This window comes from Mustela nivalis (genome assembly GCF_964662115.1).
Source record: "Mustela nivalis genome assembly, contig: HAP1_SCAFFOLD_1300, whole genome shotgun sequence".
Classification (NCBI taxonomy): Eukaryota; Metazoa; Chordata; class Mammalia; order Carnivora; family Mustelidae; genus Mustela; species Mustela nivalis.
The window spans coordinates 13,656-157,834 of NW_028135364.1; the positions used below are offsets into that span (position 1 = coordinate 13,656).

General features: G+C 36.0%; 2 long non-coding RNA genes across 4 annotated transcripts; one reads left to right on the forward strand and one right to left on the reverse strand.

Moving 5' to 3' along the window:
* Positions 1-29,794: 29,794 nt before the first annotated feature.
* Positions 29,795-103,616, forward strand: LOC309857806. 3 transcript variants are annotated; one of them, XR_014307917.1, is made up of 6 exons: positions 29,795-30,024; positions 66,844-66,992; positions 77,216-77,303; positions 85,025-85,113; positions 93,253-93,300; positions 94,233-103,616. It is a non-coding gene; the product is annotated as an uncharacterized lncRNA (long non-coding RNA). The 3 variants fall into 3 exon arrangements; XR_014307919.1 differs by lacking the exon at positions 85,025-85,113 and having other exon boundaries at positions 94,233-94,340; positions 96,005-96,791; XR_014307918.1 differs by lacking the exon at positions 85,025-85,113.
* Positions 39,081-48,361, reverse strand: LOC309857807. The gene is made up of 2 exons (XR_014307920.1): positions 39,582-48,361; positions 39,081-39,360 (listed from the first exon to the last, which is right to left on the reverse strand). It is a non-coding gene; the product is annotated as an uncharacterized lncRNA (long non-coding RNA).
* Positions 103,617-144,179: the final 40,563 nt, after the last annotated feature.

Below are 144,179 nucleotides of genomic sequence, written 5' to 3' on the forward strand. Positions count from 1 at the left end.
TTCTCTCTTTCCTTCTTTTAAGGGTCTGGATGAAGGGAAGGGCATCTAGGTCTTTTAAGAGGGAATATCTTCTAAAATCTTTACTCAATCAATCTCTGGCATCTCATCTGTATTGTGTGTGGTCCACTTTTGGATCAAACCAAACTAGGAAACAATTCAAACTACTCACAACGGCTTGTGCTGTCATGACTGGATTCCCTGGTAAGTACACCAAAGCTTATAAATTCAGCCTTGTTTAAAATCATTTCTCCCTTCCTCGCTCTATCAACTCAGAATTCATTCTCACATGTATTTCTTTGAGATTTGCCTGCAAAAATCAGCAAATTCTTGCATTTTTTTTTCCAAGAAGAGCTAAAGATATGGCACTGCCTATAAGCTTCAGCATCAACCCAGTTTCTTTTCTGTATCTTCAAGTCATGGTGTGTCAGAACCCCCAGATGCACACAAATATGTAGCTACACATGGCAACCCTGTTTATTCACACTGTTTTATGTGCTTTGTCTTGATAGCTAAAAACTGATGCTGTAGCCATTGCGAAATACATGATCTGATGCAACATGTGTAGCTCCCTCTTTATAGTTATGGATTAAATATTTGACCTGGCCTTTGTAAAGCATTTCAAGAGCCATTATTTATCACTATATAAATAATATAATCCTGGTTTTTAGTTTTTTTCCTGTTTTTATTACCTCTACAGTAAAAAAAGACAAAAACAAAACAAAAAAAAAAACAGTTTAATGCAGAGTTATTTGTTCCAACATTTTTCTGCTCAGAAGGCAGAATCTGACCAGCAGAGCAAGCTTTCTAAGTAGCTAGTTGTCCTTTAGCTTTCACTCTTTTCTCCATCTTATTTGAAGATATAAACTCCAACATCACATATTTAAGACACATACGTTTGCAACATTTGGAGAAGCTGCCCTTCTCCAGATCTGTATTACATCACATTCTTACCCTATACTCCAGTATACAGAACTGCTTGCTGATTTAGGAAAGTACCAGGCAGCTTCCTACTTCCTTACCTTTGAACATGCTGCCTCAGCCCTCTGGGGATGGTGGTTGCCTGTTCACCTTTAATAATCTTACATAACGACATCCCCTGACCGTCTTAATGGGAAGGCAGCATTGAACACACTCCTTTTATGTAAGGCCATACTATATTTCAATTATTTTGTTTGTATCTTTGATCTGTCCCGGGTAAGTGCCTCTAAGGCTCTCAAAATGTAAATACATAAAGAAGTGGCTTAAATGAAGTGGATAAATTAGGATTAAGCAAAATTAAATAGGAAAATGAGGATTACACCTTCTGGAGATTATAACGTTATTACAATAAAACACATTAAAAAATGCAAGTAGAGTTTCCTAAATTTCTACGTGCTTTCAAATCCTGAGATGTGTTTTAGTCTTGCTTCTGAAGCCTAAGTCGGTGGGACACAAATATGTTGGGGAGGTCCTAGGATTTTGATGGTTATTCTGTTTGCCAAAGCCCCAAAACCAGACTCCTTTCTCCCTGCAGGGCCTCAGGAAGGTGACCTCTGTGTAACGCACAGAGGCCGCTGTTGCTCTACGTTGGATACAACATACATCTTTTCCCTTTTTGGCTGCTCCTTGTGGTATTTCACCAATGCAATCCACTGGCTAGAGATTGGAAACTGGGAAGAGATCAGGGTGTTTCTTGCCCTCTCTCACTGATTCAGGCCACATTTCCAGCATGGCTGGAGCCTCTAGGACTGCAGCTCTCCTGCTGTAACTTGTATCCGTCCTCATCAGAAGTCACTGCAGTGTTAACAGAATGTCTTCTGCATTCTTTAGGCCAAGGGTGATGGAGGCTTCTCACTTTTTCTAATCTCTGGCTGCTTCAACAAACCTTGTTGGTTGTTCTCATTCTGTTCACACACTTTATTAGAGTCTCTAGCAATTTCAGTTATGTTCTATCTCTAGCCTACACCCTGATTGGTACAGAGAGTTTCCAGTCTGCTTATTGCTTTATGGTTCAGCTTAGGCTAATGTAAAGGCGAATATAAGCCTTTACTTGTACTTCTTTAACACTAAAATGCATTATTAATTTATCTCTTGGCTCCTAAAATGGAAACAATTAATTTATTTATGACCTGGGGAGATATGAAAATAATTTATAACTTTTCCCCCAAAAAACCATGACATCTTTCTTGGGATAGATGAAAATGTAGATGAAGCTTTTTCAAAAATAATAAATCATAACTTTAGAATATATCTCTCAGAGATTAAATTATGCTGCCTAAATTACTTTTTTTCAGAGTTCAATTATGACATATTTTCCAATTAAACATGATCGGTGAAGATACCATATGCTCTATTACCCCTGTTGATGTTGTTCAGTAGCAGGTCAGTTAATATTCGTGTTTAAAAGGCTATATCAGTAATTATCTTTAATTTTAGGCTGTTAATAAGTTCCAATGCTTATCAGAATTGTACTTTTTTTTAAATTATGTAACTACAATTAGTGATCATTCAGAAACCATTCAGTACCTGTTACCTGATAAAATGTACTGAACTTGATTCTTAATCACTCAGATCAGGAAAGGAATTAGCACAGGCAGTCCTTGTTAATTCCTTTCCTGATCTGTAGTGTGGGACGACTGTAAACACACACAAACTGAAATTGTACAAATCCATTTTAATAACCAATGGGAAAATTATGAGTTTTCCATGAAGTTTTAACTTTTCTTTCTAAAATATTAGAAATTCTTCCTATCAGCTATAAATGTATGGAGAAATGAAAATAAACAGTAAACTTAATGTTTATTTAGGACTCTGTAATGTAAAACATGAGAAAAATTGAGAATTAAAGTATTTTATTTCCATCATAAACATCTTATTAATAGTAGTTTGGATAGTGCTTGCCTTCTAATAATGTAATGTCTTTTCTGTGCCTTAGTGAACGGTCATATTCCTTTCTAAGTTCGAATCAACTTCCAACGTTTTATCTTTTGCATTTTCAGAGTCATGAAATACCTCCAAGAATCCCTTTAATGTAAAGTTTTCCGCTTCCTCTGGGACATCTTTTCCACCTCCGGCCCCCTCTGGAACATCTTTATTCTTTTTGTCATCCTTCTAGTCCTTTCCATTTATGTTGATACATTCATCCTATTAAGCTCCTCTGACTACGTGTGTAGAGTCTCTTCCCATAATCAGGTATTTCTCATATACTTCCATCTACTCAGATTTCACAGCAAGCATTAATACTTTTTATTGTTTTAACTGAAATTTCGTGTTGGTTATCTAATTCCCTCTTTTGATGATTTGCCTTGCAGAATGCCATGTAGGTTTATCATGACGAGGCAAGGAGTCAACACTACTGCACACTTTCCTGTCTGTGTGTGAACAGAATAACAAATGAGTGACAGACCCTGGAAGAGGCAACATGTTTGGCCACTGACCGTGATTTGCATCCATGATTTATGTAGTGATTTGTGAACTAAAGAGCCAGCAGCAAAGGGTGTACTTTATGCAATCATTCACAGTTAATATGCTGTGGTAACTGAAATTTGAACCATGTCATTCGAGGTGCGTGTTACATAACTAAACCATGGTAACTGAGACCAGTGTATATTGGAACCTCAATGAATGACTGCCTAGATCAGTTTGGATTTTAGTAGAAGACTCTTTGTCATTATTTAACATTGTTTAAGTCCCTAATACCTACTGGACACAGCTTAGTACAAAAGTCACAATGATTTGTGATTTCAAAGAGAATTTGTTTTGGAATGAAAACTAATTAATATATTTTTCCTTCTTCAAACCACATATCTTGGCAGGCTACACAATAGCTATTCCAACAAATATTACCAATACCAGAACAAAACCCTAGCCTCATTTCCTCAATCACTTGTTTTGGACATTAATATAATGTCCAAATATATAATATAATGTGAAAACTAGATTTAAAAATTGCAAGTAGTTTGGGATCTACTTTCCAAGCCTACTTTATGCTGTTCCATAACAATAAACTCAGGCTAAAGTTGGAATCCTCAAGTCACTTGTGAGAATACAAGAGAACAATGGCTTTCTGAATTCTGAATGGAGTAGAGAAATTTAGTAAGTAGTGAAATGAGAACCACATTCAGTCTAGAGTAAACAAATTAGTTATTCTTTATTGGTTGGACATAAATTGTGAAAAATAAAAGCAGATTTCTAAACCAATTAAAGTATAAATGTATTAATTATACTCCCAAACATAATTTAAAACCTAGAACAACACAAAAAAATAACTAAATCAAGTATCAAAAACATTAAAATCCAAGAACAGATGTTGTAATGACATTTTACTTATTGGAGTAGGACATTTACATTTTGTAGTTTCACACACTGCAGAGAGAAGCTGATTGCCTGAACCCTACTATTGATGCTGGTGGCTTGTGTTCATGCCCTAAAAAGCCAGATTTTAATGAGAACATTTCTTCCTTCATTTATTCATTCACTCACTTGCTCACTCATTCATTCATTTTATTCATGTATTTATTCATTCCTTTATTAAATATTGCTAATGTTAATGTTCCATATGCTCAATACTGGGGATTCAGTAATTTATTAAAAATCCACAATTCTTGCCCTTAATGCAGTGACTAGTCTACAGAACAGGCAGACATCTAGCCAGCAAATACACAGTAGTAAATATATAATTTCTAGTTCATGTGGGAAAAGGAAAGAATGAAATGAGCTGAGAGAATAAAAGAGGGGAATTCTTTTAAATGGGATATTCAGTAAGACCCCTGTGAGAGACATGCTGAAACCTGAGGGAGGAAGGGGACCTGCCTTAACAGTAAGGTGAGGTGCATTCTGTGCAAGGAGAACTAAGTAAGATTACTGAGGTGAGACTTCAGCGCATCTAAGAGTCGGAAAGGCCAGTTGGCCAGAAGGTCATCCGTGAGGGTAGACGGTGGTAATAGGGGGAGGGAAAGTGGGTCAGGAATCTGAACATTAAGAACTCTTGGAGTCACGGATTTAATTATATGATCAGAAGGAAGCGCTTGGAGGGGTCTCACGAGGAGAATTATATGAACTGATTTACATTTCAGTTACTAACTCCAGTGCTTTGTAGGGGTGATCGAGAAGTAAAACGAGCATGTCCACGGTGAGGAAAGAGGGGACAATGGGGCACAGGGGGACATGACATTCACTTTGGCAAACATTGAGCTTCCTGCCAGTGTGATTTTAGTAGGGAGAGCAGTAGTATTTATGATCATTGAATTCAAAACTGGTGACAGTGACCCTCTGCTGAGTTTCTGGGTACAGCTCACATTCTCGCTAGTAGGGAGGCTCCCTCAAGGTTTGGTTCCTCCTCTTCATCTCTGGGTGTGCATGGACCATCAAATGTAACATTTTCTCACTGTGCTGTACTACTGACAATTTATTACTGACTTCTGTCTCTGACGTCCCTGACCCTGATTTGTTGGTCAGTTCTTGTTTGTGTGCATGGATGTGTGTGGCTCTTGGACTACAATTCTTGCTTCCTGCAGCTGAGCCATAACTCCCAATGCACTGGGAGTCCACCCCATGAACTATATTGCATTCCAGCCTAGTCTTCTTAAGTCTTCAATCTGTCAGTCTTGCCAAGCTATGTCCTTAATATTAGAATTTACTTATTTTCCTGGATCCATTCAGAAGTGTCTGGGTAGGGAGTTCAGCTCTTGCCATTGAATGCCTGGCCATATATGATTAAATGCCTTTAGGAAAAACGTATCTTAACCTTGTCTATCTACCTCTTTATAGGTCAGCCTCCATTTCACTCTCGTTCTCTCTAAATCTCCTTGATGATCCTATACTTCTCTGTAGCTTTAAGTAACATAAAAATACGGACTTTTCAATTTGTTACCTCCAGCTGAGATAATTCTTCTAAGTGCCAGACTCATGCATCTCACTTGACATACACCATCATAAATGCCTCACAAGCATCTACAACTTCACATGTTTATATTCAATCTTGCTCTTCCTCCAGTCTCCCACTCAAAAACCCACCTTGTTCCCTCCTGAATTTTCTGTTTTAGAAAATGACATCAACATAAGCTGATAACATAACAGAAGTCAATTCTGACTCTTCCTCGCCTTCAGATCCATCAAAGAAATATCTGAAAAGTCTTTTGATAGCATCATCAGAAATTATCTAGAATTGATCTATTTTTCTCCTTCTCACACTAGTGTCCTCATACTCTTCCATGGCATCTTACTTTGTCACTACAATAACTTACTGATTGACTTACCCAGTTGCTTCCCTCCACTATATGCCAAAGAAGAGAGGGTACCTGTGGTGCCTGATCTCCAGAGGTTCCAGCTATCAAACACAGCAGGATTTCTATTTACATGTAACGCTTTCTGGTAGTCGATTCAAAATGTATTCCATGCTACAATTAATTCAGAGAGGAAAGAGCCACAAGGAGCCAAATCTGAAATTTCAACCATGTGGCCAGACATCCTGTGAGCCTATGAACATATAAACATTTTTACTTTTTTTTTTTTTTTTACTCTTGAGTCTATCCAATACTGGCTGAAAGAGCTTCAAGCTCAAGCATAAAAATATTCTTATAATTATTGCATTTCAATTCTCACATCTCTTACATTTTTGTGCGCTTTCAGAGAAGAAAGTGATAAAGTTGAGTATTTTTATTTCTTCTGTTCATAGTTTGAGAGTTTGAGTGAAGCAACATGAATCCCTACATAAATAGCCAATGACCAAAAAAAAAAAAAAAAAAAAAGGAAAGAAAGAAAGAAAAAAGAGGTATCTCTTTTTTGGAGGCATTATTTGTGAAGATATAAAAATCCAATTATTTATTCTGTACCTACTAAGTCACAATCTAAACTGAATAAACTTAAAACCCTGCCATCAAAGCCACATTACTATAAACAAGATTTTAAGGAAAAAATTATAGTTGGTTAAAAAGTGGGATAGAAGTATTTTAAGAAGGTAGAAGAAACTGACATGAGTTCAAATAAGAATGACTAGACGTTATCTCCCTCATCTGACACAATACAGGAAGTTGTTTTTTGTTTGTTTTTTTTCTGGGGGAGGAAGTTGTTTTATTATTTTAAAACATAAGCAGTAATTCTCCAACTTCTGCTTAACTTCAAGTGACTGGGTAATCATTACTCTCATAACCCATTACATTTACATATAGCTCCAATTACTGGAGAATCTCTCATTCTTTCTCCCTTGCCAAAAGTTCGGCCAGTGATCCGCCCTCTGGAGCCATGTTGCAATCTGAGTCCTCTTCCACAAGATCTCTTTCAGGGAAAGCTCTTACTCTGTGTCTTATTGGACAGCTTACCTATTTCAACTTAAATTTTTAAACTTCTTTTCGATCATCCCTTGTATGATTCTTCATTGCTCTGTTCAACTTTTGTTGGGTATTTACTCTTGGCTACTATCAGGAGTTCACATCAAATTTGCAAGTCTATAGTTTCCAGAATCATTTCATTATTTACCCTTCAAAAAATCTGTACAATAACATTTCTTCATTTTTATGGAAACATTCCACTTTCTCTAAATTCTTCTAAAGTCCATGTTTGAAAGTTATTTCAAAGCTTTTGTGTATAATTCTTTTTTTTATTTATAATTGTTTTGATCATAACAATTTGAACTCATTTAAAGCAAAAAATTATTTTGTCTTAATGCAATGTGAGTTCCAATTCCCCTTTAATGATACTCATCGGCCCTTTCCAGATTAAAAGCAAATTTAGATGGATGAAAATCTGCAAGCACACCAAAACAAAACACATACACACAAATCCCAAACCTTTCAACAAGATCACTGTCCTTGTGCCTCTTGCCCAGCTGAAATTTAAAATATGTGGGCAATCTTTTTTTTTTTTTTCTATTTGTTTATAAGATGTTTTGCTCATTGGTCCCACATAAAAATTATACAAAAATGCTGGAGTATTCCAGATAAAGCCGATCCCATTATAATACATTGTTTTCTCTCCAGAAACAAGTGTATGATTTCATAAAATGCATTACCAGATTTTCAAGTAGTTTAAATTAATCCATATTTGCATGGCCTCAACTGTATCCCATTAACAGAGGAAAAGGGGAAAGGCTATGAAATACATATTAATCTGTAATTTATGACCCTTTCCCATCCTCCATATAATGAAAACCTGAGATTTATTTTCTTACATAGTTGCACGAGGTAAGGAAAGTGCCCCCCCCAATGCAGGCTCCTAGTGAATGTTTCATATCACCGGTTAGTAATGCTACATATTAAATTTAACCACCTCATCTTCTTGGTACAGTTACTACGTGATAGTTTCAACAGTTTCTTTTTTCTTCCCTGGGCTCATTATGGAACAGATATTACAAGGGCTAAAAGGGGTCATACATTAACTGGATGAGATCCAATTATGGGAAAAACCAGAGCAGTACTCTTGGGCAAACTGAAAGCAGTACTAAAGTGATCACATGACCACACATTAAAAAGCATGAAAATGTTCACTTTTTTTCAAGATAATTTAATATATGTATGTCAGTAAAATTATGATTAAAGAATCCACTCATTCAGCCATAGATACCAGGTGACTAGAATTCCTAGAAAAAGGAATTCTTGCAATTAAAAAGAAAAACCCTTTTCATATTCACTATTTGCTAAGAAATATACATTTGGGAAATATGTAATTATTTGAAAATAATTGAAGGATGGTTTTTGGCTTTCTACCTATATTTAAAATATTTTAAAATTGAAGTTATTATTGCTTGCTTTATAGGAGAACCACATTCTCATACAAACTGTTAGACAGTCTGAATCCATACAATTTGGGTTTTAAAAAATCATATATTATTCTGGACAATTACCAATAGCTGAATAGCATAGGAGATGCCCAAAAGTGTACTGATGTAAAGATCTATCCACTTTAGATAGCAGAAAGCAAACATTGATTATATTTTAGCTTGGAAGATAATATATGTAGAATATATTATTTCAAGTATATCATTTCTGAAGTAAAATATTATTTGAAAAAAATCCCAACAAAAGGTGAGTTATGCTTTATAAACACTGTTGGAATCCTTTATCTTTGACATTTCAGAATTTTTTTCCAGAGTTTTATATTGAAATAAATAAAACAAGTAGACATTTTCTGGCAGCTAAAAAATAACACCTTTATTTTCAGTACTGATTTTGTTATATATCAGAGTACTATAAAAAAAAGTGTCATAAAATTTACCTCCAAATTATTTCATTATGCAAGGAAATGAGAAAGTATTAAGTTACAACTCCCAAACTGTTGGAAATCCTGCCTGATGTGATAAGTGAACACCCATAGCCAGGTGCACCAAAGCACTTGAAGAAAACATCTTGTCAGAAGATGGACCTGGAAAATAGCCAAATAACAAGTTGAATTCTCAGGCAACAAAAAGGAAATGGACACTGAACTAAACATGGGAAACTAAACAAGTCTGGATAGACTTGGTAACCACAAATTCATCCAACGCTAGCCAGAGAAATGAAGATATTTGATTGCAAATGAAAATCAGGTTGGATAGATCAGTGTACTCAGCTCAGCTAGGGGTCCCGGCAGAGCCACACTAACTTGACGGTAGCATCTCTATTCTTGAAGAATGCAAAACCTGGTTCTGAGACTGCTGGTTAACCTGAATCGCTTTGCATGAAGAAGAGCTCTGCTGGGTCTGAAGGGTTTGTCATATTCTTCAGTGGGATGGACATGGGGTGGGGGAGGACACCTGCTTAGCCATTCAGTTTTAGTGAAAGCACCTGTGACAACATATAGTGCTATTTCCCCCACACCTGTCCTTTTAGCTAAAATGAAACACGAGTACCTGGAGAACATTGCAATATGCTTAAAATTAGAGCAATATCATGATTTCTAGATAAGAGCGGTCCCAGTTGGGCAGTATCCTCACCTGTGTCATTGGCTTCCTCCCCAGGGAACATTGTCATCAGCTTTTAAAGTTTAGATTTAAGATCCAAAGATGGGGATGGGGTGATGAGGCATTAGATCCTGATTTTTCCCCTCTTCCTTGTCTCTTGGTTTCTCCTAATGGGGATGTCTGTGGGTTTAAGGTTAATTTCAGCTTTTTGAATTCATGTTTTAAAAGCCAGATAATTCTAAACCCTTCCTCTTGTGCTTTGTTATATTCTCACTATTCTTTTCTGGTGATGAATGAGCTCGAGTCCCTCGGGTCTCCCCTGTGTTCCTCCTTCAAGTATCTTTGTTTTGTTACAGTGATAAATTAAATCTACCAAATCTTTTTAGATGTTATTCAGAGTTTTCAAGAACACCTTTACATGGGGGGTCTGTAATACAGGAACCTCAACAGTTTCTCATCTACACTAGTGCCTGTCACAACAAAGTGGAGCAAAGGGACTGTCGGGGCCATCATATTTACCTCCTCTATAAATTCTGTACCACTGAGCCCCTCGCCACTGTTTTGCGTGGCCTTCTGGTTTCTGGTGCTGCATGTGAGGAGCTTGGGAATCACCACTCTGTCCAAGCAAAGAGTAAAAAACTCAAGAGACCGAAAAATCAACAACTCTTCTTAGCTCCATAAGAGCAGGGTGACCCACTACCTCAGAGTTGGAAAAAACAGGTGAACACAGGGAGTTACGCTCCTGGAAGCAGCTGCTCACCCCACAGAAACCACCCGGGAACTAGAGCTGGGGTAGGAACCCCTGAACTGTAATTGATGAATTGCTGGAGGCTCAGTGCATACAACTCTGAGAATCAAAAACTCCAGGGGGATCTAGTCATGGGCAGAGTCCTCATAATATTATGTGATTTAACTCCTAGAGTTCCGCCAGGTTCCCACAGTGAATCTGGAACTGAGATCCCCTTGGACTTCTGGCAGAGGAACGGAAGAGGGAACTATTTGAAATATACATCAGCATGCCCTGTTCTCAACAAGGGCTGCCTTAGGGGAGACTACTTAACTAGAGTTTAACCTTCTGGGGATTATAAGTGCCTAACCTACCTGGGAAGTGAAATAAACAACTCCAGTCCACTCTACCCATCCTGTTTTGCCTAAGGTGTGGGCAGGGAGCACGAGGAACATGAGCAACTCTTGTGAAGCTCAGTCCAGAAGTACAGGTTCACTAAAAGGCTGAGACCTAATCATAGGGCTATAGAAAGCTTTCTCTCCTCTCATACCTCACCACCACATTACTGTGGGCCTATTTACAGTGGTTCTTTTTGCCCTGTATATTATGGCTGGCTATTAAGAAAAAAGAAATTACAAGGCATACCAAAGGCTAAAGGCACAATTTGAAGAGACAGAGCAAGCATCAGAAAAAGGCATGGTGGGGTTGATAAAATCAAAGAAAACAACTATGATTAACATGCCAAGGGTTCTAATGGATAAGGTAGACTGCATGCAAAAACCTATGACTGATGTAGGCAGAGAGGTGGGAATCCCAAGAAAGCCAAAAAGAAATGCAAGAGACACAAACACTGTCACACAAATGAAGAATGCTTCTGATGGGCTTAGTAGTACATTGGATGCAGGTGAGGAAAGAATCGCTGTGCTTGAAGATGTATCAATCTTCAAAATTAAGAAACAAAGAGAATAATTGAGGAAAACAGAACAGAATACTCAAGGACTGTGAGACTACCGCAAAAGGTATAACATATGCATACGGGGGACACCAGGAGGTGGAGAAAGACAAAAAAGAAAAGAAGAAATATTTGAAACAATAACAACTGAGAATTTTCCCAAATTAATTGCAGACACCAAATCACAGATGTAGAAAGCTCATGGAGCATGAAGCCCGATTATTGCAAAAACCAAACCAAAACAAAACCAAACTCTACCTCAACATATTATTTAAGAGTTACAGAATATCAAAGATGCAGAAAAAATAAAACCTGAAAAAAAGCAGAGGGGGAAAAAAACCCACCTCACTTCTAGAGGAATGGAGCCGAGAATTACATCTAATGTCTACTCAGAAATCTTGCAGTCAAGAAAAGAGTACAGTGAAATATTTAAAGCTTTGAGGGAACAAACTCATCCAATTAGAATTCTGTATGCTGCAGAATTATCTTTCAAAAGTGAAGGAAAAATAAAGACTTGCTCAGAATAACAAAAATGGAGAGAATTTGTTGCCAGTAGATCTGCTGTATGAGAAATGGTAAGAGAAGTTCTTTGGACAAAGGAAAATAAAATGAGCCCAGACACTTAGATCTACAAAAAGAAAAGAAGAAGGAACAAGTGAAAGTAAAATAAACCTTCATTTTTCTTATTTTTAAGTAACCTAACATATAACAATGTGTTCAGAATATTGCAACAATGTGTTCAATTATGTATGCTTACGTATATATCTTCTATATCTGTATATGTCCATGCTTATGTATACTTAACATATGAGTGAAATGGATGAAGGCAATGGCACAAGGGGAAAGTAATAAGGCACTAGGATTGCTTTGTTGTTACCAGGTACTCACACTATCCGGTAAAGTAGTACAGTGTTATTTGGAAGTGGATTTGGATTAGTTGTAAATGCATATCGAAAGCACTAAGGTAACTACTAAAAAAAAAAAAAGGTTTAAAAAAAGTATTACAGATATGCTAAGAAAGGAGAAAAAAAAAAAGGAAACATACAAAATGCCCAATTAAAGCCACAAAAGACAAAGAGTTGAGAGAAGTGATAATGTTGGCAGTGTTTGGTTATTCCTCAGTCATCAGAAATACACAGATTTTGTGGGCTTAGGTGACTATCAAATGTATCTGGAAGTAATGAGTGTAAGGGGGAACCCAACTTATGAAACTCTCGTGGGTGTACCTCTTCTGCCTTTCCTGTCTATATCCTCCGTAGCCCAATGGCGAGGGGTACTTCTGCTTGTTGGAAGTACTGCTCCTAAAACTGGCCCAACCCCTTTCCTTAGTGAATCTGCAACTTCTGTCTCTACTGCAAGATGACTGGACTGTCTATGTGGGTGGACTTCTGCTTCACTGTGGGATGGAACCCCTCCCCCCACCTCCTCCCTTACATGAGGAGGGTTGGGCCCCCTACCTGGATGGAAGAGGGTCATGTGACTCCTTCCCCTTAGCTACCTGTGACTAGGACTTTACCTTAGAAAAAGGGAGCAGCTTCACAAGTAGCCTCATCCCTTTCTTGTTTGTATAGTTTTCTTTCCCAATTTTTCCCTAGACTGACTCACATATCTCTCTACTCAGGGACTTGGGCCTTCCTCCCATCATCTTTAGGACCCTTGAGAGCATCTCCAGTGCTTTTCTAACTCTGGTTCTATAACCATCACCCTCTTCCTCAGGCAAAGAATTTCCTCTGCTACCTTCTTGATGGGAGTAAACAAGTCAGACTTCTATCATTCCCTCCCATTCTCTACTCTCCTAATTCGCCTTTGATTCTCTTGATAATCCCGCTTTATTTCATGTATTCCCAAGTCTCCTACATCCCTATAAACCCCAGAGCAGAAAATAACAGTTCCTATCTTTGCTTTTTCCTTACCCAGCCACTTTAACCTGGACTTTTTGCCCTACCAGTTCAAAGGACAGTCTGTAATATCACACCCTCACACCCACACTCTGTATTTGACTTCACAGAAAAGAGATGAATTCAACCAATTGAGGCAACATATTCATCACACAAAAGCAAAATTTCATGTGGGTTTATGCAAGCATGGGAGGGGTATCTACCAGCTTAGAAGATCTCCAGATTTCCTTAAAATTTTTATTTTAAACCAATTCCAGGGGCCATTTAGTCAACATTTAATATATGAAATGTATTCCATGTCGCAATACATAAAAACTCTCTAATTTAAGTCTTCTCATCAGAAATAGAGTTTTCCAAGGAGGAGAGACCAGTGCTTTTCAAACTAAGCCTAACAATGTCTATAATGCTTTCACAAGAACTCAGCCTAACACAAAGCTTCTCCCTACCCCAGTTTAATCCCCACAAATGCCACCAGGGCTAACTCCCTAAAAATAATTCAGTAAATTGTGTTTGTCTCAAGGCTCCATACCCTTCATGCTCTTTATAAACCTTTTATAACTTGTTATCACCTTTTCTCTCTCCTTCTCTTGCAGTTTTTTTATTCTATAGACCCAACTCAAAGATGCCACTTACACGAAGCCTTTTTCATATAAGCCTGCCTGGAAACTAGTCATTTCTCCCTCTGTGGTGCTTTTTTCAGAAAAAAAAAAAATTAAAAAGAATACAAAGTTTAGTTATTGAATTGTTTTGACATTTAACTCTCTCTGCAAAGCTATATTTGGTCATATGCATTGCTGGAAATTTTTATAGCACATAGATAATTACTCATAAAAACAGATAACTTGTATGAAAATAAACCCTGAATGTAAGCAACCACAGTAAGCACATTTGCAGAAATCTGTTTTGAAAGTCTAGTGTAAAAGTGAAAAATATCTCGTGGTTGGAAATGAAATCCAGCTGCATAGGCTTGCAAGACCCAATTGTGCACATCTTTTCCCCACGTGTTCAGTGATGTCACATCAGCCACATTAGGGGTATTTACATCATGGAAATCAACGAATGTTCCAAATCAGGACTCTCTCCTACTTCCTCTTCACTGTCTCCTAAAGTCAAACATTTACCAGCACTCCACTAAAAACTTTTTTTTTTTTAACCAACCTGCATCTGTGGTTTGTAATTAAACCTTCTTTACTATCCTTATTTTAAAATTCTTAGTCTTATCATCAGATTTTGTTTTCAAAGCATGTTTTTGCTTAGGAATACCTTTCAAGGCAGTATTAATTTATCTTTTGGTGTTACTTCCACAAACACTTGACGAGTTAAGCCCTATACTTGATTCAGTCTGATTGACAAAATAATTCTGAACTTGAAAATCAATATTTTATATCTTTATGATGTGGGAATATTGTGTAAAAAATTACAAATGGTGTTGTCACCAAACCTAAAAATTATTTCTAAGAATGAATGAATGATTTAAGTAAACTAAGAAATATAATGTAATTCTTCTATTATTTTTGACTTGTTTTTATTTTTCCTTGATACTTACATTCTGTTTCCTTGCCTTTTCCTGACTCTGGTGTCTGCTGGCATTCCTGGGTTTGTGGCTACATCAATCCGACTCTACCTCCATCTTTATCTTGCCTTCTTTTCTCTCTCCCTCTCTCTCTATTTGTCTTCTCCTCTACTGTCTCTGTTGAATCTCCCTGCACCTCTGTCTTACCAGGTGACTCATTTATGTGATAACATTTCACCCACTGGATAATCTCAAGAGATTCACCATCTCCAAATATTTAATTACATTTTTACCAGTTAAGGTAATATTTATAGGTTCCAGAGATTAGAACTCAACATCAGCCCACTATTTCACTGATCATATTTTTAAAAGAGCTACTAAATATTGGCAAAAACATATTCCAAGGGAGTCTAGGTGTTTCAACCATTTTTCAAATGCTTGAACAAAGTTGTCTAGTATTGCTAAGCATTCACTGAACACTCAGGAGTGGCTAAAATAAAGATACAAATTATCTACCTTATTTATATATGGATTATTTTGACTGTTTTTGAACTTCATCTATGCATCTGTCATCGTAAAGTTTGTTATATGTGAAGTACCTTGTCCTTTTCCTTTCAGTGGTATAGTATAACCCCATATTCATTTTTAAAGTTTGGTTGTTTATTCATGAAGAAGTATTTTTCAGTACTCATCTTGTATTAAGTAATTCTTATTTCTTACCTGAAGATTCTATGACAGGTGTTACCAATTATGTATTTTTTCATAAGTTCCAGTATACATAAATCAAATTGATTTGCCAAAATTCCTTATAATCATGCTTTGAATTATAACATTCTCACTGAAAATGTTTTCACTGAATGCCAAGTATGTCTTCACTGTTTTATCATCTTCTCAGAAAAATAAAGAACCACAAACTACTGTTAAGTAATTACAGAGTTTTAAGGAAACAGAGAGAAGTGATCACCTTCAGAAAGATTCAGAACCTCAGCCAGCACAACGGGTTTAAAACCAGATATGAGCTTATTGGTTCATACTATTTTACTCCTCCAGTGTATTTCACGCTTACTACCTCATTAAATACGTGGAATTTAACAATGGAGAAACTATTCTTGTGATATAGACAGCTTCATAGGGTGAGGAGGAGTGCTGTTGGATCCAGACATAGGTTGATTTCTTGATTCTGGCTCATATGTAAGAGTGGAAAAATCATTACCTTGCTGTACTCATTTATTCTGAATGATTAGACCTAGTGAACCTCACAGTATATGATAATCGCTATTAGAATACATAAGATAGAAAATGACCTATATTAGGTGGTTAGTGTGCTTGTATGTTCAGCAATTTTTTTTAAGTGACAATTATTTTTAAGGGAGTAAGAGAAGGCTTTAAGAAGGAGGGTTTTCAGGGGCGCCTGGGTGGCTCAGTGGGTTGAGCCGCTGCCTTCGGCTCAGGTCATGATCTCAGGGTCCTGGGATCGAGTCCCGCATCGGGCTCTCTGCTCAGCGGGGAGCCTGCTTCCTCCTCTCTCTCTGCCTGCCTCTCTGCCTGCTTGTGATCTCTGTCTGTCAAATAAATAAATAAAATCTTTAAAAAAAAAATAAAATAAAAATAAAAAAAAAAAAAGAAGGAGGGTTTTCAGCCTTTAAAGACTGAAGAAAGGGATGGGAGAAAACACATTATACACACACACACACAGAGACTCACCCACACACAAAGGAGGAAGAGGAGGATCAGGAGGAAGAAGATAAAGTTATGGTTGATGAAACTAGCATGATGTGTTTATATGACACTAAGAAGCAGCCTGGGTGCATTAGAAAGAATGTGAGTAATACTAGAAAATAATGTTGCATGGTGAGAAGGCACAGATACTGTAGATCTTGAAAATCAGGAAAAAATGATTACATGTGATGAGACAAGAGATAGAGAACTATTGAAGGTTTTTGAGCAGAAGAGTGACATAATGGAAATAGTTGATAATTTGCATATATAGTGAAAGAGTTTAAAGAATACTAATCAAATGAAATTGGGAACTGAGAAAAATATTTCTTCTGAAATAGACAATTTAATGGAAAATAGTGACAGTATCCAAGTAAATAACATAACAAGAAAAAGACTTTGCTGAATATTGATTTAATGCATCACTTAAGCAAGAGAATATCTCAAACGTGCATTATCTATGCTCTATTTCCTTGTACCTTGGACAGCTTATCTATTTACCTCCCTCCAAAAAACAGGCACATTTTTCTACATGAATTGTTTGCTTGTGATGTATAGTATTTAACAGTATGATAAACTGCATCTCAAAGAGAATTCAGCACTTTTAGAAGTTATGTATTTGTTAATATGCCATGGGTTAGACTATCATAATAAAAATGACTAAAATTAAATTCAGACCAGCAGAGGATAACTGCCATCATCATCATCATCTGTTGAAAACATATCACTGCCAAAGAAATCACTTTCAACATGCACAAAAGTTTGTAAATTGCAATTTGACCCCATTGTATAAATTTCAATAGTCATCTGAAACATCAAAAGAACCCATTTAAAATAATTATGTTGATTCTAAATTGTACATTCAAATGATGTGTTCAGTTCACAGATTGGGGATATGACAAGAACATATGCCATAAAACCAAGATGAAAAGTTGAAGTTAGTTATCAAGCCTTTTGTTAATTTTTAGATGCAGGTATGGAAAAATCTACCTCTTTAAATTAAGAGGAGGACTGATCTGGAGAAAAAAAACCAACAAACAGAAATTGTGTGCTTATGTCTATGTAGTTACCATATTAGAGATAAAATTAGCCTTTATTACAAGGAAAGCTCTGTGGAATTCTTTTAGGATAGGAAAATAAATGTCATTTCCCATTAAAATGAAGTGAATGCCTTATTTGGTCAAGGCAGCATGCATAATTTAATTAGATGCCTTAATATTCTGGAAAATAGCATGAAAGGGCAGCTCAAATATATTTAGCAGTTATGAATTTTAGAGATACTATAGCTAAAAGATGTGTATCCTTACGAATACTTTATGATAGCATCACTTCTGCTTATGACTACAAAGGGGTCTTAGCAAATTTCTATTTCCCTGAAACAGCAGAGCACAGTAAGAAGAGGAATGGATGGATGTGAAAGTTGAGAGGCAGAGAGCTTCATGAATTTCATAACAAGGATCTGAAGAGATCAAGGTTTGCAGCAATCTGGAACTGGTAAGAGCTGCAAAGGATGTGGCTTTAGGGAGGAGAGGGTAGAGAGCAAAAGGCCCTTGTAATTGAAATTCTTTGGGGGGGGATGAGAAGTTTGATCTCACTTTTGTTTTCATGAATATAAGCAAATAAGAAAAGTGATATCTTATTATTTATAAAACCCTGAATATTTTGACAAACCCCTAATTTGGGGTTGGAAGTCAAAAATCAAATGAAATACACCAGCGTCATTTGAGTTTCCCTTCCCAGGGAGTTGATTTGACTCTAGTTCAAGGAGAGAATTAGTAAATGTGAAGTGATGGAGATGAACTCAAAACATTGATAAAAAGCTCCCGCAAAGAACTTAATGAAAATCATACCCTTGACAGGCATCAGAGAACATCAAAAACCAAAAGGAAACAGTTGTAAGAGAGATTTGCAGAGCAATGTTCTCGACAACTCGAGAACATCAGTGTTAGTGTTGACTGGACTTTTATATCCTCAAAGTTGAGATTATTTTCTTTTCAATGGTTCTCATTTTTAGATTATATATAGTATACATTATATGTAATTCAATACATCAAAAGAAGCCTAAAATTCAATGTCATCTTTATTATTTTCGATGCATTTCAATGATTCTGTATCTTATTAGCTCTCCCTGTGAGGTAATGTTCCTCACTTTCATTTTCTCAACTGATGACTACGCTGGAAAATAGTACATTCTCAGTAAATTTTTATTGGCCAGTGAAGTCAATCTTACTATACAGATTATAAATGAAGAAAACATTTAGGCCTCACAGGGTTCTTGAGGCAAACTTAAGGACCACTTTGCTGTTGCTCCATGAGGCTGGAAGTGACTCTAATATTGACACGTTATTTGAGGGTTATGCTCAGAAGTTGCACAAAACCCGTCTAGAATGGATATCTGTTTCTGTGACCCACCCATGTCTGATCTGAGTCAAAGGAACATAAGTCCGTGGGAATTGAAGGAAAGATGTCAGGAAACCCAAGGGCCAGAATATAACCAATGGTTAAGACTGAGACCAGACTCTGGCATTGTAGAAAATTCAAGAAGTGTACCATCCACATGTGTAGGCTCTTCTGCATTACTCTTCATTCTTGCTGAGGACTTTCCTTACTTTCTAGTCTACAGTCTTGCTGAAAATGGACTGCCAGTCCTCGTCATTCTATTGACTGGAGCTAAAAGCTTTCAGTCACAAGTTCAAATTCCTAAGAAAAAGGACTGAAATTAACTGGGCTTAGTGAAGTCCCATATCTGGGCCAACACAGAGTGGGCTAGGTAATAGGACACGACTGCTCCGGTTGCACTGTGTAGATAGAAAGCCTCAATGGGACTTCTTAGAATTCTGGGGAAACTATGCACTAGGCATCCATGCTATTCCTGTTTACCTGTAGCTGCTGGCAGGTGTTCTGAGCTTGACAAGAAATACTTTAAATGCTTTTCCTCCCAGCCACATCTCCATATCCTCTCAGGTGCACTTGGCTAGATTTAGCCAGCAGATTTTTATTTGATCTAGTAATTGTCAACCCTAAGAACCAGTCTACCATCATCTTTGTATGCTCCATCCATTCGTGCTTTTTTGGCCCTACCCAGACCTGTTTCCCTGTGATTGGAACTCAGATTCTAGCATACTTCACAGGTGATCACACCCACTAGTTGGTCCTGTTAGTCCCCACTGACTAAGAAGCATATTTTTGTCATTTGCTTTTCATTCCCTGAGCCCATCTCTATGTGCTAAAGCTTAACCTGGAAATTTCCAATATGGCAGTCATCTCTTAAGACAGCCCACTGATGTTACTATTGCCCTCACTCTCAAACCCGTATGAGTGGAGAAAAATAATCTGTTTTGGGGGAGGAAGCAGAATTATTTCATTTTCTTTTTAACCTTTCTTTGCATTATTTTATTGCTCCCATCATAGACAAGTCCATTAGAAGGATTTTTTGCCTATTTTTTAATGTCCTTTAAAACAATATTTAAAAGAGTATGTCCAACAACCCATTTTTCTAGCTGATATTTTCACTGCTTATTCTGAAACTTTAAAATTTTAAGCTTCACTGGTAAAACTTTCAGCGTAAATTATTAATCCAATTTAATTTAAATTTTCATAAGTTATTAAAGAAGATTGCATGTGAGTAACTAGTTTTCAGATTTGGTAAGTTCTAATTCAAGACAGCACTAATGCGCAGCCTTTGGGTATTAACTTTCCTTAAGTAAAGCATGAAATAATTTCTTTCATCCAAGACAAAATGTGGATGGCAGATGCTTTTCAAAGGGATTAATTAATTATCTCAATTTTAGACCACCCAAGAGTTGGAAGTAGACTTGGAATTGAATATATAGATACAGTGCAAAAGTAATGCGATGTCTGGTAGGCCTAACAATTTTCATAATTGAAGATCTTAATAGATAATTTGGTGTGTCTGTGAAAGCCGTGTACTTTCCTCTGTTAAGAAACTAGAGTTGTGGAATGAATTATCCTTCCTTCTGCCTTCTTCTTCTTCTTCTTCTTCTTCTTTTTTAAAATTTTCTAAGGTCTATAAGGTAATTTCTTAAAGTTATTTGACTATAAGATACTTGCTTTCATTAAAGTACCAACTCAGTCATTACCATGGTGTGAGAATTATTTTTGAAGACAAGTAAGAAATAACAGAAAAGAAACCTCCATAAAAGAGTCCTGAAAGAACATTCCGCAGAAGTTTCCATAAATATTTACAACTCCCTAAATAGGAGTAAAAGTACTTCAACCTTGAAGTTGTAACTGTGTTACAACCATATGGACACTCAATTTATACCAAGGAAGCTAGAACGGCTTAATTTAAGTTAATCATATGTGTGATATTAGAAAAAAATGCCAAACCAAGAATGCAGTAGATAACACATCAATTAATGTGGTTATTTGAGGATCATGAAATAATCTCACTTTTTACCAAAATGTTTCCTCTCCAAGTAGTCATTGCCTAAAATTTTCACCACTGGACTCCCAAATGGATAAATGTGTTCCCTAAATCTACTCATTTACACTAGTGCTGTCTAGCGGAGCAATGCCGTTGCGGAAGGCTCTTTAACAAAATCAGTCTCACAAAATGCTGAGCAAAGATTTCAGAAAAACAGAAGATTATTTTCACATTTACTTTGTCATAAAAACAGCAAACACTAGGCAAAAATTAGTTATCATATTTTTAAGCCAAAAAAAAAAAATCCAATTGCTAAGTGAAATCGTACCAAAGTTCAAGTTGTGGATGAAAGATGAATGTAATAGCTTGAGTGGATAAATGAGGTAGCGGGACTTTGAGTAGGAGCTGTGGCATGGTTCAACAGACTTTTTATAAATTCTGCTTTGCTGGCATGTGGCTGAGGATCAGAGAAGGATTGCCGTGCCCCTTTGTAAAGGTATCACGTGCAATTCTGCAACTGCCCAAGACATCATATGCCAACATAGCAAGGTATGATGAAATGTGGAGAGTTAGGGAGAGAATGGACAATAAAGGGGGAAAAGGGGGAAAAGGAAATGAGGATAATCAGTAAGTCCTACCGAGTAGCTGGTCTCTAAGGCTATGTTCTAATATGATGCTACTAAGTGGTTTCCAGAGCCTTGCTACTAAAAATGTCCTCAGCCAACCAGCACCAACAGCATCACAAGGAAGATTGTTAGAGGGACAGGTTGAACCTAGAACCATGCTTCCCACCCAGAACCAGCTCTGTATTTGAACCAAGTCTCAGATAATTCATATTCCTACTAATGTTAGAAAAACATCGTTGTTTGGTAGGTCGATACAGAGTTTCAAAAGATGTACCGATAAGTGAAGTCAAAACTCACATGAAATCATCGTTCTTCTACATAAATGTAATTGTGTTATTTTAATCTGAGATAAGTAATAATGGTACCCTGTTTTGGTGAATTTCATTTTAAAAATTAGTCTCCATGCACAGGTTGTATGACGTCTGTGTAGCTTGTTTCCCTGTGATTGGAAGAAACAGAAAATACACTGCCTTTTATCATCGAAAGCATTAGACATGGGGAGACTTAAGAAAACAGTAGGTCAGCCTACTTCTCCCACTATGATGCCAAAACAGCCACATGAAAAATGACAAACCGAAATAGTGGGGTTTTTACTTTGTTCCACATTAATCACAATTAATCACGTGCGTATTTGGGAAATCCTCGATGTCTGAGTGTTAGTTTTTACTTACTTGTAGGAAATGCAAACATCGCACTCAAAAGAGGATAATAAACTGAGACAAATCAAAAGCCTTTCAGTCACTTAAAGGTAAACATCTAAAGTTCACAAAAGGTTTGTCTTTTACAAAGTTCAAAAAAGGAAAAGAATAAAAGTAAGAAGCAACCTCTTCAGCATGTTTGTTTGGCCCAACTCCCTAAGATCTGACCACACATCCCAATATGTGCTCATTATAAATTCAGAACAGTTGAGAAACTTCCTACTCAGATACCATTTTCATCTGATCCCAATTTTCCCACCCAAGTCTCAGACCACCCATGACAAACAAAATTATGACCAAGAGTTAATTGTATAACAAAAACAGTTTGTATGTAAATGTGTGAAGAGCAGAAATTTCTATGTATCCATTCTTTTAGAATATAAGTTTGAGGCCAAGTTAAAAGTCTTAACATAATCCAGTAATTCAGTACTTGCATGTCTGAGCTAGAGCTCTTAACATTTTCCCTGTCAGCATAGCTCTAAGTGTTGGGAGTGGAAAGACGTGGTGCTTTTTTTATGTTATGCTGTTTCTACAAATCAAGTAATTTCCCATATCTCAGTATCTCTCTCTGTAGTAAAGGAGATAACAATACTTTAGTACCTGTCTCATTGAGTTATGGTAAATACCAAATATAACAGTGGACCTTTGAGATATAAGATAGGAGATGTGTCAAGTATTGTATAAATATGAAAGTGTTACTGGTAAGTGTGTTTCTTAAAGATATTATAGGATTTATAATATGGTATGTATTCTGAGTTTACTTAATAATATTCAATTTAAAAGGTCTAATTCTGCCATCAATGATATTCATTGATGATGATGATATTCATTCTTCAATAGATTTTCCTTCAGAAAGTAGAAATTGACCTTTCTGATATAGAATATGTCTATGTGATAAAAACTTTATTGACTGGACTTGAACAATTATAAGAGCACATATATGCAAATTTGAAAGAAGGAGCAAAATACATAACAAAACTAATTTATTGGTGTTATTTTTGTTTTATTTTCATCACCACTGCATTTGAGCATTTTATTCAATTTCATTTTCACAATAAATGCTTTAGAATATACTGAATTTATACTATGTTTATACTATATTTAGAATTTTTATACTATATACTATGTATACTATACTTAGATTTTTTTTAGTTCAAATTTTGAACAATAAGCACAGCAAATTTCATAAAATGAAGCTTGTATTCAGGCAGGGAGAGACATATAACAGACAAGTACATTTGAAAAATGAGATATTTTCTGATAGTAATAAGTTCAACGGGCAAAACTCCAAACCAGACAACAAATTAGATAGGATAATAGGTGGGCATCTTCCTAGAAGAAAAGATGATGGAAAGGAGCCAGCAGGTGAAGATCTAGGACAAGGGTATTCTCAGCAATGGGCAAAATTAATCAAAGAGTTTGAGGAAAGTCTGAGCCAAGGCAAGTGTGATTGCAGGGCAGTGAAAGAGGGCGGATACAAGATGAGATCCGGGTGTTAAGAAGGGACCACAATAAGATGACATTGGGTCTTATAGTCATAGTAATGGAGGAGGAGGCTATTTTGAGTGTAGTGGGAAGCAATTACAGAAGTCTAAGCAAGAATGTGGCAGGGTATATTTTATATTTTAAAAGCTAGCTCCTCTGTGGAGAACATACTGTGGTGTGAGTCCATGTGTAGAGGCAGACGGACCAGATACAAGATGATTAGAATAATGCACGTGAGAGATAATAGTGGTTTGGATGCACATAGCAGCAGAAGGCAACTTGAGAGGTAATTGCATTTACAGTCTATTTCCAAGATAAGGCCCACAATATTCACTTATCTGTGGGCACATAAAAAAGAAAAAGGGGACTCAAGAATGGTAGCTAGGTTTCAGACTCAGCAGTTTTTTTGATAGATGTGTTGCTAGCTGATTTAGAGAAAGCTGGAGAAGGAGCAGCATGTGAAAAAAAAAGGAGGAGGCTTCAAGAAAATTACAAAGCATGTGACTTGCCCAACCTCATAATTGCTATTAGTTCTTTTATGTTTAGGAAGCCCTTGCTTTTACAGACCCCCAGAAGAGGAGAGAGATGCGTGATAGTACTTCAGATTTACTAAAACTCTGCTGGAGTTTCAAGACAGATTGTAGGCCAGGGGAAAGAAAAACAAGTCCGTCTGAGAGTGGGTTTTGAATCTCCTCTAAGAGGAAAGGTATTGAATCCACTCTGTCTTTATAATTTAGGACTGGAATGTTAGTTTCCCCTGGTAATGCTCCAAATTACTAAATAAATGTGGTACTTTGCTGATTGCATCAATTTTACTTGAAGATTTCAAGGGCTTGGGAGGCCAAGTTTAAGAGGCTTAATTCCATGTAACATATAATACCATTTATAAATTATGAAATAGAATAAACATTTCCATGTATTTTTCTAGATAAGACATGAGATTATAAAAGCAGGAACCTAAGTGCCTTTTAGGTTTTGCCTTACGGACAATAGAGGTCACTCAAGGGTTTTAAGCGGAGGAGTGAAAGAATCAGCTTCCCTTTAGAAGACCCGTTTGGCTGCAGGTTTGAGAGAGGATTATTGCAGCAGTGAAGGTGGTAGAGTAGGGGTCAGCAAGACTGGAGATAAAGGAGACCCCTAACTTGAACTGTCGTACACACTGAGGCATATACACCAAGAATGAGATGGAGTGAAATGGACAGATTCATGATCTCTATGGGCATGACAATTAATTGGGTATGAAAGCCCAGTAAAGGGAAGGAAGATTTAAGTATCAGGTCCAAGTGTTCTGTCTTTGGTCCCTGGTGTACTCTTCCGTGAGACAGGCAACAATGAAAGATGCACAGATTAGAGGACGAGATGATGACTTTAGTGTTGTCTGTATTGGGTTGAGGTATCAGTGAGTCATCCAATGGGAAAGGTATGTGGGATCTACAGTTCCAGTGCTCAGGAAGAAGACCAGGGTTTCAGAGGGAAATCATCTGTGTTAAGTTGTCATTGAACTCAAAAAAGGTGACTTGCAATCTGTTGAATGAGAAGAGAATAGGGTCTGAGAAGGAATCTGAAAAATACAAGTATATTAGAAACAAGAAGAGAAAAACCAGTTTAAAAAAAAAAAAATGAGAGGCATAAGAAAGAGAAAGAAACCCAGGAATAAATGAAGCCATAAGGAAAGAACACTCCAAGAATGAGAAAGTGATCAAATACCTAAATGTTTTAGAGAACACAAGTATCAAAAGGACTGAAAATTGTTCATGAGATTAAGCAACACAAAGGCATTTGGTGGTCTTGCTAAAAATAAATTAATTAATTTAAAAAAGGATGGCAAGGACACAAGCCAGATTATAACAGGCAGAGAAATGAGAGAAAAGAAAGTAGAAATAGTGAATGTCTATCAAAATTATCAAAGGCAGGAATTTTTAAATATTGAAGAAACTTGAGATTCTTAAAATGCTAATAAAAAGACTTTGTAGGCAAGGAGCTGCTGACAATTTGAGAAAGATAGAAACATCTAAGCAGAATTTTCTGAAAAGGCAAAAGTTATCATCTATGCACTCTGTGATGGATTTACCTTAGACGGGTTGAAAAACTTTTCCATTGTAATGGGAAGGAATTAGAAAAGGACGAATCTTACATTTTGGCAAGTTTGTTGGTTTGCCGCTGAGAATGGGAAGGCGATGCAGTCTAGAGAGAACAACAGAGTAGAGAGGGAAAAAAATGGATAATGTGAAAAATGAAAAAAAAACTAAGTGGGTAAACAATTTTATACACCATTGAGTAACTAGTCAAATTTGGAGACTATGAGCTTATAGTAACATCTTTTATAGACAGATTCAATGTTTATCTACTCACTCTTAGAAGCCCAAAATACCCTAGAGGAGATTATCAGTTGGATGAATCCCAAATTGGGTTTTGCCTGGTGGGACTGATGGGACATCAGAAAGAAAACAGGACAAAAAAGGTAAGAGCCTATATGACATCCTGAAATATGGGCTCTAATAGGGCAGGAAGTATGAAAGGAAATTGAATGGAACATGAATGAGGAGACAGTGGAGGAGCCAAAGAACTGAAGTATCAAAAAGGTTGAAAAAGAGGTATGATAATAGAGGTGGAAGGGTTGAAAATGGTAGATGGAGAGTAGGTGACCTGACTTTACAATATTCACAGTAAATTTTTCCAATGTACATTTTGGGTGCAAGTGATTATGGTAGGACTGGAGGTGGCCACATCATCAGAACTGATACCAGTAAAGAGTGTTGAGTGAATTGCCCATGTGAGCATTGAACTAAACCAGGGTGATGGCAGAACTAGAGATGAAGGGGAAATCTGAGACCCAGATGCCTGCTGTCCAATGGATGAAAAGAACTGAAGAAAAAGTTGGTAGGTGACAACAGGGAGGAGTTACATAAATGTGTTCCAATCCTGTGACCATTAGTTTGGTCAGTGTACAGGTCCTATATGATTAACTTACACCAATATTGTGGGGAATCTGTGGTCTCACAGTAATTTCCCCACTTGTCCTCCAGTGTTTGAATCATTTGTTTGGATTCTATTTTAAAATATTCTTTCTAATATGCTGGCATTATCTACCAGATTTTTTGTGATCTGTTGGCTACTAGTGAATAGGTCTCTGCAAGATGGGAAAAAAATTCAGCAAAAATTAATCTCATCTTTTCTTATGAAAGGCATTGTGAAGGATTAAAAATAGTGAAATACAATTCAGCCCTTGAAATATTGACACTCTAGTATAGAAATTTAATGAAAATAGGATAACATAATATCATCACATGGGTATTGTATGAGAAGGCAAAACTAGAAAATTCTGGACAGCATGGGGTGATGACAATTTAGGGGAAACTAATCACCACTCAATGAAGGAGAAATATTCAAAAAAGGAGAGGACTAAAAAGTATCTTCTAATTCTACTTTGGATCTGTTTAACCTATCCTAGCTACAACATACTCTAAGAGATAGCAATGTGTACTTTATTTTTTTTTTTTTAGATTTTATTTATTTATTTGTCAGAGAGAGAGTGAGAGAGAGTGAGCACAGGCAGACCAAGTGGCAGGCAGAGACAGAGGGAGAAGCAGGCTCCCTGCTGAGCTGGGAGCCCGACTCGATCCCAGGATGCTGGGATTATGACCTGAACCTAAGGCAGCCGCTTAACCAACTGAGCCACCCAGGCGTCCCAGCAGTGTGTACCTTAGATTGGATTGGTGATGAAGATGCATTCATATTTCCTTCAGAATTACCTCTAGTCTACAAAAAGACCACACAGAGGTAGGAGGAGTGAATGGGAGTTCCCTTTAATTTGTATGATTTAGGCTGTGGGAAGGACACATCCAAGAAACTCCATGAGGGCTCTTGATATTTCCCCAACAGAAATGGAATTTTTGATGCCATTTTGGAAAGGATCCATGACTTGTCTGATCCTATTATTCCATGGGCTTCAAGCTCTGAACCAGTCATAGGGCTCTTTAAGCCCCAGACTAATGTTCTGGGAAAAGTGCATTCCTTCAACAAATATGGAAGCTTCTATTGTTTCAAGATTCTGTGCAAGGGCTCTTGTGGGGCCCAGAGAAAAATATGGCTCCATGCCTGTTACTCTAATGCCTGTTTATAGTCACATGTGGGTCACTTTTAATGCTATGGTCTGGGTCTGAACCAAACACACTGACATGACTGAAGTGGATATTCTTTATTTATGCTGAAATATTCAAATATATTGTACTGGAAAGAAAGAAAGAAAGAAAGAAAAAGAAAGAAAGATCGATCTTATTCGGCACCATGATAAGAATGTATATGGTGTGTAAAATGGGTGAGTGCTGGTTTGAATCAAGTACCATCAACTACCAACTCCATGACACTGGGTAGTCTCAGCCCCATTTTCTCATCTATAAAACAGGGATAATAGAATAACTAATTTATTAGTGTTGTAAAGATTAAACAAGATGATGTGAAGTGCACATTTCTTGGCATCCACCATAAGAAGGTACCTGTATTAGTGATAATCATTATTATTTTAGAAGGCAACATATCTGGTTGAAAAAGATGGACATGCGCTCAGTCATGTATGGGTTAAAACCACGGTAGTAAATTATCCGTTTTGCCCACAAGAAATGAAAGTAGTACAGTGGACTCTCTGGGTTGCTACGATTAAATTACACAAGACTGACGAGGTGTTAGCAGGTACACAACAAGAAAGAGCAAACTACTACTCAGAAATCCCTTCATTTATTTTTGCGTAACTCTGTGGATCAGTATAAATGAATAGAGTTCTTATTTTTTTTTTAAGATTTTATTTATTTATTTGACAGACAGAGATCACAAGTAGGCAGAGAGATGGAAGGAAGCAGGCTCCCTGCCGAGCAAAGAACCCAATATGGGGCTCGATCCCAGAACTCTGGGAGTCATGACCTGAGCCGAATGCAGTGGCTTTAACCCACTGAGCCACCCAGGTGCCCGAATAGAGTTCTTATTTACCAGAGTCTACCTTCCCCATCTTCAATGCTGGAAACATGGGATTTGATGATCTCTAAGATAACTTGTACATCTAAATCATACGTATTCACCAGAGATTTTTAGGAATCAGGCGAATGAAATCATCCTGAAATAGCTGAACGATAACTTCTGGCTGCCAGTTTTATGAAATTTTTGCATTTACCAGAGGAGGCAAAGTAAAAAAGGACTTTGAAAAAATTATACTTCCTCTTCATCCCTGCTTCGCCGAAGCCCTTTCTTTGATTTCCTTGACATTGTTGCCTTTTTATGTTTTCCAGCACTATTCCCCCCCTCTGCTTTCTCCAAAACCGAATAGCTACTCAAAAAAAGTTAATTCTATTTCCGTGTCACGATGGACTAATTTAGCCTGCTAGTTGAGAACTGCAATAAAGCTTCTTTTTCAAAATAAAATCTGTGAATTCATCACTGGAAACAAACAAACAAACAAACAAACAAACAAAAACCAAAAACACAAAAAACGATTTTGTGCTTCTAAACATGATTGAGTTCCACAATGGAATGAGATGATAATTTACTTTCCGCCACCTCCCAAGTTAACCGGGACCACAAACAAATAAACAAACACGTTTTTCTGACAGGCAAACCAGGCAAATCACAGACAAAACTGCAGGGCAGGGGGATCAAAAGGGAAAAAAAAAAAAAAAAAAAAAAAAATCTTGAAAAAGCCGAGCTTCCAATCTCCTCCCACTGGTCTCCGTGAAGGATGACTTCAGTCCCTTTCTTAACTAATTCTGTCACTGTAAAATCCTACAGTCATTCTTCCACACATAAAGGACAAATAAGCTCAAGAGGAGGCTCTCGATGCTTTCAGTTTTAACTATTCACCAATGGTGGAAAAGGCAGAATGTCTGAGCTCTGGCCCGGCGGCCAATCGGAGGGCGGGGTATCTCCCACATGACTCGCTGCCCCTGTCTTTCACATGGGCTGTAATTTAGTTCAATTCAGAACTGCAGATAGTACAGCTTTCACAGGAGCAAGGGATGCCTGAGCACAAGTGGCTGAGTTCCGCGTGACTTTATGAAGCCCTTTCCCACCTCCCTCCTTCAGGAAAACGGGGGATTCTGCACCTGCGTCAGGGACAGTCTGGCCAAAGCCTCTGCTCTGCCTCCGGGGACGAGGAGCTAGCACAAATAGCCGTTTTGAAATTGTGAGTATGCATTTCTTTCCGTCAAGGGTGCTGATGAAAATAGTTTTATGTCATAAGCATCAACGATTTGGAGATTTTTTTTTTTATTTTTTTATTTTATTTATTTATTTATTTTTAAGGCACTTCTTTTAAATGTGTAGGAAAAGGTCTCCGGCAGGCAGGAAGATGGTTCGGGGACAATTGTTGCATGCTTTGTTATGTTAAAGAATTAAAAATAAAAGTCAGGCATTCCAAAGAGTAGCTGCAGGAGGGTTGCACCCCGGAACCTTGCTCCTGTAGGCTGCTTTGTTCATAAGAAAAAAATGAAGGCACACTCATAGGTACTTAGTTCACTTCTTCTCGTTCTTTATGTCTAATCAGATCTGATCTGTCCCCAAGAAAAATAAAAGACAAACTTTGCTGACTCCACTGACCAGGGTACCATAGACTTTCCAGACATCTGACAGTTATTATAATTAGCTATGAAAGACTGCTAAGACACTTGGGGGCAAATAGCTCTTAAATTCTGAACAATGGCTTCAAGCCAGAGCTTTCTTTTTATTTATTTTTTAAACCACCACTTTTCATTTCATCATAATGATAGAAACGGGGCTGGTTTCGGTGTTTTCGTCCACAAAATGTGAAATAAAGTCCCAGCAGAAGTGAAAGGTGACTGGGTATAAAGTGGTCAGTGTAAAGATAGAAGGAAAAGACAGCTTTCTGTATCAGGATCCAGCCTTCCATGTATAAAGATTTTTTTTTTTTTAATTCCTAATAGGGTGGAGTGAGGATGTGGGGGTGGGGAGGAAGCATGCGGAAGCTTCTTTATAGAATGCTTGAAGAATAAAAGAATTTGGGATTTCTTCTTACTAGAAGGCAAAAGATACACTGAGCATCTAACTTACATGCTTGGTAAGGTTTTTTGATGGAGTTTTAAACAGAAGCGACATACAAGCCAGTTTTTTTTTTTTTTTTTAATTTATAAAATAATTGGAAACAAATGGGGGAAGAATGATCCTGTATTATTGCTTTCTTTTTACATTGAGCTAGGCTAACCTAGCAATGCATTATGCCTTTACTTCTAGAATCATCCAAATTCTTAAAAAGTTATAGACTAAGTCTCATAAGAAATTAAAAGGCAAATCAAATCGATGTGATTGTGACTGATGAAGATTTTGAACGACAAAGCCTCCAACAAAAATAGAGTTTGTAAGAAAACATTGCCTTCCTTATTTTTAAAAGAGAGTATCAACTCCATCAATTATTGAAAGGAATTATTCAAAGGCTCCAGACATAACTAATTATGGCTTAAAGAGATCTGCCAGAGCAGGGCTTGTGTTCTAATTATAAAAGTCCAAGACGGTAGGATTCATTTTTTAAAGAGGACTTGGACACACATTTTCGCATAATCTTTTTTAAAATACACCATTTTTTTTTCTTTGTCTGCTCTCATGTTATCTACACCTCCCCCACCGCCGCCCACTGTGTGCTGAGACACCTGAAGGCTAGACATAATGATCAACAGAGCTCCAGCCTGTCTGGACTCCAGCCAGGTTTTTTTCCCCCCCTCTACAATCAAGGAGCTTGCACGCAATGCATGCCCAGCCTATTCCACTGCTATGTGCAGATCCGGGATGGAAGTCTTACACATACTGCGGAAAGATTAAAGACAACAATATCCCCTTTCTTTTACCCCAGACAGCCTCAATTTTTAACCCTTTCATTACCTCTCAAACCAAGACGTCTTCTCCGTTCAAAAGCAGGGCTCAAGGGACCCTGCAACTCCTCACCATATCATACAGCTACACTTGCCTCATTGGGTATAGAAATCTCATCTCGACAGACCCATCGGGGGCATATTTTAGGATGAACAGTGTGCTAACGAAACAAAACACAATTTACTCGTGCGGGAAATGCGTTTTTGAATGAACTTAAGCTGTGTGAAATCTGGAAAAAGTCAAAGGTCTGTGGAAAGATTCTTGCAAAGCTTGCAGAAGGTTATAGCGTTTCTGATGAAGCTGTTCTTTAACCGTCTCGCTCGCTCTCTCTCTCTCTCTCTCTCTCTCACACACACACACACACACACACTCAAGAGACACATTCAGCCGGGCAATTATATCATTATATCACAGAGAAACCCTGGTTTGGTGGTGATGTCATCACATATAAAATTTTGCCTTTGTGGGCAACATTTGCAATCACCTAATCTCCAACGTCTGTTGGGTGTGTGCCCATAGGAAGTTCACATGTTTGTGGGATTAACCAACACCCACAGGAAAGGACTATTTTATTTGTAGCTATCTCTCTCTTGAAGATGTGTTTATGGGGCAGTATGGACATGTTTATCAAGGTATCTGTAGTCAGGCAGAGTTTCTGGTTCTAGGAAGCCTTACTAAGATGCTGGTTGAACATTTTAGAGGTGGCTGAATTTCTACGCTATGAATAGGATTTAGAAACAGTGAACATTTTGCAATCATGTGGATAAAAATGCTACAGTACTAAAAGGTGTTATGACTTGGTGATTCTTATTTGGCATTTACATTTTTGCAAACATTAAATAATTTCACTCTTAACTTACTGGTTAAAGAAAGAATGTATATAAATAACTTAAAAGTAATGCTCATTTCATGTGCTCTGGGTTAGAGGATAATTGGGTTAAAATTTTATGGGCTGGTGCAGTGTTTGTATTTATTTTCAAGTTTATTTTGTGGGTGTTACACTAAACAGTTGTCCACCAATCAAGTTGTCTAGATTTTTAATAATGTGTGTATTTAACTGTACTGTTTTATTTTACTTAACTCAAATAGAACAAAGTTTAATAATTTTCTGGAAACAGATTGCCATATCTGAGACATAAATATAGAGCAACCGTACATACATAATGTCTCTTCATTACTAAGTTTTGATTTGTAATTTACTCTTCATTAATATAGAACGGCCAGGTATACTTACCAGTTCTTATATACCAAGTATTTGATACATTATTTTTTTGAATTTTGCAATTTGCTTTGAATACTTCTTTCTTGCATACTTAAAAAAGGATTAATTCTGAAAGGATTTGCAACACATATGTATGTGAACAGCACGATTTATACACCAACATACAAAATAATGAGATTAATTTTACTGAGGCATTTATTGTATGATTGTTTTAAAGAGAAAAAATGTTTTGTTCTGTTTTGCTTTCATGTTACTTTTGTTGAGAAAAGCATATAGCTCAAAGAACAGATACATTTTGTACTTAGAAAAAACAAGCTACACAAGTTAGGTGACATTCTGTGGGGTAAGACTTTAGTGTGAACTAATAAATAACTTTTTTGAGAAATTTTTGGGCTTGACTCCATAATTTTTACGTAAATAGTTCTTCTCCAGCATATACTGGAGTTTTTGCCTGAGGATGAATTATATAATTGTTTTGTCAAACATAAAAAAAATGAACAAGTAGTTGTTGGATTTAAATTTCACCTACTTTCTAAAAACAAAACATGACATTGCCCACTGGGGATACAGGTTACTAAAAAGGCATCTTTCAAAGAATAGAAGATAATGGACTTGATTGAAATAGTTGAACTACGTAACGCCAATTCAAGAACAAATGGTTTTTCAGAGCATAAAGGAGAAAGAACAATTTACTATAGTACAGTTTATTCTTCTTACACAATAGTAATGATTTATTTGAAATGGCAGAACAAACAGTAAATATACAAAAACAACCAACGATTTCTCATGTCAGAGATATGTCAAGATTCTTGTTTCATAGATTAAAATATCCTTAATTCAATTATTTATCTGAAGACTTTAGTGAAAACCTATACTCTTGCTTGCTTAGTTGATATAGTAATCATGTGTTCTTGCACATGTGTATAGATTGGGTATATATAAAATAAAATATATTTGAATGTAGTTTTATGACGAAAAATAAGTGTTGGTATTTTACTATAACCAAAGGTTTTTTTGTTTTTTTAATGATCTTGAGTTAGAATAGTAACATATTTTAACACAATGTAATTTCGATGGGGAGGTCCACATAGCTATGTCTATGCTAGTAGGGGGACATACTCAGATAATGGCTAAATTGATGTATTGATGATGTAATTATTGCAAATGCCTCATATCAAAACATATTTCAATCATTTCAAAAGATATGACTCTAATGTGGCAAACAGTGTAAAGCGCTCTTTTTTAGAAAAACTTTGTTTCTTGACATTAGGAATATGACCGCTAAAAGTCGGCTGACACTCCTAATTTCTCTTCATGAAAGGACAGATTGGGTTTAAAAAAAAAAACTTGCCTTGAGACCTGAAATTATTTTTAGTAGATGCCCTGGCACTGCACAGAGAATGCACAGGAACCTCAAGTCACAATGAGAAAAGAAGGAAAATTGGTTTGGTTACTTGATGTCTCAGCTTTTATTCTTTCAAGCCTACATGCAGACAGAACTCAAAATTAACTTGAGTGAAAACTATCCGAGTTATTTTCACAATTTTCAAAAGACCCACGGTCCTGTTGATAAACCATTAAGGAGTAGTATTCTAAGAGTGATTGAATGTTCCCCTGCCTGAAACTCAGTCAAGCTCAGTGAGGCGCTGGGGTCAGATGGGCTCATGAATCACAGATAGGAAATGAACTGTGTATTGCATATTTGGAGGTTGAAAAAGAAACATTTGGGATATTTTACCGTAAACAGATTTTGGGTTGAGTTTTGGCACATCTTTTTAAACATCAAGCCTGCAGTTCAGCTGAAATAACTTTTTATATGTATAGCTAAGACCAGATGGCCACGTGCTCCTTTCTTATTTAGATGAGACTTTTCCTTTCAATAACATCTTTCTTCCTGACCTGCTTAAAAATTCCAGCGAATGAAATCAGCACAGGATTTTCAATTCTAATTGACCATGTGCAGAGGAAGGGCCAGTGGAGAAATCAGTGGAGGCATTGTAAGGCTTTACTGCCTCAGTTTTGTCTTTGTGTTTTTCCCTTACTAGCCAACCTAAACTAATTGAAAACATTTAATTTTTATTAAAATTAATGTAGCTGCAAGATTAATCCTCTATACAAATTGTGTGAGTTGGCTGTTTCTACCATTTCATCTTAAGTAATCCAAAGAAAGTTATCCTGTACCTGCATAGTCTCTTGACTAACTGGTAAGCAAGTGATTGGTTTAAAAAAAAAAGCATTAAAATACTGGCATAATGATTGAGTTAAGATGAAAAAATGACGATATGAAATGTATTTGGAATAAATCATCATTATTGGAACATACATGTATTTTAAAATTTACCTTGAAAATATCTGCTATATAAAGTTCTTGGTCCATTATGTGTGTAGTCATTATATAAAAAAGAAAAAAAAAATCTGGAGTTTTCATTTGGATTTAGGTTACTAAAAGATAACAAACATTGAAAATGATCTGTGTAGTCAGTGGCTCACTTAGCAAATCATACACGCGGTGAAAGTGGGCATGTGAGTTTTCACATTCTGTTTCTTCTGGACAAGTTCATGACTCAAATAATTTTCTTCATAGTTGATTTATTACTTCGAAGAGTCAAAGATGTTCACTTTTTAAAAATTTAATTCTCAAATGGTAAAAGTGTTCGATGAAAACAAGTTATCCCTCTGATCCTGACATTATTTTGGCCAAGAAAGATAGAAACATAAACCAGAGGTGCATATTTTTAAAACATATAATTGCGTTTAGAAAAACCCTGAATTAAACATCCGTGTCATTGAAAAATATGAGCCTCACAGTAACACTGTCTCTGATTTGGAATTCTTTGCTCATTCTTCTGCAGGCAACTTTTTACCTCCAGCAAATCTACTAGTTGTCAAAAGTGGGATGCCTCATCAAAAGCCACACCAGTGAAATTGTTTGAAAAATGCCTCTTATGACTGATCAGATCAGTTAGGATTACTTTACATCAAAATTTCACAAAAATTGAAATGTGATTACCCATGGGGTTCACACCTATGATGGCACATTCTAAGTCACCAACATATAAAGTCAATTCTTTATGAACCTTGCAAACAGTCAATTTGTATGACCAAAATATTTAAACTCTCATTATATCATTAAGTATATGCATTAATTACAGTATCTCATATTTGATCATTTTCCTCCTGATTCATGTATTTAAAAAATGCATTATAAAAAATATGTATGGCAATGATTTAGCCCATTTTTGTTCTATTACCCTAAAGGCATAAAATATAGTTAGAAAGTTGAGACATCAAAATATAAACAGAAAACCTAAGCCAAAACAAAGTCTAAAAAATTATACACATTTTAAGCTAAATTTTACTTTTAAAATAAAAAATTCTAATTGACAGGGAATCTAGCCATTTTGTGTAGGAGATAATGGACAACAGGATCTTGGGAAAAATAATTAAAATTATATTGGTGCTGTAATTTCAGATGATTGAAGCTAAGATGTTCAAAATAGAGTGGTGTAAACAAGGAATACAGCTCCTAGTTACTCCCACTTTCTTTCTTCCATGTTCTTCTGAAAAATAGATGGGTCTGGATTCTGTTGGATCCCAGATAATCACAAATACTAAGGGAATTTTAGTCTCTATATTTATATGGGGTCATGGCTGAGATTTGCTAGTCTGTTTTCCTGTATATCCTAATTCTTTTGATGCACAACACAGGAGAAATTGTGATCAGTTTGGCGAGCTCTGCAGCTGTGTAAAATGTCTGCCTCTCACTCTATCCTCTTTCCTGTTCTGTAAGACTGGGATCATCAGTCAGAGACAGGGCTGGCTCCTCGAGAAACCCAGGCCCCCTTTAACTCTCCACGGAAACCATTTGTGTCTGTGTTCACGTTCCTTCTAAAGAACCTTTCCCCAGACTAGAGCACACTTCTGAACATCGGAGGCTTCTCCCCCAGTTTGCTGTGTTCTCAGCCATTCCTGCTTAAGTAAGACTTTGCCTCACCCAGCTGTGGTTCACACTCAGAGCTGGTTTTTTCTGTTTTTTTTTTTTTTTTTTTTTAATTTTATATGTTTAAAGGGCGGAGGAAGTGGGGGCAAACAGGGTATACGTGACCTCAAAAGAATAAGTGTAGGGGCAGTTGCAGATTTCTTTGGCATTCTGAAAATCTGCAGGTTTGTAAACAGAATAACAGGGTGACACGGAGTGTGACTGGACAGCTCTCACTTCCCGCACGTGGACTATACCCAGGCTGCAGTGGAAGTTTTCTCTCAAGTAATGCCCTTGAGGTGGGCTCTTCATTCCTGTAGTTCATACTGGATTTGGTATATTTCCTGCAGAGAAATTTGCTTTTTTAACTTAAAAGGCCTAACCTCTCCTTCAGCAAATGTATGACTAGAACAAAAGTATGAGAAGAGATTTATGTCCATAAGAATATGAGAATGGTACCAGAGAATACAAAATGAGGCGAATATGTCAAAAAGTTGATTCTAGTTGATTATGTTTTTATTATCCATATGGATTGTCTAGAAATCTGTATGGAGAGGTTACCTCTGTGTGATGGGAAACCAGAACTAAACCAAAATTCTATGTACGGTTTTAAGTATCCTGTTGATTGCTTAGAAACATTCATGAAAGAGACATATTTCACGGAATTGTGGAGTCCTCTGATCCTTGTTGCCATTAGCCATCACTGGGATATCCGTCAACATTTAAGGGGAGAAAATGAAACACTCACCACTGCCCTGGTTGTTGTAAGCACTTCACAGAGCGCCCCCCCCCCCCCAAGCCCTGAAAGGACGGAAAGATTTAAGCTGACAACAGTGACCAGGAAGAAATTCATTCTTTGGTTAGTCTGAGGACAGAAAAGGGTTAATTTTTCCAATCTTTGTGAAGGGAAGGGGGGGACCCCTGGAAGATAAAAACCAAACCAAAGCCTAAGCTGCTAGTGATTTGGTTGTATTTATGGATTATGCTACATCTTGAAAAGAAGAAAATCAGAGCTGTAAGATGACGCTACAGGGGTCGTCTGGACTTTTCGCCGAGTCTAAAGTCTGTTTAGTCAATGCTTATTAAGGCCTGGATTTGACCTTTGCTCTCCTCACTCCTCCCTGTTCCAGGTGCAACATTTTTGCAAGTGCTTGACCATTATTGGACACTATGTACAAGCTTCGAATTGTGAATGCATAGAGTGTCCTTAGCATAAAAAGCAATCTAGTAGTTATGACACCTGCATTAAAAGAGAGAGAGAGAGAAAGGTTAAAAAGATCTGTTAACTTACATACACTCACTTTCCTTTATAATTAATACACGGTGACTCTAGGTATTCTTCAAGATATAATTAAGGTGATTCCATTGCAGCTTACATTAAAACCAGTTTGGTACATTAAAACCAGTTTGGTACGATATGGTGAGTTTTTATAAGAATATTTAAGGTAGTGATTTTAGTCTAAAAAATTATTCGTGAAGTTAACAGAGAAAATCATCTATAATGATTTTGTTTAAATTTTTACATATACACTCTTAGTAATACCTGAAGCTCTTATGTTATAGGTTTTGTTTTTGTTTTCTAGAGGATTAATCTTCTAAAAATTGTATCCACTGAGAGAAGAAAACACAAAATTCCCTTGTCTTTGCTGCTGGAATATAGTCACACTTGTTTATGTCAACAAATCTGCAAAGTATATTTCTTATTTACAGAGTGTTTGGTAACTCTAAGAGAAAGTCCATTTATACATATGCATTAATTGATATTTTGAACAAAATAGCCATGTTTGTGCCTCTGAAATGTTAGATAACATGCATAAAGCATATATTATGACTTAAAAGTAATTATATAAACGTAAAAGGGGATAATAAATCTATTATGTATAGAATACATTAAAAGCTTTAAAAATTGATCTTTCTGCTGAAAGTTTTGTTCAATTGACAGTTCTCTAAGTTACATAAATTTACTCATTTTAAATATATAGTTTTGAACTTCGAAGAAAAGGAAATCTCTAACCTATAAAGGTTTTAGAATTTCACAAATGAAGTCATATATAAACATCTTTGTAAGCTAGAATACAAAAAGTAGGAAAAAAATCATTTTTAATTTAGAAATATTTAAAACTACACAAAAGGTATAAGCAATGTAAATATATATATATTTTTAAATTTTATTTATTTATTTATTTGACAGAGAGAGATCACAAGCAGGCAGAGAGACAGGCAGAGAGAGAGAAGGAAGCAGGCTCCCCGCTGAGCAGAGAGCCCGATGCAGGGCTCGATCCCAGGACCCTGAGATCATGACCTGAGCCGAAGGCAGAGGCTTTAACCCACTGAGCCACCCAGGCGCCCCACAATGTAAATATATTTTCATGCTTCTACACCAAGATTGACAATTTTTAATATTTTTCTTCATTTACTCCAAGCCATTAAGAAACAAACTATATCTGGGCACCTGGGTGGCTCAGTGGGTTAAAGCCTCTGCCTTTGGCTCAGGTCATGATCTCAGGGTCCTGGAATCGAGTCCCGCATCGGGCTCTCTGCTCAGCAGGGAGCCTGCTTCCTCCTCTCTCTCTCTCTGCCTGCCTCTCTGCCTACTTGTGACCTCTCTCTGTCAAATAAATAAATAAAATCTTAAAAAAAAAAAAAAAAAGAAACAAACTATATCTAGTTGAAGAGCCCACCCCCTTTTCTATTTCCTGATATCCCTTTGGCTTTAGGAGTAATCACTACCTTTTACTTGCTAGATCATCCTTCGTATCTTCATTTTTAATCAACTAGTTGTGTATCACAAACAGTAAAAAATGAACAAAGTATCAAGTATGAAGTCTTATATTCACTGCTTCTTAATTCACCTTAAAATTGTTGAAAATTTTTTAAGTGAACATATTCATTGGAAACTGTATTTATTCATTTCAAGTTAAAATACCATAATGATGATTTGATATAAAGATTTAGGTTAAAAGATCTCTTTGCCCTACCTCCACTAACTCCTTTGGTTGCAGAAATTGAGAAAATGTCTCCTGTCTCCCTTTTATTCGAATTTTTAGAATTGAGCCTTACTGTTTTCATGTTACATAAGGGATTGGTAATATGATTAAAGCTTTATACTTTAACATGATCTCCATTGCCGTCATTTTATTGTTTTTATAAAGGAGCAAGTATTATAGGTAGCTTCAGGGATATTAGTTTTCATATTTTTACTCTCATAGTATCTCATATGAACCCTTATTTTAAAATATTCTAAGGAGCCATAGAGTTATGTTTGGTTTGGTTTGATGAGAAAATGCCAACAATATCATAGTTAAAGAAACAAACATTGACTTCAGGACTGTTTTTTGCCACTTCATGTGGAGTCAGATTTCTGTTTAAAGAGGACCAAATGCATTTCTGAAAAAAATGTATTGAAACCAAGATCCTTATTTGAACACAGTATTGCCACGGATTTACATAAGCTATGTGCTAATTCATTGCCAATAGACCTCTTAAATCTACGGATCCTCTGTGAATGCATCAGAGTAGAAATCTGCATCAGAACATTTACTGTTATAGGTTATCTTTAACATCTTCAGAGAGAAAATTTTAGAATTACCTGAAGGTGAGTTTGAATTTATTTTTACCTATAAATCCCTTAAAAATTATTTGGGTAGCAATCTATCAAGAGATACCTAAAGTCAGTTTAAAACTTAAGATCTTAATGCCTCAGAAAAGACGTTAACTAAAATACCTAGGTCAAATACTTGAGCTCACTCCCCAATAAAACTGAACTTTCAGCTTTCATTTATGAACTACATGTTATTTCCAGACTGGACAATAGTAACCACTAGTAAATATTTACTCCAGGCAATATGTATGCTGACATAGTTTAAAGATGATAATAGATAAGTATGCAAGACTCCATCTTTTTTTCAGGTTCAAACCAGGGTATGTTGTAGCCTTCAATAAATGTGACCCCTGATTTTTCAGGCTAGGTGAAAATAATAATAATAATAATAATAATAATAATAATAATAATACTACAATGATCTTGACTGTACCATTCTTAAAAGAATAAATTGCTATACAACATATTTAAAATTGATATCCTCTATAATTTTTGTATACCAAATCATTTATTCAATATCACCTTTTTACTATAAAATGAATTCAAGAGTATGGAAAACTGGTTTTTAAAGGCTCTTCTCTTGTAACATGGCCAAAAGAACTGCAAACATATTTACTAAATATTTAGGGAATCTTTTCTTTCTTTCTTTTTCTCAGCCACCTATCATCTTCCTTACCCTTTAAGCTACCAATAGGCTTCCCCTCCAGACAATTTCATAGTCAGTGCCACTCATTAGGGGTTTTTAAATACTTGTTTCTCCAAAACTGGTCAATTCATTAACATCTCTCAGTATTTTTATGTCTGTTTCTCATTATAGTCACACAGCAAATAAGAAGAACCCTGGGTAAAGAATAAGAAGATACGTTACTAAGTAACTGGCTGACTCTTTTGGGACCTCAATTTCCCTGTCAGTAGTTTAGGGAATTAGGGCTCCTGGATCTTCAAGGTCCCGGGACATAGCTCTGCATGATTAGCTGAAATTGAGACTATTAACAGATTAATGAATTCTGTGCTTTCAGAATAATCTCAATATGTTACACATGTGCCAAGTGGTCCAGCCTATTGGAAATCTAGAAATATTTATAATTTTTCGAAACAATTCCTTTTGAATGTCTAATTTTCACTGGTTAAATCCCTTTGTCCATAAACTTTGATTCCTAGATGTGCCTTCTGAAGGATGTTCTTCATCTGAATCTGATTTCCTGCATGAAATACCATATGTAAAACCGTTAGTTTAAGGAGAAGTTAGATAATTCAGACAATTCATTTTACTGATGAACTAAGTCAAATCAGGAAGCAACATGGTCACTTATTTGTAAGGATTGTGTGTGTGTGCGTGTGTGTGCGCACGTGTCTTTGTGTGTGTGTGTGTGTGTGTGTGTGTGTGTGTGTTAATGATATTCTTTGCAAACTCCATAATAATCTGGAACCACTGGATTGTACAATAGAAGAAGGAGTTCACTAAATCTTAACTCTTATTATTGCAATGATATGATATGACTGCGGGGGTTTCCCAGATGCTGATCTGGACATTAATACTAAGAGTACAAAACAGACATCTTCAAGGTATTACCAAAGTTGTATTTCAAGTTAGCACTACCCCTATTTTTATTATTGGGAAGTTGATCATTGAAACACTGTTGAGGAACTCTGAGAACGTTTTTTACCCTGAATTTTAGCAATGCAAATTTACTCAGATTTCTTGTTTATGAGCAACTTAGGAAAGTTATAAATTCTCTTGCTAATTCAGGCTATGCTTTAGGTTTAAACTAGTTTATAACTGCGGTATATAGCTTCCACAGGGAAGAAATGCAAGGAGTGGAATTTTTCAGTTTCAGATGTCAGAAGCAGGGCTCATACTAAAAGTCCAAATGGGAGTGCAGCAAGAGTGATGGGAATCCATGGAGGAAATGATCATGTCAAGTGAGTTAAATAATAAATGCAAAATGAATTATAAAAATATACTTGAAATATGAAGAGTTAAAACTATGCTGAGATTTTTTTTTCTACTAAAGTCGATTTAAGATATTTAATTTATCCTTTAAGAAAATTGTGATCCACAATTTTCACAACTATTCAGATTATGTCATAAATCAGACAATTGAAGTGATTTCTTATGCTGTTCATCCACCAAGATTATCTTTGCCTCCAAAATATGACAGAAACACAGAATAGATCCAAATTAAATTGCCTTTGTAGATATTCACAGCATACCAAAATCAAGTGTTATAAAATTATCTATAATATGAAATTGTGGAAATGTCTATGATTTTCTTTATCCATCTTTTTTAAAAAAGTCACTTTATTCAAATAATTATATAAACCTAATCTTTAGAAAGGGAGAATGAAGAAGAAAAATAAAATATCATATGTGGTCTAGAAAGTGTTTTCTTAACTGAAAATATGAATCATTCAATGAAATCATGTAGCCTTTCAGAAATATTTACCTATATCAGATTTTAATTTTGTCTGTCATTCTATAAAGCTGTGATACATTATACCATAAGCCACAGAGTAACAAACAATAGATTATTAATGGTCACATTTGAACTTGGTAGGGAAAACTTTAATTCCATAATTGCTATCAATGCTAAGTTGAATTTATGCATCTGAATTTCCATTATAACTTTTTTTTTTTTTAAATGGGATGCAAACCAGAGGAAGTCCTGAGCTAGAAAATATCAGTGCCTAAATAATATGCATAAAATGAAACGCAACATTTTTCATGGTCACAATGTGGATTTCTTTTCTTTTAATTTAGGAAACTTATTTCTTTGAGTCAAACTTCAGTGTTCAAGAGTTTGATGATCTACTTTGTGAAATAATATAATTTTCACACAGAAAAGGGCCTTAGAGGTTACTTGTAGACGAAGAACCTGAGTCGTGAAAAGAGAAGTGAGCCATCCAAATTCATGGAGTAAATTATCTAGCATGATAAGAGAGAATTCTTTCCATTTCTCAGGTGTCTCTCTAAAAATGACTGGATAAAAGAAAACATAGAGATGAAAGCACAACATTTCCATTTGCTTAATAACATTTGTTCTGATAAAAGCCCTGCTACAGATAAAGCTGAGTCAATTTGTTTTAATAAGAAGCATCAAACCTCCTACAGAAGCACTTAACCCCTTTGTTATGCAGCTTCTCATTTGTGAACTGTCTCACACATAGCCTGTATACTCCATGACACTAGGGATGTTTTATTAAGTGTTTACTGCCAGTAAATCATAGTGCTATGTACAATGCATCTAATTCTCATTAAAACTTCTATGATGTAAGTCCCATTATTCCTTCTTTGGAAACGAAGAAATTTTTCTAAAAAAGGGTGGCTAAGTGTTAAGTCCATTCTGCCACAATGCCTGTATGGTAGACTAGCATTTGGACCCAAAGACCAGACACTTCACCTGTGCATCTAACTGCTTTTCTTCATGGCTTTTCTTCCATTACTGTCCTAAAATATGGGATAATAGGTGGTGGTGGGGGCATCAGTGTAATAAAGCCTTTTATAAATGCAAGATGGTATTAATTCGAGAAAGGATGCCTGCCCAATCTCACATTATCATGGGTAATCAATTCTTAGATGTGCAGGTCAAATCCTTCTAATGAGTTCCATTACAAGGAAGATGGAGACAGAGCATACATAAGCACCTTGGAAAAGCCCATTTATTTTACTTGTTTATTTAAAATTCCTATCTATTGAGTTCTCTTGAAAATCACTATAATAGGGTTTGACCTGTGTGGATAATACACTTTTTATTGTCACGCCAATTATATTTGTTTTATGAAATCAATTTGTTCTCAGTCATATTTCCCTATGGCTCATCAGTTTCCTGTTTTTATCTCCTTTACCTCATCAACATATTATATTGTGCTATTTCATCTAAATAGCAGTAATGGTGCAAAAAAGTATATATTAGTATTGGTTGCAAATTTAAAAAATTAATCCCATAACATTTTAGTAAATGCACTGAACTCAGCTTTAAGATAATTTACAGTAACACCGAAGTCCACCTGTAATGACCTCTATCCAATTGAATGCAGCCACCAGTGATCCTTATGAAAGGACAAAATTATACCCACAGATGTGCTATCAAGTTGTTACAATGTGGCCATTTCATAATCAATCTATAATGTTTACTGAAATTTAGCTCTAGAGAAGATATTGGACATCAACATAGTTAATGTTCTCATGGTTTTTAAAAGAAAATCTGTAAACAATCTCAATCTTGGACCAGGGTTAATGGAGTCTGTCAAGAAATAAAAATGTACATAGAAATTCTAAAACCTCACACCTCAATTTTTTTCTGGCATTTTCTAAAATTTATATAAACAACTAAAATCTGATTTGGTTGGAGGTTTGGTTGGACTCACAAGACTTTCTGTCTTGTGATTTCTTAAGTGTTATTCAACTGGATGTTTCTAGATGTGAAACTCTGACTCAAATCAACTTCTCTTCTTGGAGAAGAAATGTCAGTCATTGCCCGAAAATTTTTTTTTTTTGCTTCTCAGCTTTCTTTAAAAAACAAAACAAAACAAAACACAGTTCTTGATTTCATGGCAGGTAGTGAAACTCACTACAGAAACTCATTCATTCCACAAACAACAGTAAAACATTTTTTTAAATATACTATATCTAAAAGAATTCTTACACTATGTATTTTTCATCCACTGAAAATATCTTTGAAGGTATTCACTATTTTAAAACATGTACCTAGTGCTTCTATGTACAATCTCAGCTACTGGGGTAAAACTTGTTAGAGGTCAAGCGTAATAGCAAGGGACCGGAAGCTAGTTTGGCAGTTTTCTATCTGCAGTGTTGCTCTTAATTCTGAGAAATTCTATTATAAATTTGACATTGTCTTCTAAATCTATGCTGACCATTCTAAAGAAGTTCCATTTTTTATCTCTGAAAAGCAACCACTCAAACCAGTCTTTCAAATGTTATTGCAAAAGTCATTTTAAAAAACCCTTATTAGAAAGCTTTATATTTAAATACTTGTTCATAATTTGCATCTAGTTTTCTCTTAAACCATTGTAAGTGATCTTGAAATCATTCAATAGGACATTCATGTATTATCATGAATTTGTTACCATATACATGAAGAGTAAAGTTAAACTCACATGGTGTCCCTAAAGAGACAAAAGAAATGTTCACCAAATTACATAGATTCTGGTCACAGGGTAAAAATGGTAGAGACTGGATCTTGTGCTACTTTAATTCAATGCCTATTTATGGAGCACTTGTTTATTCTCAATACTGGCCTATGCAGGTGGGAAGCCATAAAAAACATGAGAAAAATTTATTCTCCATCCTCAAAGTGTTCATAACCATGTTGATTGAAAATAAAATAAAAGCAATCAAAGTAATTCATTTTTACTCAAAATACAGGGTGAAGTTAAAAGACAACCCTCTTTCTACCTGGTTGTAGAAGAATTTATGACAAAAATCTTAGATTTGAGGATAGCAACTCCTAAGTATGCAGAATCCAAAGTAAGCAGAAATGTCAAGGAATTATATTTTCAAAATTATCTAAATTTCAATAATTTTCAAATAATTGATCCTCATAATAAAGACCAGCAGAAATATAAGCTCAGAATTATTAAAGTAAACATTGGATTATTTATCATATAATTTTTGGATAGTCTGTTCTTTGATTCTTATAATATCTTAAAATGGGAATTCACGGATTAATCAAATGTGTCAGTTCATTTTAAGAAAAAAATAGATCTGTATTAATGTTTCTTGTTTCATGTAATTTAAAGGAGTATTTTTAATCAGATAATTACCACTTACTTCAATACTGCACAAAAAAGTGCTATCAAGTCATTTATTGGTTGACTACAATCACATTCTCCCCAATCTGAGAGCATGTACATGAAGGAAACACCAAGCATGATACCTTCAGTGTGATCAAACAAGTAGCTACTGCTGTAGGACATTTGTTCCAATAAGTCTACAGGCATTTGGAAGAACTCAGATACATTCCAGAAAACACTTGGGATCTTAACATTCATTCCTGTCATTCTCTTTGTTCCAGGGTTCATATCCATGAAACCAATGATATCATTGAGAATGTAGATGGCACACATTAGCACAGTTAGCATAAGCATTGACCACACGTTCTGGGTCAACTCAGTCCTACCAGTCACTGCCTCAAGAATCTTCAGAATTAAAGCTGCCCTATTCTTGGGTCTTCAATGTGTGATTCCAAGATAATCTTTTCAGCAGACCTGGGAATTAAAAAGGTTAATCATTTCAAAGCAGTAGAATTGATGGAATACCATCATGCTTGTGGAGTTAGAAACAAAATACTCCAATTAAACTGCAATTTCTGGAATAATTTGGAGTCTCATAGTGAGAGTAGCTCATGGGATCATTGATTTTACAGCCATAGGTCCAATTGACAGGTGAGTTCTTGCCACTTGTCACCTTGAAATTTGGGCCTATATTTCTTAGATCCTTTATCTTACCAGTGAATTCTCATTTAATTCTGTCCCATTCATCAATGTCACCATGATGATCTTTCTACACCTTTCTTTGCTCAGGGCAAATGAAAAGAGGCTTATTTTGACTTTGACTCATTCACAATTAACCTTAAGGATATTTGAGCCAGATGACAGAAGCATACTTCCTAGAAATTGCCGTAACTTCATCAGGGATTTCATTCATTCTGGAGATGATCTGGAGGGACACGTTCCACATGGAACTTCTAAAAAGAGTTTCAAAGTTATGATAATTTGCAAGACAACCTAGAACAGTTTTATGAAGAACACAAAATTTCAGGGAGATCATATGGGAGCATACCGTGAAGACTAAATGGGGGCCAAGGGACACCATGACCAGCTGGTCAATCAAGATGAACCTTGCGAGGCATTCAGAAACAATAGCCATGTTTCTGGTTTGGTCATAGAGACTCAAGTGTGCAGTGCCACCTCCAAAGAGACTTCAGGTGTCCTGAATGGTAGCCCCTGGCATTCTGTTCCTCTCATTTTTGTGGAAGCCACACCTCCTTGTAGGATTCCCAGCAGCAATGAAAACAGCTACCATGGTGCTCCCTCAGGAGTGCCCTTTCTTTCTGCTGACTCAGCTCATTGACTGAGTGAGCCTGTCCTCATGAACATTCTTCGTTATAAGCCACCCTTGAAGTGTTGACTATAACACACATACAGTCTCAGATTATGTCCTTTAGAATACTACTGTATCTCTTTGTCCCCAATACAGCCAGTTTCAAGAGTTTTGACTAATTTGTCATAGTTTTTGGTTAAACATTATAATGCTAGAGTAGCATCCAACTGCTATTGAAACCCCTATGGTTCCAGTTGCCAAGAAAGTAACTGAAAAGAGAGATTTTACTTAGCTCTTGGTTTTAATAGATTTTCTCATTGGGGAGAAATGCCACCTCTAAATTAATAGGAACACCCAAGGAAAGAATAAAGAAATCATAATATAGTAGCAGGGCAGTCATCAACCTCTATGTTGGGTCCTTGTAATGTCTAAAAGGAATAAAGAATTAAAAGGTTTGTAATGGCAGTGCATGTCAGTTCTACAAAATAGCACAATCTGTGGTAAAACATTAAAAAAAAGAAAATTATTAAAGCTATTGCTTTGTTTTGGGTCAAATTTATATACTCTAATAGAGTGAAGGAAGTTATAATACAGGTGTTTGCCATCACAAGTCTTCATCTGTTTTCATTTCCTTTGACTTATTCTAATATAGGTACAAAATATCATTTCACCTCAGAGAAAATTAAGTGTCAGAAAGACACTTTTTTCTCTTTTGAAGAGAAAAATAAGAATATCAAAATGGGTTCTATTACCCAAACACAATTTTGAGTCACAATTAAAAACACAAAGGAGTTAAAGTAACAGTATGAAATATAGGTAAGTGTATGTTGGTGCTGCTTCATTTTCATACAGAAGACAAGGATTTGTTTGTTTCAAACATTGTTTTCATCATCTGGATTCTGGAGGCACTCAATAAATAGCACCCATCTTCCTTGCTCAAGTTCTGAAATAAAAAATAAGACAAATGGAGACAGGATATCACCTTTATTTCTGCTGCAGCTTATCATTTTGAAATATATGGCTTACACTTTTGAGTGTGCAGGCTGAAAATTATGGTTTAGAGAAGGTCATCCAGGAGTATACCCATTCCATAGGCGGACCAGTTCTTCAGGGATAGGAACAGAGAGAATGAGAAAAACACACACACACACACACACACACACACACACACGGGTATATGCTAACTCACATGCACAGTTTTTCCTTCCAAACTTTCCAATTAAATGCCTGTCTGGAGTAGAATGAATAAGTGTGAAGAGTATTTTGCTAGTTTGCCAGTGGCGTCATGTCACATGAAAAGTCAGGAGCAGGAGAAGGGGCTTTCCCCCATAGAGATATGCATAAAAGAAATAAAAGGCAGTAGAATATACAGTAGAAAAAATAGTAGGGGCACCTGGGTGGCTCAGTGGGTTAAAGCCTCTGCATTCAGCTCAGGTCATGATCCCAGGGTCCTGGGATCAAGCCCCACATCGGGCTCTCTGCTCAGCGGGGAGCCTGCTTCCCTTCCTTTCTCTGCCTGCCTCTCTCTACTTGTGATCTCTGTCTATCAATAAATAAATAAAATCTTAAAAAAAAAAAGAAAAAAGAAGAAATAGTAAAATACAGCTTTAGAGTGAAAAAAAATCCCATCTTTGATTCTTTATCTAAGTTAATATTCTTGAAGGCCACTAAAAAATTATATATATATATATATATATATATATATATATATATATATATATAAAAGGAGAGAGTTCTCCACAAGTAACAGTCATGACCAAAGGTTGTAGTGATTGCCAGAAGTTTCCATTCAGAGCCTTGGGTAGAGAGCCCTTGGAGATTCGCACCAGAGGCAAATTCCCTTTATTCTCCCCAAGGCTGAGATACAGGTTCCAAATTGTAAAGAGTAAAGCAAAGTGATCCTTCACCCAAGCCATCCCCCCCCAAATTGCTTCTCAACCTCTGCCTACCCTTCTACCAACCATTCAACTCTGGTTTCACCATCAAATTAAACATCTCCTTTTAAATGAAGGATTCCAGTCAGTGTTTCTAAAATGACTCCTTCTAAAACCACCTCACTACTTAATACTTAAAATAACAGGGCATAGCAAATAACTAGAAAAAAAAATTCATCATATGAAAAGTTTCATTATCTGAGATTCATATTTGATGAAATTCCTCCACAAATACTTAAAATTGTAATGGGGAAGAAGACATCTCTAGACAAGTCATTTCACCATATAGTATTAATTAATTTTTGCAGATATTGGAAACAATTTTGCCCAGAATGTTGATGGAGGTGTGGAATTCTCTCCTATTTCTCCCCTACTGTCTTCTATTCTCAGCCCTTCCACTGATATCAACCCTTTGCCTCCTGGGGCAGCTAACAGCAGGATGTGGCATAGCAGAAATAACCTTCAAAGTTGCTTCTTTTCATCACAGACATTCTAGAGATGTAATAGTGACTACTGGGGTAGTCAGTCCTGCGTGTGGGAATAATTCGAGTACAAAGGTGAAGCCACTGCACCCAACAGATCTCTACTGACCTAGTTCTAAAATAATTCTAAGAGGGAGTCTGTGACAGGATTTGACAAGGAATTACATGGCAAAACCTACCTGAAGAGGCTGGTTGGTATTCAGATAGCCATCTTTAAGACATCCAACCTCCCTGTAGCGGTTGATATTTTCCGTAAAAACAGAACCAACTGGATGTGTCTGTGCACTTGCGTTCGTGCGTATGCGTATGAGTATATGTGTAGACACTAAAAGAGAGAGAGAGAGAGATTGTTTTGAACAAGTCGCTCATGCAACTGAGGAGGCTGACAAGTCCGAACTCTAACACAGGCCAGGAGGCTGGAGACCCAGGGAAGAGTTGCAGTTTGGGTCTGAAGGCAGTCCGCTCTAGCATTCCCACAGAACACCTTGGGTTTACAGAAGCGTTTACTCAGTATACCCATTGGGTATTCTGAGAATCCCATGTAGCTTATTCGTAAACACATGGTTCCTTCCCACAGCCATGAAGTGCTTGCTACGCATCAGGTAATCAGGGGTCATTTGGTCATTGGAGGATTACAAACAGAAAGAATGGCAGGTTCAGATTTGCATTTTAGAAGGATAACTCAGGCATCCGTTCAGATGAGGTAACATTGGATTTGCCAAAAAATTAAATCATGATCCAAGCATGAACTATAACGTGTGTTTTTTCCCAGACGGTTTACTCTCAAAACAAAACACTAAAATGTGGAGCCTTTTATTTCCCCCTTATATTGTCCTCATTTACACATTTAAGTCAGTGTAGGTAGTTTCAGACTAAATATAATTTTATTCTTGAAAGTGTAAAGAGCGAATGCAACCCCATAAGGAAGAACTCTAGGTGGTTAATCCTAAGAACACGTGCCTGGACACTAAGGGGCTAATGGTGGCTTGGCTCTGCCTTGCTCAATACCCACTTTGTAAGGGAACAGTAACATTTTTCATTTGAAAATGATGCTATATAAAGTGTAAGATGCTTTCAGATGTGGAAAATGCACAATGCTGACATTCTAACTGAAAGTAATATTCCCTTCCTTTGCCACATATTTGCTGGTAATGCAATGGATCGTGAAAGCTATAGTGAAATTATAAATTGCACATAGAAGATAAAACGTTCACTCTCACTAGAAGTACAAAAATGGAAGAATAGCATTACCCTAAGATTTCTCAGGAGGTTTGGCATGTTTATATTCACTGCTTGCACAAAACATGAAAACTGTCTCAATGTGCATATGTAGGCATGCATCCTGCCACATAAGCAAAGATATGATCATGTTAACACACTTACAATGTGACCTAACGTATATGGCACATTTCCCAATTATACTGCGTATAAAGAATGGTTTAAAAATTTATGGGCGCCTGGGTGGCTCAGTGGGTTAAGCCGCTGCCTTCGGCTCAGGTCATGATCTCAGGGTCCTGGGATCGAGTCCCGCATCGGGCTCTCTGCTCAGTAGGGAGCCTGCTTCCCTCTCTCTCTCTCTCTACCTGCCTCTCCATCTACTTGTGATTCCTCTCTGTCAAATAAATAAATAAAACCTTTAAAAAAAAAATTTTATGTAATTTTTTTCTTCAAGTGCTCAAAGCTAGGTATGGGTACATTACCTATGATAATATGGGATTATGATTTATGAATATTCTAATGCATTGAGGTCATTGAAAATTTCTTTTTGTTTCAAAATACAAAGCTAGGGAAAACAATGGAAATTTTTGGTTTTTTTAAATGCATATTTTCAAATGTATACACAAGTGCATTTAAATGTAGGCCTTACTATGTTTTAGAGTTAGTATGTTCTTATACAGAGAAGTTAAGTGTATAAACAGTCATAGCCCAAGGTTTCCCATTATTATGTGAACCTATTGTTTTGTTTTCCATATACCTCCCTAGTTTGTCTATGCTATTTCCTCCTATTGAAATGATTTTTCCCTGCTCTTCTCCAAATGCCCAAATGTAGCCCAACTCACCACCTTCTCCAGTACACCTCCCTGTCACTGCTGGGCTTAATCTCTTCTTTAAACCCTGATAGCCTTTCAGCTCTATCCCTTTCAGGGTATGTAACACTTTGTTCCTTGTGTTATTGTCTTTGCATCCTTAGAAGACCAGTCCTTGAAGGCAGGATCCCAATCACTCAGCAGAGTGCCCTTAATGTAGTGCGTGCAAAGTGAGTATTTGTTGAAATACTGAATGGATGGGTGAGGACTTAGAAAAACCCCTGCAAAAATACAAGCATTGGCTGTAAGAATGCAGTAGCTCTAGTCATTTTAAGAGTCCTAAATGTTCTCTGTCCAAATTGTAATAAGCAGATGGTCCCAATTTTCTTTATAAGTTGAATACAAAAACCTTGGGAATTTAGGGAATCAGATAGGAGTTGTAGAATTTTATCATATAAATCACATTTCCTTTAATGTGACTTTATGAATCTGTGACCAATAAATGCCCAGAACTGAAGACAATGGTTACTTTTACAGATTTTAATAAGACTAAGTATTAATCATTATAAATATGGATAAAGAGCTCATCAAAGAATAAACCTGGAGAAATAAATGAACCACATAGAGAGATACCATTGTTAAGATTAGAAGAGGTGACTGGAATACAAGAAAAAGATGGAATCTTAAGAGATTTAATGGCTTATATACCTCTTAAGACTGATTCCTATCCATTCATTCTGTTACTCAACGCATATTTATTGAGTACCTATATCTTTTTAAAAATACGTTTTATTTATTTATTTGACAGAGATCACAAGTAGGTAGAGAGGCAGAGAGAGAGAGAGAGGAGGAAGCAGATTCCTCTCAGAGCAGAGAAATCGATGCGGGGCTCGATCCCAGGGCCCTGGGATCATAACTTGAGCCAAAGGCAGAGGCTTTAACCCACTGAGCCAACCAGGCGCCCTGAGTACTTATATCTTAAGGCTGACACTCTTCTAATTACTGAAAAGACCAGAGTAAACACATTCTCTGCTTACAGTAAATGCATCTATACAATCAGTAAGGTAGCAGGCAGTAAGTGGGATATGAAATTTTATATAAGGCTGTCCGGGAAGACCGCTATGACAAGGTAGTACTTGAGCTAACTTTTGAATGAAAGGGTGGTGGGAGCAAAATGAATATTCAAAGAAATCTTTGCAGACGGGGGCACTGCAGGCGTGAATGCCCTGGGGAAAGAATGTGATTAAGGTGCTTCAGGAAGGATAAGGAGACCATTAAAGTTAAAACAGAGTGAACAAGGAAACAGTTGCAGGAGATACTGTGTGAGTTTGGGATGGGGAGACCTCATAGGGCTCTTGCAGGACATGGTTACCATTTGGGATTTTACTCTGAGCGAAAACAGAATTTATTGGAGAGTATAAGCTTAATCACTTAACGTGATTTGGCTCTAACCCTAAAAGGACCACTGTGTCTTCTATTGTGATGAGCGTGTTAGGCTAGGTTGGTGGTAATGTATAAGGGTGAAGCATGGAGACCAGTTAGGACATGATGGCCATAATCCAGGCAAGAGAGGCAGATGCCTTGTATTAGGGTGGTAGCAGTGAAGGTAATGAGGATTTTGGATGTATTTTAAGATAGCACCTATATCAAATTATTCATTCAGATTTACACTGAATAGGGTTCTACCACATGTCAATCAAAGAAAAGTCTCTATTCCAAGAGACCCAATGGTATCATTATTATTGTGGCCATTATTTTCCCGCTTGCTCTTTGGGGAGAGCTCTGTTAACCCTAATGGTCCAGTAAAAAGTATTGTCTAGTACAATACTATCATTACAATAAAACCTATTATCTGATTAGCTAATATTTTAAAGTAAATGCAGAAATGAAGTCAAAGAAGTTCCAGTCCTCAAAGAAGCCTGGATGACATGCTTTGTGTCAGAAATGAAGCCAGGGGCACCTAGGTGGCTCGGTGGATTAAGCCTCTGCCTTCGGCTCAGGTCATGATCTCAGCATTCTGGAATCGAGTCCCACATCGGGTCTCTGCTTGACAGGGAGCCTACTTCCTCCTCCTCTCTCTTCACCTGCCTCTCTGCCTCCTTGTGATCTCTCTCTGTCAAACAAATAAATAAATTCTTAAAAAAAAAAGAAAAGAAAAGTAAAGAAGTGAAGCAAGATCCCAGCGCTCCGAAGCTACTGTTCCCTCCGACTGTATTTCCGATTTTCCCAGTTTTCTTCTCGATACCCAAGAAGAGTTTTGATCTAAAGGGCCATGTGTAAAGTATTTTTAGCAGTAGGAAATATTCTGAATATTGACTTCGTGGGTCATTTCATAAAAAAAAAAACAGGCGTGTTTTCTTTTCAAAAGATTATTATATTGGATTTTTTATCAGCGCTTTGCATTTTGGAGTCAGACGCGCTACCGTTGCGCCACGAGGTCGGCCAGCGCTTTGCATTTTGTAGGCTCAAAACCATGATGCAATAATTCATATTTGAGTGATTTTTAACAGGCACTCAATGTGGAGGAATGCTTACATTTGATTAGTGATATATTCTTTGTTGTCTTGTTTTCAGATATGTGTGTTTAAAATTTAAATGTTATTGAAAGCAGACCTGAAGATATCACAGAGCAAACTGTTTTTTAAATAAAGGAAAAGTGTAAGTTTCTTTCTGGTCTTGACTATTGACGTAGCTTTTATTGTGTAATGTTAGCCAATGACCTATTTATTTTAATTCTGAGAAATTTCTCAATCATTTCTGCATTTACTTTAAAATATTAACTAATCAGATAACAGGTTTTATTGTAATGATAGTATTGTGCTATACAATACTTTTTACTGGACAATTAGGGTTCTACCTCATTCTTTTTTTCCTGTTCTTGAATAGGAGTTGAAGTATTCTTAGAGAGTCTAAGCTGTTATTATATTTAGACTCCCAGAGCATGATGCAAATGTCCATATTTTAATCAGGAAATATGGACATTGACATTTTTAAAAAAGTCTTCCCCCTCACATTCTTGTGAGTCATTTTTCCTCCACAAGATTCTTTTCTGCATATTTCTACTAGACCTACACCTGACTCAAATAAACTCTCAGCCTCTTGAGTCAAGCATTCATTTCTCTCTTTTCTTCATCCTCCTCCTCTGAAAACTCAAATAGAATTTAATGCATTGTGTATCTATTGATGGTCCCTAAAACACTTGATATTCGGGCCAAAAGATGAGAAGAATAACAGAGAATTGGACACAGCACTTGCTTTCTGAAGACTTGACTCCCAAATAATCATTTTAAATGATCTAAGGAAAATCTTGCTATTTGCCTTCAGAAGCTACGTAATTGATATCTGGTGACTCCTACTAGTTGCTTATTCCTAAAGAAAAAAAAAAAGAACATTTTGTCCAGTGTCCAAAGAGAATTTTTAACATTTTTCTGTCCCATCAAAGATAAGTTTCATCATCTCTTTTAAGATATTTTCCCTTTGGATCCCTCTTTTTATTTTATTCCTTGTCAATGTTGTGCTAACCCTTGATCATAGGAGAATTTGCAGATGTAAGATAGCTGAAGAGCTTAAGAAACAGGAAACATCAACCATCTTCTCCCAAGGTTATTCATTCCATACAGAGTTACTGGACTAAGGATATATTAAAATACAGAAAGAAACAGAGTTTGTTTAAGCATGGAGAGCCACCAAGGGCATTCAAGATGGCACTCTATAGGGTTACGTAGAGTATCTTGGTCAGATGGTGTCTAAAGCCCCTTCCAATGAAAATCTTTCACGTTCACATACAGATCTTAAGGGGAACAAGTGATTTTTCCTGGCTTAGAGGATGCTATAATGATTGCATGTGGATACACTCTAAGTAGGATAGAATAATTTAGCTTCTCAGAGTCACTGATGCTCAGCCCTATCTTTCTAAAAATTGGATTGATTGAAAGCAAGGCATGCTTAAACCCTGATTGCATATTTTAGATATTTTCAAAAGATTATGTAAGAGTAGAAATTGGAGTGTATTATCCTCTGTGCCTTCTATTTAATGTTCTGTTCTGCTTTCAATGAGTATACTAAATATGATGAAAGAGTATAATGAAATAGCTATTTGGTAGTTTTGTTGGGTTCCAGGGCCCCAAATTTTTTAATCCCATTAACATAAAAATACATTGCCCCTCAAAGCCACAAATATCTCAAATATTTAAGTTTATGAAACTAATAATTAGCATTAGAAATATTTTCTCATAGAGACTTACAACATAACCAAGTCATTTTTCTTGAAATTGTGCATGGAAATTTAGTAACATAATATAAAAAATAAAGAAGTTCTCTTTTTATACTATGTTGACAATAAATTTCATAATCTACACTGTTAACTTTGGAAGAGCTAATTATAAAAAATATTGTTGTATTATATATAACTAACTGTGTTTTGCTGAAAGAAAAACAAAAGTTGAATGGTTTTGCTTAAAAAACATTGTTAAAGGAAGAATTTTTATTATCTGAAATTATAATTTAAAGTCATGTAGCAAGTTTGGCTTGATTGGTATATGCTGTCATAGAAATTACAAGAGAACGTGCAAGACTTACCAAAAAGCAAAGAAAATCTGTGGTTTTCCTGTTCAATGCATTTTTTCCTGAGACGTGTAAATGGCTTTGATTCTTTTCCCACCTTGTGAAATGGGGAAACCAATGAAAAAAATAGGGGCTGCCAAATAAAAGGGCGCACACCCTGTTTATATGAGCAATAAATACTTATTTAGGGAATGAAAAAAAAAAAAAACCCAGAAACAAGCAGAGCTGATTTGTGTCCCATTCTCTATGTACAATTTGATATGCCTATTTATCACACTTCAATAAAAGTGACCTGAAAACTTAAGGGATATTGTATCCTATGCAGAATGGAAATGTAGACTTGAACAACATCAGTCCCTAAAAGTTGTGCACACATTGTTCTAGTTCCCTTTCATGGAGTATTTATGTACCATGTTTTAAAAGTTTCAATAAACCTTTTATCTGGAAGCAAATAAAATTCAACAAAATTCATGATGCATACTTAGGCTTCCTAAGTAATCTATAAGTATGATGCATACTTAGGCTTCCTAAGTAATCTATAAGGTTTCTTAAAACATCAGGAACTCACTTTAAGCAGTATCAGTCGAATTTTTTATTTACATTTTTTAAATGCAAATTACATTTTAAAGTTATTTTTGTTCTTAAATATCCACAGATGTTGTAAAGCAGAACTAAATCAGTTTCTGAATGTATTATGGACGAAATATATTCTACCTGTTAAGCTACCAAGATAAACATTTTTTTTACTTTTTACCTTTTATTTTTTTACTCTAAATTAAAATTGATACACATAATTTCCTCTCTAGCAAAACAAATTTGGTTTTCCTTGAAGGAGTACTATGTGTAACGAGTAGGAAAAGAAAAAGAAAGAGGAAGAATATCAATTAAATGGCACAATAGTTTGCCATTTGCTCTTATCATAAAGCAAAAAATTAAAAAGCTTGATTTTATATTTTAAGCATGTTCTATTGTTTATTACAGAAGAATCAGCATTCTTGGTATTTATAGACCATGTACACGTCCAGTCCTGATCTGTATTTATACTACAAATAAAATTTTAATTGTTGTTTCAATGTAAGTGCCATCACAACCATCATTTTGTTCATGCTCTGACTTTTAAAAACAGCTCTTCATCTTAATAGTTTCTGCTGCTAGCACATTATTAACAAAATAACATGTTTCCCTTCCATAGGTTTGGCGTATATCGCAGGGTGCATGTTTAGAAAGACAACAGCAATAGGAAATATGTCGAGGTGTGCTACCTCAAGCACACAAAAATGCAAGACAAAAAGAGATCCAGAAATCTGGCTGAAGCTTGGAAGAATTTTCTTGTTTGAGAAGTATGAAATTTGAGAGTTTTGTTTGATGATAACAATGAGGCTAAAGAGGGAACAGTGAGGGGGGTGTTGAAACTGCTAAATCCTCTGTTAGAGAACTGTACCAACACCCCAACTGTTCCCTATCTCTTCAGCCAACAGTGTGAATGGAAATTGCCCAGCTCACACCTGACAGTCACAGCAGAAATTGCCTAGCTCCTATTGGAAACTTGCTGGGTACCGGGTGGACCACAGGAGATACTAAAGCTGTTAAAAGGCCAGAGTCACCAAGCAGTCAAGAAATATTTTTGACACCTTCCATCATATCCATGTTTTATCTCTTTGAAATACCTTTTAGAGAAAGTTTACAAAGGACTACATATATAAACAAATACAAACATAAGTAAAAAGAAAAGGGGGAAAGACTGAAGTCAGGAGGTAGATTATCAGTGTTTCCTGAGGCAGCTTCCTAAAAAGCAAATAAAAGCTAGAAAACAGTGTGACAGAGAAGCCATCAAACATGCATTTATACGATGAACAAACAGAAGAGGAAAATTCACATACCATGCACAAGCCACTTGAGCCGAAAGATATTATTATTAGAACATTTACACAAGTCTATCTTTGCTTTATCTACTTTAGCTCTTTGATCAAAATATTGCTCCAAGCCCAGTATAATATTGAGGTTCATATCCTTAATATTATTTTTTCCCTCTAAATCGCCATTTCCAGGAAATGAAATTTTAGTTAGTCCTTTCCTATATAAGCAAGATGATTTACTGACTGTGGCAATTATGTGCTGAGCTCATTCTTGTTCTCTTATTAAATACAAATTTTCCCCATCAGCTTCATCTAAAAACTAGGACATAGTACTCTCATGGAGTCAAAGAAAGGAAGGGAAAGTTATTCTTGTCAGGCACTGGTAATTCTATAACCTAACCAACCTGAGAAATAGGTGTAACCAAATCTTGGTGGCTCTGTGATCATTTCTTTGAACAATGTAACTCATATCATCTATATGATTTTTAGGAAGAACCATTTCCAAGAACAACTTCAAATGTTGTGACATGAATGGGTACAATAATAAATTTGCCTGTGAACATGATTATTTTTATCTTCATTGTTTCCATAAAAATTTATGGTTAATAATTAGGATTTTGTAGTTCATACTTAAAAGTCTTCCATGATGATCCTTACCTAAGAATTTTGGGAAAATATTTTTTATTTTTCAAAGCATCAATTTGCAAATGGCGTAACCTAGTACTAAACCTGCTCGGCTTTACTTTTCTTTCTCTAAGGATCTAACAAAAGAGAACTGCAATGGCATGTCTTGTAATTTAGGATTTTTTAAATTTAGGGTTTTTTTTTTAACAAAAAATATCCTAATGACTGGCATACTTCTAATAATTAACGTGTGTAGTCCACACTATACGTAACAAAAATCCAAATAAATATGCTTTAAATTTAATCATTTTAAATTTGTACCCACTTTTCTTGCTTCTCTACAAACTGACTATATTTTATAGCTTAGAAATATCTTACTTGCCCTTGCAATGAACAGTGCTTTACACTGATAACTTTGTCAATTCATTTTTTTCTTTAAATTCAAGATATTCATTTTGTGGGTTTCAAATTCCACAATGAATATAAGATTGTGGAGACAGAATGATGATACTTACTTTTCATCATCCTTGTATTTACAAAATATGAAAATTCACGTTTATTTTTCATCGACCCAATCAACTCTGAGTATAACACCTCTGATTTAAACTTATATTTATTGCAGATTTTGCTAAGAAAAAATTAATTTTAGATCCTAGTTCAGTTACATGGGTGTGTATTACACATGGGGAAACACCTCTGACCCTGGTACTCAGGGCACTTTCCATTCTCATTTTTCTAGTGTTAAAATGTCACTCACTGGATGCTTACCAGGAAAGCTCATAACTCTGTCTTTGTAACACAGTTTATGTTTCTTTTTATTACACTTTGAATAGTCAAAATACAGCCTTTAATTTGCATTATCATAATTATAAAAACACTTTTGCCATCATTCTTTATTTTCCTATTTATCTTGCAAAATCAGATAATAAACATTTAATAAAGCTAAATTTTGCATTCAACAGCTCTTGGATGGATAATTCCGTTTAAAATGTGATAAAACATTGCCACTTAAAGGATCACCATCTATACCTAAAAATTAACTGCAAATTAAGTGGCTAATGCTGTTAAAAAAAGAAAAAAAGAAACTCAACGTGATTTCAATGTTTCTAAGAAGCAGGGAAAGCACATACCACATCAGTTTGCTGCTCTCAAGGTCAGTACTAAGATCAGAGAGTCCCCACTGTATGATACAATTGGAAGATAAAGACACATTACTTCCCTGGGAAGCTTTGTCTGAAGCTTCAAGCACAAGTGGGTCAAGTTCCCAGTGATCCTTTGCGCCTGTCTAATTAATGACTGTTGCATTTAGTTTGCCTGGGACTTTATGATGATATCCTCCCTCCCACCCATAAAACAACCTTGCACACACCAAAATTATCCTGTTAGGTGTTCTCATTTCCAGAAGTTTGCAGGGAGAAGAGCCTTTAAAAAGATCTCATAACAGGTTTTTTTTTTTTTTTTAATTATCTTTCTTCATATGTACTTGATCGTCTAGAAAATCTGTATTCCAAGAAATGATGTTTTTTCTGCCTAAATGTTAAACATACAAATAACGTGAGATCACTTCAAATGCTAATGAGTGGGAGAAATGATTACACTCTACAAGCATGTGTTTAAATGGCCAGAATTCGCCTTGAAATGTAAAATTAATGATCATTTACTCTGGAGTTTTATGTGAGTATTGCATAAGTACGTGGAAATGGAGCCACTCAACTGTACAATGCTGCATTGTTTCATTTCCCATGTTTCTGTGTATATGTTACTGTTTCAGTTTCATTTGTCAGCAAGTGTCTGTTTACCCTGCTTCCTGTTATTAATTATGGGAAACAGGTTTTCTTGAAATATATTAGAGACTCTTTTAACTCTTGTCCAGACACTTCAAGGCAAGATATTGATGATTCCTTTAATGTCTGTACAAAGCCGGAAACTGAGTTAAAATACATTGTTGTCTCACACAGCTTACAAGTTCTTATCTCTCACAGGAAAAAAAAAAGGGGGGGGGGCAGAAATAATTAAGATAAAAAAATCACAACAGCTTCTATTCCTATTACTAGATAACGAAATAATAGAGTTGGATATGTTCTTCATCGGCCACAGCAATTGACTAACATATGACAATGAATTCTGAGCTCAAAAATGTTTCAAAGATCAACTCAAATAGTAAAGTGCTAGAAGACAATGAGATATATTCTAACGTAAGTGTATCCACAAAGAGACAAAAATACCAACCTTATTATTGGTGCATTACAAAGCTTTTTATATAGAAACATATGGTCAGTGCATCCAGCTCTCTGTCTTTGAAATAGGAGGAAATATACTTGCATGCATTAAAATCATAAAGGAGCCAAAACATCTGGAAGTTTTAGAAGAAAAGCAAAATAGTTATGGGAGGAAAGTCCAGATTAAAAAATGCAGATGTTTAATTGGGCTGTCAGTTATGTTACGAGGAAATAAGGGCAGGAATAACCAGAAGCCACTGGTGGAAAATTAAAATAGTTTCGTGAACCCTTGCCAAGCTAAAAGCAATGAAATCAGTAACATAATATGGACAGGGGCATTCTCAACTGAGATCTGAAAATGTTACCATGTGCAATTTTATAAATTAGCCATTTCCAAAAAAATCTTTTTCATTAAAGCACAATAAAAAGTTTTTCAGCCTCTCCTCTCTCTCTCTTCGGTCATTAACATCGGGCAGTTATTCGGAGTTTGGCTTTCATCAATGACAAGCTCTCCCCGCACCTTCCTCACCCGGTTTCTAAGACCCTCTAATACTGCTGAGTGGCCAGAAATTACAGATGCAAGGAAAGCTGACAAATGCCTGCCAGGCCCCTCCCCCATTGCCTCGATAGTCAAAGCCCCCACCAGAACATGCCTGAGAGCAGCGCACCGAGAGACAAAGGCACAAAGATTCCATTTTCTCAGGGAAAATAGATTTCATGTGTAAAACACTAGTGAGAAAAAATTGAAAGCTGACACATATGTGCAATTTTAGAGAGGCAGGACTGAATATTTCAAGAAGATTGAAATTGCATTTGATTGCATCAAAGCCTAACAAATGTTGTTTAACCTAAAAGTCTTTTCAGTCTGTAAAAAGACATTCAGTGGCAAGATATTTTATTTTATTTTTTTTTAAGCACATGGTTAAAAAGAAAAAAGAATCTTGAGCTCAGTGGAGGGATGTTGATTACATACTACTGTTGCATAAAGAATTAACACTGGCTCACATCATAGGGTCTACAAAATAAAGGGGGAAAGTTAAGAAAAAAAAACAACCAACCCTATTGAATCAAAGGGTTCAGAAAGATAATATTAAATCCTTATGAGTATGTTTCCTATAAAAAGAATCCCCTCCCCGCAGCCCCAGGGCATCGTTACTGGAGAGGCAGCGAGTGGTTTATTAGAGATTCAAACCTTGGCATCTGAGCCTTGCCAAGCATGCAAGTTTTAGCTTGTGAGCTCAGGGCCCTTGGCTTGCACAGTCCCTTCTGGCATCTAACAGTGAGGGCCGTCTGGTTGGTCTCCACACGCCAGGCACTGTGTGGGTGCAAAGGCTCAGACTAGAGACAAAGGAAGATCATCATTTGCTATGGAAGGTCATGCTTCATGCTTTTCTTCCTACCTAAATTCTTATATGCCAGCAAAACATTTAGGGACGATAGGAGAAATATGCGAAAAAAGAAGACAGAACAAAATGAATCAGGGAATTAATCTATAACTTAGCTTCAAGTGATATAAATAAATATACAGAGAGAAAGAGGGCGAAAGAAAGAAGGAGAGAGAGAGAGAGAGTTAGAAATTTTGACTTAAAGTGATCTTTCCATTGAAGGGAAGGAAGAAGCTTCCCCCCCCCCCCCCCGCCTTCTTAGATTTTTAACTTTGGTGGGTGGTTTTTTTGGTTTGTTTTTTTGTTTTTTAATTTTTAATTTTAAGTATTTATTTGACAGAGACAGACACAGCGAGAGAAGGAACACAAGCAGGGGGAGTGGGAAAGGGAGAGGCAGGCTTCCTGCTGAGCAAGGAGCCTGATACAGGGCTCTATCCCAGGGCCCTGGGATCATGACCTGAGCCGAGGGCAGATGCTGCACGATGGAGCCACCCAGGAACCCCATTTGGTGGGTGTTTGTGTTTCTTGAACTTCATATTCCCTGCAAAGCTAATTCAGTTGTATATGAAAAGAAACCGTGAGGTCACTTTTATTTATTTAAAAAAAATTAGTTAAGAATAATTAACATACAATAACCTATTAGTTTCAGGTGTACATCATAGTGGTTTGATATTTGTATGCATTATGAAATGATCCTCACAATAAGTTTAGTTACCATCTGTCACCACAGAAGATCATTACAATATTATTGTCTATGTTCCTTATGCTGTACATCACATCCCCATGACTTATTTATTTTGTAACTGTAAATTTGTATCTCTTAATCCCAGTCACCTATTTTGCGAACCTCCTAAACCCTCCTTACTCTGCTAACCAACAGCTTATTTCCTGTATTAATGAGTCTATTTCTGTTTTACTTTGTTTTGTTTTGTTTTTTAGATTCCACATGTAAGTGAAATCATACAGTATTTGTCTTTTTCTGTCTGACTTATTTCACCTAGCATAATATCCTGAAGGTCCATCCATGTTGTCTCAAGTGCAAGATTTCATTTGTGTTCATGGCCAAGTAATATTTCTTTGTCGATCTATCGCCCATCTTTATCTGTTCATCTGTGGATGGGCACAGACTGCTTCCATATCTTGACTATTGTAAATAATGTTGTGATGAACAAAGGGGTACATCTCTTCGAATTGGCGCTTTTATTTCCGTCAATACTTACCCAGGAAGGAATTGCTGGATCATATATAATTCTGTTTTCCATTTTTTGAGGCATCTTCATTGGCTCCACCAATTGACATTCTCACCGGTGTGGATTTCCTTTACTCCACTCCTTGTCAATACTTGCTATCTGTTTCTTCTTCATGATAGCCATACGGACAGGTGTGAGATGGTATCTCATTGTGGTTTTGATTTGCATTTCCCTGATAATTAGTGATGGTGAGCATTTTGCGCATTTTTTTTTTCATGTTTTTTCATTTTGTGCATCTGTATGTCTTCTTTGGAAAAATGTCTATTCAGGTCCTCTGGCCCTTTTAAAATCAAGTTGTAGAGGTTTTTTTTTTTTAATATTAAATTGTACACATTCTTTATAATTTTGATATTAACCTTTTATCAGATGTATGTTTTTCTCCCATTCGGTAGGTTGCCTTTTTTTTTTTATGTTTTCCTTAGATTTGCAAAAAACCATTTTAGTTTGATGTAATCTCATCTGTTTACTTTAGCTTTTGTTACCCTTTCCTGAGGAGACTACCCCCTCTCAAATATTTCTGTAGACCAAAGAGCTCACTGACTATGTTTTCTTCTTTCTCAAATTGAGCCTGCTTACATTCTCTCCGAATCCTTTGAATAGGATGCTGTTCTTAATAGATGGGTTCAATATTTGGAGAATATTTGAAACAGGCTTAATATATGTTGAAATGTGTTGGACAATTAACAGGTTAAACTGTAATTAATAGTAGCTGTCAGGGGTTAGAGTCCAAGAAAATGCACTGGGGAATATTTTAATTAAAAAAATTACAATAAAATTTTTAAAAATTGAGAATACATTCTGTATTGTGCCACTCCCTTTCAAGTTCCTGCAGTTCTTAAATTCCTTTAGTCAATAGGAATATCAGAGAGAGAAAGAAAAGAAACTAACAAAGTACTTCATAACCGTATAAGAGATGACTGAGAGGAAAAACGAGAATCTTTTAGGTAATCTTTTACTCATAGGTAAATCCTATGACCACTCAAATGTTTTACACAAACTCTATTTCCACAACAATATTCATGTCAGGAAACATTCTAGCTGTCCCTCCCAATCTAATGAAAATATTATACAGCATTTTGAACAAGATAGTCATGCCATTAATTAATAAAACTACTATTTCAATTAGGTTATTAAAAATAACCTAAATGGGGTGCCTGGGTGGCTCATTGGGTTAAAGGCCTCTGCCTTCGGCTCAGGTCATGGTCTCAGGGTCCTGGGATCGAGCCCTGCATCGGGCTCTCTGCTCAACAGGGAGCCTGCTTCCCTGTCTCTCTCTGCCTCTTTGCCTACTTTTGATCTCTGTATGTCAAGTGAATAAATAAAAAATTTAAAAAATAATAATAACCCAAATGTTCAAAGCCTTCATCTATTTGCTATCAAAAGGGAGTGTTCCACATATCTGAGAGTTGGGAGCACAATTACACATATTTAGCCACTGTAAGTTTAGTGAGTCTCAGAGCCTGTTTTCCTTAATATAATATGAGGAATTTTGTCAATCATAGGAAATTTGAGGGAAGGGGATTAATCCACAAAGGCAATGTTGGCTCCCAAAATGCTAACATACATGTGTGCACAGTGGGAAGAGAGTGTAAAACTTCTGTTGTGTTTTAAAAGTTTAAAGTTTAGTATGAAGATCAACCCCAAGTCATTAATGGAGAAAGGAAGTCTCTGGTGAATTCAGTAAAATAAATCAAGCAAAAGCTACGTAATCACTACACCACGGACTGGTTCACTGATGTACTTGTACACATTTTAGAATGTTTCTGTAACTTTGAATCTGATGCTCTGTGATCTCAAATTTCCTCAAGTATATGTGACATATTGACATTAACTTTCTCCCCCGTTAGTCATGTGTCTGCTAAGCCAGTGTGCACAGAGTAGCAGAGTGAGCCCAAGTGAATCAAGGTCATGTCCCAAAGTCCACCCAGAAAATAAATTCCCTTAAGCCCCGCCCCTCACTGCCAAGTCTTCTGCCTTGGCCTCAGAGGACTTGAACAGCAGTGGGGAATGTGTGAGGTTTTCTGTGCACTTCCTAGTGTGCGAGCCAACAGGGTCGTTCATGCCTCTTCAGTCATACTTCCTCGGCAGCCCCTAGGGCATCACCTCAGGTGCTGAAGCACAGAGAAGAAATTTATGAGAAGAAAGCTTATTGTTATATGGACGATATTGAGGAAAATACTGATAATCTTTTAAAATATATGTATCCTCGAAGAGAGAACATGTATGTCTGACCTAAGAAGATCAACAAACTTACACAGTCTAAAAAGTGTTTCTTACAATAATTTTTTAACCAAATACCAAGATTCCCTAATTTAAGGGTAAAAAAGAAAATAATACTGTGCTTGTCTGCATTTAACCTAATTGAAAGGGAGAAAACCACATCGATTAGTCACATTCAGTATTTTCTTTTTCGAAAATTCAACTGCTGTCATAGACTAGGATAATGATACAGAGATAACGTTGTGTTATTTAGATAAATGAGTCTCTATAGAGAAATTAAGATGATGAAAAACAAAGCAAATATATTTAATATGTCTGTAATAAAATCTATTTATCTATCAACTGTAGTAATGGTAGGTAGTATTTTAAAACCTTTTTAAACACGGGAAATACGTCCAAAGGAAGATGAATCCTTATAACTAATTAACATTGCAAAGTTAGCCAAAGCTATCTGTTTTATCTTTTCAGGGGTTTCTGGTTGTTACTTGACAAGACATTTTATGGTGGGGAAACCCAGACAATGTTTTCTAGGGCCAAATTTGTAGCCCTAGAAAAGGAAAAAATTAGGACACGAGATGTGGCAGATCTCTACAGAGTGTTGGATTGGAAAACATCCCTGTAAGAGGACAAAAATCAGTTGTAGCTAATTTGCTTAGCATGGCCTCAGTTTCATTTAATATCTTTTTGTTTCGTGTAGGGATCTTGGCAAAATTTGCAACGAATCCATAAAGGAAACTGAAAGCAGTTTGATCTTCATCTTCAGTGACAGTCCCACAAAAGTTGAAGAAATATGTTCTGTCTCCAAAGAAGAGTACAGTTGTGCCCTAAAATTAAAACATGATTAAGGTATGACATTTCTTTTAATTCAGTTGCAATGCTTTGTTCTTTCCATTACAGATGATTTCTTCTTTTTTCCCCTCAGTCTCTCTCTTCCTTTTCTTCCTCTCATTAGCAGATTGTCTTTTATAATTGATGTTGTTTACTGTCCTTTCATCAAATATATGCCACATCACTTAGGCCAGCCATCCGACAGGGCACCTAAATACACATTAGAAGGTACTGGGAGCCATGAGTCGCTTTGACCGCCTCATCAGGGAAGTTATAATAAGCATCTTGATGTCACTGAGTGCAATGCCATATTCAAATAATAGCCTTCATCTTTACCCTCTTTAAATATAAAAGTAAACCTTGAAGTCTTTGAAGGACCTAACCAAACAACACACAAATGAAAATAGACCAGTGAGCCTTTGGGGGGAAAATCCTTATGTAAAATCTGTAAAGAATCTTAGCAGTTTTTCAAGAAAGACCTCTAGGTAAATGATGGCTGTGAAGGAGACACATGTTCATCTCAATTTTATGAGGAGTATTATTGTGGGTCCTCTATGCCAGTTTTGTTCCCAGCAGGATTTTTCTTTTCTCATCAAGTTTCAGGGCTATCTACTGTTCTCCATGTGTAAAGCGTATTTAGTGGTCCCACAAAGCTGCACTAATTTAAAAAAAAAAACAACACACACACACACACACACCCCAACAACAACAACAATAAAAAACAACCAAAAAACTTTGTCAAGTGGTCAGACAGACTGGAACTAGAGGATTATAGGTAAGAGGGATAAAATGAAGGGTTGGAAGCTATAATTTCTATTTCTGTGGTGGCAACCGCATCAGCTGTTGGAGTCAGGCAGTTTAAAGAATATGGCTACTTAAGCATAGAGTCTGGGAAGAAGACACTTCAAAATATAACAGTAAGTCAGGCCTCTCGTCGTAAAGATACACTAAATGAGGGGCATCCCTTGCTGGGTCCATTTCCTGCTTGTCCCAGCGTCCCTCTTTCTCACACAAATGTCTTCCACTTCCATTTGATTCCATCCTTGTCTTTGACAAAGCCATCTATTACTTTATATATATACATACATACATATATCTATGTGGGGCGCCTGGGTGGCTCAGTGGGTTAAAGCCTCTGCCTTTGGCTCAGGTCATGATCTCAGCGTCCTGGGATCGAGCCCCACATCATCGGATCCTCTGCTCAGCAGGGAGCCTTCTTCCCTTCTCTGTCTCTCTGCCTGCCTCTCTGCCTACTTGTGATCTCTGTCTGTCAAATACATAAATAAAACCTTTTAAAAAAATAAATAAAAATAAAAGGAGACACTGCATCTCAAAGGGCTTCTCATTTGGCCGAGAATAGTTTGTTCTTGAACAAGATCTGTCGATTTTCAGAAATAGCCCCTCCCTGGAAATGGTTTTAAAGAACGTGTATGTACATATGGGTGTCAGGCAGTCAAATTTATAGATGGAGTAATTTGAAGAATGAATTATTATAGTGACAGGATTGCTTATAAAACGATGAGAAATATAGATGTCTGTCTAGCCTACATAATATTCACTACAATCTTGGGAATTTCATTCCATAATTTGGCCTTATATTTTTATTGGAATTAACAGAATCAGAGGGTTGGTAGAAAGCACAGAAATTTTATAATACAGCTCTCATACTGAAATGAAGAAAATGAAGCCCAGAAAATAGTCTGATCCAAGTCGTTCTGCTTGTCTATAAATGCTGTTGGTTTAATTTTAGTTTTGCATATATTTAGGCAAAGAAAATATTTTCCCAGAAACTAGTTACAAATGTTTGAAAAGAGATATAATCATTAAAATATGTATGTAGTAAAATATAACTATTATTCAATAGTGGATAATATATATTGAAGTTGCCTGAGGATTTTATTCATCTAGGAAAACTTGTTAACATATCTTCTCATCTCTATATATGTATAAAATGTAAAACAGCTCAAATTATCTATATAAATGCACTTTATTTTTGTATACAAGTACAACCCACTTTTGACTTTTTTGTGTTATGATTATATATTACTCACAGTTCTGTAGTTTTAATCAGAACAAAAAGGATTGCCCAGAAGAAACGAAGGTAAGTTATTTCCTAAGTTGGGTTGGAAGTTCAGAAATTCTTTTTAGATTACCAACATTGTGTTCTTTAAAAAAATAAGACAAACTCTTATTTTTTCATTTATGAGTATTTCCATAAGAACTGACAGAAATGGGGGTAGGGAGGAAATCCACAGTAGGTACACAGCTAGACCCTATCATTAGAGGCAATTGGGTGGCATCATATAGGAGATATAGTTTGCTCTTGAAGATGGAATAGGTTTAACGTTAAAAAACAAACAAACAAACAAACAAAAAAACCCACAAGATATTATACATATCAAAAAATATGTTTATAAAACAAAGCTTTTACATTTTTCATTATAACCCCTAAGCTGGCTTTCTAGTTTTTCTAGGATATGAAGGCATTCAAAAAAAAAATCTCACAAAACAAACTGAGGGTTGCTGGGGGGAGGGGGTTTGGGAGAAGGGGGTGGGATTATGGACATTGGGGAGGGTATGTGTTTTGGTGAGTGCTGTGAAGTGTGTAAACCTGGTGATTCACAGACCTGTACCCCTGGGGATAAAAATATATGTTTATAAAAAATAAAAAATTATATTAAAAAAAAAAGAAAGAAAGAAAAGAAAGAAAGAAAGAAGAAAAAGAAAGAAATATTTACTCAGATTAGTGTTGGGAACATCACATAGAAATATTTGTGGTGATGTTACTGGAAATGAGTATTTTTGTAAAGTAAACAAGTAGAATGGCTGAGCTTTAAAAAGCTTGCCACATTGCCTTAAGGTTAAAAATGCCAGTCTAGATGTATCTAAGAAATTGTAATTTGTTTAACTTTTTAGTTCTAAGCATTTTCTGATGCAAATATTTAAAAGATGGCTATGTCTTCCATTAAAAATGAACATTTTGATGAAGTAGTAATACTTAGGTTGTTTTCACTTTCCATAATTAAATGCTACTTGCTACTTATTCAGGGCATACATTTCAGTCCCAAATCATTGAGGACACATCTAAGTAATATAATGTTTTTTGTTTTTTTTTTTTTTAATTAAACAACAATTTTGTGACAGTTTTCAGGTTTAATTTCAATTTGTGTTTTAGGGACTTCAAATTTAGTTAAATAGCATCAAGATGTTAATTGTCTCTATGATCATTATAATTTAAATAACAATATGTAAAATACAGAACATGATAATACAATGAATGCAGACTTATGGAAAAATTGCATTCCTTCATCCAAAAAGTGGGGGAAATCAGGGCAAATGAGGATGAACATGATTATTTTTCCTGGTACTTTTATAGACTGATCTATGAAAGTTGGGTTTGATATACCTTGTCTTAATGGTATATGAAGCAACCTATGGCTGACATCAGAGAGTAGGTGTGTGGTATGTATATTCTTAATAAAGATATCTATGATCCAACATTGCAGAGATAATTAGGCTTCACATAGAACTACCTCTTCTAGAATCTTCTTCAGGGACAAGGAAATGCAGCTATGTATTACCTGCCCCTTCTACAGGTAGTGCCAAAGGATCTAACTCAATGAAAATTCAAATCAAAATGCACAAAAAATACAGGATTGCCAACCTGCTGTTTGTATTGCCAGATAAATTATATATGCACAACAATATTTTCCCATTGTTAATTTTTATGTTGCACAATTATACTGAATTTTGAGTGGCATCTTTAACAAAAGAAACCTAGAAACATCCCTTGGTAACAAAGGAAAAAGTCATTACGTATGCTTGAGAAAACATTTTCAGAGTTATTGTGGGGATTGCTGAAAGACACATTGAAAGATGTTTATGGCTCAAGAATATATTTCACTTAAAAAGTGGGCTGTGCTTTTGTATTTTATCAACTTCATAATCATAAAGGAAACTTAGAAGGAGAAGAAATGTAAGTGAAAATCTTGTGAGGAACAGTAATTATACAGTTAGCAAAGTGACTGCTTATTTTTTCAAGATGAAGTTTCATTTTAAGGAAATAACATTTTTGGGAAAAGAAGTTGATTAACAAAACTGAGCATTCACGCAAGGCAGTGTGCCACATAACTCAAAACGCCAGTGCAAAAACGTCAGCTGGTAGAGGGGATTCAATGCTGGTCTATCATAATTAGGCATATTTTCCCCACTGAGAAGAAGAGCTCTCTTCAAATCTTGAGCGCTAGTGTGGATATGGACATTTGGAATTTGAGAAAAGGGAATTTGATTCATATTCTATGGTTCTATGGCCATGATGGAAGGCTTTGATTTCTCCAGTGGGTATCATGGAAATCACAATAACTATGACCAACTTGTGTTGACTAAATAGGACTTAATTTTTCTCTGGGCCAGGGTTCCTCAACAGAGACACTATTGATATTTTGGACGAGATAATTCTTTGGCATAAGAGATTGTATATTGTAGCACTGTGATTTATAACACTTTTAGTCAGTATCCTTGGCCTCTACTCACCACATGTCAGTAGCATTCCTCTCTCACCACATTGATATTATCAGACATTGCCTTTGGTTGAGAGCCACATGTCTAGACATTTTTCATTTCTTCTCTTATCTCAATGGAAAATGAGTTATGTTGATTTTTTGCATTATCTTTAATAGACATTTTCTATAAAGTACTTTTATGTACTAAGTGAAGAAATGGTTTATAATGTTTATGTCTCTGCAGGTTACAAAAAATAGGAATCTCAATGGTGTATCCATTACTTGAAACATTAAATATTGGATTAAAAATACACAGATTATAAGGGATACTGAATGTGAACTCACACTTTGTGCCATACCTGAAAACTTGCACTGTAAGCCAAGTAAATTAATGCAGGTATGCTTGTGATTGGACATGAAAAATTTCTTCTTGTGTATTATAGTTAACTATAGCAATACATTTTCAGAGGTAACTTTCTGCAGCAGAGAACAAATTAAGACCCTACCAGATACTTTTTCATGGAGTCCTGATTATAGCAGGACAGTGGCCCTCATTGCGCTATCCATCTACTAAAGCACAATTTCCCTGGAACGGCTCACCAAATACTGAAAACAAAAGCAAAACATCTGCAGAGAACTTGGGAAATCATCATCAAAATGGGCTGATAGCCATGTATTTAAAATGTGGATTATCAACTATTTTTTTTAACTAACAACAATGAGATGGTAGAGAATTATTAACTTGATACGTTTTGGGGACTTGAGGGGTTTTTCGGTGGAAATCTACTGATAGGAAAGGAAAAAAAAAAAGCTACGTGGAAGTCTCAGAAGCAAGCCATCAAAAGAGAAATATGCAGGAAATAAGGAACCCCAAGTTTTTAGAGCATAGGGGAAAAAATGTGTTGGTAGTATTGATCCACTGGTCTTCTAAAAACTGTGAAAGTCATTAAGCCAATACGTCTTAGCTTGGTTTAGCTTTAACGCCCCCCCCCCAAAAAAACCCTATATGAATGATTTCAATGTATTAAATGATGTTTTATTTAGCTTTTGTATACAATTATAAGTGTATGTGGCTTCCCCAGTGAGTACCTGGAAAACTGAGCCAATTTGCCTTTCCTTCTTTTTTTTTTTTTAATTTTTTTTTAAAGATTTTATTCATTTATTTGACAGAGATCACAAGTAGGCAGAGAGGCAGGCAGAGAGAGAGGAGAAAGCAGATTCCCTGCTGAACAGAGAGCCAGATGGATGCGGAGCTTGACCCCAGGACTCTGGGATCATGACCTGAGCCAAAGGCAGAGGCTTTAACCCATTGAGCCACCCAAGCACCCCTGCCTTTCCTTCTTGATGGCATTCATGTACTATCTCCAAGCTTTTTAAGATTGCCTACTTAAAAACCCTCTACTAATGATATGGAGGCATTAAAATTTAAATACAACTAATATTTATTTTTTATTATATTTTTCAGACTTGAGATTTATAAAAAGTCTCTGGATCCATGAAAGATAAAATAACAGGTTTGCCTTTTACAGACCTCGAGTCCTACACTAAGAATAGATACAGGCTGAGTTCCTTTCTAGCATGAATTCGATTATCACTGAACATATAGCCATGAATCTATAATGCCAAGAGTTAGACATAACACTTGGAAGGCTTATAGCTCCAACTTGTAGTAATGAAATTATAAGATAGAGTTATGCTTATAGCTTTTTCTTTCTTTAAAAGAACTCAGTAACGGTACTTTTTTTTTTTTTTAATCTGCAGTGAAGTCTTTCCCTGGTAACACATAAACAGAAAAGTGAATATGAGGACTTATCATTGTTACTGAATTTTAAAAGTAATAAAACATTTTTATAGAAGATACGTAGGAAATTGAAAATATAATTTCCTTTGCCAATGCATTATGTCACTATTTCTTGCAACTTAATTACTAAAGGATGATTTTAATAATCACACATTTTCTAGGGCAAAATTTCCCAAGCTTTTGCAAATCAGAATTACTCTGAAGACGTGTTAAAATATAGATTGCTGGGTTTCAAGCCCAGCAATAGGCAGGGCCCGAGAACTGCATTTCTTGCAAGTGCTCAGGTAATCCAGGCTCAAAAAGGCCCATGGCTTTAGACACATACTTATTTCTGATCTAGCTTCTTACTGTGCTTAGTAACTTTCTCTTTATTGAAAATGGGAAGGCCCACTTAAATGTAAATATGTTAAAAGAGTTGTATATATTTCAGTTTACTCATCAGTAGTAGACCAAATCAGATTTGTCACTGAGAGGAATGACTTATAACAGTGGATGTTTTTAATAAAAGGTTCTCCACACAGCATTGAAAGACAGGAAACCCTAAAGGGAAAAAGAAAACTGATAAAACTACACTCAAACAGGGCTTTAAATTAGCTAAAAAGTTTTTTTTTTTTTTAATCCTGCCTGCTTAGAAAGTAAAAGTACACTTTCTCACACTTAGCAAACGCTTAGTTATCAATATTTTGTTCATATTTTTCCTTAGTCATCCTTTTTCCACTTGCCAGAAAAGAATTAATCATTCTCACCATTCAGCGTCCCCCCCAACCACAGTATACAATTGTTCTTGCCCTTACATATTATACAGCTTAAAAATGTACAGCGCGACCCTACTAATTCAGTACTTTTATTTAAACTTTGGCAAGGTCCCATTAAATTTAAGATGTCATTACACTACAGGACATTAACTATACTGAATAAATTACTCAGGATTCTAAACAATCGTTTCAAAGGCCTGTTACCTACAGTTGTACAGGCTGTGCACTGCACAACTTCTGGAGGCACCTTTGATCTAGATGATGATGTGAATGGTACTCTCTGGAATTGTGTGATCAGGTGTTCTTAGTCAGAAACAATAGGCCATGTTTAATAAGACAGACATAAAGTTCTTGTTTTAACTCCAAAATTCTTGGAGAATTGCAGAAGAATTGCACATGTGATTGTGTCTGATTTAGTTGACTGCTGTTAGCTCAATATGGGTCAATAATAATCCACACCTTTCCACAAAAACCGTGAAAAGCTTAGTGTTTCAGTGAATTGGGTTTCTGGTGTGAGGGAAATGAGAAGTCTCTTAGCTTCGTAGCTGGTAGAATGAATCCAGAGCTGACCATTTCTCAGATACTATTTTCAATCCTGCCTTGTTTGGAGGTAAACCAAGGTACCAACTGCGAATGTTCATTTACAAACAGCACTTAAACAGATGTTCCACACTCAGCATAATAACTGAGAACCTTAGAAAAGAAAGAAATTGTTGAATTTTTTTCAGTTAACCTCATTGACCTGTGAACAAATACATACCGGTTTTGCCAGTGAGGTATGCCAAAATAGCACCTTGATTCTGGCTTTGGAATGGCTTTATGGACTTTTTGATAACTTCTAGCCTTCGACAACACAGCAGGGGAAGCTGAGAAGGGAGTTATTTTTAGCTGAATACTGGAAAATCATCATCCAGTTTCCTCTGCTCAGTCACTAATAACCACAGACAGCCTTAAAAAGAGTTGTTGATTAATCTGTGTTTAAACATTTTATTTTTTTCTTAATGCTGGGATTCAGAAACACTTACAGTTAAACCTTGCCGTCTGCTTCTTCTTAGAAGACCAACTTCTGCTGATAATACCTATGAACACTTTATCGATGCTTTATAAAACTAGCAGTATAAGGCTTTGAGAGTGTCCACTTTTTGTTTCCCACCCATTTTAACAATCCTAGCCCATCCTCTTCCGCAGAAGCAAATGTACAAATGTGGAGACACTTCTGCATGAAGACCGAGTTCATAATGTGCATCCAAAGCACTGACATTGATGCCGTATCCATGGTTTTCAAAGGGGAGGGTAATCTGTGATAACAAAATTGTATCCCTTCCTTCCTGCAATTACCTCACTATCCTCACAGCCTTGACATCTGGAAACCCACAGCTACAGTAGCAGCTGCGATTCCTGTTGTACAACAGGAAGTTGACTACACATTCCAAAGCGCCCTCATTGTTTTGATATTTTTCTGGCTGCTTAAGAAGCTTGGATATTGGAGCACACTATTGTGTCCCAATCGCAGTTTGGAACCGTACACCAAAGAGTATCTTGTCACAGTCTGAACCACTTCTACATATGGAAGCTTGACTTTTTCTTCATGACTGATGACTGTTCATTGTGGTCATGGTCCAGAGTTAACCATGTTTGACATTGCACACTTTATTAGAGAATTAACTGATTGTACTCATAATTGCACTCTTTTCCAGAGTTTATTTGATGGTTTCACCTCCGCCATAATTTTCTCAAGTAATCAGCATGGAAGGAGTCTTCTGCAAAGATGTGCTTCTATCTAAATACTTGGAAGAGAATTGATTGTTTGAAGTTACAAATTGATTCTCATAGTATTGTGGGAAGCACTATGCCTTGCATTTGCTCACAGAGGGTCTCACTTAACAGAGATTTTCAGATCCTTATCAGTCTGCTAGAAATCAAGAGATTTCCAAAAGGAGTGCAGAATTACTAGTATTGGGCAAACACAATTGTATTTTATCTTCACTAAATGTCTGAAACTGTTTTGTGTTTTTGAGCCAGTAAAATTATAATGTTGTTTATTCAGAATTCCTTTATTCCTTAGAAAGAATCAAAAGAAATAAGTATTGTGTTGTTTTACTGTTAATTTATCTTTAAAGTGGCTACAAAGAATAGCTATCTTCATTATAAGAGCATTTGTGCTTTTTTTTGACTCATCAAATTAAGAATGAAATAGATTTTAGTAACACCCTACAATTGCCTTATTAATCAAAATTATTACCAATGATCTCCTTGAAGCTAAACTGGTTTGCTGTGGAACAGGCTGAGGATTGCTGTTCAAATTCAGAGCATAACTCTGCAAAAACATACTGACATAAGATTTTTATTTATTTAATTTACAAATTTTACTAAGGTTTTCCTCTTTCCTATATTTCCCCCCAAACGTAACAATATCCCCCATTGTATATTTTTATTTGCCTTAATCTCCAATTTAATTTAATTTTTCTTTTTGCTCAATTACTTCTTCTGGAAGTTTATACTCATAAGTGATGAAATCTCAATCTCTCTCTCTTTCATAATTAAATAGTTGATTTAAAATAATTTTTCATGTCCTCTATTCTAGTGACTATAATCTCTGGTATTGCCTTCTGGTTAGAAATATTTTTACACTGGGTTTATAATAAATTTCCTGTAATACTGATTCCGTGTATGCTTAAGCATTTTGTCAGTTTTATACAAATATTCCTCTGATAAGCAGAAGTTATTGTGTCTTCTCCTAGTATTTTAATACTCCAGTGTATACTGAGTGTTTAAATAACCATAAAAGCAATATTTGTTTGCATAGTTATTGGCTTGTTTACCATCAGTGCTCCAGAAAATCTTGCTAGGCAATCTGCTTGGGGCTGATACTTATATAACCATTAGCAATTACGGATTCCAGAAAGTTGTTGGCGTGATTTTTTTTTTTTTTAAATCTCAAAATCAGATACAAAATATACAGTGTATTCCTCGGGTAGTTTTTTGTTGCTATTCATGCTCTAGCCTTTACTTGTTATCTTAACTGTAATTCACTTTTCCTCAAAGTGCACTGAGTAATAGGAAATTCTATATCAAACTTGGGTTCTTCCTAGACATTCACAGACAGATGCATTATTTTCAAAATTAGCAAAGCAGAATTATTTTTATATGATGGTGCTTTTACACATCATTTATGTTTTGCAGGGGTATGGGTAATGTGCCAGTGATGTGCTTTTCATTGTCGAGGAATCCATCTACTACACAAAAGAGGCACGGGTACACCATCCAGCAGGTGGGGACTTCTGTCATCTACCATATGTATTGAGCTCTGGGGGAGATAAAGAAGAATGTGTCCTATGGGACACTGCCTTCAGGGTGGTTACACTCTAGAGTCTGTACTAATAATATGCCACCAATGGGCAACAACAAAAGCTAGGCAAAGACTTTTTAACAGTAACCTCTCCATTCGTCCCCACACTGGGACAGGAAACAAAAGAAGCCTCCGTGGCTCCTGAATACAAACCACTCTCTGAAATAGTTAGAAGAACAGCATTAATGAAGAGTTCAGGTACAAGCTTTGGTTGTGATTTTGTTTGCTTATGGATGGGTGTTTTGTAGAAAAGCCTGATGCATTTAAATTGTCCTTTGAGCATGACCTGCACCAGAAATAGTGCTGAATAAGCTTTTTTTCTTTTTCTCTCGTTTTTTAAATGACTTAATTTTCAAAACTGTCAGAAAGTTGACTTTTAGAATTGTGTTATGTCATTATAGAACCCAATTATCAAGGAAGAAAAAATAAATACTATTTGTGCATATGACATTTCACTTTTAAACTATTTCCAACCTGACTTTAGTAGTTTATTATCAAAATTTTAGCAGATAGTAGGATTTGACAGAATAAAAATATGATTTTTGGCCTTTAAGTATACTACTTCAGTCATCCCCAAAATTTCACCTTGAAAAGAAACTGGAAATAGTTCTTATGTGTGAGAACAGAGAAAAGAAGCAAATGATATTTATATAATATTAGATTCAATCTTGGCAAAAATATTCTTAACTTGGGATCTGTTTTTTTTTAAATTACCTCTCATTTTTTAAAATTAAAAGAATCAAAATGTGAATACTTAAGGCCTAAGGTTTAATGGATTCTGGAAACTATCACTGGCATCCTGCAGTCTAAAAACAATATTTGTTTTTTACATGAATTTATAATGAGCTATCAGGACTATGTGCAAATCACAATGAGTAATTCTTACTGTCGGATTTTCTAAAGAACAAGACATAATGAATCCATTATGAACATCTCCCAGATTATGTTCCCCTTAAAATGTAACATATATACGTAGAATTTAAAGCTAAAAAATTGTTCATTATCACAGGTTTTCAATAATTAAGAGACTTGCTCAGGAGAGAATTCACTGTGAATTCACTGATTTTGCAAATGATTTTATTACATAAATTTTATTACAAATTACTAGCTCGTGAGGTTTCTCACAGAGGTCAAACATATGTTTATGTTCTGCTAAGTCTTAAAAGCAAAATATGTCCTTATTCTTTAAGAAACGTGTACAAAAGAAGAGAAGAAAACAACAGTGTTCTTAATTCCTAAAATACAAATGCCAGTAAACACATCAAGACATTTGGAATTAGAGTCTAGTCACTTTAAACCCAGATGTGTGTATTTTGAGCACATTTTTTTTGAGCACTACATAGTCATAAAGTAACCTAAAATAACAATGAAAGAAAACTAAGCTCTGCTGATAAAATACACTTTACTTTTTATGTGGCGTTAACAAAATGACTTAGATGGAAAATGAAATCTGTCTTAGCTTAAGACAGAAGCACAAAGACATTTCCCTTCTGGACAACAGACTTTGGCATTGAAAGATCAAAGGAACAATTTTATCTGCATTGTGACTACAGACCAAAAAATTTTACAGTATTCCTGTCTCCATGCTAGAGCTTATGTGTCTTTAATGGCATTTAAATTATAGCCCTACTGCATTCAAGTAGTCAAAACACCACGTCATCTGATGAGACACCATATTATAATCTGTCAGTATGTCTCATTTAAAAATTCTCCTATACTGTACTTGCCCTCATTTTTCTCTTTTGCTGGAAAAATGGAGCAAATTGTTTTTTAAACTGGGTTTATGAGTTGACCTAATCAAGCTAGACAAAAGACATACTTTGGTTTATACTATTTTAACTTAATTAATTTAAACCAATTTGTGGATTTTTTTCCCCTTGTTATTGTGATAACCCCTCTCCACATTTTTTTGCTTGTTTGTTTTTAGGGTTTTAATCTTTCTTAGATATGAAATGATACATGGTTTATTATAGACAAATATGAAGTGAAAATCAAGAATGTGTGTCCATTAAAGAATAATAGCTAAAATATTTTGTTCTTAAAGCAAAGTATTTTATGTTAAGATTATTATATATAAACGGAAGGAGCTGTTCTCTGCATTTTTGTGTATCACACAAATATAAATGGTGTTTCAAATGTTAATGGAGAAACAAGTTTTGAATGTGTTCCTTTAACGTAATGTTTATTGTAGTGATTTACCAATCAAAACTTTCTGAAAATGAGTATTTCACTTAGAATGGCCTTGCAGATGGGAAAATAAGGTGTTTCATTTTTTACAGAAACAGTTCTTTTCTCAAAAATATAAAAATTTGGGGATGCCTAGGTGGCTCAGTCAATTAAGCAGCTGCCTTCAGCTCAGGTCATGATCCCAGAGTTCTGGGATCGAGCCCCACACTGAGCCCCTGCTCAGCAGAGTCTGCTTCTCTCTCTCCCTCTGCCTGCCTCTCTGCCAGCTTGTGTGTGCGCTCTTTCCCTCTGTCAAATAAATAAATAAAATCTTTAAAATATATCTATGCATATATATTTTTTAAGAACTTCATTAAAAAAATCAGCAAGAATATGTAATCAATTATATTATACCTTAACACTATCCAGTATTATCTATATTTATAAATGGTTATAACAGATATTTTAAAAAGCAATATTTATTTTCTCTAAAAGTGTATTAGATTAGTAACTGACAGATAACTTTGTTTCCATGTTTCAAAAATATATCATGAGAATTTCATGAACTTTCAACTAGACTTACCTAAGTTTTTAAAATAATATTTTTAGGGGCGCCTGGGTGACTCAGTGGGTTAAAGCTTCTGCCTTAGGCTCAGGTCATGATCCCAGGGTCCTGGGATCAAGCCCTGCATCAGCCTGCTTCCCCCTCTCTCTCTCTGCCTGCCTCTCTGACTACTTATAATCTCTGTCTGTCAAATAAATAAATAAAATCTTAAAAAAATAAAAATAAAATAAAATAATATTTTTAAATCAAATTAAGTTTGAGATACAAGATGCTTGTTGCCATAAGTGACTTTAATGTCACCATGGGAGGCTTTTTTTTTTTTTAAGATTTTATTTGCCAGAGAGAGAGAGTACACACAAGCAGGCAGAAAGCAGGTGTCCCTTTTTTTAATGAAAGTGACACTACCTTAGGTCAGCTTCAACCGAAAACACTTATATTAGATTATGTCCATCTGTTTTGGAAAGAGCCAACCATTACAAGTAAATTGATTCTTAATTTTCAAACAATTTTAAACAAATTTTATTCCTAATAATTTTGTGTAGAAAATCACAGTAGAGTATGCTGTGCACTACATATTGCGTAGGAATGATGGGAATCACCAGACATACAGTAGTTTGAGAAGTTAGATCTTTTTCCCAATCTAGATGTGCCAGGAATTGTTCAACATATTTTATTTATCTGAGGAACCTCAGAAGATATTTACTGAGCTTGGGACAATTTAATATATCATTTTTTCATGGAGTCAGGATTGGATGTCTCCATACTTAGTTAATATATGACAAGAAATCATGACAAATATTTAATTTTCAGAATTTGATGTAGCTAAGTGGGGCCCTATAGTGTAATATTTTGATTTAGGATGTGTATTTTTTTCTTAGGTAACCAAAACAAACAAACAAACAACAACAACAACAAAAAAAACCAGTGATTTTTAGGGGTGAAAGAATAGGGTAGAATAAAAAAAATTCTCCATGTATGAGAAATAGTTGACTTTATATCCCCACTCTCTTCTATCCTAAAACCCAAGATATATCCTAGAATTATTTCTAGGAGTCTACCATTTGTTAAATACAAAAAATTATTGCAATGCAAGAATTTGAACAGTAGAATTAGAGTTAGAATTAAGAATTAGAACGTATGGAAAGTTTGCTTCTCCCCTTTCTCCCTTCTTCCCCAGAAGTTATAGTTACCCAGTCCATTACATATGAAGTTGTGCAAAGCGTGTACTTTACAAATGCACAAGATGTGTACTTTCATATTCAGCTGGGCCCGATATGAATGATGTCCTTTGAAGTGTGCAGTGTAACTTACACAGATTTTCACAATGGCTCTGCCACTTTTGAGACTTATTTTGGGATTATCTTTTTATGTATGTGTGATAGTTTTGCTTGTGTAGAGCTTTGAAAAAATGACATTTTCTAATAGCCTTACTAGCACTAGCTTTTTTCACTAAATATGTTGCTAAGGGCCATGGACATTATTGCATATAATAATATGTTTGTTTACTTCACCGCTATACAGTATTCAATTGTGCAAATACCCTCAATTTCTTTTTCTATTCTCTTCTTTGACATTTGAGTTATTGTCTGCTTTACAGTTAAACATGCTGTTGCTATAAATATCCTTACATATGTCCTTTGGTGCACATGGGAGAGAAATGTTCTAATGGACTAGAATGGGAATTTTGGAGTCTAAAAGGTTATAGATGGAATAAGGGTGTATGTGAAAAGTGAAATTTTAAAGATCTGATGAGGGTATATAAAGAATATTATGATACTCAGTTACATAAGACTTTCCTTAAAGGACCCGATTGTAAATACTCGCAGCATTTGTATGAGTACTCTTTGTGTACAGACCTCAGTTCCATTTATAGGGAGCTATTTGGGTGTTTCTATAAAATGCCTGCCTTGCTAAATCAATCAATCATTCTAGTCCAAACCCATTAGCTAGAAGAAGAAGCAAACCCAGAAGCCATTTTGGTTATCGTAACATAGATTAAATGAATTTATTTTAAACTCAGAAAATGGGGATTAAAATGAGATGATTCAGCCAAAACAAAAATGATCAATTTTACTCCCCTTTCCACATCCCGTTCAGATTATTTTTGGACATACTGAATACACACCAAAAACAAGATTGTGATTACGATTCTAAGGAGGCAGGGAAATGTACTGACAATTATTAGATAGGAAGATTTTTTTATGATGTAAAAGATATGTATAACCTAAAATTTAGACCGTTTTTAGTGTACAGTTCAGTGGCATCAAATACATTAAAATCCTTGTGCAGGCATCACCGCCATTCATCTCTGGAACATTTTTTCATCTTCCTAAACCAAAACTCCATGTCCATTAAGCAAGAACTCTGCATTCCATCCTTCCCTGCTCCAGTCCTGGCAATCACCATTCTACCTTCTGTCTCCATGAACTTGACTACTCTAGCTACCCCAAGCGGCATCATACGGTGTTTGTCCTCTTGGGATTGGCTTATTTTACTTAGCATCTTCAAGGTTCATCAATGATGTAACAAAACTTCCTCATCTTTTATGGGTGAATAATATTCCCTTGTATGTATATACCACCTTTCGTTAATTCCTTTGTCTATTGATGGACAGTGGGTTGCTTCTACCCTTTAGTTATTATCAACAGTGTTGCAATGAACAAGGGTGTACAAGTGTCTGTTTGAGTCGCGGTTTTCTCTTTTCTTCAGGTATGATGATTTTTAACAACTCCTATAAGTAATTCTCCCAAGCAGGTACTGCTCCCCTAGATGTTAAAAGAAAACCTAAAAATACTTTCTAAAGATTGGTAGAAGGAGGAAGAATAGAGAGAATATACTTTTCATACTTTTTCTTTTACAATGTTCCCTTCTGACTTGAATGCATTCATTTCTTTCAGTGACTATAATTAGATTGATACAATATCCTATTTGTTATTCTCTAACTTAAATAATATGTAATTGCTTCAGAATTTTAAGTTTAGACATAAAGTATCAATTTAAAGAACACTTTTGAAAAGTACAATTTTTTCTCATACTACTTCCATTAATTATAGGTTACGTTTACATGGAATATTAATCAGAAAAATACTTTCTTCTGTTTTATTAATATTTGCCAGCATTCACAATGGGATGATTACCAGACAGATGATAGAGAGATGGATAACTAGTCAGTCTGGCTCAACTTTCTTATACCCCTTTTATAAAGGGGAAACTGAGATTTTGAAAGCTTAAATATATAAGGCCCTTCAGTTAGAAAGTAGCAGAAGCCCAAATTCAAACTTGGTCTTCCTGGTACCAAAACCCATTTTAACCATTATAGATTCTTTCCTCCCTTAGCTATGGTAATCCACACCACAGCAACGTGAAGTTGACTGGGAAGTTGAGAGCTATTCATTTTGTCTTGAGGAATGGAGTTCTGAGAGATTAAATCATTTGTTTAAGATTTCATAGCTGATAAGTGGTACATCAAAAACTTGGGTCTTCTGTTCCATTATTTTTTTTTAAAGATGTTATTTATTTATTTGACAGACAAAGATCACAAGTAGGCAGAAAGGCAGGCAGAGAGAGGAGGAAGCAGGCTCCCTGCTGAGCAGAGAGCCCCATGCAGGGCTTGATCCCAGGACCCTGGGATCATGACCTGAGCCAGAGGCAGAGGCTTTAACCCACTGAGCCACCCAGACGCCCCTTCTGTTCCATTCTTTATACTCCTCCTCCACCCCATAACCTAAGCAGTCATGACTCCATTGGTTTTTGTTGAAGTTAACATATTGTACCCCCAAAGTTAAAGTCTGAACTCTTAAGCAATCCATGCTCATGGACTGGAAGTACCGTAAATATATGTATTTTTTTTTAATAGGCAAAGTATGCAAATTACCCTATACCATACTTCTTTTATCAACAGAATAAGCATCACATTTTAGATTGATTGAGTTTAAAAATAGTTCTCCATCATCTGCACCTTAATCTCATTACTCTTAGGAAGAATTACTGTGAGGAATTTTCCTGAATATCAACTTAGAGTGCATTTGTGCTTCTGTAGTATTAAAAATACTTTGAAGCTTTGCTGCAGATCATACTAATCCCGAGCCGATGTGACAGGAACTGTGCAGGTACTCCGAAACTGGATCCTTCAAAGGGTTCCCACCTAAGCTGGTCTTGACAGCTGACGGTGGATCAGTAGCACCATACAGTATCTTCCAAGGTGCTAGTTTTTTTAGTCCATAGAAAAATTCAGTAATCACTGCTAGAACTATTTGTAACCTAGCTGTCTTTGAATTTTAGTAAATACAGATCATATCTGTGCATTAACATATGGGGAAAAGGGTATCTCCTAAAGGTACTCATTATTTTTTGGATTAATCCAGTTCCATGTCAAAGAACTGAACTATAGTTTCCACACAACTCAAATGCAAATGAATAAGTATAAATATCACGAATTTACCTTTTTTTAATATAGCCTTAAAAAATGCACCCTCAAGTCACTTCATCGAAATATCTTTGCCCCCCCCCTTTTAAAAAGATTTTATTTATTTATTTGACAAACAGAGATTGCAAGTAGGCAGAGGGGCAGGCAGAGAGAGAGAGGGGGAAGCAAGCTCTGCACTGAGCAGAGAGCCCGATGCGGGGCTCGATCCCAGACCCTGAGATCATGACCTGAGCAGAAGGCAGAGGCTCTAACCCACTGAGCCACCCAGGCTCCCCTATCTTTGCCCCTTTTATTATAATGTCTTCTCAGAAGAGGGAGAAATGCATTATAAATGTTAAAATACGGAACTGTATGAATGAAGTGCTTTTTCAAAATACAGACGGAACCCCTCTTAGGTTTCTGTTAAGAAAACAGATATTACATCCTCTTATAACGAGAGTGTTTGTTCTCCCCTCTCCCACTGCTGGGCTTCATTTCCACCTAGAGACATCTGTATGCCAATCCCAGGAGGAATGCCTGTGCTCTGCTAAGTCACAGCTCACATGGCCCCTCTCTCCTGGAGAATGAATTATCAGGTAATCTCTACTCTTATCCAATTGATTTTACTTCCTCCACATTTCAGCTTCATTAGCATAAAACAGAACAGGGCTTAATGATTACTTAAAACTAAACTCAAGGAAAGGAAAACAAAATTTGTTGGTAAAAGATGGTTGGTAATAATATTAGAATAGTTTCAGATGCAAGCAAATATTCTTCAAATATTTTTCACTAGAGAAGACTAGAAACATAGCTATGTTTCTTACTATAGACACTACTATACTCTTACTATACTCTTACTATAGACACTACTTTAAAAATGCAAACATTCTGAAATATTTGTATAACACAATTTCATTTCCAAAGGAGAATGGTTATTTGTCCTCATTTTCCCCCATTTAAGTGAATAAACTTTGTTTTTCTTATGATAGATTAGCTAACTGAAGAGACTTTTTTCCCCCACACAAAGTATAAACAATTGTTTCCCAGACATCAGCTTTGGAAAAAGCCTGCCGTTGACAGCTGATATAGTCATGGATCTTTAGAAGAGCTGTGTTCTGATTCTCAGAGGATACCTTACCAGTCCATTTGTTTTCAAGTTTGTGAAGTGACCCATCTGCAATGATATTTTCCTGTCACTTCCAAATATTCCTCTACTAAGGTACACAAAGTGAGGCCCAGAATGTTTTTTAAGACTCTGAATTGTTTGAAGGCAAGGCATATTCTAAAATAATACATGGGGATGGATGAGTAAAAGAGGTATTAACTAAAATAAAATAAAATAAAATAAAATAAAATAAAATAAAATAAAATAAAATTTGGGTGTATTCAGTAAGGCAAAGGAAGAGAAATGATATGGGGAAATATGGGGGGGGGTCTGTGGTTGTCTCTGCTTCAGAAATATGAGGGCTCTATTGGGAAGGGGAAAATAAAGTTTGAGATTATCTATTAATTTACTTCTAAAAAACTCACTACTTAAAGCAAGGATTTATATATATATATATATATATATACATACATATATGCTACTAAAATATAGATATATGTGATACACACACACATCAAAACCATCAGCGCAACAATTCCTTTGTTTCTTAGAAACAACCACTGCGATACACATGACTTTTATTTTTTGAATGCAGTGTACTGGTAAGCACTGTAGCAATTTCTAGAATTTGGTCCCTCTTCTTTATGGTGGTAATTTGATTTGAATGTGTTAACTTGAATATTTAGACTTTAAAGTGGCTGGAATTTTCTAATATGATCAAAATCCAGAGTATCTACACTTTTTTTTTTTTGCATATGTGTTTTATATACATATATATATATATTTTCTTTTGACTTTTCTGTTCAAAAATGGATTTCTACTAAATTTTCTTAGGTGCATTTGACAAGCTATTGCTGAAAAATATTTATTACTTTTTTTATTGGCCTATACTGTAGATGTACGAATGTGCTACTGGTCATGTGAATTATATACAACTCTAGGAGACAAACACAATCTCCAGTTACAAATGAAGGGCACACATGGGTGATCCAACATGTGAGTCATCAAGAAATGCAATACTGTGCAAAGACTGGTGAATCACACAGTCTGTAAAGGCAACTTTTTGAGCTTTTCACCCAGATGACTGCTGCAAAGCATAACAAGCAATAAGGAAGAGGAGGTCGTAGGGGGAAAGGAAGAGAGGGAAAAATAAGGGGTGGGGGGGGCTCTCTATAATGTTTTTATTTTTCCTTACTTTCTTGACCAGTGAACCAACAACAGAAAGGAAACTTGCAGCTCTTTTCTACCATGACCATTCTCACGTACCTAGTGCCAACTGAAAATTCTAAAATTGATTATAATCGATTTAGAATTTTCCTTTAAGTCTTACACCCTATGCACTGTAAAGTGACTTGAGGAGTAAGTTTCTATGTCATTTATTTAATAATGTGGTCTTCCACTCTGTGGAAGCTACATGGGAGCACAGAGCACAGGCCTCACAGTTGATGACGACCTAGTGCAAGAAAGAAAGAAAGGAGAAAGGAAGGTCTTCCAATGTTATTTTAACATCTGTGAAATGTATTCACTCTTTAAAGCTCTGTCTCTTCCCTGTCCTCTTCATCTTGAAACAATTCATGTCAAAGAAAGCATCTGAGCACAAAAAACATTAATTCTTGCTCTAGCCCACAATGTAGATGTACCGCTACCTATCTGAAAAGTCAATGGCAGCCTTGGAGATTGTGTGTGGGAGCTGTTCATACATGCAATGACCCGTCGAATAGTATCCAGACTCCTCACCCCAGTGCTAAAAACTCTTCATGGTCTCACCTCAGAACCTAAGCATCTTCCAACATCCTCTTTGCCTCTTTCCTCACCCCGTGTTCCAGCCATATTGGTCTGATAGTTGTATATTATTTCTCTGACACATAAATTGTTACACCCCTTTGCCTTCTCTTTAAAGCTCTTTCCCCTTGGATTGCCTCTGTATGTCCGTTTTTTCCTCACAGAAGATTTCTACTCATCTCATAGTAGATAAGAATTGCTCAAAACTTTCCAGAATATTTTCATGGACTGTGTATTTAGAGGAAAGAGAACATTAAAACAGAAAAGGATTTAGGGATTGTCTAGCCCAAACTTCCCATTTTGCATCTGAGGAAATGGAGACACAGAGTTTGAATACTGCCCAAAGTCACACATGAATCCACGGTAAGGTCCAAGGCTAACTACCCATCCCTTGCTGTTCTCTTCAGTGGTGATCACATCTGCCTTCAATTCAGACAATTCTGGAATTAACCTTGGGAGATGTGTTAATATTTCTGAGTCTAAACCTAAAACTGGACATAAAAATAGGGAATCTAGAAGAATCTCTTTCTTTCCTTCTTTCTTTTCATAGTCTTTTGTGATTTCCAGTTCATTCATTTAATCTACATACCACGTAGGACTTCCTTACTGTCAGAAAGAACTAGCATATAGTAGCAGAAGGTAAGAGTTAGCACAAAGACTACGGGGTTAGAATTTTTGGGTTCAAATCTTAATCTACCTGCGTGCTTTGGGCAGGGCACTTAACTGCTTTGCCTCAGTTTTATCATTGGTAAACTGAGGATAACTAACTTATTAAATTCACTCACACATGCTTAGTCAGAACTTCCTGTTCTAGGCTTTGAGGATTTGGCAGTGAACCACACAGACAGAAGCTCTAATGGAAGTCCCATTCCAGAGGAGAGATAATCAACTGATAAACTATACCTCCCCTCCCCTTCCTCCAACCCCACAGGAAGTGCTCTTTCTTTTGCCCAGAAGTTTCCTTCCTGCAGCTGTCTAAAAGGCTAGCTTCCTCCCTGCACTCGGGTTCTTATAATCACCTTCACTGGGCACCTACTTTAAATTTCAGTCCCGCCCTTATCACAGTTCAATTCCCTTTTCTGCTCTGTTTCTAAAAATAGTGATTCCTCATTACTATCTAACACACCATATGTTTTTATTAATTTGTCTAGTTTGTGTTGCATCTTCCTTACTCAAATGTAAACCCCATGAAGGCAGGGATGTTTGTCTGTTTTGATTTCGGCTGTATCCAAAGAATCTAGGCCCACTTTATAGGCCTGGTATCTATCAGGTACTCATTTTCTATTTACTAAGTGACTGCATTATTATATAGTGTAATGTCCTATGGTGATATTTGCAATTAAGCAAAATAAAATTAAACAATAAAATAAAACAGAATTAAGTGTGTAGAGAGAAAGATCTGACACTGTTAGATTGAAGTGGTGAGGGAAGGCCTTACTAAGAAGGTGATCTTTGACTAGAAACATGAATGCAGAGAGAAAAATAAGCTATGGGGATAACTGATGGTTGAATGTTCTAGATAGCAGGGGCAGCCTGTGCAAAGGTCCTGAGGCTAATTCAAATTTTACATGCTCTGTTAATGGCAAAGAGACACAAGTACACTAGAGCAGAGTGTGTGAGAAGAGGGGTAAGAGAAAACGTGAGAGAAACCATTTAGACCATTCATGTAAACCATGGTGAGGACTGTGGATTTGGTAATAAGAGAGCCAACCAAACTGAGGTATAGAGAGATGTTGAGAGAGTTGAAGACAAATATCTGACATGTACACATATTCAATACAAGTTAGTTACTGTACACCAGGGATTGAATCACAGTTAAAAGTTACAAATGAAGGCAATGAAAAGAACAAATAAATGAACACTGAATTTCCTTCCCAGTCTCTACCCTCTATGACAACAACATCAAAATGCACAGAAGGCAACTTAGGATAGAAAGGGACATGTGGAAAGTTTTACTGAAAAAAATATATATATACAAAGACTGGAGATGTATATATATATAGTTTTATTTTTTAAAAGGCATATCACATGTAACAGTGACACTCAGAACCTGAAGCATTTTAGTCGTAGTCTGTGCTATGGATTTTTCTGCACTTATTTTTACTCTTAAAATATACAGCTGCATTTTATCAAATAATCAGTTAACAAAATGACAATAGTTTCCTGTCACAGATTTGTTTATTCCAAACTACTGTTTGATCTCACAAACACACCAAAACATTACCAGCCAGACCATTTAAACTCTTTTAAATATCCCCCCTTGGACGGCATGAGTTTTACTCTTGATAACGTCAGTCCAAATTCTGTACATGATTATATTCATCCTAAAGCAAGAAAGTACATGGTAACATTAAAGATTGTGCTTTACTGTATACCTTATTGATCACAATTTTGTATCAGTTATTTTCTTCCTTCAGCACAGTTTCTGGAATTTTCGATAAATATGACAACGTTTCTGAAGAGAAAAATTTCAAGTCACATAGTAATTAATTCATTGTTAAAGTGGCAATAGATTCAGTGTAACACCGAAGCATGTTCTTTCAACCTTATCAGAGAAAAGAGAGAACTGCTTTCTTAAAAGATACTTTGAGGGTTTTTTGAGGGTTTTTAAAATTAAGGGCCATGCTTATACTTTATTAGTTAGTCCAATTCTTGTGTAATAGTGAGCATCTAATCCATTTAGCAGATTTTATTTGTCAAGCTAAAAAAGCATATGCTATATTTAGTTCCAGCAAGGGTTGTAGAAATCAGTTGAAAAAAATCACATAGAGTTGGTAGAACACGTAGGCTTTTAATTATTTTACTTGTCCAAAGGGCACACCCATTGGGCAGGCTGCCTACTATACATTATAAATTAATTCCATTTGTCCTGAAAACTTGTTCATTATTTCAGTACTTTGAATTTTGGCTGCCCTAATTAATCTCTGTTTTAGAATTCAGGCACTTGAACCTCTGCAAAGGCTGCATTTTTCCAGCCTGTAATCACACTCTGAACAGACAGTCGAGCGCTGGGGACAATGGCTCCTTCACCCTCTCAGCTATACCTCGGCTTCCGTGGAGACAGACCTTCTGTCTCTGATTTATGTGCTGTGTCCTCCTTGAGGAGAAATGCCTGAGTGGGGAAGTGCACAGCCCTGAGGCAGATTACTTCCTCAGTCTTTGGTCCTGTCACCCAAAGGGTGTCCCTTGAGCACTGATAGAGAGCCAAGAGGCACCTTGGAATGTTCTCTGGGAGATACGAACCCACCCCACCATCAGCCTTTGCAGGTTACATCTGCTTCCTTTTCAATCCATGCACTGTGAAGGCTGATGTACTCAGGGGTCTTGATGCTGCCCTTTCTTGCCATGGCACAGGGGCCTGGAGCTAAGGGACACTGGTAGGCTCACCCTGCCAACTCAGGCCTTTGGCAGTATAAAGGGTCACCATATTGCCCTGCCCTCTCAGAGTTCTCTTGCTACATGACTGCTCTTTTTGAATGAATGGAAAACTATTTTTAACTTCAGTTATTGTTCACTGAGAATGAAAAAAAAAATGTTTCATCTGACCTTTTCTGAGTATTTTCCTTTTACTTCATATAATGATGCAGAGAACGTCCTTACAATGAATTCTGTGTTCAGACAAACAAACACACAAACAAGCCCCAATTTACTTGTCACCTAGTTCTTCATTTATTTCTGGAAAATCTACTCCCTAATTCTTATCAAGTAATCATAGAGGAAAGCTAGCACATTGTTTTGCTTATTGATTCTTCTGGTAATTGTAGAGGTAAGAATGGGGCCGTGACTCTGTCACAGATAAGGACAGGGGCCCAGGGTAGCTCCTGATGCCTGACGTTACAGAAGATTGCAGACCTCTGAAATGAGCTTTGTTCCTGCTCAGAAAAGGCTTCAGATTTTTTTTTTCTTATTTGTGGGGACTTCCACTTCCTACTTTCTTTTTTTCTAGACCTTTATTTTTTTTATTTATTTTATTTTTTTTAAGATTTTATTTATTTATTTGTCAGAGAGAGAGTGAGTGAGAGCGAGCACAGGCAGACAGAGTGGAAGGCAGAGTCAGAGGGAGAAGCAGGCTCCCTGCGGAGCAAGGAGCCCGATGTGGGACTTGATCCCAGGATGCTGGGATCATGACCTGAGCCAAAGGCAGCTGCTTAACCAACTGAGCCACCCAGGCGTCCCTTTTCTAGACCTTTAGAATTAGTTTTATACTTTAAGAATTCAATTATCTATATTTTGGTGTGTTTAGATTGGGTTGGGGGTAAAAGGCAAGAGACAAAGTCATAAATAGCAAAATTCAAACTAGTGTAATAATTAATCCATAACCTAAATATCTATATTAATAATACAGGTTGATAAATGTCTCTTACAATGTATTTTTAAATTTAAACTATTTCTCACATAGATTAGGTAAAAGTTGAGCCTTCTAATCTTATTTTTGGAAAATCAGTCAATTCAATAATGAGAAAAATAACAAAGGAAAAAAATCTATTAAACTTTGCTCTTCAAAAACAGAATGAGTGGAAGTTTGTTTTATGACATTTTGAGATCGAACCTATTTCCTAGTGGCTTTTTGGGAGTTGGGAAGGAAAGGTTGAGTGGAGAGACTGGCTGTCCATGTGGCACCAGTGTGAGGACACTAATGTGAAGGAACTGTGAAATCCTAGATTCTTACATGCATTTAAAAAAAAAAAAAAAAGCAGATGGGCACCAGGTGGCTCATTGGGTTAAAGCCTCTGCCTTTGGCTCAGGTCATGATCTCAGGGTCCTGGGATCGAGCCCCACATTGGGCTTTCCACTCAGCAGGGAGCCTGCTTCCCCCTCTCTCTGTCTCAGCCTGTCTCCCTGCCTACTTGTGATCTCTGTCTGTCAAATAAATAAATAAAAAATCTTGAAAAAAAAAGGCAGAAAAAATTAAAACAGCTTAAAAAACAATTTGAATAGGAGATAAATGATATTAGATTTAACGATTATAAAGCTAGGTGTTATCTTTTGATTAAAAGATATTTTATGAGAGTGTATGTTTGTGTTTTCAAGTGAATGGGAGGTAATCCAAATTTATACTCACTTTCAGCTAATAATCTATAATCAAAGAAGTAGTACATACCTATTTACTTAGGATATAATACATGCTTATTTGGTGTCAAGTCCTCATATTAATATTCTCTGAAATTATAACATAAACTCTTATAATTTTAAATTTTACAAAGGAAAACCAAGATAAAGCACTTTTCAAAGGGTAGTTTTCCTTTTTCTTAAGATAAAGTTGTAGTTCAAGCTTGCCAGTTAAAAATCCTCCCTTTTCTTCCCTCCCGCCTTCCTTCCTCTCCTTCTCTTTTTGCTTTTTTGTGGTGCACTTTACTAAGAAAAAACGATGGTAGCTTTAGATGTAGAAATATTTTATTTACTTGTATTTGAGGCTTTGATGCGCAATTATTAAGTTAGCAATGGAAGTGGAGTGTTTGATTTTCATCTTTGTTTCTAGACATAAGAAAAAAATGGATTGTTCCTATTTGAAAGTTTGAAATTTAGGTTCTTGCAGACTTTCCTTATGTTTGCAAGGTCTTGTGACAACTACCTGAACACAATCTACTGAGAATTCCGAAACAAACTTTATAAAGTCGTAAAGTAAGAAAACTGATGTAGCCTCCAAATCCAGCCTTATTCCTGTGGAAGGATATTTGAAAACAGCTCTGGCATACATTTTTGTGCACCAATCTCTGAAATTGTTAAAAATATAAAAAGAAAAGGAATGGGTACTGAGCAAATGTTTCATAGGGCGATGTACAAAAGCATGAAGATAAGTCAGCTTAGAGCAGATCATCAATCTTAATTCTTTCAAATATTCCTCCAGATTGAAATGTCCTGTTTCGCATGGAATAACTGTAAAGACTCAACCTCAGTAAGTATAGAATTTTGAATAAAATATATTTTTGCTTTCTCACCCCCACCATCCAATAGACACACAAATTGTCCTAAAGAAGAAATGTCATGTGTTGGAAAAATATACTGTTTGTAAGTATGTAAATAAGTATATAAATATGTAAATGTAAGTATGTAAATAAGTATGTAAATATGTAAATATACTGAAATATATATGAATTTCTCTGTGTGCTACATATATATATATATTTATTCCATTATTTCTTCTAAAGTATTCCAAATATGTGATAATGGATGTACATCTAATTTAAAATTTTACTATCCACTCCAGTAAGATATCTTTAGAAACTATAGAAACATTGTGAAAATTGTACTTTCAATGTAATATTGGTTTTAACTGAAGTAAAAAGTTATATTTAAAGGCTGTAGGAAAATTGAAGCCCTTGCCATTACTTCTGACTTGTCCCTTAGGCTATTTCCCATAATAGAAGAGAAAGCTTACTTTATCTTTTGTCTCCAATAGATATTTTTATCTCTTTGATACTAATTTTGTATCCCCCCAAAACAGATATTTCTCTGGAGTGCCTTCAAATGTTTCCCATATAGGATGGGAAAACTGTGGTAACTTAAAAGTGCTCTTTGAAAGATATTTCATGAAGCTAACGTTGCTTATTAGAATTATAGTCTTGTAGTTTGTGTCCATAGAACTGTGAGTTTTTATGGTGGTTCTTAAATCAGTATAAATTAACAAAATTTTATATCATTCCAGTGACCGTAACAAAACTGAGCAGAGAGTAGAATTGAGAATGTGAAAGAAACTATTTTGAAATGAGCATTTAGGTCAAAAACTCTGTTTCATAAAAATATTTTTGTTACCCTAAAACAACAAAAAGAATTGAGGGGACTCTTTGACAAGTCGTTGCCAAAATTATTTTTTCCTTTTTTTGCCAGAAAATAAAAGCCGAAAATAGACTGAAGCATAATATATTTTTATAGCTCTCTCTCCAGAATGACAGAATTTTCTGTAAATCTCATTATGTAAAATATGTCTTCCCTGTGGTAAGTATGAGGTATGGGGAGAAACTAATTGGATTGCTCAAATTAGTCAATATGTCTGAAACTATTTTGGGGATGCTTAGCCTTTTGGGTAACTATATGATATAATTTGTTGGTTTCTTGTGAGAGTTATTCTTTTGAGCAACAAGCAGAAATCCAGCACAACATTAAGAAATGCAATTTTAGGCACAATACAAGGGCCACAGATGACCACAATGTGTATCGTCATCTCAAAGAGAATGATGTACTGAAAAATTAAGAGTGATAGCATGACAGTGGAATGACTGCCAACTTTTTGGACATTGATGTAAGCTGAATTTAATAAAAGCAAAAGAGATGTTAGTGAAGGAAGACTCTAGAATAACTTATTTTGTGATTTTGTTAGGGTTTTTCTAATGGTATCTTCTCTGGGGCAAATATCTTCTAGCTGAAATGATTGTAATTAAAAAAATAAAATTGTAAAAGGTGAGAACATTTTGTCTTAAGAATATTATACTTGACAGTATCTTAACTACTAGTAAATATGTCCTTGTGTTTCTTTAAATCCTCTGTGGACTAAATATTCCACTCGCTGAGATTGTTTTATAAATATCAGTATTTATGTTGATTTGACTGGTTTTTTTGGATAAACATGGCCCAGTATACACATCTGAACTCCATTGACTTCTGGGTGTTAATTGCCTCGGGAGGTGGCACTACAGGCCAGAGAATCTGCCATTGATCACATTTTGGGAATTGTCTTTAAATCCAACACCATTTATTTATTTATTTATTTTTATTTATTTTTTTTTAACACCATTTATTTTTAAACCCCATTTTAAATTCAATTAACCAACCTATAGTACATCATTATACTGAAAGAAGACAAATCTCTAGATCCTTTGAGCGTGATTCAGTTTTCAAGAGTCGCTGGAAAACCCATAATGTTACAAAATTTGGTGCATAAAATCGTTGATTATTGATTCACAAGGACTGGAATAAAACAACAAATCTAATTTTCATCTGTGCTGAATGAAATACCTGAGAAGTTCATTTTGGATATTTGTTCTGAACACCCACTTAGAGTCAATACTAAAAAATGAATGAGATGGGAAAATAATTTCTACTGGACCTCAAGGAGGGAACAGTATGTGGTTCATAAATTTGGATAGAGGGCATGAAACTCACTCCTAAAGATATGTTTTGGTAAGAACAGAAGTAGGTAAGGAAGAACTTTCATCTAACCAGAGCACATCACTGCCTCTCTGTTCTCTTCTATATAGCTTTTTACTAAACAAAACTTGGGGACAGTTAAAGAATATAGTTTTGAATGGGTCCCCAAATTATTAGTACCCGCATGTCTTGTTCAATTGAGATAATATAGAAATGTTTTCAAAAATGAAAATATCATAAGACATATAAAATCTCTCAAGAGGTTATTTGGGGGCCAGACACGTATTTATGATTGCAAGGGTTAAAAACATGATTATCTTTGTTCATGTCATCCGAAAGAAAATACATGGTCCATTGCACAACAGAGTAAAATTCATAATCTAATAAGATGCTTTTATTAAAGAAAAAAAATTATTTGCCTGTAATTTAACCCCGTGCATTGCTTTATGTCAGTCATTTGGGTTGTGGCCAAGATCCCTGATGAGCATTGACCTGTTTGCACTTTTCCACACCAGAACCTCTGAAGATGATTAGCTTCTGTGATTTAGACTTGAGATTCCAGGCCATCCAGATGTGTGGGACCCCAAAATGGAAGTTAGCTCTTTCTACACTGTTTTATATAAAGTCAGGAGAATGGGGGATAGATGGGACATTGACTGTGTCTGTTGAGCAGTTAGATATAGACGTGTGCCAGAGAATTAAGGAGGAGACAACAAGAACACACTGAACACCTACCATGTTCAAGGAATTACATCAGGTCCTCAGATGACGAAGAAACAATTCCTGACCTCAAGGATCTCACTGTCTAGTGGGGGAAATGGACAAAGAAAGAGAAGTATACAAAAAAGTACTTTCATGAAATTATTTGTGTACCTATTTTTCATTCTTAGAGTCCACAGAGAAAATATATATAATATAGACACTAGAATCCTATGTCTTCTTGGAGTACATGTTATTAATCTATTATATTTCCCTCTTCTCCCCTCATTTTAAAGTTCAACAGGCAACATTAAATGCCCTTTAAAAGTCTCAGAGGATATATGGAACATTATGTTGTCTTCTTACACAATTAAAGATAATTCTTAGCTAATAATTATGCAACAAAAAAGTGTTAAAAATAGATGCTGAGTAATTATATAGAGAGAATTTGATAATGAGGTGAGGTGGGCAGTAACCATAGAATTCTGTCACTCTCTGATAGCTTGCCTCAAATTATCCAGTACTTTTGAGTCTCTGTGTCAATCGAGTATATAATTTAGTATTTTTTAGGAAATAAATATTTGTCTTTATTCTATGGCTATACGATATGTCTATTTGTGCAATAATCATCATCACTTCCATAAGTTATTTAAGACACTTGTGGGCATGTCTATTGTCTAATGTCTCAAATTCTTTGACATCTAAATATTTCCCCCAGCAAATCTATGCTTTTGAGATCCTCTTGCCGAAGAAATGTAACAGTATTTGCATTTGTGTAATTTCCTCATCGCTAGCATCATGGTTGGAATGTTGCAGCTTCTTAACAGCTTTGGGGAAACACTAAAAACTAGTTTTAAGACAGGAAACTGGGAAGAGTAGTGTATTTAATTGGCATTTCAGAGGGGATATTTAAAAAAGCACCGAAATTGACTTTGATCCAAAATTATCTGATTCATACCTTCCACTGATTAAAAATTATAAGCTATAAAGCCACTTCATTTTTGTTGTTGTTGTTGTTGTTAAAGATTTTATTTATTTATTTGACAGACAGAGATCACAAGTAGGCAGAGAGGCAGGCAGAGAGAGAGAGGAGGAAGCAGGCTCCCTGCTGAGCAGAGAACCCCATGCGGGGCTCGATCCCAGGATGCTGGGATCATGACCTGAGCCAAAGGCAGAGGCTTTAACCCAATGAGCCACCCAGGCGCCCCTCCACTATTAATAGTAAATAACTAATTGTTAAAAAAACAGTTCTGCAGATGTGTCATTGTGTTAGTTTCCCTCAGTATTAGTCTCCAATAACCATTTATGTTTAATAGAGGAGAGAGGTTGCTCGTAAAATAAGTCCAAAAGGAATAATTTCCAAAAATCTAGTACAAATAGTATCTATTTGCTGGGACTAAGAGTTTGCTAGCTGGATTAGTGGTGCTGGTGGTGGGGGGGGGGGGGTCTTTGCCGGGTTGCAAATATTAAATTCATAAAGATAGCTTAAATCAAATTACAGTTTCCCACTTTAACCTAAGAACATCAACGAAGGCATACCTCCATGTCTGATAGACTTTCATATATTTCGTGGTACTTATTGCAAATTTAAGCCATCCAATTTTCTGCAAATCTGTAAATATGAAAGGAAAGCAGCCAAAAATGAAGATTTAAAGATTTGAATGAGAAGGAAACTTTCTTACTATGAAGTCATTTTCTTATTTCTGTCTCTCTCCCAATCTCAAAACATATTTTAACATACAATAATTTCCATGTAACTTTTTTTTTTGGAGAAGAAACAGTTATAAAGAATATAATTAATCATATAAAATTGTTAACGTATCTGGATTATTGCTACACATTTAATAAGGAACATTCTTACATTACAAACATAAAGTAACCTCTGAATGAGGTCTTTTGTCTTTCCTCTTTCCAATTATGATTTCAGTGATTGAGTTGCCACATGGTCTTATTGTTCAAGAAACAAACTGATCTATTAATAGTTCTTAGAAGAGACAAACACTGTGACATTTGTCACTAAATATTGGGTTTTGCCTATTTATTTTTTAAAAATGCAGAGTGAAGGAAATATGAATAAAACTCTATAGGAATTATTTTGACAAAGAAAGATTAAAAAATAGAATAAAAACTACACAAATCACAGAATCTTAGGTCTAGACAAGGTCATTTTTCAAATCAATGCATAAGTCCTTTAGACAATTAATCCAAATATGTCATATGGCATGTATTTGATGGATAACTTGTGCTACAGCCTTTCGTTTTCATAAGGTTTATTGAGCAATATGATATTTAACTGTAATGGATTCTTGACTTGTGGCTGGAGTCCTTTCTCAGCCTTGAAGTCACCTGTGGAGAGAACATAGCAGCCTGCTGGTTATCTTAGTAAAGTCCTTGCATGTCCAAGTTTGCTTTAGATTTTTCATTCTTAAAGCATGAATTCTTATAAAGATGATTTTGATGGAGTAAAACAAAATCCATGTAATGCATATCTGAACTTAATATCAAAAATATTTATAAACTTCTGTATTTTCCAAATATAGTATTTTACATAATATTAGAACCATTAAAAAAATCCTTTAATAGAGGAGCAGCTTTGTAGTTAAAATTGTCAAGTTCTGCTAATCTCATTAATTTTAAATTTCTATGTAGAATAGAAACCTAGAAAAGTACCATAGCTACTTTTATACCATAAATTCTCCCTTTTATTTTCTATTTTTAGTCTATTCATCCTAGTCTATTTATTCTATTTTCTTTTTTAAATTTTTGTAGACTGTACTTTTTAATACATTTTTTGTTTATTCTTTTTCTTCCCCTTTCCACCACCCTAATCATTCAGACATTTTTTTACTACCAAGTCAGTGCTTACTAAAAGCTCATGGGAAATAAAATAGTATTATATACATTGTTTCACACAGATTGATGTAAAAAACATTTGGTATCCTGTTGATTGAAAGAACAGATGCCCGTATAATTTATGAAGCCAGAAATACCTTCACAATATCTTCCAAAAATAGTAAGGTATTTTAATAACATAGTTGTGGGGAATGAAGTCAAAAGCTTGGAAGAATTTAAATTGTAGACTGACTTTTGAATGGAACATAGACAATTTGAAAGATGTTATCAATATTCAACAAATATTATTGTAATCATTCATGTGTAATGTAACATAGTAAATCACAACGTAATATTTGATTGTTTCACATGAAAACTTTTTTAAAAAAATTATGCATCTCTTATCTCCTCCACAGACAAATTTTAAGCAATCTATATAAGGAAGGTCTGACTTTATTCAAAAACGGGTATGTTTTTTCTAGAAAAAAATACTAATTTTCCTTAATACATATGTTACTCTTAATTTTTCACAATTAATTTACTTGTTTAAGAATTTCAGCATAATAAGACAAGTTGTATAACTGACATGGTATGTTTACTAGGGCTTAATTCTCAAATTATTTTAAATATCAGTCAACATGACTATTCTTTCCAAACTGAGGGATTAATCAACCATTCCTGCAAAGTCTCAGATCAAGGGCACTGTATTTCCTTGCTAAAAATAAGCATGGCTAACTACAGTTTGTGGAAGTCACAATGGTTATACTATTGGCATAATGTATTTTCATTATGAAAAAAAAATAGTTTTTAGCTTCAGTTGTGACTTGAATTTTTCATTTTATTCAGCTCATTCCAAACATCACACTAGCATTATGCCTTATTTATAAAAGGAGGTTTTATTCTAGTAAAAAAAAAAAAAAAAAAGAATTTTTTTGTAAATTGGTTATTTACATGATTAATTATTCATAAAGGGATAGTTTATAAAAGCCCGATATAATTCAATTACAAAATATGCCTGTGGGTTTTGGAAAAATGTAATAAAACATATATTTCCTTTTCTTCCTTTCTTTTTTTTTCTTTGCTTCAGGAAGAAGGTTAAATTTCAGAGCAAAGAAACACTGAAAAATTTTCCAGTAGACAAACCTTTAAATTAAAAACTATGAAGAGTTGGTGAATGTTTAAAAATACAATAATACTGAAACACTAATCTAATTCTATGCATAGTCAATTACGTACTTATTTGATTTAAAAGAATTTACGAATAACCTCAAAAACAAGAAACTATTTTAAAAGATGGAAAATCGTCCTAAATCCACTCTAGTCCCCACACTGTATTAATGGGGATTAAGACAGGGATGCATTAGGTTAATCAAGGGCTCCTAACTTCAGAAGAGTTTAAGATTAATTGTAACTTTTAAAGTAGACATCAATCCTCTTTAAAACTGTCTTGGAAGAGCTCTCCCTGCCTGTCAGTCAGTACCACCTACCAGGTAAGGAAGAAACACAGCAGAGGGCTGATCTTACTGGGAACAACGTCATTGTCCTGTTTGGTTTTTTTCTTCTTCTTCTTCTTCTTTTTTTAAACGATATATTTTGAGGTTATTTAGAAAAGAAATCTAACATTTCTCTCTCTCTTCTTTTCCCATCATAGAATTGGGAAAGCAGCACTCTTTAAAGGGAAGAAACACTGTAACCCTGGAAGATCTAGATAAAAACCTCTATCCTTTAAAAAAAAAATAAGGAATATTATGCTAGCCTTTGCAGAATATCTATTCTAAAGGATTATTTGGAAATAAATTGAACTAGTGTGGTGAGGATGATTTTATTATCCAGATTTTATCTAGGAAATTAAAGCTCAGAGAAATTATGTAACGAGGCAGTGCGTGGCAGATCCCAGTCCGCTGACCCAGTTTTCCTGCTTGTGTTAGTTATCTTCCTGTGCCGTCCAATAAAGAATACCTTTCAAATTGCCACAATACACACACTTGGAAAGCCTTTCTGCATATAAACATAGTTTGTATACACTCTCTACCAAAAAAGAGTTTTAATCCAGTTAGTGATAATAAATGATTAATAGAAGGAAAGTAAGAAAAGCAAAAAATACGACTAATCCTAGGCTTTTATTAAAAGTGGCGTTCATGTTGGAGTTATGGAGGTTCTTTTCTTTAACCTCCTCTATTAGATTAAACTTTGATTTGAGATAGCATATGGTTTTTAAACAAACACACCAATATTGATGTCTCTAAACATTTACAAGAGCAAACAGCACAAAGATGGCTCGCCTGTAGATTTCACAATCTTTCCAGAAAATGAAATTTTCCTTTTAAAATTATAAGAGCTCAGTAAGTGTCCGTTGGACTAATTTGTCTGTGAAAAGTATTTTAAAATCATTCACAGTATGTTTTGGAACATATACGCTATATGGGTTACTTATATATAAATCCAGTTAATGTGTATTTTAAAAGATCATCATTTTTTTTATTCAATTGTGAGTGACATTGCCAAATAGCACAAAGGTTGTGCTGGAAATGTGTCTCTTCTCCAAAGCAAATTCATATGACATTTTACAAAGTGAATGGTGTGGAATTGTTTCTACAGTTTTGGAGGGAAGGAAAACCAGAAATGTTCAGGTCCTCTGCTGTCACCAGGGGTTAAGGGCTATCAGGAATTACAAAGCTGTTGGAAAACAAAATTATAGGCCCCTCTGGGGTGTCAGTATTTCAGTAGTAAAAGATGTCTAGTCTGTGCCAAAGCTCTGGCATGACTCACCCTGGTTTTTCTGCTTTCTCGGTGTAGAACCAGGTCCAAGTATTCAACTTGGCTCTCTTTGAATTGAGTCAGTTTCTGACCTCTTTGATGCTTTCACTCTTTTTATTGAAGTAGCCAGAAGTCCCAATAATTGCAATGATAAATACCAAGAATGAGCATTTCTGTAATAGGCACTTTAACTGTATAATTGGTAAGGTGAAAATGTTACTGCTGAACCTGAGAAAGGAATCTAGGGCCCTCCAAATACCACTTAAACGGGCATCTCATTTGTCCTGGGTTTCAGAGATGGTGTCACTTTCTTCCAGGAGAGCGAGGAGGAAAATACAATGGCTATTTTTCTAACACAACATTTAATACTCTTAATGTTTAGAAGTGAAGATTCATTTTCATAAACAGAAAATGAAACTGATTAAAGTACAAATCTGTTCATGGGTATGTTCTGTCCCTAAAATATTCAAACCAACTGAAATTAATAAAACTCACGTGATTGCAAAGTCTCATTCTCTTTTGTTTGTCCAGATCAATGCCCACATGCTCAATTTAGGTCAAGGCATCAGGCAGAGGAAAAGACTGGAGACTGACATTGAGATGCTCTATTTCACACACTTGCCCTCTGGAAGGACTGGCAGAGGCAGTCACTTAAATTAAATACAGGTCATCAGACAAGATACATAATCTATTCTTAAAACAGACAACTTCAGCATCCCAAATCCCTATGGCCTTTTACTGAGGCACATCACACTGTTTCTTCATGTTCCTCTGTCAATTCATGTTAGAGTGTGCTGTGTTGAAAAGTGGTATTTCATGTGTTCTGTGACCCTCTTGCTCAAAGCAAAGAAATTGCTTTGGTTTACTTATGACCTACTAACCTTAAGCAAAACGAAATATTTAATGTTCTCGCAAGCCTAGAAATGAGAAATAAAGGCTAAAATAAACCTGGCCTTTTGCAAGTTGGTCTTACTCTGTCCATACAACCCTCCAAAGTTATGAAGAGGTAGAGAGAAAGATATTGATCCATAAATGACCCACTGTGGTGGGTCCTGTATGAGCCACTGCTAAGGCTCCTTTCATTCAGGGAAAAACACACAAGTGTGCAGATTGCTACCATCAACTTAGAATTCTGGAATTAGGAACAACGTGTTTGAAAAAAATATGATACTGCAAATTTTGGTACTGGTGAATCTCAGTGTTTCAAAGATCAATGTTTTATAGCCAAGGATTAAGTCATGAAAATAAAAAAAAAAAAATGGAAGAGACAGATTTAGAAGATAGGAGATAATAATAATTGAAAGCACACATGAATTAGCCAAAAATTAAGCTGACCAGCAATTGGAACACTTTTTCCATATGGAATAAAAATAATCTAAATTTTATTCTCTTGTCTGACACAAGGGAACCTGCAAGTAAGAACACAGACATCTTATTTCCAGTTTGGGGACATTTACACTGCTCAGAGATGAGGTTTTTACTTCAACAAACTATAACTATATGAAGCATGCATTTAGTTTATTCCAAGGAAAGAAGAAATTAATCACCGTATTTATCATTTGCTATTTTTATGTGTGTATGGCAAGATATCTAATGTAATTTCTTATTGTTGTAAGTGAATCATATTTATAGTTAGGAATTTTAAGTTAATTATAGTCTATAAAGGACTAGTAGGAAAACATTTTGGAACACAAATAAGAACACGGTTATGCATTGCAATTAATTGTAACTGCCCTAGAGTTTTGCTTATTAATAAGCCCAAAGCATATTTTGTGTTAAAGCAAGTTAGAGTCTTTTATCACAGCATCCCTATTATACAAATATTAACATATGTAGCAAGAGAAGAAGAGCCATGACTGAAAATGGTTGTGTATTGACCTGCCACTAATATCATAACTTTCAGGCAACGGAGCACGAGTGATGTGCCTTCAGTTGTAATTGATAACACAAACAAAGGAATCCACAGTCCCTTGATAATATGCTTTCCAGCAGCAACCCAGAAATACCTACAGATAAAACATTCTCCTAAAAAGTTTTATTTTGTAGGAAAAATTTGGTTATTTCTAAAGAATTAAACACTGCAAAATTCAGATTAATCATTATCTTATAGTCTAAGATCGTCACCTCAGTATATACTCCGCACAGATTTCTAAAAAAAAAAATAGTTTCCACCTAAATGTTTTATCTAGAAGGCATTAAACAAGTGAAATATTAGAATATATAACCATTTAGAGTATATATTTCACTTATATTTCAAGGACAGTTGCCTTGGTTGAACAGACCATGGTCACCTTCAAAACACTATTCTGAATTGTTGTGGGTCATCTCCCCCACAGATAATTGTAACCACACTGGGATCCACTTAAGTGTATGAAATAGTGACTTTCTATCCTGGGTTTGAAACATACAAAGTGACTTTTTTTTTTTTAAACTGATGATTAAAAATTATTGAAAGTGGTTTTAAAAATATATTCAATGGAGTTTACAATGATTTAAAAAATAAGCATAAGTCACAAAGCACTCTTGGATAAAAGGAATATGAAAAGAGCTCCCTAAAAGTGTTAGGGTTTTCATATTCAAAATAGAAATGAATGGTGTTGTAACATACCTGGATTGTTTTTGCTTTTTTCCATTTTAATGAAATCTTGGTTTCATAAGCTAAGAAAAGATGTATTGAGCTGGTTTCTTCACTTATTTGTTCAGTAGTTTCTAAATAAGAATTTTTTTAATTGTACTAATTTTTATAGCCTTTTTAAACTTTATTTTTCTATAACCTTACTTTAGAAAAAAATACTAAATACAAAAGGGTATAACATAATATGATTTTAGGAAGTTTACAAAAATTCTGTTTAATTTGTGTAATCTAAATACTTCATGTTTACCTACTATAAGCATAGCAATATTTAAATTATAAGATATTGTTTTGATTTGATACTTCAAGCTCATTTGAATAACAAATTCTCCCTGTCATTAAGAGTGAGATAATTTCATTTTTGAAACTAAGCCAAAATAGGCTTTTTTTTTTTTTTTTTAGATCAGTGAAACAGATCCTTTCCTTTCACACAATGTGATATGGAGGTTCGCCAAACTCTTGGTTGGAAGAATCATATTCTTCTTTCATATTCTTTTGAAATGGCTTTAAATGTATAAATGTATGACTAAAGTTACTCTGTTGTTTCTGTCTCCTGCCCCCTTCCAATATTTACAGATCCTATAAAGTCAGCAGAATTCTGAGTTTAGAGGTTGCTTCAGTGAACATTCAACGCTGTCGGTGAGTTTGGAATTATAATCAAAACCATCGACCGTTGATTGTACCCTATGGCTAACCGTCATCTACCATCATCTACTACTCCACGGCTTTCAGAATTTGCAGAAGATGGAAAACCGAACCAGGACACCCCAGGATGTTCTCTTCCCCATGCAGAGATTATTTTATAAAAGGTCACAATCAACATTCATTGCTGTCGGTGGGTTGAACTGTGTGGACAAGCTCACTGAACAATGAATGCAACTGTGGCCCCACTTTTTGCAGACACAATCAAGAGATACCCCACCTTTGAAAGATGTATTGCATGTAGTAATATTGATCTTTAATGTTTCCAATCGGCAGCATCTTCTGGTTTACTTACTCAATTTTTATCATAATGACCAGATTTAGATGAAAAAGGCTTTCGCTTAAGCAAGAATAATACTTCTTTACATTTCTGAATGGTACAGAGCACTTAGAAAAAAAGTAACCTGTTTTATTCATAGCATCTATAAGATAATCATTTAGGTTAGCTCACCTTCCTACTGTCTCGGTGTGGGTGGACAAGAAGACGGAAGGAAACACAGGCCATCTGGCACCCATACCCTTAATAATAACAGCACTTAAAAATCTCATTCTATCTTTTACTTGATTTCTTGATCAAATTAAGACAGAAAGACACAGTAATTTTATATTTCTGTTGCTCTGGGTGGGGACGGACTCAAGTAATCCTTCCTCTTGCTATGGTATTTGCTAAGGAGAAAAAAAATGTATAAATAACTACATAACTATTAGGACAGTTGTGAAACTCATATGGTAGATTGATTTCTCTAATTAAATCCAACTTTAAGATAAAACTTTCCCACTTTTTTTGTGCTTTGCCTTCCAAGATGCCACTCTGTGTTATCAGACTTACAACTGTGGTCTATTAATTGCCTCATATTACTCATCTGACTTCTTCACAGAAAGGCTATGTATGTCAGGGTTTTTCAGAACTAGTTTGGCTCTCTGTTCTTATATTGAACTATCATCACTGCATTCTACTGTAGCAGTTTTAAGCTTTTCATTTGAAATAATAATTTTTGTATTACTTTGTATAATAATAGTAATTATAATCACATAAATCCTTCAAGATTGTTTATGTTTGGATTATTTGGAAGACTTGGATATTCAGTATTTTAAAATCTGTCAAATACATTATTCTTTCCCTTCCTTGACCTTTTCAATTTTATTTTCTTTCAAGTCCCATTGCAGAAACCTATTCCTGGGACCCGGCTCCAGATCTCTTCATGACCATTAGCTATTTCTCCACATCCAAGATCTAAACTGTGATTTCTCACTTTCTGCCTATCATTTCCTACCATTCTGGTTTCTCACTCTTTTATTTACAAGGTGACTGTCCTTTCAGTTTTGGTGTTGCTAGGAGAAAAAAAAAAGTCACACAATCATAAGGATGCATGTTAGTACATATCCGATATGGGCTTCCAAGTTCCTCAGTTTCTCAACTCTGACCTAGCATTCTCCTACCCACCCCCCCAGAGTTAGCTCAAATGTTTTCTTCCTGTCTCAACTGCTTCATCATTCCATTTCCAATGGCTGAACTAAACTATGGTTTTCACTGAGTAGCTTTAGTCCATCAAATTGCTCCCTCAATTTCCTAATCTATATGGTACATATAGTCTCCTGCCCCATAGTTATCTTCTTCTTGCTTTGCTCAGGACATATATCCCTCTACTCATTCACTGTACTGGTTCTTTCCATTTAACATAGGACAAGGTTGGAGTATCTAGGTGGCCCAGTTGGTTAAGCATTTGCCTCTTGATTTTGGCTCAGGTCATGATCTCAGGGTCATGAGATCGAGCCCCACATTGGGCTCCATGCTCAGGGGGGAGTCTGCTTCTTTCTCTTTCTTCCTCTTCCTCTGCCCCTCCCACTGCTCATTCATTCTCTCTCTAGCTCTCAAATAAATAAATAAATCTTTAAAAAGAAACTTACAGCATTTAGTTTTCTCTATTCTCAAGGAAATTTAAGGAAAATCTCCTCTGTACTTGCTTCATCCCATTTGTTTCTCCTCTTTAAAGCTGAGACGTTGAAAATAGTGCATAGCATTGTCTAAATTTAGTGGTTTCCTATTTTCACAACTACCTGGAATTTGTCTTCTTCTTCCATCCCTCTCTCCACCCCTGTATGCTATTGTTCGACTGAAACTGCTCTTGACCAAATCACCAGCAAGCTCTCTATTGACAAATACAAATCATACTTTCCTGCTTGGACTCCCCATGATGTCTGTCACTACTGACACTTCTTCCTTCTTTAAAGTCTAGTCTCCACTGATTTTTGTTACCTTAATCTCATTTGAATTTTTCTGTCTTTATAACAATGATGTCCTTTTTCTTTTTTAGAAGCCTATCTGAATCTGTTTAATCTACCATTATGTTTTCTTGTGAGACACATTGTCAACTGAAATTTCAGAGTATCTCTTCTCATGCTTTACAATCTTCACAATTTCCTCACACGTATGATACTTATATCTACTTAGATTCTGCTGATACTGAAATCTTTGTCTCCAGTCTAGATATTCCGAATCTGCATATCTAATTGTCTTCTGCTCTTCCCATAGACCCAAGTTCATCCATGACCACAGCAAACTCATCATCTTTTCCCCAAGGAATAACACCTTTCATCTACTTGACAGTCAAAGCCAGAAACCTTCATATCATTGCATCTCCTGTCTCTTGCTTTCTGTTCTCTTCTGCACATATAATCATAATATCCTAAAGATGTGTCCTTCTTGGAACACCTGGTTGACTCAGTTGAAAGAGCATGTGACTCTTGATCTCAGGACCATGAGTTCAAGCCCTATTTGTTCAGAGATTACCTGAACAAATAAAACTTAAAAAAAAAAAAAAAAAAAAAGATGCTCACTTCTTGTGAACTAAAATTCTAATTGTTCTGTGTACTTGTATTACCTAGTTTAGAAACTCATACTTCTTACTTGGACCATTCCAACAGTCTCCTAATTTATTCCTATCTATACTCAACCATCTGCTCAATATTTTCTCAACAATATATATATATATTTTTTAATATAATTTTTTATTTTTTATAAACATATATTTTTTTAATTAGAAACTTGATTATGTTGTAGAACTCTTTAATGCCCTCTGAATAAAGCTTTCTAATATATTTAACAGATGGATTGTTCTGATGGGAAAAAATGTGAATATTAGCTAAGTAGGAAAAAAATGAAATTTTAACCTGGAATTTCACATAATCCCTCCAGATTTACTTGTAGGGAATTAATTGAAATTATAAAAAATCTTCTGAAGTTAATGTAGTTGAAGACTTATTAATCTTGAAATAGTGAAGAACTTTTTCAATATTAACACAAAGCAAAAAGAAAAAAAAATGGGAAGATCTTAATCTTCAATCTGTAGCATGTCAAAAAAACACAATAAAAAGACAAATGTCAAAATGGAAATGAATATGATCAATAAGAAAGACAAATGAAAAATTTAAAAATGTTCTCACTATAGAAAAAGCAATGAGGGGAAAATTAACACTTCAAAAGATAAATGAACAACAGAACCAAATAGCAAAGTCACAGAAAAAATGCAAATGAGTGATATTGAAATGAATGTTCTTAAATACTAGATATAATTATCTTTGGTTTCTCCTGATACTTACTTCCAAAATTGATCTTACTGCCTTTTTTTAAACATGTGATCTCCCCAGCAGTGCCTGATTGGACCAGTGGTATACACTTGTCCCAAGGGGAACCAATTTATAGGTTTTGTAGAACTTTTATATTTTTTTCTTAGGAATTTGAACTAAAATATACTAAATCAGTCAGGAGGTAGTAGGTGTGTACAAGATCTATAATGTCATGAAGATAAGGGGTGGATTGACATTTTTACCCTGCTTACATATCAATAAATCAGAAGTAGAAGGTGGTCGATGAAGAGCAACAATAAGAAGCAGGTGTGAGATATTATATAGCTCCCTGAGAAATGGCTGGAGCAACTTCAGTCCACAAAGTTCCAGGTCTAGAACTCATTTTCCCAGCTGTCTTGGCTGTTTTTTGGTGGCTTTTAGATGTCTAGAAAATGACTGAAGTCTTTAAATAACCCCTAGTTTATTTGTTAGCTAAGGCTGGTGTCTATCCTTTGCCTTCAGAACCATATAATCATAAGTGTTTGAACTGATGCCAAATTTATGGTAACAATTTGGCATTATATCAAGAATTGTAAAATGTTCATAAATTTGAATCAATAACTCTATTTCCAGGATTCTCTTTAATGTATGTACATATGAATATATTCAAAACAATATTATTTTTAGAAATTTAATAATGGAAGCAAGCTACATATTCAACAGTAGAGAAGAGGGCAGTGAATTATGACAGGACTATGACAGAAAATAATTAAAACCCCAAAATGTTTTAATGAATGGAGAGCCTGCTTATAATTAAGAAAACTCAGGCTGAGGATTAAATCTCAAAGCCATGAAGAAATTAGTTAGCCTTCCGAAGCCTCAATTTTCTCAGCTGTACAGTTGGTAAATTTCTTACCTGATAGTATTGTTTTGAGGATAAATAAAATAATTCATGTAATGACTTGAGAATAATTTTTGATAATTAATAAATATTGAGTAGTTGCAATGAACTCTATCTTACGTATGACACTTATTATTTTTATGTAATTCTTAGTGCTGAAATTTTGGTGATTTTTCTTTTCAAATGCATTATATCTTTTTTCTCTTTTGTCTGCTTTGTTATATTTTTGTTTTGTTTTGTTTCAAGCTAATAACACATATTTCTTTACTGTCCTAAAAGACAGCAGGTCTTGGGGCACCTGGGTAGCTCAGTTGGTTAAACATCCTGCTCTTGATTTTGGCTCAGATCATGATCTCAGGGTAGTGAGATCAAGCCCCATTTTGGGCTCGTGCTGAGCATGGAACCTGCTTAAGATTCTCTCTCTCCCTCTGCCACAACTCCACCCCCACCCCTGCCACTCAAATGGACACACTCTCTCTCTCCCTAAAACAAAAACAAAAACATTAAAAAAAAAAAAAAAAAAAGTAGGTCTCGGTCAATTGCAAAAAGAAATAAAGCTAAATAGAATTACCATTTACTTTACTGAATTTCACAATGATCTATGTGTCCTGCTATCTTCACAAGAACCATTTGAGGAAGAAAATACTATTTTGAATATGGGGACAAGACAATAAGTAGTATACTGTTGTCACAACACCAGCAGAGGAATGGCTCTAAACTACCCAGTTTAAATAGAAATTTTGAGAATCTAGCCTTCAGTGAATAACTGTTTCTGAGAAAAGATAGTGTATTCCTTTCAAAACAATAGCTAGGCCAAAATTAACTTCTGTTGGGATTTATGTAAAGCATAAAGATATGATCTGAGAAAAAGTTTTATATTCTCAGACTCCATATTTGGAAGAATATAATTTAAGTGATTTAAGACCTGTTTTTGTTTGTTTGTTTGTTTGTTTGCTCAACAGAGAAAATAGTCTCCAAATGTCAGAACCTTCACCCACTTACCCACTCTTTTTGTTGCTCCAACCTGGCATTAAGAGCAATGTCAAACACATGATAAGAGCTCATTAGTTATTAGTTGAATTAATGAGTCATGAACACAGATACTCAGCAAGCAGTACCTCCAATGACTGACTCATATAATACTTCAGACTAGATGCTATGAGTCAAAGTTGAGTCTCTTTGAAAAGTAGTTTTTTATGAAAATTATATACAGAAGTGGCGTCCTAACATTTACTTATGTGTTTACCACATACGAATTTAACTACTATATTTCTTCCAATCTAATAGACAATCAATGACAAGACAAACCATGATTGTCTAAAGTAATGAGAAAAGGAAGAAAGAAAGAAAAAGAAAAGAGATGAAAAGTCAAAGAAAAAAATACAAAAAGGAAAGAAAAGAGAAAAGATCTTCTAGAATGTCCTGAGCTGTTTTATCATATGAGGAAACAGTAAGAAGGTGCTGGGTTGAACCAGGAAGAGTGCCATCATCAGAACGCAACCCTGCTGATGCCTTGATCTTGGATTTCCCAGCCTCCAGAACTATGAGAAAAAAATTTCTGCTGTTTATAAGCAACCTAGTATTTGCATTTTCTTATGGCAACCTAAATGAAGACAGACAGATGATTCAAACTAGAATAATGAAGTAATGGGAGAGAGCCCAGTTATCAGGACATAAAATAGTAGAACCTAAAATTAAACTGGTTGATCAAAACTATTCCCTGATTCACATGAAGATTCAGAACACTGAGGATAAAGAGAACATTCAAAAGTCTGCAAGGAAGAAAAATCAGCTGACCTCTAGGGATCTGGAATTTAAATGACACCACACTTCTTAACAACAATACTAAAAGTCAGAAAACGATGGAAAATTGTTTTCAAAATCTTGAAGGAAATGGACAGAGTGGAGCAAGCAGACAGAAGATTCTAGGAGAGAGAAGTCTGAGAAGGAAACAGAACTAATAGAATATCTGCTATATTCACTCATCCAGTAAGATTTAAGTGCCTTCTCTATACTAGAAACCATTCTAGACATTGGAGATATAACAGAAAACAAGTGTTTGTTCTCAGAAACCTGCATTGTGGTGGAGGGTAAGACATAACAAAGGAATAAATTAATAAGTGTGTAAATATATTTTAAAAAAGAAAGAAGGAAGGAACAAACCCTGATCAATATAATCTTAAAAATGCCTTCAATTTTAAGATACATCTCAATTTCAGATATGTTAAAATGTAAAAAAAAAAGAAAAAAAATTCATCTTAGAGTCAATGAAATACAGTAATTATCCTCAGACCCCACAACTGATGGGTTGCATTCCTTCTAGTAAACAACAAATACAAATATATCTGAAAAGATAATTCAAGTAAGAAAAAAAATGGTGAAGTTTTGGGAATGACGTCAATTTTTTCCCACCATTGACCACAAAGGAAACACGTTTTGAACTTCACGTGTGTTTTAAGGATTTTCAAGGGTTGCTTTAGTTATACAAGATTTTTATTATAGATGCTATATGAATTTTAAAATCTAACATTCCCCTTGACCTTAAGGTAAAAATAAATCTTAGGTATATGAACAGTTTTTTCTTAATTTTTAATGCTATAAATTATAGCCTAGTAAGAAGAGACTGCATTTACTTAGCAGCCAAATTTATATTGCACAAATCCTTTCTTTTACTTTAGACAGTGCCATCACAATGCAGTATAATTTTAACAGGTCTTCATCAATGTTTTCTAAGTCACTCCCCATCCTCTTTAGACAAATTCACTTATTGTTCTTGCTCCCTCTAAGAAAGCAATCGTGAGTTCCTTCAGACTCCTCTAAACCACCCGTGCCTATGCCAATTTTCCTGAAAAATCAACACCAAGTAATAAGAATAAAAGATTCCACTATATTCACTGCCTGAATCTCTCTCAACCCTGGACAGACAGATTGGACCCATGCACGCCATGCCTCAGCTAGTGGCGCCAAATCACACAAAGCCATTTTTAAGATGCTTGGTCTATGCTATCAATCCTCTTACCTTAGGCAACCCCCTCCTGCTGGTTAAGTGCTAACACATGCTTTACAACTGCAGGAAGGGATATGGTTTACAGATTAAAATTAGATGCAGAATTAAATTGCTTGAACACAGCAAAAAACGAAAGAGGTAGTGTAAGGGTGGAGAAGACAATTTGGGCATGCCAATACTCACACACACTTAATTCCAAGACTTGTATTTCCATGAATTTCCATTAGAATTCTTGGGTTCAGGTTCTACTTCCATTACTGAGAGAAACTTTCAGAGCAATAATACATAGGATCTGTCAAAGAATATGCAGCCCCATGAAAGTGAATGTTCAAAATGTGGAATTTACAGTCATAAGAGATCTCTGAGTCAAATACCAGAGCTCCTTTTAGAAAGCCAAGTAGAGTAATTTAATGACTACTAATGGCATTTGTAACTTCTCAGGCTACTATAATAAGAGTAATCAGATCTCAGGCTTCAGGGTGTAACATGATCACCTGTGCTTTTCAGAAAGGAATTTCTGTACACACGGATAGTGCTGCACAGCTGGCCAAGCACATTATTGGTAATGTCAGAGGGAAGGAGAAGAGAGATCACCTCCTCCAAATCATTTCATGCCTTTTACAACTGGTAAACACAGTTAAAATAGTTAAAAGAGTGTCTTTTAAATTTTTGTAAAGTGCCACTCATTGCCTTAAAACCTCAGACCTAACCAACAAAGAAAAAAAAAAAAAAAAAGAAGAAGAAGAAGAAGAAAAAGAAAAGAAAAGAAACAGAGTTCACACTATGTACTTTCTTGGTTTAGAATATAAGGCCATAAAATGAAAGCTATGTCCTCATCCACTAAATAAATACGTGTTGGGAGCCTATTTATTTATTGGCATTTTGCTAAGTGCTGGTGGATACCATGGTAAGCACAGTTACTACTTCCTGGGAACCTACAGTCTAGTGGCAGAGAAAGATTCATCACATAGTTGCATAACTAGAGAGCTCTAAAGTAAAGGAATAGAGAATAAAAGGAAGACCACAGAACTTAAAAAGAAAGAAAGGAAGGAAGGAAGGAAGGAAGGAAGGAAGGAAGGAAGGAAGGCAGGCAGACAGACCAAAGTGGCATCTTACTTGACTTATGATGCAAGAGAAGATATACCAGTGAAGAAACTCACTGGGTCATTCACCAACATGGAAAAGTTACAGACTTTTTAAGTGCTAGATAGGAGTATTCTTTTTTTTTTTTAATAAAGATTTTTATTTATTTGATAGACAAAGATCACAAGTAGACAGAGAGGCAGGCAGAGAGAGAGGGGGAAGCAGGCTCCCCGCTGAGCAGAGAGCCCGATGTGGGGCTCGATCCCAGGACCCTGAGATCATGATCCGAGCCGAAGGCAGAGGCTTAAACCACTGAGCCACCCAGGCGCCCCTAGATAGGAGTATTCTTAATGATGTGCTAAGTAAGTCTTAAAAACTAGCTCTCTGGATAAGAAGATGTCTCTGCATGGTTGGGGGAAAAAATCTTATAATTTGTTGGTCAGTAATGGGTTTTCAGTTAGGTCAAGAAAGGGTTTGGTGTACCAAGGTCATTCAAAGTTTCACCATTTTTATAAGTTTCAGCTGGTTTGAACTAGTTATGATGAAATTTAATTTTTATGTCATTCAGGCAAGCGCGGCTCTGGTGGAAAAATTTCCATTTACCGATGTAAAAGATAATCAGTAAGGAGTTGGAGTAGGAGAGGTCAGGGAAGGAAGACAGAGCATCCTAGCAGACATGCGAGAATGACATGTGCAGACATCGATTATGAGATAAGAAAGACAGTTCAAGGAAAGGTTAGAGGCCCGTACTGTGTGGATGGAGCAGAACCTATAGGGAGAATACTGTCATTTGAGGTTGAGGAAGTGGGCTAGGGAAAGGCCATACAAAATATATAAGCCATGTTGGAAATTTTGGTGTACTGTCCTAAAAACATTAAGAGTCTACTGAAGAGTTTTTAAAACAAAGGAGGCTGGAGGGTAGTGGATGATCTGATTTGTGTTTCAAAAAAATCCCTAGTTACAGTGTGAAAGATGAACTGAAGTTTTCACTAGTTGAGCTGCTTCTATAGCACTTAGGAAGCAATCAACATTGTCTACAACAGAGATGACAGAATTTAAAACAGAGGGTTTCTGGTAAATATGGATGATTTCAACATTGAAAGAGAGGGATAGTGTGAGGGGAAATGATAATCAGGACACCCAAGTTTCAAACTGTCCTATCATTCATCAACATAGTACCTAATTCCTGATCCATTTCCCTGTCTTAGAGACTATTGCTTGGCAGCTTCTCAAAATTGGCCCCAAAGATCCTCATCGACTGATTTATCCATTCTGATGTACAAAAATATGCCTCTTCTTGAGTCAGGGCTGGACCTAGTGACTTAATTCTAACAAATTGAATGTGGGGAGGTGACAGTATCACTTTCAAGATGAGGTTACCAAAAATAAATGTAGTTTCTGTCTTGGTTTCTCTCTTTTGCTCTCTCCTGGATCACACTGTGGGAAAAACCACTTGCCATATCATAAAACAGTCTCATGGAAAGGCTCCTGTGGCAGGGGACTGAGGCCTGCCAGTAGCCACTTGAGAGAGCTTGTCAGGGGGTCCTCCTGTAGTCAGATCTCTGGATGACTGAAGCAGTATGGACATCTTGATCATAGCCTTACAAAAGACCTCAAGCCAAGAGGAACCCAGACAAACCATGCCAGATTCCTGATTCCAGAAACTGTGAGATAATGTCTTTATTCTTTTAAGTTGGGAAGATTGGGGTGCTTTGTTACACAGCAATAGGTGACTAGCATTAAGCAAGGAATTTACCCTTTTTAAGTCACTTTCATAAAAAAAAATAAATAAAGCTCCAGGTGCACTACTTTACATTCCTTCACTATATTATTTCTTGTTTCTTTTCTTACTGAATCTTCTGAAAATGTTATTTTTACTGAAATCGGTGTGCAGACATGATAGAAAATTTAAATAATTTAAGTTTGAATGATTTTGAATATGATAAAAGAGAAAAGAATGAGAATGTGATATATTTATAAACTCACCTCTATTATAAGGCTAGGATGTATTCTGCTTCAGTAAATTTGGCACTCTCAAAGAATAGATAAATGGAAAGAACTTGAACTACATTTATCTTCTATGTTTTAGTGAATTTTAGTTATGTTTAGTAAAACTCCAGTTGTACTAATTAAGCAAAAGTAACTGCCTTCCATTTTCTGCTATAATTATATAATGATAGGAGAGAGACCTTTTCTGTATCTTGTTCATAATACTGGCTACTACAAAATAAGAATGAACTGGGCATTTAGGAAATATAAAATTAAGTTATTTCCATGAAAATTTTGCTCTCTGGATACTGCAGGACTTTAGCCTTTAGCAATTCCTTCCCCATCTCTAGCCCTACTTCAAAAGATTTCATGGAGGTTCTGGGAGATTTCACAAACCCAATCAAATCTTATGTTGTACTACCCACCTTCTTCCACTTCTCCTTTCTGTTGAATTAGAACCATTCGTATTTAGCACCACTGTTCTTTTGGCTGCATGTAGTCACACCCAGCAGACACTGCTTTCTCCTGCTGACAGAGCAATCTCATTGGGTAACAACAACATGGCTGCCAAATTCTGCCATTTCTGGGTACCACCTCTCCCCTGCAGTGCTGACTCAAGCTGCCAAAGCTTCACAATATGGAAAGCTAGAGAATTTCTTTCATTTTTCAGTGTCACACTCCAGTAAAATGCTACCAAAGAACTGCATTTTTTCCAGTTCCACATGAAGTTGTAATGCAGTCGTTCCTTCTGTTTATTCAGAGACTCAAGCATAAATCCATAAGGTGAAGCCAACAGACTCACTGACATACACAACAAGCACTTTGCTAAATTCAGAACTGTCTTTTGTGTTAAGCCTAAGACAGAGGCTAAGGATTTATGATTGGCCAACCATAAAAATCCTTTCTTTTTTTTTCCTTTCTTAGAATGAAGCTGTCTGTGAGGAAGTTCCTCAGCTCTTCATAAAATAGATTTCTGGGAAGGCATAGGGAGAATCACCTAAATCACAGCAAAGGCAACTACTTAGCTTCAAACTGGTCTGCAAAGGTGACTACCTGAGCTCAGAGTGGTTCCATAAAACACCAGTTAAGTAATCCTTTACTCTTTAATTGTTCCTGTTAACAACAACAGCTACAATGACAATAAATAGTAAATACCTTAAGTTTCCCGGTATGAACACTGAATTTAGAAATTGGAAGAATTGCTTTAGTCCAATTCATGAACTACTTCTTTGATGCAAAAAAGACTGACTATTCTTCCAGAATCTTCCATGCCAAATGATTTCCTCATCTTTAAATAATATTTCTGGAATAACAGATATCAAAAATCCCTTGCAACTCTAAATCTGTAAGATTGAATTGGAAGGAAAAGAAAAATTTTAAGAAGTTATTTAGCCAAACGATTATATATATGTATATTAGAAACTTTGTTTTACATTTACTTTTACTGATATTAGAATTTTTTTTTATTTTCATCAATTTTAAACCATTTTTTAATTTAATTTACTTACTTACTTATTTCCTTTGAGAGAGAGAGAGAGAATCGCAAACAGTTCTTGGGGCTCTATCCCATGACCCTGAGATCATGACCTGAGCCAAAATCAAGAGTTGGGTGCTTAACTTAGTGAACAACCTAGGCACCCATTATGCCATTTATTCAACAGAGACATAAAGAGAGGAGAAAGTATTTGTTGGTTTGTGTCAATAATCAGACTGATCACTTTAAAATAAATAGAGATATTTTTAAAGAGCAAAACTTCAAAGAAAATCAAATGAAAAATTTTTATTAAAGCAGGACAAGTATAAGGAGGTATTAAAAACAATGACAGTAAGAGCAAAGGGAACAAAGATAATCCCCAAATTTCCATTTTGGGTTTCATTTCATTTCCACACTTTGAGGAAGTCAACAGCAGGTTACAGTTTTTGCTGTTTTCTTCACACTTGTAATTCCCAATGTGGTTGAAATCTCATTCCAAGCTAATTGAAGTAGGAGGAATGATTTAGACTCCTGATTTCAAGCCTGGGCCTAAATGATTCACAATACTTTTATTGCTAACTAACCTGTATTCTACCAAGGGCACCTCCGATGTAAGTAAAACATGCCAAATAATTTAACATGTGAGTTATCATGAAGCACAATTTCATTGTTAAATATTTACTTGTTCTTTTATAGTATTTGCATGGGTATACAAACTCTGTTCTACTTGACTCAGTGCCATCAGAAGGAAATGTCAAGCACCGGGGGAAAATTTGGCACTTTGATTCCACAAGGGTAACTTGCTCCTCTTGCAAATCTTTGCTGAAATGCCCAAAAGGTACTAAGAGTAAAGCACAATTGAAAAAAATAGGAAAAGGTGTTATTCATTCTCCAAAATTTTTTGAAGAATTCCTTCATTAAATTAGGAACATGGGCCAATGAGCTTAGACTGAGAGAAAGACTGGCACCATCAAATATTGCAGATGGGAATGCAAAATAGTACAGCCCCAATGAAAAAGAATTGGGCAATATCTAATAGAATGATATATGCATTAAATATAATTAAAATACTAAAGAAACAGTTCACAAAATTAAAAATGAACTGAAATGGATCAAGCTAATTGCATATTCAGTTGGTAGAAAAATAATTATTTCCTAGTGACTTAACATAGTACATGATATTGTGACAGTATCACCTTTATGGAATATATTTCACAAAGAGATACAGAGCTGTAAATTTCACTCAGTGGTTTAATTCTTTAGTAATTTGGTATTAGAAAACTATTTTATATAAATTACAGAATAATATAAATAATTACAAAAATACATAATACATTAATATTATTAGAACCAAGATTTTCAGAATAGAAGTAAAGAAGTATAAATATAAAATCAAAGAATTTAATTAAAAATTATGTAATGCTGTATTTTAATTGGAGCTATTAGTATAAACACGTCTTAAAAGCCAAAAGACATTCCCCCAAATTTTGTCCACAGCAAAGCCAAAAGATAACAACAATCTTGGTAAATTGCATTATTTTTTTCAAACCATTATCTATCTCTTTCTACTAGATCCATTCCTGCAGAACCTCTCTCAGACACCCCTTCCTTTGGAAGAAGCAAACTTCCCAGGAAGAGCACAACCACAACTTGGAGAAATGCCTACATAATGTGCAAGGTATTCAGCTCAAAAAGAGGAGGCAATGTCAGCAAACTGACTCAACAATTCAGGGACCTAATTTAAATGTGAAGAGACAGTTTGAGGTTCAAATATATAAAGGGGGAAAGACAACTGGGAAAGATGTTTTAAAACTTTTCCAGGAAAACACTGTTTTTTGTTTTGTATTATTTTTTCCAATTACAGTTTCTGAGCAGAGAGTGTATATATAGGATGGATTTACTCTCAAGGTGTGGGAATGTTGGGAGTCATCATTCATCCCTTGATGGGAGAGTTTTCTTAGCTGAGCTTTATGATCATGACCGGTAAACTCTGATCAAAAGATATTGATTTTACTCTTTTCGGATTTTTCTCTTCTTTTCCATTTCTTTATATATAACACTAATTCTGCCCTGGGACTATGACTAAATTCAAGTTGTACTAAATGGTGTATTGGTATTATGTATAGCATAGCAAAGCATTTTCACTTGAGTTCTGGGCATAGCATGTTTACTGGATAAATATTACTTAGGGAATTGGTAGTTAAATTTTCAATAGATGCCATGGGATCTTTGTTATGAGGATCTGACTGTGGTTTCAAAATGTTGGGCAAATAGGAAAGGTTCTGTGGATCTTCTGTGGCTCTGGAATACAAGGGGTATTTGAGAGATGAAAAGATGCTGAAGGAACAATGCCTGCCCCATTGGAAAGTAATTGTGGACGTCTCTGCTGAATAAGAAACCAGAAATCACTTGGGTACCTCAGAGAAGATCCCTTTAATGAGGATAGAGCAGAGGAAGAATAAATTAATGAGAAAAGATGATTTTGCACATATTGTTGAATTTTTACAGCCTGGCTATAAAAATCAGGATAAATTATTTCAGATATTTAGACTTTGTTAAAATAAAAGATATATCTCAAATAGAAGTTATTCTGAACCCCTGTTTGTCAGCAAAACAACCCTCAAGATGTATGTGAGCTACCTTAAATATAAAAAAAAATCAAGTGACTAAAAAGAATCTATTAAAAATGTCATTTATTTTTGAAAATCACATATTCTATGTTCTTAAGAAACACTTATTAACATTCTAAGATACAGATTTTCCATAGACAAATTTGGGAAATATCTCTCTAGAGGAATGTCTTCTGTCTGGGGTAGACTATGTTCCAGTGAAATGTTAAGTGCCCATGAGATACACCAGCCTGGCACCTTCACATGTCTTTTTTTTTTTTTTTTAAGATTTTATTTATTTATTTGACAGATAGAAATCACAAGTAGGCAGAGAGGCAGGCAGAGAGAGAGGAGGAATCAGGTTCCCAGCTGAGCAGTGAGCCCGATGTGGGGCTCGATCCCAGGACCTCGGATCATGACCTGAGCCAAAGGCAGAGGCTTTAACACACTGAGCCACTGGGAGTCCCCACATGTCTTTATTATTAAACTCCACAATTTACAAAATAAAAAAGGATTATGGGGAAGACTTGAAAGGAGACACAGCCTGCTTGGTAATTATTTTTCACATCTTAAAACATTTAATATTTTAAAGTAGGGTAGGATTTCAATATGGTAGAGTGAGCACAGATCCTAAATGGTATTAGGACAGCTAGATTCACATGTAAAACAATGAATCCAGACACAGAAATTGCATCATTCACAAAAATTAACTTAAAATGCATCACAGGCCTAAATGTAAAATTAAAAAAAAACTATTAAACTCCAAGAAGATAACATAGGAGATAATCTAGATGAACTTGGGCTTGGTAAACATTCTAGATACAACACCAGAGGCTTGATCCATGAAAGAATCGATAATCTGGGCTTAATGAAAATTGAAAATTTCATGAAAATTAAAAATTTCTGCCCTGAAAATTTTGCTGTCGAGTGAATGAAAAGATAAGCCACAGATTGGGATAAAATATTTGCCAAAAACATATCTAGTAAGAACTGTTATCCAAAATAAAGAAGGATTTAAAAATCAACTATAAGAAAAAAGACAAACATTAAGCAATAGACCTCACAGAGGAGATTGATGGGTGACAAATAGACAGATGAAAAGATGCTCCACAACATGTCATCAGGGAAATGCAAATAAAACAGCAACAATGTATCACATCATACATATCAGAGTAGCCAAACTCCAGAACACCAACAGCACCAAATGCTGGCAAGGATATGGAGCAACAGGAACTCCAGTTCACTGTTAGTATGAAACATGGTACAGCTACTTTGGAAGACAGTTTGGCAGTTTCTTACAAAACTAAGCATAATCCCCCCCCCACACACACACAATGCAGAAATCAGTTTCCGTGATCACTCAAAGAAATTAAAACTTTATACCAGACCAAAACCTGCACATGGACTACAGCAGCTTTATTCATAATGGCCAAGCGACCTCAAGTAGGCAAGTGAATATGAATAAACTGTGGCATATCCAAACAATGGAATATTATTCAGCACTAAAGATGAATGAGCTATCAAGCCATGAAAAGACACAGAGGAGCCTAAAATCCGTGTAAGTGAAAGAAGCTGATCTGGTTGAATAGGGTAGAGCATAGCAGATTTTTAGGGCAGTGAAAATACTCTGCATTATAATTATGGACACATATCATTACACATTTGTCCAACGCCATAGAATGTGTAACACCAAGAGTGAAAAGTAATGTAAACTAGGGACTTTGATAATGACGTATCAATGTAACTTCATAAACTTAACAAATGCACTACTCTGGTGGGGGTTGTGAGTCATGAAGCAGGCTATGCATCTATACGGGCAGGGAGTATATGGGATAGCTCTGTATCTTCCTCTTGTTTTTGCTTCGAACCTAAAGCTGATCCAAAAAAAAAAAAAAAAAAGAAGAAGAAGAAGAAGAAGAAGAAGTCTTAAAAAGCATGAAAATTAATCTAGCACTCAATTCTTATCAACACAAGATACGATAAAAGAATGGAAACAATACCTTCATGACATGAGAGGAAAAATACATTCTTCAGTCTTAATTTCCAAACCCAGACAAATTTATCGACAATAAATTAAGTATGAAACTACAGAAGAGACATTTTCAGGAGCTGAGGACCAGACATTTACCTCCCACATACTTTCTAAAATGATCTACAGGAATCATTGAACCCAAAACGGAACAACTATTCTAGATGGAGAAAGCAGATAGAGACTATAAGGAGAAGGAGGACCTGAATAACAACAACAAAAAAAGATGCAGGAGAGAGTTCTGAGTATTCTAATTTTTAAATTGAATTCTGTTGGGGGGGAGGGGGTCTGAGTTTATAAAGACACAGAATAAAGTAAAGAAAGTTATTATAAAGGAGACACTCAAGTTTTTTTGTAATGCTCTAAATGTAATATAACCAGCTCAGAATGGAACAAGCATTCAAAAGTCTTGAGAACAAGATTTTACAAGAACATTCCATCAAGTAGGTAGAATTGACAAGATACTGGAAAATAATATGGATGTGGTAAAATGTGCATGTTCACACACACACACACACACACACACACACACACAATCTTCCAGCCTAAGAACAAATTAGAATAAAGACAAAAAAGGATAGTGATCAGATTTTGTAGGAATAACAGAACCTGTAAAATAAAGACCTGTTGAAAAATTAAACATCTGTCGTGATTTGGAGCAATTAGTAGACCACAGAATGGAGAATCCATATGGTTGTTTTCCTTAGAGAACACATTACAGTAATAGAAGAGGATCACTATAGACTGTTATACCACTGGATTCCAACACAAATAATACTAATAGATTCGTAGTAATGTAAATGTTATTTTCAGCTTTGCGGCAATGCATGTAAGAGTCAGCTGGGTTTCCAGAATTTTTAAAATATGCGTTTTACCATCCTTGATAATTTGAAAGTAACAGTAAGCCTGCTAGAATGTGGGAGGTATAAGAAAAGTTCTAGAATAGCAGTTGGGAGGCATTTAGATCTTCATTTGAAGAAGTAGGGGGTTACAATACACTGTCAATAATGATGAAAAAAGAAACAGCAATTTCAGTATATTTCTTAAAGCCACAAGATTACCAACAGAGGAGCCATATGCTAAAAGGTGGGGAGGAAGGAGTTAGGGAGAATGATAGGGAGCCATCAATAAATTATGCTAATGGTGGATACATCAATAAGTAATTGCTTGAAGATACCATTTACAAACACAGGGAAGACAACAAAAATTTTAAAAAATGATTATTTCTGAGAAGTGAAACTTGGGGAAGTTAATACTATTTTACTTACAAACCCTTCTATATAATTTAACCTTTTTAAAACCAGGATTTATGTCATTTTATGAAAAATTTTTAATATAAAATGAAATTGCACTAGCTTCATCTCTTTTTTACTCGTTCGAGATGGAGCTAACGTATCACGTTTGTTTTAATAACTCGCGCTCGCATGACATCACATTCACTAAAGGAGCTCTTCCACCACCGAGGCCTTATTATTCCCCAGCCTGAAACTTCACAAAATTATTTCTGGGAGTCTCTGAGATATTTCACAGGATTCCAGTAACAGTTACGTTCTCATTCTCTCTGAGCCCTGCTGTCAGTCTCAACTATGAAGGTACTGGTGTCCTTTCCAAGGGCACTCTTGCCAAAGCCACTAATGACTTGACGGTGACTTAACAAATTGGTGTTAAACAGATGCTATATGGTTCTCAGGAGTAACTGGGGTGGCTGCCCCTCATTCCCGCCACTCATAACTGAAGGTTTCAGAATTTTCCCCATAAGAAGAAAATTCTTTCTGCTTCTGGCTACAGTTTCCCTCCACAGAAAACTCAGGGAGAGATGGATGTAGGGGGTCTAGCAGGGGAATCTCCTGGGCATGTATTGCTCTGGCTGCCCTCTATCCTGCCTCTAACTAGTAGGATGACAAGGGTGTGGCTGGCTTCAGTCATTTGAAAGATGCCGGAATCAACCAGTTCCCTCATTGCAGATTTTCTTTTCAGACTGACTTTATTTTTTCAGACACAAGTTCTCTACACAGTAGGTGTTATGACCTCCTAGCTACCAAAACATACTTTTCCCAGCTCTGCAAACAGAATGAGACTAAAAATGACTCATAATGTACTCAAATTCGAAAACCTTAGGGTAGGACTCTTGCTGAATCAGGCAATCTAGGCCACTCAACGATCACGATCTGAGGGGCTAAGGTCACAGTCATGTTAAGTCCACAACCATTCCAACAGCAAGCCTCTAATCAACAATGTGGGGAAGATCATTTTCCAGAAGGATGGGAGGGAGGGGGCACTGTGAGTCCTCTGCAGACAAGAAGATACACTGAGGTACAGGAAACATCCCAGTTGCAACGTCCTACAATGACCTATTAGGGAATACAAGTTGAGTGGTTTATAAAGTGAGTGCTTTTAGGATATGCCCTTCCTCATAGATAGCAGAAATATGTGTTCAGAGGGTGTGATTCGAGATTAGCAAAACCGGAACTATATTCATTCTCGATCCTATCCTGGAGTCTAAATTTTCCATAGCTATTTCATGTTTGGTTTAGGTAAGGCTTTTTCCAATTGTAATAAAGGGCAGGTGCAAAGTAGGGGGATTGTACATTATCCCATTATAAATATTAATAATGTCCCTCATTGGTTTCTTAGATTAGCCATCTAGTCAAGGAAAGGCTTGGATGGAATGAGTTATATAGTGAGAGTTTTAATGCCTATTTTTGTGATGTGATGCTTAGGGAAAATATCAAAGCATGAAATCCTATAAAAAACAAAACTATTATCCTTAGAAAGAAGTAACTCATAAAACATGAAGCATGTGGTAGGGCTCAGGAGGAACAGGACTGTTCCCACATGCACATACTGGTTAAATGTCAGTCTTTCGAATTAGAATATCAGATTTGAATTCCAGTGATGAGATCTTGAGCAAGTTCCTTCACACTCTGCTTTGGTTTCCACACTTCCAAGCTACAAGTGCTTTTAAAACTAACCTCATGAGGCTGTGGTGAATTTAAATAAAGAATATATAGAAAACACAGAGTGTGCCTCGCATATAATAAAACCTGAAAAGTATTAACTCTTACTATTAGCAGGAGTCAGGTGCTCTGAAGCAGCAATGGAAAAACTAAAAGGGAGGCAAAGAATTCGAGAATTGGAGAGGCACCCGTGGTGACATTTTCCTACAGTATTTCATTACCATGAAAAGCCCTATAGTAACTATAGAATTGGCTTGGGTGCCACAGTACCCAAAGCTTCCCACACAGGTTTTGGGATGGACTTCTGAGATTTTTGCCGTGCGGTATCTTATTAGACAGCATAATGCAGAAGTCATAGTTTCATGTCAATTGGATACTTTCCTGAGTTTACTCAATAGCTGCTTTTTACTAAAATCTAAACATGGATGCTACTTGGCCAGTCAGTGAGAATTTTGTGTGCCTCTTTTAAAGAAAAGAAAGGGTAGGGTTTCCCTACTTCCCCAAGTTGATAAAAAAGTAGACACACACACACGCACGCGCATACACACACACACACACACTTGGATTTGGGATCCTAAGATTCAACTGGGCTTCAGCCCACTATTAATAGCCATGATACTGCATGAGTCACAGACTTTTTGGGTCCCCAATATTTTTTTTTAATTTATTGGTAAGTTGTTTTTGAGGCTCTTTAGGAAAAAGAAATCTTATCAGGCAGCCTGGTGTATAAAATAGATATCAGTGATGTTTCTTTGGTTAAAATGGAAAAGAACTCATGAAGATTCAGATCTCCTCAAGCCTTTTCTGTTTCTAGTCAAGTATTTCAACTAGATAGTCCACTTCTCTGAACTTACGTACACTTAGTGTACCATAGAAGTTCTTTACCGCCTTTTACCTTTTCTGTTCTCTACTATATATTCTGTCTCTTCTCCACTTTACATCTTCTTAAAATATACCTTTAAATGTGTCTTAGTTAATTTTAAATCGACTAATCAGTAAGCCATGTAAGAAACCACTTTAAAGGATGAAAAAATTACACGAAGTGTTCATATTAAGTAATCATCAATGGGTCAGTCTCAATAATCAGTGAATTGCTCTCAGTTTTCTGGCCTAAATTTGGTTTGAGTTTCTTGTTGCAGACAAGAAAACACTTCTGTCTTGTAACTCATGTTTGTAGCTTTCTAAAATGGGTATAACAAATATAACTTCTACTTTAAATTTCTAGAGTATAAGCTATGGATTTGAAGTCAAAGAGCTGGTTTTAAGCCCAATTTCTACTACCTACTAGTTCTATAAAATTTAATATAATTGCTAAACTTTTGTGCCACATGTATGATAAATAGGTTCTTCATTGCATTCAGGTTACGTTGAGAATATCATATACTTCCCTAGTCATGTTCATGGCTTAACCTCCTACCTCCTTCTAGCCCTCTTCGATGATTCCTCTTTATTCTCACCTCTTCTCCGTGTAGTCCCCCAGGGCCCAGATCTTGATCATAGGCTTTATTTGTGGGATTCATTCAATGATCTCAACCAGACTGAAGACTGAATAATATCTATATGCCAGCAGTTCCCAGAATCCTTCTCTAGCCCAGCCCTCTTTCTCACTACGGACTTGTATATCCAACTGCATCATGGAATTTCCTATGTAATTTTCAGTACTTTTGGCATGTTCAAAATCAAAGTCCTTGATTTTCACCTCTCAATCTGTTCCTGTACAAGTTTTCCCATTTCAATTCAAACAACTATGTCATGATAGTGGTTTACAACAAAGCTTTAAAGTCAGCCTTGATGCTACTTTTCGCCCTGGAAATCAAGTCAGGCATGGAATCCCATTGTCTGTTATTCCCTACAAAGGCTACTATGCTGGTCAGGGCCACCCTCATTTCTGCATGACTCATTGTGATAGCTTCTAACCTCATCTCTCTGGCTCCCTGTTTCCTTGGGCTACCGTCTAGGGTCTTCTCTTCATAAGGTAATGAGAGGAATCTTTTTTTGAAATGTAAATCTGATTATGTCCACTCCTGTGCTTGAAAGCCAGCAACGGTGCCCCATTTTACCCTGAAAGAAAGTTCCTCTCATAACTGACAAGACCCTACGTGGCATTCTGACTTCATCTCTCACTGCTCTTCACCTTGTTTACTTCCCTCCAGCCGTACTGGGCATTGTGCTATGATGTGTCCAGGTCAGTTATACTTTTGACTTAACATCTATTGTGAGCTATGGCCAGTGCCTATAGAACCTTCCCACAGGTAATCTTATAGCTGACTTCCTTATCTTTTTCAAGATAAGGTCTACTCTGATCATGCTATTTTATTAGGCAAACTATTTCCTATTCTACCTTCCAAATCCCCCTTATATTTTGCTTTTCTCCATCCATTTGGCCTTTCTTAATATATTGCATAATTTATGTGTATACTACATATGTTTATTGAATATTTTTCCTCTTCCACGACTAGAACGTAAGCTCCTTGAGTGCAGAGATATGTGCTTTCTTCACGTTCTGCACACTAACTTGACTACTGCTTGGTGCATAGCAGGAAATAAATAAAATCTTGGTTGACTGGACAAATGAATGGATAAATGCATATCTTGCTGTGATTTTGTGAGGCTCACATAAAATAATGTATCTCACAGCAACTATCACAGTTCCTGGCACAGAGAAAACACTAATAAATATTTTTGTTCTTAAGCAATTTGCTCAGAATAAATTCTGGGGTCACTGCAGCATTGAAACTACTATTTTGGGGTGCCTGGGTGGCTCAGATCGTTAAGTGACTGCCTTCGGCTCAGATCATAATCCTGGAGTCCCAGAATTGAGTCCCGCATTAGGATTCTCAATTCTCCCTTTGACTCGCCCCATGCTCATGCTCTCTCTCTCAAAAATAAATAAATAAAATCTTTAAAAAAAGAAAAGAAACTATTATTTTTGTCATGTAGAATAAATATTAACTATAATATATATAAACCGTATATATTTTTATATATACGTGTATATATACATATACATAAAAACTAAATAATTATAAAACTATACGAATTTTTATATGAATCCTAAAAATAATTAGGTTTTAATGAAGAAATATAATTTGAGGATTTTTGTTTATCAAATCTCATGCTTATTTACATGATGATAAAATTTTTGTTGTAGAAAGATTTTTCATGAACATTTTCTCGAAGCAAGACTGGTTGTACTATAATTTTTCTGCCTGGGGGTGAGTAGCACATCCTTTCAGTTGTCTTATAGGCTGTCTTTATCTGACATCAAAAACTAATGATGTACTGTATGGTGACTAACATAACAAAAATAAAGAAAAGAAGAAAGGAAAAGAAAGGCAAAAATAGAGAGAGAGAGAGAATGTCTTAAAAAAAATTACCATACTTTATTTTGAAGATTTTGAAGAATTAACTGTCACATTTCTTACATGTATTTCATTAGGAGACTAACAAAAGAGAGAACTTCACATGTTGCTGATTTGGAAAAAGAAAAGATTTTCTTCATGTCAAGCCAACTATTCAATTTCTCAGTGTTTGTGACAGGTGAGGCTTGTCAGAGCATAAGAATCATAACCAGCCCTTCTAGAATTTGCAGGTCTTTGGTTTCCCACTTAGGATAAAGGGGATAAAGAACAATTTGAAAATTCCTCTGAGTAGGTGATCCGGGAACAGGGATGGTCTGTGTCATTTGCAGCATCTTGGGAATGTCTGTAAGGCTGCCAATGTGCCCCTCTCCCAGGAGCTGGTTTACTAGAGGGACTGGGGAACCCTCATGGGTAGAAAAATATGGTCAGGGAAAGGCCACTTGACCAGAGCTTCTGCTGCAGGGATAGGATCCAATCTCATGTCTCTCAGTTTCTTTCTTCTCTCTGACCAATGCAAGACTTCTCAGAAAGAATCCCATTCCCGTGTTTACTTTAGGTATTAACATAACATGGACAGGGCAGAGGAAAGATGTAAATCTTTGTGGCTGTAATAAAAAGACACACACATAAAGCAACTCACTATGACTTTTCTGTTGCTATTGAAATTAGAGCTGATAGCACCAATGGAACCAACATGTGGAAAACAAAATTCGGATCTAAAACACCTTATTAAAAGAAAAAAAAAAAAAGAACATTTATCATCCGTCTAAAGAGTAGTGAGTTAACAAGGCTCCCGTGTGAGCACCACCTGACCATGGGGTAGAAGGTTTACAGCAGCGTCACTTCCAGCTGCCGGCAGGTACTGGTCTGGATGTCAGTCGAAAGACCCAATTCATTAAGTCCTGCCACTCCAGTACTGTACTCTTTATGACAAGAAAAACAAGAGGGAACAGTGAGTCTCTTATATTTAACCCATAAAACTTAACATTCTGACCTCAACCATATAAACCAGAAGTGAAAGAGGCAATTGCAAATCTGACCAATAAAACTGGTAAAGCACTTACATGCTGGGATTAAAAGACTGTATGTCTAGGTACATGGGGGAAAAGAACAATTTGCAAATTCCTCTGTGTAGGTGATCCCAGAACCAGCACAGTCTGTATTCTTTGCAGCATTTCAGGCATGTTTGTGAATTCTTGGTTGGCTGCCATGGGACACCCCCAGGAACTGGTTCAATGGGGAAACTTCTTGTGTATAAAGAATGCTAAGGAATAGGCCATCCCACCAAGCCTCCATTGTGAGGAGAAGGTAGGATATCACATCTGTCAGTTTCCTTCTCCATGTCAGGAGACCCATCTATGGGTCTAAAAGACCCACGTGTATTCTAGAAAGAGAGAGGCCTCCAAGGAGAAACGAGAGAACTATTTAATAGTAAAGTGCAGACACAGGTCACAAGGCAGTGCTTCAGGGAACATGATAGAGCACCGAAGTACAGAGAGGAATTTTCTAGGTCTCTTATACACATGAGGCTTTGGTGCATGAGGGTTTCAGCTTCCACTGCTCCACTAAGACACTGGTGGGACAGATTGTGAGTTTTTTTACATGGAAGAAAACAAACAAACCAAAAAAATCTACTATTTCTAATGTTTTGCTGTATAGGGTTAGATTAAATGTTTTTGAAAAAGAAACCAAACCAAAACACAACAAAAAAAAACCCTTTCTATATTTTACTGGAAGTGAGGGTAGGGAAGGAGACCATTGTTGAGAATGAGGACTGGCCTGATGCACCTTTTGCTGAAGAAAATTCCAGAATGTGTGTCTGGGTAACTTTGGATAATTTGGATAGGCGACAAACTCTGACCTTGTCTTCTAAAGAAGTCATAGATAACTAGAGCATGGGAGAAGGAAGAAAAGGTCTTTATGAAGAAGTGACCCTGAGAAGATGGTCATGAACCAAGTACTAGGAGTTGACCAGGAAGAAAGTTTAGTACTTTCTCGTATTTATTTATATTTCTTTTGTATTTATTATGCTTTGATAAAATCTCATACTAATACCCCTACTGGGAGTAAAGTGCATTACATACATGAGTTTTTTATTTGCAATATTTTTGATGAATTTAGAAAAAGTGTTCTGTATGGGGCAAAGCTGAGGAAGAAGTGAGGGGAGCCTAGGGTCCCAGGAGAGGCAGGCAGCAGGAGCTGAAGGAAGCCTCCTCAAAATAACTTCTGTGGTAAGCAGCATTTTAGAATGACTCCCTGTGCATTTAATAAGGTGTCACTATCCTGATTATAGTACATGGCAAAGTAATTTTAGAGATACAAATAGGGTTATTAATCAGTGGACCTTAAGATAAGGAGATTCTCCAGATTGGTCAATCTAATTATATGAGGCTTTTAAAAATAAAAAAGTTTTCTCCAGTTGCTGGTAGAAGAGGGATCCAGGGAGATTTGAAGTTTAAGATGGATTTGACAAAAGATAGATTCATTGCAGAACTGGTTGAGGGGGTGGTGACAGAAGGCTCTGTAAGTAGACTTCTAGGAATTAAAGTGACCCTGGGCTGATAGCTAGAAAGAAGGCTGGAACTTCAGTTACACAACCACAAGGGACTAAATTCTGCCAGTAACCTAGAAGTGGATTCTTCCCCAGGGCTTCTAAATAAGGGCTTAATCCGGCCAATATTTTGATTTCTGTGTTGTAAGACCCCACACAGAAAACCGAGGTGAGCCCTCCTAGGCATCTGACCTAATGAAAGTGAGACAATAAATGGATATTACTTGAAGGTGCTATGGTTGTGGTAATCCGTTATACAGCCATAGAAAACTAACTTACCTGAGTGGACTTGAGAGAGAAAACAATTGGCTTTCTTTAGAAAGTGGCAGATCCTACCACGCCAATGGTAAGATAAGGTTGACCCAAAGCTTCCCCAGCAATGCCAGAGGAGCAGGAATCAAAGAGAAAGACCAAGAGCAAGTGTCTGCCTTCCTACCTAGAGCCCAACTGGTGGTAACTCTGGTCTAGATGCCCAATGGGTCAAAATGACAACTGCTCAGAAGAGAGAGAATGGCTGACTCTTTGGCTAGACTACCTCAGCTCTTAGTCTGGTTGGAGGGAAGGAGGAAAGAAATTCTGATGAGGAGGGTTTATATTTTTATTTTCTTTAAAATATCATCCCACAGAGAATGTAGCCCAATTTGAGGGCTAGAAACTGACCAGTCTATCAAATTTCTCCTCCTTGGGGAGGTAGTCAGTGGAGAAAGGATCATAGAGAAGCCTTGAGATCTTTCTTTGGGGAGTCACTATCGTAAGCTAGATCTAGCAGTATCAGCAGTCTCAGCATGGATGTTTCTGGTGGTGGCATCAGAAGACAGGACTTAGGGACTTCAGTCTCTCTGTCTCCGACCAACAGCAGTATTAGGGCAAGAGGCAAGCAGCAGGATGTCGAGAAGATACCTCCCCACTCAGAGGCCCCAGTCAGGAGAAGAGGAAATTGGCAAATAGAAGAGGAGAAGGTAATGCTGGACACACACAACTCACCTTAGGAAGACTTCGGCCAGGTTGAATGACAAGTTAAAGGGAACCCAAGGTTTTGAAGCAGCAGACGGGTTAAAACCAGGGTTACAGGAGTTATACTTAATTTGAATAATCCTTGGTAGACACAAACGTGTTTATCTGCTCATAAATATATTTGAATTTCATGAATCTCACACTTGAAAACAAACTCGGTAAATACACTTTCAAGTACTTACTCCTCAGTTCAACACAGGCGCATTAATCAAGGCATTATCCTTGGAATGAGAAAAGCGGCACAAACGTGGTGCCTCCTCTTCCCTTCAGATTTAGTTGGAATTCAGTCCTCCCTCCTAAGATGGTAATTCCTATGTTTTTCAATAATATGTATGCATTAAAAACTGATTTGGCAACTGCTGTCATTTTATCAGTCACAAATGCACTTTATACAAATATTTCCAAGTGGTTAAGTGTTTTTGAAGATGAGACTTTTTAACTGAAATCTACGCCCAGTTCTGAGAGAAATGCACCACACTGAACCATTTTATTTCGCAGGATTTTTCTTTCTTGGCCACTGGCCCTAATTTCCTTATCTTGAGGCGAGAGGAAGAGTCAGAGGGAGATAGCAGAGGGGAACCTGTGCCAAGATATAGGATTGAGAACAAGTACCAGCAATCACGGGCTGTGTGAACTTGGGATTTTTCATTCCTTCTTGGCCTTGTTTGCCCCATTTGTAACTGGGAAGATTAAATATCATAATTTAAATGATGGCCTAGTACTACATAAATGTTAGTTTCTGTGATTTTTTTTTTTAAAAAACAGCTCTATGGTTAAATGGCTATTTCATTATTCAACTATTATTTTCTGGGAAACGACAATATTATATTTAATTCTTTTCATAAAAATAGTTATGTTTTGACTTTCACAATCTACAAAGTTTTTTAATGAGAAGAATTGAGAATATGTTGAATTTATTTTAGAATTCATTTCTGAAAATCATGATCTGAACATAGAGATACTATTGGTATCTCTAAAAAATGTCTTAATTTTAACTTTTAAATAATAAATGAGGTTGAAATGTCATTATGAAAGATAGTCAAATGTTATAAGCATCAACCAACTGTTATCATCATGTCTTTGTATTAAAATGACAATTCTCTTTACTCCAGGGGAAGGGAGGGGGTTTCATATACTACAGTTAGCAAAACTAGTGAATTATAGATTAATAGGAGAGCTAGTGAAAATACGTGTTTGAGGCGCCTGGTTGGCTCAGTCAGTTAAGCCTCTGACTCTTGATCTCAGCTCAGGTCACCATCTCAGTGTCATGGGACTGGCGCTGCATTAAGCTCTGAATTCAGCAGGGAGTCTGCTTGAGATTCTCTCTCCCTCTCCCGCTCCCCCTCAAACCCATCACTACCCCGTACCCCGCCATGCACACATGCATGCACACGTGCTCTCTCTCAAAATAATAAGTAAATCTTTAAGGAAAAAAAAAAAAAAAACAGAAACAAAGAAAATACACTTCTGATGAGAGACCCAAATTCACCCCTAAATTCCAGCTAGAATAGAAGGCACTTTATCTCCCAGAAACTATTCTGCATATTATCTGACTAAACATTATTTGGAAAATAAAAATTCACTATCAAAGACAGTTTTTTAGTATGTTCTTAAAAACACGTATTTGAAATACTATGTGAGGGGCACCCGGGTGGCTCAGTGGGTTAAAGCCTCTGCCTTCAGCTCAGGTCATGATCCCAGGGTCCTGGATTGAGCACCGCATCGGGCTCTCTGCTCAGCAGGGACTCTGCTTCCCCCTCTCTCTCTGCCTGCCTCTCTACCTACTTGTGATCTCTCTCTCTCTGTCAAATAAATTTTTAAAAAATCTTGAAATACTACGTGAAAACACAATTATAACAATGGAGAGAAATAAACTTTGGAGGCTAGATCTAGACTTCAGGACCTGAGAGATCAACAAAACCAAATTTGATATACATAGAGATCTTCAGACACATTATTAAACCTGATTTAATATTTACTGCGGCTTTTGTTCACTTTCAGAAGAAATCAGCATGGAGGCGAGGAGAGAGAGCTAGCTTTGCATTAGAGTAGAAATCACAGTTTGGGGGCACCTGGGTGGCTCAGTGGGTTAAGCCTCTGCCTTCAGCCCAGGTCATGATCTCAGGGTCCTGGGATTGAGCCCCACATCGGGCTCTTGGCTCAGCGAGGAGCCTGCTTCCCCCTCTCCCTCTGCCTGCTGCTCTGCCTACTTGTGATCTCTCTCCCTCTGTCAAATAAATAAATAAAATATAAAAAAAAATAAAAGAAATCACAGTTTGCCATTTACGGGCGTGTTACCCTCTGGAATTCAGTGTTGTTGTGCCTCACTTGAAAACAAAGGAGGCGATATACATGAAAAAGGGTGACAATAAATTAAGGGTAACTAGTCCCCACGTTTCAGGGAATGCTATTTTTTTCTGAGGCCATTCTGCCAGTTCTCCAGTCAACTCTCATTCATGGCAATGGCCTTCTCTTTGGAGACCAGGAAGACGGAAGGCAGTCAGGAAAAACCTGACTAACCAGCCTTGATTGAAGCTTCAAGATTCTCTAGAGACTGCTTTAACTTAGGCTTTAATAAAGAAAAAAAAAAAATCCCAAACCAAAACATAAAAACAAAACAAAACCAAAAAAAACCCCAAAGCCTGGGTTTTTGTTTGTTTGTTTGTTCTATTTGTTTTTACTCTATTTCTGGAGACACCGCAGCACAGTTAAGCCATCAGGCAAGAACAGAAACAAACAACAACAAAGACTCAGCAACAGGGAATGGTATGAAGGGAGAAAAACATCACAGTGCATGTAATTCACAAACTGATTATTACTAGTAGACGTTTGAAAGTTGACCACATTTATATGATTAAAACATGCCAGAAGGCTGAAAGGGTTCCCCTACTGTAAAACAAGATCTATACATTTTGCCAATTTTTATGCTGAGCCAAGAGAGAGAATTCAACCGAATAATTTCCCTCCACAGTGTTAGGAATGTGATAGAATTAATTGTAACACAATAACATCATTTTATGGGGTTTGACTTCATGTTTGCATAAAAGCCAGTGTACTCTGTAGCAATGACCAGGTATTACACTTTCCACTACAGAAGAAACTATAAAGAAATTTAAACTCTTTCCCTTCTCATCCCTTTCTTACGTGTGAAAAGAAATTTACTTGGAACTGAGTGTGTTTGTGTTTTAGGGTTTTGTAATGGAGTTATGATAAAAGGCCCCTTGTCCCTTCCTTTCATGCATTTTTAAATGTTTGTATTTACTGTTTGACCAATTCCAGGAACCACTTACCTGTGGTTCATAGTATTGACAGGTCTTTGTAGTGCAGCACAATTTTCAGGGTGATTGTGAAGCTTTCATAATTTTCTGGGAGATCTCTGCTCTTGTGGTGGAAGGCCGGCCTGCTCTGTTTGATACTCGTAAAAGGAACCTGCCAATTGCAATATAACAGCAAGCACTCAAAAAATGTGTGGAAATAAGAAGGAAAATATTTGCCCTAACAGATGTGTATGGATATGATGCATAGGAGAGTTCAGCGGGATGGGTGGTTAGGTGGTGTCCGCCCAGAGACTGCTTCTGATCCAGCCTGAGCCCAGAAAGCCATAAACCTCAGATCAGACGACCGAATCTATTCTCACAAGAGCTGCCTTTCTCCCTCTCACAACTGCTGGGAGACCTGGTGATTCTTGAACTCAGCACTCTTATTGCTGAGTTCAAACAAGGACTAAGAAATTTTGGCAAACCACTACCAATCAATGCAATTGTAACTTTCGATAAATGACGAAAGTTTAGTGCTCTTCTGAGATTAAGATAATCTTTATAAAATAAACAATGGTTCTAGGTCATCTTTTTTTTTTTTTAAGATTTTATTTATATATTTGACAGAGAGAGATCATAAGTAGGCAGAGAGGCAGGCAGAGAGAGAGAGAGAGGAGGAAGCAGGCTCCCCGCTGAGCAGAGAGCCCAATGCGGGACTCCATCCCAGGACCCTGAGATCATGACCTGAGCTGAAGGCAGCGGCTTAACCCACTGGGCCACCCAGGCGCCCTCTAGGCCATCTTTTATTTCATTCACATATAATTAAAAGTAGATTTGGAGCAAATTTGAAGGTAGGACCAGATTTTGAAAAGAGCAGTGATAGGTCTCTCTCCCAGTTATTCTATTTGCTTGGTGACTAGGCAGACTGATACTGGTAGAGGTGAATCCTAATTGGCTGATATTTGAGGGTTTAAGCACAACATGCAGGGATTGATCTACACTTACCTACTGCACTTAGTGTCTCTGGGCTTTCAAAAACTGACAAAACTCATCTGGCACTTCCAGGGAACCAATGCACTGTGTTTTGTTTTGTTTTGTTTTTTACTTGAGGTATAATTGACATATGATACTATATTAGTTTCAAATGTACAACACAGTAATTCAATATTTGTATATACTGTGAAATGATCACCACAAGAGACCTAGTTTCCCCTGTCCTAATTCCCCTGTCTTATTAACTATAGTCACCACGCTATATATTTCCTCCCCATGACTTATCTATTTTAGGACCAGAGGCTTCTACATCTTGACCGCCTTCTCCTGTTCCACCAATCCCCAACAAACTTCCCTTGTGGCAACAGCTTATCTGTTTTCTGCATCTGAGTTTTGTTTGTTCTATTTTGTTTATTTTGTTTTTCAGATTCCACATATAAATGAAACCATACAGCATATGTCTTTGTCTAGCTTTTTTCACTTAGCATAATACTACTATGTTGTCCCAAATGGCAAGCTTTAATTCATTTTTAGGGCTGAGTAGTATTCCTCTCTCTCTCTCTCTCTCTCTCTCTCTATATATATATATATATATATATTTATATATAAATATATATATATATAAATATAAATAAAATAATCTCACCTCATGGATATTTTACTCATTTCCCTATCTTGGCTACCATGATTAATGCTGCAATGAACATAAGGGTGCATACATCTTTTCAAATTAGTGTTTTTGTGTTCTTTGGCTAAATACTCGGGAGCAGAATTGCTGGACTATGCAGTAGTTCTATTTTTAGTTTCTGAGGAAGCTCCATACTGTTTTCCATGGTGAGACATAAAGGATAAAAACCTCAGGGCAGTCTGAGTCCTTCCTTGTCTCTCAACATGACATTTGTTGGCTGGTTCCGACATCTCCTCTCCACTTCTATCCCCTTTCTGATCATACGTCCTAGTTCACTGTGGATAATTGCTCGTGTACACGATGTGTTAGCCTACTCATGGGACCACCTGCATCTGAATTAATTCATTTGTTTAGCTGCTGTCTCCTTTATTAGTTGTGAACTGGTTCCATGGTAGAAACTGTGTTTTAGTCATATGTTCATGTTGGTTTTGTAACGGCTGATAAAACACACTGCTTAGCATCTGGATATATGTTTTCTGTTTCCGTATGTTTTTGTGGATATGTGTGTGTGTTTGTGGGTGTGTGTCCTTTGGTAAAATCCAGTATCACATAAACAGGACCAAGCTGTAACTCCAGGCAAGCCTGGCGACAGAGTAGATGACGTAAGTACTATTTTGTGAATGCTGACATTGTACCAGGTAACTTTGTGAGATCAGTTTCACAACCTTCCGAGATAGCTGTTATTAGTCAAATCTTCCGGATCAGTAAATAGAACTCAATGAGGTTAAGAAACTGTCTAGATCCATCTGAGTCCAGAACCTTTATAGGCTTAGAGACAAGCACAGTGGAAGGAAAAAGAAGGTGCTATAAACCAAAAAATAGGAAAGTCCCAATGATCAGGTTTGCTTGTTTTAAGTTTTGGCCAGATTCCCAATTCCCAATCTGTCCACTAGACTCTCAATAAGATACAGTATCAGAGTTCATTTTTAATCAGGAGAATTACATTTGGATGAACAAGGAAAAAGAGTACAGAGTTAGAGTCGCACTAGATATTTGCATATAAAATTATTTCCTGATTGTAGAGCTGCCATTTCAGTTTGAATGTGCATAAGCACATACAGGCATATGGGTGTCTTTTAATGTTCGGAGACCCAGCATTTGGACTCCTTCAACTCATTTAACTCAAAAGTCCCTTGGCAGAGAAAATTCAGTCCTACGCATAAGAGAAGAGGCTTAACTTAGTGCAGTTTGCTCGTTGCATTTTGAGAATGCTGCAAATTATTTCTACTCTTGACTTGATCTCCTAAGCTGGTGTCTAAAGCTGATTATATGATTATATGATTATATGATTATATTCCAGAATATTTAAAATAGCTTATTTATCTAGTCAGATATGGTGAATGTTGCAAGTGACAGTTTGATATTCTTTCTCAGATTGGGAATTCCTTTCAGAATCAAATCATGAACTCTCCTGTACAACATATGCTTGAAGAGGATTTGATCAAGTTACTTTGTATCACATGTTTTGGAAAAGTGTTAATGGCTGTTATATTTGCTCTGTTAGAATCTATTTTTAAAATAAAGTTTAATTCTATAGGCATCCTCCTGTTGTGCTTTGGTGGTTCTATTTTTACTCACTTGACTAACAAGAAAAAAATCCCAAGTCAATCAATTTGACAACACCGATTGTAGAATCACCCCATTTCCAAAGAGGAGTTTGCTACAATTCACCCAACACTCCTTAAGAGCTTTCCATCTAATAGAAACCATACTGTATGTTTTTATCTCATCGAATCCCCAACAGCCCTATAAGTTAGGTACCACTATCTCTATTTTACAGATAAGGAAGCTGTGACCCGGAACTCACGAGGGATCTGACAAGGCCAGGCATTGGGTAACAATATAAATCCTACGCTAGGCTTTTGAGAGCAGAGCAGAATTGTGTAGGTTGTTTCCCTAAGCCTCAAAGCCTATTAGCTATTCTATAGCTATTTTAGCACTTCCTTGTGGTGTCTCAGGCATAAAGACCATACTATCCAAAACATTTCGGGAACTAAATGAAGCCAGATTCCTAGCCAGCTAAATAGACCAGAGATTTGAGTAACACAGCATTGTCAGTATAAATTCAGGAAACTGAAGAAATACAGAGTGTTTAATAAGCTTCCTCAATCAATGATTAATATTAAACCTATCTTCCAGTAATATAAAAGAAAGCTTTTAACTGTGTATGTAGTTCTCACTGATAAATAGCTCAAGCTATAGAGCAGGAAGTTTAAGAAACCATCCTGCCTTCGATACTTTTTTAGCTTTGTGACATTATGCAAGTTCCTTAACATCTCTGTTTCAATTTCCTTTTTTGAAATATGAAGATAATAATAGCACTTATGCCACAGAATTGTTATAATGATTAACTGAATCTTCACTGAGAATTATTGTTATGGTGGTTATGAACATTCCTTTAAAACTTGGAAAATATAAGTTAGATGATAAAGCTTTTCCCAGGATGATTACTACATTTCAAGAAACGTGACTGTTAACTGAGGTATAAATAATCAATGTAATGCACTATTTCTCCCCTCTGCAATTTACATTGCAATTTACATTGCCTGGGAGATAGACTTACTCCTTTACTTTCTGTTTCTCACAATAAAACATTTATGGGGAAGTTAATGTAAAGTACTCTTCTTGTCTCTAAGAAGCATTTTATAAACTATCCTGAGAAGTCAGTAATTTCCTATAATTTACATAGCACTTTAAAATTTTTTGATGTGTTTTTACACATCTTACCTTATATTTACAACAGCTCTGTGATGTCAGGAAGCTAAATATTACAACTCTTACTCACGAAAGTAGAAAGTGAGTTCGAAAGAAAAGTTTCAGCAAAGGAAGAATAGATACTCTGTCCTCTAATTCTCAGTCTCTTGTTTTCCTCTAAGAGAATAGACAAAATAACCGTGCTTTGTTCATCCATGAACTGGAGGATCCTCTCTTAGCCCATCTCAGTGGAACACTTTCCCTCATGAGGAAAAGAGAGCACAGAAAGAAAATACTTTATAATAATCTCAAATTACCTTTAAAAGTACTGGAACTTTTTCTCTTTGATGATAAAGTTTTCTGAAAGCTTCTAAGCCAACACAGAATTAATTATAAAAATGAGGGCTCAATTTATTAACCAGTTCTTTTTTTTTTTAAGATTTTATTTATTTATTTGTCAGAAAGAAAGAGAGAGAGAGAGAGAGCAAGCACAAGCAGAGGGAGCTGAAGGTAGAGGGAGAAGCAGACTCCCCTCGGAGCAAGAAGCCCGATGCGGGGCTCCATCCCAGAATCCTGGGATCATGGCCTGAGCTGAAGGCACAAGCTTAACTGACTGAGCCACCCAGGCGCCCCTGTAGATAAGTCCTTTTCTCCTCAAAATCATCATTCGCAATTCCTTCTCTTACTGTAAGGTTAAAGATCATTGGAGAAACCAAGCTTACAAAGGAATTCTATAAGAAATCTTCTTGAGGAGGGGCACCTGGGTGGCTCAGTGGGTTAAGCCTCTACCTTCAGCTCAGGTCATGATCTCAAGGTCCTGGGATCGAGCCCTCCATCAGGGTGAGCCTGCTTCCTCCTCTCTCTGCCTGCCTCTCTGCCTACTTGTGATCTCTCTGTCAAATAAATAAATAAAATCTTTTTTAAAAAAATCTTAAGGAACATCATTCAAGAGTTATCTTAACTAGCAGCTTATATTTTTACACTATGATTCAGTGTCAAAATCAAAAGTTAAAATACCATAAAGTAAAATAACGTAGCAGGTTGCTAGTTTGAGAGATTGCTACATTCTCCTGTGGAGACTGGATGTTGCAAGTTAATGTGTCCAGCCTCAAATTTACAAATTAATAAGAAAGTAAATAAACATTAACTATAATAGGTGACGGGGATTAAGCACTGTGATGAGCACCAGGTGACACGTGTGGAGGTGCTGAATCACTGTGTTGTACGCCTGAAACTAATTGTACACTGTTTGTTAACTAACTGGAATTTTTGTAAAAAAGATTTTATTTATTTATTTATTTTAATTTTTTAAGGTTTTATTTATTTATTTGACAGAGATGGTGAGAAAGGGAACACAAGCAGGGGGAGTGGGAGAGAGAGAGAAGCAGGCTTCCCTCTGAGCAGGGAGCCTGATGTGAGGCTCCATCCCAGGACCCTGGGACCTGAGCCAAATGCAGACGCTTAACAAATGAGCCACCCAGGCGAGCCTCCCAAAAAGATTGAATTAAAAAATGTAAAATAGGGGCTCCTAGGTGGCTCAGTTGGTTGGGCATCTGCCTTCAGATGGGGTATTGATTTCAGGGTCTTTGGGATCGAGCTTTGTGTTGGGCTCCCTGCTCTGCAGGGAATCTGATTCTCTCTCCCTCTGTCCCTCCAATCTCCTACTCATGCACACAGTCTCTCTCTCTCTCAAATAAAAATAAATAAAATCTTTTTTAGAAATGTAAAATAAAAAATAAACACACAACACCCAGCCCCGCCAAAAAACACAAAACATTAACAGAAACAATTCACAAGTGTTTCTCGCTTCCTTTGAAGCTAAGGGAAGCCATTATTTTCTCACTAGTAAGCTATAAACAGGAGAATCTGAGTAGGTTTGCCGAGAAACTCTATTTATGTAAAGAAACTTTTCAAAGTTTTTTAAAGTAAAGAGAACCAACTCATGTTCTTTGCTTTCCCTTTCTCTTTGTCTGGAGTGCTGGCAGGATGACCGGAGGTGCAGCAGAAATGAGGGAAAGGCCAAGAAAATACAAATATCTTCAGTCAGGATATCACTAAGCTCCCGCACCAGCCATGAATTGCCGACCTCTTAGTTTCTTATTATCACCAAATGAGTGAATGGATTTGTAAATGAGCGAGAGAATAAATAAACTCTGATTTTTCTTTAAGTCATTATCATTTGGGATTTCTATTATATAAGGCCACACCCCGTTGCCTAGTGAAATAACACCCATAGACAAAAGTGAGCTCTAACAGTAGCTTAAAGTCAGTGAGTCCGTTCCCCCAACACATACCTGCCATCTGTGCAAAGACATAACACAAATCAAGCTCTGTCATTTGTGGGCAATTTCCAAATACATTCACAAATGTGGTTTCTCATAAACACACACAGACACACACACATGCACAGACACACACACATGCACACACACACACTTTTGAAACATGTGTTTTCTATTCTTAAGAAAATTAGCTCTGTAATGACTATTTGGATTAAAACATAGCAATTAATAATTGTTTTTGTTGACTTTAAATAGGCTATGGCAGGAAAATGGTACAAAAAGCCTTTTCATTATATTAAAGTGGTACAAAGACAATATGTTCAAGAAACTCAGCCCAGAAGCCTGGATTCACTTCTAATGTTTGGTAAGAGCAAAGGTTGGCTGGACCTGTGAGCAGGGAACACCCACTGGAGACCTGGATGCTGACGTCTCTCAGGTCAGCTCATATTCAATGTCCTGCTCCAGAACCCGTTCTTTAATCAGAGGTATTTCTCGTTTCTCTAAGAGATAGAAAAACTTCAGAGTGTTCCTCAATTTTATCATGGCAAGACCTGGATTTTTTTTTTTTTTTTTTTTTTGGTCTCTTTTGAAATCTTGCCTTAGTAACAGATAGATTCTACCCTGAAGATTTTAAAATAATGTTAAGCTTTATCAGAGATAAATAATAAACTCTTTAATGAATGACAGCAGATCGAATCTCTTGTCATTGTTTTGATCTAAATAGATCTTACCAATGACCTATTTTGCATATACAACAAATGTAGAATATAGTTCTAGATGTGAAAAATTAGAAAACTGGAGGCTAATTTGGGGGGTGTTTGATAAAGAAGAATGAGGATAAGAAGATTATCTGGGCCCAATGTAATCTCAAAGGTTCTTACAAGTAGAATAAGGAAGTCAGAGCTGGGTAGAGAGCTTTGTAGAGGTCATGCTTCTGACTTGGAGGATGAAGAAAGGAATCCATGTATTCCATGAGCCAAGAAATGCAAGTGACCTCTAGAAGCTGGCAAAGAAAAGGAAACACATTGTCTCCTGGGGCCTTCAGAAGGAAGATAGCCTTGTCGACACCTTGATTTTAGCTGAGTAAATCCCATTTTCTACTTCTTTCTTTCAGAACTGTAAGATAATACATTTGCATTGCTGAATGAAACTAATTTAAGGAAATTTGTTACAGCAATACTAGGAAAATAATAGAGGACTTAGGTTGGATTTGAATTTTTAATAAGGTAGAAGGATCAGAGATGGTGCATTTCCATCAAATGGAGCAATACATTCTAATGCACTAAGGTTAGAAGGAGAATGGCCAGTTTACCGGAATGAAATGTAAGATAAACGTGAAAAAGAGATACTATGTGCAGAAGGTGAAATTGGGCTACAGGAGGTACTCAGAGCCTCAAAGAATTTATCTGCCATTCTGAGGAATTTGAACAATAAGGAACCATGGAGAATGACTTCATTGGGTTTGCATTTGGGCAGATTTAAAAGGAAATAGCAGTCAAGTGAAGTGAAACTAAAAAGCAATGATACCTGTTAAAACCCAATGTGCATAGGACCTAATGGAAACCCTTATAGGAACCATTCCCAGGATAGAGCAAAAATGATGCTGAGGTGATAGATGAGCAACTCCTGTCCAAGGGCCTTGGAAAGCACTCTCATCCCTCCTCCCCTGCCAGTGAGGACACACATTAAGAATGTTCCACAACCTGGAGACCTCACTTTGCAAAATCGGCCTTGAAAGTACACAGTTTAATGACTATGGGCCAAGAAGGACAGTCCTATTTGTGATAAGAACTCATGAACATCTACAGGCAAAATTTTAAGTTCCTACTTATCTTAAATTTTAACTTGTTGGCATGCATAGAAAGTTAATCATATCAATTTTTAAACTAACATAAATAAATAAAATGTCATTTTGACAAGTTTTTAAGTACTAATTAGTCAACGTAGCTATCACAATCACCCTCCCTAGGAGAGCTTTCTGTCTTCTATGCATAATAATGGTAAGTCACTGACTTTGACCCCTAACAATTTGAATCTTCAGTAGATCTTCTTTTGTGAACGAAATCATGAACACGTGATACTAAACCACGCTTTATATCCACTCTTACACGTGATACTAAACCACGCTTTATATCCACTCTTTGTTTAAAAGGAATTTCAAAGTATTTTACTGACCTTTTTGCTTTCCTGCTTCTGAAGCCCAAATCCTTACTTTCAGCCTTTTGCTGACTTCCAAAAATACCTCAGCATAGAGCAAACATATGCTCAACTTCCCTGTCAGGACATAGCCCCATGAGTGAATGTATTTGTGACAATCTGTGTGAATTTTTGAAAATTGCTTGTCAAATGCAACATATTATCTAAATAATTTTGACCTTGTCTCTTCTCTACATAATTCATCAACTTGTCTTTTCACCCTGAACTCTGGAGCAGCAATCTGAGAGACCTCAGGTGATTTGACATGTTTCTAAAACTTAGGAAGAACATGTAGATGAAAGCACTACTTACTATGTCTGAAAAAAAATTTTTTTTTTGTTGCTCCACAGATCTCTGTAAACTATTAATAAAGTTAATCCTTTTAACATACTTATTTACTAAAAGAAATCATCAT